The sequence below is a fragment of the Strongylocentrotus purpuratus genome, unplaced genomic scaffold (assembly GCF_000002235.5).
Source record: "Strongylocentrotus purpuratus isolate Spur 01 unplaced genomic scaffold, Spur_5.0 spur5_scaffold_19, whole genome shotgun sequence".
Taxonomy (NCBI): domain Eukaryota; kingdom Metazoa; phylum Echinodermata; class Echinoidea; order Camarodonta; family Strongylocentrotidae; genus Strongylocentrotus; species Strongylocentrotus purpuratus.
Genome location: NW_022145604.1, coordinates 22,064,451 through 22,196,175, shown reverse-complemented (window position 1 = coordinate 22,196,175; position 131,725 = coordinate 22,064,451). Strand labels below are relative to the sequence as shown.

Genomic DNA, 131,725 nt, shown 5'->3' with positions numbered 1-131,725 from the left:
GCTAGCCATGTTTACGGCTTTATTGCCTGACGTCCCTCCATGTATAGTCTTAAAAACTGTTTTATTTTGTTGTGTAGAGGAACAGTGATTGCCATGCTCCAGTGGCATCTGCAATGCATCATGTGCTGGAACGTTGAGGTGTTGTAAATGGGGACTTATCAATAGCTCTTTACTTGATTGTATGCAAGGCAAAGATAATTCCAATAGCTTGGATGAGTTTACTTTGGATTTCGCTTGGACCAAAATTTATCATCCCATGTTTGCTCTCCCCCCATCCCCCCCCCCCTTTAAAGTTGTTATGTGAGTACTTGTACCCATTTCTCTTGTTTGTAAACAGAGTTTAGAAGTGACATATGAATATTGAACGGTCCCTAACGAGACAGTACACAGATATCACATGTTTTTGTATTAAGCGTATCATTCCTCAGAAAAAATAATCTGTCAGATATATGCATCAAATGTACTCTATACGTGTCCTGTAGATGTACATCCTACTGTTTGAATTGGCCTAGACATTATACCATCTGATGCATACTTATACTTTCCCCAAAAGCAAAGTTTTTGAAAAAAGAACGACGCTAACTCTCCAGTCATGTCGATTAACGTCTGTCTGCTCTTCGATCACACAATATGGTACAGTAAAACCTGTCTATAAAGACCACCCAAGGGAGACAAGAAAAGTGGTCTTTATAGGTAGGTGGTCTATATGTACAGGTTCCTTTAGTACATGATTCAATGAGAAACCATTTTCAAGGGAAATAACAAAATGTGGTCTTTGTAGACAGGTGGTCACTAAAGCAGGTTTGACTATATTTACAACTGTTCATATGTTCCACTCAACAGCTGTGGTCTCTTAACATTCCTACATTTCTACTACACATTTTGATACTCCTTTTACCCCTTATTATCAAAACCAGGATACCTTGTAAATCTTGCCTTTTCACATTTTGTAGCATTTTTCAGCAACCCCCCCAAAAAGAATACATTTTATCACTAGAGCTTTTCATAGTAAAAAATGATATTTTTACATCATCAACATATATGGTGTGTGCTTTATATGGATATTAACACTACCTTAGTATGGTTCCTGGGTTTATTTTAGTCAGTATTTAAGTGTGCTCTACAAATTATGTCTTTATTTTACTAAAAGAGGGTACCTTTTGGTATGTGATGTGCATCTAGTATTTGAAAAGTTAGGATCATAATTTGACAGTTCATTGGAATAACCATAACATTCTAACAGTTAAGGCTATCTGCAAACCACTATCTGTGTACCACTAAGATACAGTTAACATTATTCATGCCCCTTGTAAATCTGATGTTTTTTGTAACTCAAGGATGAAAGGTGGACTGGTTGAATACTTTTAGATGTAAGCTTTGATATTTCTCATTCTCAAGAAATATAAATTTGGAAAAATTTAATTTTCACATACTTAAATAAATGCAAAACTTGGTAAAGGTTTGAATAATTTAGTTGATACTTGTTAAGTATGCCAGCTGTGATGTAAGATATATTTCATAGATACCTTTTCAACTAATGAATATTTAGTTATAATCAAACGGTAATCTTATATTTCTGATAAGGAAGTTTAATTGTTCAGAAATGGTGTCTAGTCATTTATTCTGATACCTTCGGATTCCCCTTCAGAGAGTGAATCGATTCAATTAATTCTGGAATCGTGTTCCTTCTATGTGTGTAATGATGTGGTCTTTTAGTGTTATTATATGATTAATCAAGTACAACTCGTGTTTAAAAAGCCTAAAATCACGCACTGTGTGAGCTTCCTTTGTTGAATGTAATGTACCTTGAATTGTATTTCCCAAAATGTTTATAGTAACGCCAGTGTTCCTATTTTTTTCACAAAAGAATCTACTTAATCCATATATGTAGATGTAATATGTATGACTGTGCAAATACATCATTTCATCTGTTTGGAACCGGAAGGACAGTAACTCATATAATCTAAAAAATAATTTACGCCTTTCTGCCTCTCAATAGATGATGTTTTTCCCTTTTGCAGTTTTGCCCCTGTTTGGTAGTGTTGCCAATTTGTATCATCATACACCTTAAGGATCTCTTTTGTTCCCTCCATTTTTAAGGAGAGGATCATTTTGTAGATATGTATAGATATTATTCACAAAGTATTGCCCATGAAATGCTTACAAGTGCTCTATTTCAAAATGTATTTTTCCACTAAAGATTAAAGTCTTATTAATCTGTTCAAACTGTACATAGGTATTTCAAGAAGATTAGACTTGTACATACATTTTTATCTTGACATTGTCTATTTCCGTCATTGTCTATTGAGCATTGTACATTGAATCAATCGGTCGTCTATTTGGAAATATTTGTATATTCAGATTACTAAAAATCTAAGATCCGTTGGATTGTGGTATATGTATTGTTAAAGAAAGTCAGAGTTTAGCTATTATGAGTAAATTTGACATGCAGTGTCAAATGGATTTTGTTTTGTTATATGCTTTCATTTGATGTAGAATCGTGATTTGTAAATGCAGTGATGACCAATTGTTTTGTATCCTTTTTTATTTGTTTGATGGTAAGATCTTGTTAAACTCTTGAATCAGTTCATGTACATGTAGATTAATTTGTTTTTCGTACTCAATTACATACAAAAATTACATACAAATCACTGTGAGAATTAGTTTTTCTCTCAGCTGAGGATCAGTTAATGTGATACTGTATTATATCCTTTTTGCTTCCTTTCAATTGTTTTCATTTGTTATTTGTTTTTGGTTCAGTATTGTCACCATACTCACATAGGCTATTTACTTTGTATCTTTGTCATTATATTCCATTTTCCAATCATTGAGGTATATAGAATTCATCCCTTTGTCTCTGTTAATGTGTTCATTTGATTAATCTTGGGCAAGATATTGATCGTATCAAGTCCTTTTTTATTTCTAAAATCTAGGAAATCAACATTGTAACAGTTTATAAACCCTGTTAATGCCAAAGGCACTATTACTATACATATGTTATGTAGTGTTGTAAGTATCAAAAGAGATAATTAGTTCATTGTACCTTTGTTGTAATTTCATATTTCACTGAATAGCTAGCTATTTTCAAGCATGGATTAGAGATCCATACATCTTAAAGCCATACTGTACTAGAAGCACTACCGCAAAATTCCCTTTAGCGCCATCTCAGGTCAGCTATAGCAGTATGGTCTCGTAACTTGCTGGTTCCCTAGCTGCGCTGTTGGTTCTCGCGTGAGTCCTCCGCCTCCAAGTGGAAATTCAGTACTGGGTTACGCACTGTTGGCAAGTTGACCATGAGATGGCGCCGTGCAATAAACAGTACGCTAGGGCAGAAACTCGATCAGTTCAGTATCGCTTTAATGCATAATCAACACATCATAATTAGCAAATTAACTGTATTAACTGAGAAGAAATCGTCTTTCATGTTTGCAAAATTTTATCAGAACTAAGCAGAAACTAGTGATTATTTTTTACCAGTGGATTTTTATAAAATGCCAGTATTTTATAGAGCGAGGAATGGAATTTTAATGATACAAGCCTAAGGACTGAAATCATGAAGAATCAAATGTAAATGTATCGATTTTTGCTCTCTCTTGTGGAAAAGATAACAATTTAAGCATTGTTAACACATAACGCAGTAAAACACCTAAAAGAAAGAACTGCTGTGGCAAAACAACAAAAGCATTTTTGTGTAAATGGAAGGCTAGTACAGTGCAGGGGTAAAAAGAAAGGCCTGTTAAGAGTGACTTACTTATGTGTACATGTATCTGTGTGTTACAAGTATAAAGTACATAAATGTGAAGCACTTTATTTTGCCATGGCATGTTTTAAGGCAGTTAACTGCATAACGTGTGAAAGGAAGTTTGTAACACAGTTCAATTTTTAACAGTAAAGTAGTAGTTGGATGCAGAGGGTTGTTCACATATTGAGCATGTGACAGTTAAGTTCTCGACCATCATTGCATCGTGTACATACCCGACATAGCGTCCTGAACTCACATACAGAGAGCATGTTGTATAAATGTGTATGATTATATCATAGATCATTATTTGTAAATTTAGAAAATTATTTATCGATCTTATTAATGTACATGTATGCCATGTAGAAGTTGTTTACCTGTATTTTGTTCAGTTTTCTTTTTCCTATGGTTGTGTTTATCAAGTGAAAAGATATTACGACGTATTTACGACGTAATATCATCATCATGGAGACGTAATTACCGAGGATGTCCATCCCAATGTCTGTGAATTTACATGCTTTGATCTCGATGGATGTAATAAATGCAAACAAATTGCTTTCTAAGAAAATCTTCTTGCCTTTGGATGTTTTGTTTGATTGGAGTGAACAGTTTCATTTTCCCAGATGAGGAATATTCTCCATGTGTCAGTCACTTTTTCCCCTCCCCTTCTCCCTGTATTTTCCCTCTTTATATTCCATGTGAGAGCTTGTGTTCTCAAACTTTTCTTTTTTCCTTCTTTGCTCTCTATTTCTTCTATATCTTGTATTTTCAAGCCTTTGTTTATTGAGATCATTTTATTCCTTCTCTGGACGCTGTCAGGTATCTCCTTCTCTCTCTCATTGTATTTGTCTGTCTCTCGATTTTTCTGTATGCGTCTGTCTCCATCTCTTCTCTCTTTCTATTCCTGTATGCATCTGTCTCCATCTCTCTTTCTGTATGTGTCCATCTCCATATCTATCTATCTCTCTCTCTCTCTCTTCCTCTCCTTCATAACAAAATCATTCTTTTCTCTGTTCCACTTACCCCCTATATACACTGAATATGACACAGCAATTCACAGATGAAATTTCTTTGTTTTTATTTGATAAAGCAAGCATACAAAAGAATTAATACTGCATAGAGAAAACATCTTCCACTTTTTGCCATAAATCATTCTTTGTACAAAATGGAAAGTCCAATGTGATGTCTGCTACTTCTCTCTTATAATGTCTTGATACAGACCTACTTATTTTTGGTCACGTATATTGTCTGTAGAGGGCCAGAAGGATCTTAAATCTATCTTAAAATATTAGACCAGTTCCGGAGACACCCCCCTCTTAAAAAATGAAATTGAAGCTCTTATTACCAATCATGTGAAAGAATATGTTTTGACTAATACGTGATGATACAAATTTGCCCGGGAAACTGCCTACTAATTCATATATTTGGTAAATTATTATATCTATTCGGACTGGATAGATATCGCATGGTCCCATATACATCTTTCTGTGTACAGTGCTTGTAACTTTACCAAGACTGGGTCAAATTTCTTATCATTTTGATGATTCCAGAATCTTGCAGTACACACAAATACTTATATGCTAGATGATCAACCTTTTCCGATCGATTCCACAATGTTTCTTACACAATGCAATCACATGACCAGAACTGGTCTTTACCTTTAATGTAGGTGGGCTTACACCCCTGTGGCTCTCAGCAGTTGAAAAGTCATGATATCATGTCTGAAAGCTCTACACAGGGAGTGATAACATTCAGATTTGTGCACTAATTTGGATTTCAGAACATACATGTATTTAATTTATCATTTCCTCTGTTTTTCACATGGATCAATAAAGCTTATCTGAATCTATTCTGAATGATATTAATACACAAAATAAGATTGTTTTTAGACAGAGACACTTTCTCTGTAAAGAATCATTGAATATAAAATGGAAAGACTGACAAATTCAAATGAACATATTTGATGAGACTATTTATACTAATTCATTTTCTAATCTTCATAGCGACAAAAAGGAATATGATTTTCTTTTGTTTCTTTCTCCATTATTTATTTCAAAAATATGTTGCTATACTGTGGTATTGCAAAAGTTGGGAAAAAATATACACTTATGAATATCATTGATCAATTATGATAGCCAATTTTCTTGTTGAAAATCCAAAATCAATGAATGAAAATGCACATAATAATATAAAAAACTGATTCAAGATAATTTTTAGAACAAACAATTGAGTATGAAAAATGTGTATATTTTATTCTCCTGTAACAAAATGGCAGCCTGATTTGCTCTACTAGGAAACCTGATTTGCAATTTTGATACATACAATAATAATTGTAAAATTAAACATTACTGATACACAGTGAAGAGGAAATGTAGTATGTCACCGATCAGTTGTCAACTTAGAGTACAATAAATCATGACCACATTGATTAATACTGCTGATAAATGACAGTAAACAAGATATTTTGTACATCCATTAATGGTATCTCCACCAAGTCTGGTGTCAGCAAATTATGAACTTCTGCGCATGGAAACTGATGACCTTCTCCCTTTAAGCTGATAGCTCTACCGTTACTTGATCAGATCATGTTTATCTTCAATTAGAACATGATCATTGTAATAAACATTTTAATATCATAATTCCAGAATACTTGGTAATATATGGGGCACTAAATTACCAAATACTGTGGAGTTGACCATTAAAATAAGAATAATATCTCAAATTTTTACACTTAAATATCATGACACAGCATCTGCCTTCTCCTTGGCTCTTCTTTCCATCTCAGCGGCCTCCACCATCTTCTTCAAAACATCTCTCTTCTGAATATTGGTTGCTCCAGTCGAGTAGACCAGTCCTGATGTCTCGTTGCCATAATAGGTGTAAAGGTGCTCCCCTTTTTTTCCAAGAAGTGATCGTAGTCCCCTGTTCTTCTGCAAGAGTTTCTCATAGAATTCTAGTCCACCCATGGTGTACTCGTCGCTGATGGCAGCAAGTCTTTGGTTGACCTTCAGGTCGATCCTTTCATTGACAGACCCCAAGAGGAAGCTGTAGGCAAAGTAGAAGCAGGTTCCGATGCCGAGACCTGTGACGAAGATCGGCGCGATAGGAGCGATGGTATGCATGATGAAGGTCGTTGCGAAGCCAGTCAGCGTGGTGATAGGCGCTAAGACGATGGGATAGAAAGATAGGTTGCTGTCGCTTAGAGCTATCTGCTGAGCCATCGCAAACCTACGGGCCGCGGGACTCAGCTTCAGAGAGTCCTTCAACCACATTCCCTCTCTTGTATCAAGGTTAGCCTTGATCGGTCCGGAGAATCTCAGGTTGGTCAATTCCGGCTCCGCTACCATCGAGGCGGGGATCCCTGTATGGCACCCCGCTGGAAACCACGGAAGGCCAACTGACTTGACCTCCCAGCGGCTTGTGACAAACGTCCTGTATTTGGAGGCATCGATGTTGAGGTCATTGCAGGCTTGCTCAAATTCTTGCTCTTGCTCCACCGTCACTTTGTACGGCTTTCCCGCCTTGTATGCTTCAAAGATTGGTCTGTAGATGTGGTTTGGGAAGAGGTGGGGCGCTGCTTTGTAGCTGAAGGCAACTCCCGCGCTGGCCACGGCAACAGCGGCAAAGTTGCGAGGCCTGCGTAAAAAGTTGGCCAATCTTGACATGTCTAATCCAGTTTGGGGGGGGGGGGGCCAATAAAGTTTGCTGTAAAGATAAAGATAACACAATAAAATATTAATATGGACCATGAAAATAACTCCTAACAGCGGTTCGCCGTGAAACCTGTAAAAAAAGTTTATACTAATATCAATGATTTTCCGAAAAATACTAAAAAAAAAACAAGAAAATTGACACGAAACAGGTAACAAACATAACAACTTTTAAATCATGATCTTTATTTGGACATTTGATGAACATTTACTCCATTTTTGGTATGTTTTAGTAGGGACTAGGGTATCTCCACGCCGGAGTTACGGGGCAAATTTTGGATGGACTTCTGAACTAGCGCCGTTGTTGCTGTTGTTCAAGTTGGTTGTGATTTATGCGGAGTCTTTTGCGGACGATCCTTAAGTTATTCTCGGACCAGTGCCCCTACGTGAAAATTAAATGAATGTCTGGTCAATTTTTGTGGTGGGGTGTAGACTACTTTAATTCTAAAGTTGCTCGTTCATATTTTGATTCAAGCTTACATGTAGTTGTTGTTGCTGTTGTTCAAGTTCGTTATGGTCGTCGTTACACACGTTGCAGGCCGTGTCGCGCCCAGCACTTGGGTTGCTGGGCTTGGGGCCCACCCTGTACCCGGTGCTGCACCGAACATGTCGCCGCCGCCCCTACTCCCGCGCGAGCCATCACACACTTGAGCTGATCTGCTGATCTGACACAGCGGCCGGTAGTCAGCAAACAGGCCAGGCAAGGTAGCCTGAACACAACACATCTTCGTATTCAAGATCAGAAAAGAATAACAATCAATAATTTCATTTGGTCACATCATTATTACACAAACTTACTTAATTTCTTCTCAAATTCACAGATTCTGACTCAGCCTGGAGTTACATAAAATGTTCATGGGCGCTGACATCTTGGAATTATGTGTAGAGTATTTCCCAGGAGTTTGTTTGGAAAGAAAGTTTGCAAAAATTTAAATAAAATAAAATCTAAAATTACAGTATTTCATTCCTAAAATGTAATTCAAATTTTCATGTCTATGCTTTACAAACAACAAAGAAAACAGCATAATAATAATAATAATAATAATAATAATAATAATAATAATAATAATAATAATAAATTTATATAGCGCAGCTTTTATACAAAATATATTCAGCTGCGCTGGTTATAAGAGCTCCTTTTTACTATAAAATTCTACAAAATAAGATCTCTCAACTTGAACAAATATGTTTTTAATTTGGATTTGAAGACATTGAGAGATGGAGTGCTCCGTATTTCTATTGGCAAGCTATTCCAAAGTTTGGGGGCAGCAATAGCAAAAGCACGGTCCCCGAGAGTTACTTCAGTTTTGCCATCGGGGAATCTGGAACAATAATTTATCTGTGGAACTTCGCAGGCTACGAATGTGTGACTGGACTTTGAGTTGAAGTAATTCTGTTATGTAACTATAGGAGCTTGACCAATCAATGATTTATAAACAATTAACACTATAACAAACAATAATAGCAGGCTCATCAGTACAATTAGGAAGTTGAAAGAAAGGAGGAAAAGGAGAAAGGAATGAATTTATAAAAGAATAAGTCGGGATAATTCAGAAAAGGGTGATTATTGTGGCATCCGATGCAGAGGTCCTCTATAATTATATCAGGATGCAGGCCAGTTGCCTTCACATGCCCTGCAGAACGTTTTTTCAAAGTGGAGGGGGGGGGGGCCTAAAGTTTCTACGGTCAGGTATAGCAAAAATCATTGGATGGGGTCTAAGAGGCAGACCCCCCCCCCCCAAAGCTCAGCGTTTCAGGCATTTAATTACGGTCAGATGAACATATTTGATACCATAGTGTGAAAGAAGCAAACTATGCATACGGCCTCTTCCTTCCATTCCTTTGATATCTGTTTCACTGTAAGTTTTTCCGTTTCCAGGAATCAACATTAAAAGTAGGATTTTTTATAATTTAACGATTAATTTCACCGTCTTTCTTTTTTTCTTTCTATTTCTCTTTATCATAAATGTGCCGGGGGGGGGCTCAGCGAGCCCCCGATCCCTGCTTTTTGGGGCCCTGCTTCATGAGCCCCTTTGAAAATAGGCGGGTTCTTAAATAATAACTAGAAGGTCCTGCAACTTTTTGATTGAATATAATTGGCTTAAAAAACGATCGCAAAGACTTTGGAAAAATCACTTTTGTCATTCCAAAAGCTTTGTCCAACTGCAATGAAGGTTGGTTAATTGATTGATTGATTTTATTCACCAAGTCTCTAATTATATACAATTATTACATGTATAAAAGAATAACAGATAAAAATTAAGTCAGCTTGAACAGGATAACCCACAAAAGCTCAAGAGCTTATTTCCAGTGGGGTCCCTGACATAGGCCTATACATGTACAAAATTAATAAGTTAAAATTATATTATTTACAGACAGATAAGAACAAATTATTGATGATAATAATGATGATAATAATTATAACAACATTAAAATGATAATGATAGAAATGATATTAAGTACAAGAAGAATAAGAAGATAAGATTAATATCCAAAAAAGAAGAAGAAGAAGAAGAAGAAGATCAAGAAGAAGAAAAAGAGGAGGAGATCGAGGAAAAGGACAATAATGATAAATATGCTCATTTCTAAAACGTTCAAAAACACAAGGTGTTTCCGTATTAGGCCAATCTGTACACGTAGGCCTATACGCCATTGATTTGATTTTTGAAAGTGTTTGCTACCGTTTCCTAAGCATAATTATAGGAGATTTACATATGCATATGATGTGCGAGTCCGAAAAAAGGCTTACAACGTAAGTAGGAGTAAATAATACAAGCTCAATAAAAAGCCTGGGAAACTATTCTATGCTTCCAAACAAAGTGGGCATGCGCAGTACGGTAATAATTTAATAGGAATGTCAACTACCACAATCGCGTAAGAGGGGCGTAAGGGATTGGCCTAAAAAGCACGAATTCACAACTTTTCCCTGGATTATCGTGAGTGATTACACCGATCAGAAGATATTGTAAACTTCATAAATTCTATGTTTTCCGAATACGTGGTATTCTGATAATAATTCGGTGTCAAAATGTGGCGTTATCTGTCCACTCGCTTATCGCGACGTAATCGCAAACACGACAGACCGGGAAAGTCTGGGCGGGGAACTGAGGTTCATGTGCCCTCTCGTAACAAGAATGTCCTCGTCTGTCGAGTCATCTTTTTGGACGGAACAGACAAGACATTCGAAGTTAAGGTAAGATAATTATCTCTTATTATTCATATTGGTCCTAGCTCTGTTTTTTGTGTTAGTTTTTGTGATTTTACCCCTTTTATTCCTTGAATCATTGTTGAATTAACTATCTTAAAAAGAATGAATGAATGAATGAATAAATGAATGAATTAATGAATAAATGAATGAATGAATGAATGAATGAATGAATGAATGAATTATTAATTGATCCCATTCACAATTTTATTCAAATTACATCAATTCATTTGTATATTTTTTACAAAGTATACAAACTTACAAACCGTGCACACAAATTTTAACAGAATCAATAAATCTTTATGAAAGACTGAGATTGAAGTAGGAAATGAAAAGTAGAGTCTTGGAAGTTGGAGTCAGATCATTTTGTGATTTAACAATGTGACAGTTTTTACTAAAAATTAAAAAGAGACAAAGCCAAAAGACAGAGGGTGATGGGCTGAGCTGAGACGAGTCCGAGAGTCGGTGAGAGAAAAGGTAAAATGGTTTGAGAAATAGAGACTATGCGATCATTAATTTTCATTTATGATTAGGAAATGAGTTGAAATTGGATTTCCCAAAAGAACACTTGCTTTTTTTAAATCACAATTAATAAAATAAAGGGCTTGTTTCCAGGATTTATCGGTCAAGAATCCATTTCTTGTGACAGTACATGCATAGCTGTATTCACTCCATTGATCTGAGTTGCAAATGATGAAACAGATAAGGTTAGAAATTTAATAATAAACGTGTTTTAAAAACAATTTTTTCTTTTCCCGACTAGACTGACTTGTAATCATCTCAACTCTAGGTCTATTGACCTTCAATGCTGATTGTCCAAAACTAGATCAGACATGTTCATGTATTCATTGATTTGGTCTTCAACCGCATACACTAACAAAAAAATAACTAGATTATAAATGACCTTGACTTGACCAACAAAATTTACATTAAAAGAGCAAGTATGTTCATTTATGTTCATTTGTTTGTATTGCTGCAACCTCCTTTTGGCCCCAGGATCCCAGTGACCATATTGTACGGTGCATTAGTCTTCGGAGCTTAGCAAAACCTACATGTACTTTGTACAATAAAATGAACTTTGTACATAAGTGCTGCATGTACACATGTATAAGATCTGCATGTACATGTGCAGGTACATGTACATGTAGTTGTGATAATTACTTCTATTCATAGAGGCTTGTTTGATGCTCATTTTTCCCCCTCCAACCCTCCATATAGCCTGATTAGGCTAGAACCACACAATGTACAACCTTCTCGAGACATGATAGAAACTTTATGACTCACAATTCTGTTGACAATGTTGGATCAATATCCCTTCATACATGTACAATGTGTAGAAATCACACTGTATCAAGATCCTTGAACTTACATTTTCATGTTAATTAGCCTCCACACTGCCCATTAAATGGATCTAGGATTTATACAGGCTTAAAGACATGTTTTATGAACCCATCAACAATAAACCCAGATGATCAAAGGTCATTGTATGAGATGATTATGGTGCGTATAAAGGTAATTTAAAAAAGATAATTTAGAGTTTGCTGGTATTAGATGTACATGTAGTATACACTACTGTAGATTATGTAGTCAAGGTTGGTAGTTCTGACTCATGAGGCCATTGCAAAATATTACCATCCTTTAATAGGATTTGTAAATCTGTGTATACAATATAGGCCTGTCTTCATCAGCTCTAGTTTACCAAATATCCCTCTAAGACTATTTCCGATCTGGGAAATTTAGTCCGATCACAAAATAGCAGGCTATTTGGCAGATGAAGCTGCAAATAGCAGGCTATTTGCTCGGGAAATCTTCCCAAGACATCTTGGGCTAGTTTGCAAAAATTGCAAAATAGATTGCTTTACGTAGGTGGAGATTGTTAAAAATATAAATCGCCCAGATTTTTGACTATTCCATCAGTTGTATTGTAATTTCCTTTTTATCAGCAATTATGCCCCACTTCCTGTTTTGAAAAGTTGAAGTTGTGGTTAGTTTGCCTACTAGTAAGTTTGTATCAAAAACAGACTTTGTTTGTTGAAATTCCCCAATGGGCACTTAACCACATACATGTACATACATGTAGAAAAACCTACATGTATGTACATGTAGCATGTAGCATGACAAAGTAGATTGCAAGTTTAATACATGTACATGTACATCTACAGGTCAGTTGCATACTGTGTAAATGGTACCTTTCATAATTGTTGTTTGTTTGTTTTATTGTGTCACATTCTACATAAAACGATTGTCCATAAGAGTTACTAAGAGAATGCATACTAAAACAGTGATAGACATGTATCATAGAGAAATAATAATGCAAAATATAGAGAACCTACATGTATTAAAAAACAAAGCTTGTTTATTATACATGTACGTGGAGGTTCCTGAATAAAATAAAAAAATATTATAACTATTAAAATTTGATAGCAAAAAGCCAATAAGGAAAGACGTTCAAACAAGTTTGAATCACTAACATTATGTGACATACTGTATATCATTAGGAATAACAGATAAAGAAGTAATACATGTACATAAAGAATATGTACATGTAGCCATGGTCCCTGTAATATACAATGTACATTGTTGTACATAAAATGTATCTATTAATTGTTTACGTTCCAGAGCTACAGCTTGCTCACTGCTCCTGATTATGTATATTGAACACAAAGTCACAAAGAGTCATAAAAACACATTTATCAAACCATTGATGTGCAAGGCACGGGGATCGCCTTGGTTTTATTATTGTTTTCTTTCAAATTGTTACAAGGTAATTGGTTTGACGTCTGAAGGTAGTTCAAGGTACATGGACTTGTATGACGCAATGCAAATGGAATGCACACTTGTGTGTTGTGTCAAGTAGTAGTACTGTATTCTGTTCAAAAATGTTATTTACAAAAGAACATGTACACGTAGTATGTTACATGTCTATTTATATAGATCTTGATTCTGCAGTGCATACGTGACCTAGTACATGTACATGTATATTTAGATCCTACCATCTTTATTGTCCATGCAATGCATGCCATTATTGCATTTAATGTTTTATGTGATTTTGGCATTTGCGACATTTGCGTTATTTACAAAATTTGTCAGGTGCACAAATGAATAAATGTTCATCCTATGTAAAAGACACATTTAAAATTTTAAAGGTAATGGATTCACATGCGTTTAATTACAGTGCATACCGGTACTGCATAGCCTACAATGTACATGTACAGTACATGCACTGTGAACTTGTGACTGTGTGCATTTAACAAAAAATTGTAAAAGTGGATCAGGTTTAGCTGATACATTGAACTCAGTTTAAAAACTTTAATGTTTAAGTTGATTAATTGCATTTCACAGAAAGTGAGTCTGCATTTCATACATGTACATGTACATGTACATGTAACTATACACTGTACATGTACATGTACAGGTTTGTATAGATCTACACATATTTGTATTCTTCTTGAAACTTGAACCAAAACCACTCCCACCCCTTTCACATCTTCCTTTCTATCTGCTTTCAAAGAAAACAAAATTGCATTTTTATAGTGAGATATTTGATTATTTTGTAATGCATGTACATGTATTCAATGATAACTTTTCTCTGGATTTTATTTTATCTAAGATACATGTGTGGGTTGGGGATTGCATGTACATGTATGGTTAATTATTATATAAGTTTGAGATTATGTATTCTGGTTTAAATTCTAATATGAAAAGTTTAAGAATAAACTGACAACCTAACAATTGTTATCAGACATTGAGTAGCACACTATCCCATGGGACAACATACATTAATGACAAATGTTACTGTACTTATTGCAATACATGAAAACTGATCTCCATTTTATGAAGCCTACAATTATAGGCTACAGTTCCCCCAATCTAGTAGCACTCTGCCAGCAGGCAATGTAGCCTACACGTACAATGTACTGCTCATCTTTCTAAAACATCAGCTGGGTAAGGAAACACCCTCAGGGGCTGCCAGAGATGACCCCGTATGAACCTTGACCTCAGGGGGTCATCGGTTTCCCATACAGCCTATTGAGGCCTCTTCCACTGAGTTTAGAAAAGGACCGAGAGTACGAGAGTAGCTGGATGATAATGTATGAGGGTGGTGCACAAAGATGTCATTTGCACAACTGCTGGGGCATGATGTAAGCATGTTGTTGAGTTTCTACCGCAGAGAATCGGAAGGGAATTTTCCTATTCATTGGTTGCCAATTTTGTAGTCTTGTGTAGGAGGAGAGTCAAGCATTGTTCGGACTACCTCATCCAATATACAATAGTACAATGCACGGGAGGTTGATGAGAAAGAAAAACCCTGCTCAGTCCTACATGCAATACAATTCATGAAGGTGCACAAAACAACTCTGTAGACACTAGACACTCCCCATAACAAGTCATGCGAGCGGAAAATGTTTTCATCAATATTTTTTTTCTTCTGCTGCTGGAAGCACATATATGTAAAGAAATAAATGTTAAAGGGAACTTTATAAACAAGTTTGGGATTCTATCATTTCTGTTGCCAGGGACAGTGTTTAGCCTACATATGTATGTACATGCATATATTTCTCTTTATGTTTTTTTAATGTTTCTATTTTTAGGAATGTCTTTTTGATACGAACAAGTGGCATAAAAATCGGTCCTGATTTTAAGTGTACATGTACATTGTACATGTATGTACATGCCATATTTAGAATATTAAGGCATTTGAAGAGCCATGTTCTTCGGGGAACATTTTTATCTGAGTTCTTCCACACTTGCATAATAACAATGATAAAGCTCACAAACAATTTTTTTACTTCTTCCCAGAACTCATCTTTCTCTTTAAAGGGATTGTTTAACAATGTTAAATCTGAGATCATGCAGGGCCCTATGTGTTATCAGTGTCTGTGATATGGTTTTATATTGAAGCCCTAAAAAAAATTGCGCTTCAAAATGATCAAAAAGTGCCTCAAAAAAGTAGAAACCTTTGAGTGACCGGTTTTACCATAATCGTTTTTACCAATAGACTGTAGTGTTTTGAAAATTGTTTGGCAAACGCAAAATTTCGATTTTCAATCATAAATATCTTGATAATCAGACAGGCAATCGGCTTGTAAAAGTCATGGGGTTCCTGACTGACCTAAAGGTTTATAATTATTCGTTGCAGCATGAGCTAAATCAAGGATTTTTTTAAAGGATCTAAGACAAAGTTACCGGATCCCTTTAAAGGTACTACAGTATGTCCCATTTGCAGGCCAAAAAATTGAAAAAGTTAAATTCCAACTACATTTGAAAGATAATACTAATTTAGAACTTCCCTAAAAAAGGTGGGGCTTGAAAATGTCTTCAAGTGGGAAAATAACGACTATTAGTTGTCAAATCGACTTTAGGGCTATAGAGCCCAAAAGTAATAGTCTTGATTTTCAGACAATTGTACCGAATGGTCATACGTTTTATGCTGCGCAAAGATTCAATCAGTTTAATCTTGGCCATCACAAGAAGTGGGTTATTGATGTAGACAAATGCTCATGTACCCTTTACAACTCTTTTCATGTATGTTATTACCAAAAAAGAAAAAAAGCCAGTCAGTCACTCAATAGTGTCTGACAGTGAAGTCTAGCAAGTAAACAGGTTTCCTTGCATAATTTGAATATGAGGACACTGCTAACGTTCAAATTTCACAAATAGGATATACATCACATATTCATAATTCCTGCAAAGTTCTACAGAATTTGAGGTTGGCTGCGAATGGGACATAGTACATGTACATGTACCTTTAAAGAGTTGGATGTTGAACCATTGGCCATCAATCACAAACTTGTTGGTTTACATGACGGGATTAGATTAAGACCCAGGGTAGACTCTGGGTCTCTGGTTTGGCTCATCTGTCCCTCCGATTATTGCTCTTGAGGTTAATCCAAGAATTATAATTGAGATTTGTCAGTTCTGTTATGATTACAGATTCAAGTTATGATGAGAACTATTTATCGCAAGAAAAAGTCTTAGTTTTATACACTGAAAGAATTATTTGAAAGTCAAATCTGAACTTTCTGAAATTATTACAGATTCAAGTTACCTGTCATCTCCCTGTATACATGTACATGTACATGTACATTGTAGGCTTTAAGTTTAACTGTACAATGCCTACATGTAGTATACATGTAGGCTACAGATTCATTTACCATAAATGTACCCTGAATATTTAGTTTCTGTCAAAGTTTGTTGTAGCCTCATAAGATTAGATAATTAAAGCTGTACAGTATTTGTATAACCTGTACATGTATGTACGCTGTAGTATACATGCATGTAGGAGATACAATGAAAGATGGCCAAGATGACGGGAGTTTCATTTGAATTGTAGATACATACATGTAATACTGTTGAAAACATGGGCCAAGCTCTTTCCACTATTTTCTGAGTTATGTCAATTATAATCTGACCACTCTGTGACCTTGTACTTTAGGAGGATGACATGTATATTTGTACGTACAGCCCTAGCCCTACAAAGGTATAGTCTACCATGCACTTTACACTGTGCGCAAATAGACAGCGAATGAGCTTTTAGGCCTCTATACAGTAATCCAGATTCCAGATTTTAAATAGATTTCAGAGTTTAGGAAGCAACTGGACCCGAAAATCCCTTTCTATTCAACAGGTACTGCAGATTCATTGTTATTTCATTTACAGTTTAAAGGGAACTGCTCATCCAAATAGATCATTTTTTGACCAGCTGTACATCTACATGTAGTAGTGTTTGAAATAAACCCCCTATCACTTAAAATTGCTCTTATTAATAGGGGAAATGGTTTAGGGGATTAAAGGAGTATGAAGAAAAATAATGAACAATATAAATATCTGTACACACAAGTAAAAAAATTCATTCTACATGTATATGCCAGCCCTTTACCATAGAGAACAGGGATATTTTTTTGTTACTATAGGTCTAAATGGACAGGTGTGTGAATATGAAAAACAAAACAATTAAAATAGAATAAACAAAAACAACTAAAGAAAAGAAAATAAATATAATAAAAGAAAAAAACAGGCTCTTTTAGTAACTTTTAACTTTTGATATCTGTAAATGCTCCAGGAAAAATAGGAAAAAATACTATATTTGTGTACATACTGTATGTACATCTACAAAATGTAGAAGAATCCCAACTGCCTGGTTATACAAAGTGTTTATGTAAACTAAAATTGAAAGAAGGCTTGCTGTATAGACAATATACATGTACATGTACATTCAAACAATCAAAATTTTCTTGAAAATTGCCATATTTGTGTTGTCAAAAAGAAAAATCAATTGAGATTTGGGTCATGGAGAATTCCATACATTCCATTGAATGATAACAGTGATATTACTCTTGACAGTTGTTTGGCTGCAATATTGATTTAAAGTCTCTAAAATTTGGTCTGAAAGAGTCCGTGAAATTTAGAATTTTATTCTGATTCAATGTTTTATGAAGTAACGTTTTTTGGCTGGTATGGAACATCAAGGCTTTAGGAAATGTGAAATATCTTATTAGAGTCCTTACTTGCAGTCTGCATTGTACTTGTATGCCATACATTATACATTGTGTTCATGTTAAAATGTAAATTTGATTAATATTATAATCTCGTACAACGACTCATCAATACAGTTTTTACCAGTTGGCACAGTGTATTGCGCAATGCAATGTTTGACTTGGGATTTTATGATTGAATTAAATCCTCAATAACGATGACATTTATTGGATCATTGAGGGGGTATAAATCGTGTCTAGTTCTGTCCACTGGGGTTCAAACTGAAATTGTTTTGCTTTACATTGTACACTTGAAAATGTATATCTACTGGTAACTATGAACATTGTAGCTTTGTGTATAGGCTGCATGCATTAATCTGAATGATCATGAATTACGATGAAAATAATCAGATCAAGTTAATGAAATGATATTAATCTACAAGGGCATTTTACAATGTACATTTATATTGATTCCATGTTACACTGTAGTTCACATTAGAAGTTAACAATTTGTTTGCATACATACACAAACATGTACATGTAAGCAGAGCTTTGTACAGATTGGCCTCTTTTAAAGCCCCACTGTACTACTTGTAGCTACATGTACTTGCTCCCTCTATACAAAAAACAATGCCTAAGCGGTTACCCCTTGGTCCCCCATGATCCTCTTTTTCTTATGTTAATTAAGAGCTGAGTTGATGAGATAGCCACCTGTCATTCAGTGACCATGCTGGATGGTCTAATCCCTCTTGGCCAAACTAGTACAGACAGGCTTTAAAATAGATTATATGTACATGCACATATGTGTAGGCCTACTCCTCACCACTTCATCAGTATTAGTAGTAGTATTAGCTACATGTTAGAGGTGTCTATCCATATCCTTTGAGTAAATGTCCGTCAACAAGTTCTATCTTTTGGTCCATCTCCTCATTATCCAGAGTCCTTCATTAGGATAAGATTGCATCACAAATATTTACTGACAGTTCTTTAGTGTTAGTTAGTGTCCCCCAACAAACTTATTGAAGAGAATGGATGGGTAGTTCTTTATTTGTACAATCAATGCTTAACTATCAAAGTGGATACCAAGCGCTGTAGCGATTATACATCTTTTTTAAAGATAGAGTACATTGTAGTCTGTAAGCGCAAACTCTAAATTGACACTTTAGCACAATTCCTAAACAAAGCCTGCTTGAGTAGAGCCTAGATCTGGCTGTGTCTGGAGCAGGTAAAGTACAGAGTCTATCAACGATTCAATGATGTGCTGTCAGCTAATAGTCTAAAGTGCATTCGTAAAGGTGTCTTGGTCGAGTGGTTACGTCGCCGATCACAAGGTCCGCGGTTCTAGTCCCGCCGCAGCCGCAGCGCTGATGTCCTTTGGCAAGACATTGCCACACTCAACCCAGATGATGTAAATGGGTACCTTGCAGGAATTAATTCCTTGAAAATATGTTGGAGCGCCGTAATGGCAGCCGTGCTAATAATCTCCACGTTTGGAAACGCTAAGAGACTTAATTGTACTTTGCGCTATATAAAAGCCTGGTATTATTATTATCATTATGTACATTGTTACGCGACTAATAAGGGTTTGTGCCTGCAGATAGTTGTACAGCATAAAAATATGATGATTCTTTAAGACTTTATACAACGTTTCTTTATGAATACGAGTTTCGCATGAACTATGCACAAAAGAGCATATCTGATTTTTTATAAAGTTTTCGTCTCCCAAGGGGGATCTTGAAGGTGTTTGTATTGTCATCTAATGTACACTGTACTTGTACAGTTGTACAGACCAAATGGACTTTAGACCCTAAATGTAATTTGCAGGGATTATTGTGTGCTTTAGGCCACTGTCATTCCCCTACCACCCTCCTATATTATAATAGAATGACCTTCCCACCTCCGGAAAGGTTTTTAAAAGTATTTAAAGAGCTGTGAGTTCCAAGTGAAAGATTTCATAGGATTATTTAAGTAAATCAAAGGGTTGGTCCAAAGAATTAGACCTGCTTTATTGTATTCGATCAAAGCAAACAAATCTGGTAGCCAAGAAGCCAGACAAAAAAATGTGTCCATTATTTACTGCCATTCCTTTGGACTTACTCAGGTCTTGTATTTATCTGGGAAGGTCCCAGTACTTTCATATAGGCCTGCATGTAGGTATACAGGATTAAATGCCAGTGCAAGTAGGCAACTAAGGACTCGGTCAAACACAAATACAGTCAAAGGAAAAGGGAAACAGGAAAAGTGGCAACGGTAGACAGGTGGCCTTAGACAGGTCGTACAACACACATATCTTTCTTGAGGGAGACAAAGTACAGCGCTGTACTATAGACAAGTGACATTTATAGAGAGGTGCACAGTCACTAAGACTGGTTAGTCTCTAATACAGTCAAACCTGCTTTTAGTGACCATCTATATGTAAAGACCACCTGTCTACAAAGACCACATTTGTTGTTTTCCTTGAAAATGGTTTCTCATTGAAACATGTACTGTACTAAAGGAACCTGACATGTCTATAAAGACCGCTTTTTGTGTTTGCCTTGGGCATTTGTACATTTGTTTAATGATAGGAGATGTACATGTAGAGATATTTACTATTTTTGCAAAAAGTAAGTAGTATCTTAGACCTACACCATAGATGCAAATACATGTACCGGTATGTCAAATAAATCAATTGTTTGTAGTTCAAACTATAAATTGCACATTATTGTTCATGCAGACCAGTATTGTGTAGATAGACTCTGTGACATTATCACTTTCCGATGGTTAAGTTTGAGGGAAGTTGTTGAATTTTGAAGGGAAATGTTAAAGGAAGTTGTTGAAGTTGGTCTCCGTTTCAATCAGTTTCCTCTTTATGATATGTAGGATTAGATGAGAGAGAAAGGTAAATGTAAAGAGGAAGAGTGGGAGCACTGTGGTTTGTTGGTGAAGGCTCTTGCCTCTCATGCAAAAAGGTTCTTGGTTCAATCCTCGCTCAGTGCGTACATGTACATTGTAGGCCTACGTCCCATTACAAGGTCCTTTGCCCACATTTGTTCCTCTCGGCCCACTGCTGGGGTAATAATACAGAGGGGTGTTTCACAAAGACTAAGATCGACTTTAAGATGGACTTACAGTAACTATTGCAGGCCGTTCATGCCACTGGTTGCTCTCACCATTGGTCTCTCAATTATGATCTTTAGATAATATTTTGTCCTTCAATAATGAAGTATCAAAGAATGTAAATTCTGTAGATTTGTGACCATGATTTGTACGTCCCTTGTGAAACCAATGCCAGGTATGGTTAGAGGAACTAGTGACATGACGGCTTGCCATAGTTACAGGTGTAAGTCCAACTTTAGATAAGTTCAATAGGATCTTGGTAAAACACCCCCCAGGTCTGCAGGGCCCGCAGGAAATCCAGTACATGTACACTGTACATGTATGTGGCTGCCCTGGGTAATTATGACCCAATTATTATTAATTGATTAGTCAAGTTACCTGTTCAAACGGGACAATTAATGATGATAATCCGGACTAGAAACAAGGAATCAGTTTCACTTGTAGTAGACAAACAAAGTGGGGGTAGACAAAAATAATAACAGTACTTAGGCTAGTTGAATAATAGACAAACGAGATACAATTTTCCTTCCATATTCCTTCCGTTAATTTGAAAACAACCCTCATCACGCATAGACCTACATTGTGTACATGTACATGCCTTGAGTACATGTACCCCCGTTGGAACTTTATGAAGGTACATTTCCGATAACCTTTCCAAACTCTAAATCTAAATTCTCCAAACCTTCAGAGTGTATTTTAAGTAGACACTTGAGGTAACCATCATCCGAAACACATTTTGACTGTGAGTCTGACCTCTCGCTGTATTTAGCAGTCCCCAGAATCTCGATGCTTTAGAGGTCACTGTGTCACCCCCGAAGCTTCTGTTCTCAAAGACAATATCAAGTTTAGACATTTTTAAAGAGAAGAATGAGTTCTGATAAACATGAAAATATATAATTTTTTAAAATTATATATTAATCAAAACCAATCTTGACTGTGAGCCTGACCTCTTGCTATATTTAGGAGTCCTCATGATCTTGATGCTTCGAAGGTCACTGTGTCATCCCGAAGCTTCTGTTCTCAAAACTCAAAGACAACATCAAGTTTAAAAGTTTTTAAAGAGAACGATGAGTTCTGATAAACATGAAAATATATAACCTTTTAAATCTTATATGTTAATCAAAACACATTTTGACTGTGAGTCTGACCTATCGCTATATTTAGCAGTCCTCAGGATCTCAAAGCTTTGGAGGTCACTGTGTCACCCCGAAGCTTCTGTTCCTAAAGACAACATCAAGTTTAGAAGTTTTTAAAGAGAAGGATGAGTTCTGATAAACATGAAAATATATAATCTTTTTAAAATTTGTTAATCATAACCAATTTTGACTATGAGTCTGACCTCTCGCTATATTTAGCAGTCCCCAGAATCTCGATGCTTTGGAAGTCACTGTGTCACCCAGAAGCTTCTGTTCTCAAGACTAAAAAACAACATCAGGTTTAGAAGTTTTTAAAGAGAATGATGAGTTCTGATAAACATGAAAATATATCATCTTTTTAAGATGTGAATCAAAACCAATCTTGATTTTGAGTCTGACCTCTCGCTATATTTAGCAGTCCTCAGGATCTTGGTGCTTTTGAGGTCACTGTGTCACCCGAAGCTTCTGTTCTCAAAGACTCAAAGACAATATCAAGTTTAGAAGCTTATAAAGAGAACAGTGAGTTCTGATAAACATTAAAATATATAATCTTTTAAAAATGTGTTAATCAAAACCAATCTTGACTGTGGGTCTGACCTCTAGCTATGTTTAGCAGTCCTCAGGATCTCGATGCTTCGATGCACCGTGTCACCCAAAGCCTCTGTTCTCGAAGACAATATCAAGTTTAGAAGTTTTTTTAAAAGAAGGATGAGTTTTGGAGAAAAAAAATTGTGAGCTACATGTACATGTTCTTTTGATTTCCCATTTAGAGGAGTTTCATTGAAGCAATGTCACATGACATTAAGGTTTACTCTTAAAATGCTCTCATATTTCGGAATAGGAGTAAAATTAGTTTACAACTGTGGACCTAAATCTTAAGCAACATTTGTATAGTCCTATCTATCCGTATCTGTGTGTAATGCTTTGTACTCCTTGCGAATTTCATGAAAGAATCGAGTCAATCATTTTGGTGATTTCAAAACCCCACAAGACACAAAATCCCTCACATGACACGAACCTAATTTTTAATTTGATGGTAATCTTGAGTCAATATCAGGGGAAAAACATATGTTACAGATACAGTACAAACCAGATCTACACTGAATATTCAGTATTATATACCTCACTTTAGAAATCTGGCCATTTGATTGGTCTAAATTGGAGTCGTAAGTTTAGCCATGCCCGCTACCAGTCAATAGTCTTTTGAAAAGTGCCCTCATACCCGCCTACCGGTCAATAGTCTTTTAAAAAAAGGCCCTCATGCTGTAATCCCAATTGGTTTACGTGTTAAAATAGTCTTTTTGCGAGCGCGGACACCATACAGTGCTTTTTGTCTGTGATTCCCAAATGATTGAAACTCTCAGTCATTTTTCCAGCAAAGATTAACAGACGGTGTCTCAGATTTTCTGTGATGTTTTAACCAATCTTTACTCAATAAAAGGACAAGGTAAGAATTCTTGGTAGATTTCAATTCTGCATATAAAAGACATCTTGACTGCTTTAATATTCAAGATCTGGCTGTCAAAGTGGTCGATATCTCTATATAATTCTCAATATAACTTTCTTTAATTCACATACTTTGGAATCATACTGTAGGCTATAGGCTACATTTTGGTTGGGATTCACACATGTAAAGAGAGAGAATAAAGAAGACCAATATTGTTTGTTTGTTCTACCCCTGACGACTGAGGGTTGGGGGTCACATGAGGCCTGTTTTCATCAGCTCGAGATTGCCAAATATCCTGCTTTTTGAACTATCCCAATCACAAATTATCCAGTTAATTTGCGTCCTTATCAGCACAAAGTTGCAATTAACGGGATATTGGGTCAAGATAATCATCCCAAGATATCTTGGGCTAGTTTACATATCCCGCTATTTGTCTGGTGCGTCTCCACCAGCCTGAAGACTCGCACTATGCGCGAACACTGAGCAAAATATCTTGAGCTAGAGTTCCAAGTTTCGAGGTCAAGTCTTGAGCTGATGAATGTAACTTCAGGATTATTTCCCAAACCAGAAATAGGGGATATTTGGCAATCTTGAGCTGATGAATACAGGCCTAGTGATTCGTATACCAATCGTCTCCCTTGTCTCCTCTCTCTCACGGTTTCTGTGCATTCTGCAAGGGATCCCATCTATTTCAAATCAAGGCAAAGCATGTAGACTATTGTACCAATACTGTACCAATAATCCACCATAATCCTATTTACCAATTAAATTGCAATCATTAAAGTATTTCCTTTGCATCTCAAGGCAGCAGGGTTTTTATTGCTATTTTCCTAGTCTGTTCACTACCATTATGTAGACACAATACTGTCTGATGTGCGCTACATTAAAGAGAAGGTTGAGTTCTGGGAAGAGGTGAAAAACAATCTGTGAGCGTTATCATTCTTATTATGCAAGTGTGGAAGAACATCAGGTAAGACATGTTCCCTGAAGAGCATGGCTCTTCAAATGCCTTCATATTCTAAATATGGCATGTAACATCGTAAAAATCCAGGGTAGGATTTTTACGCCACGTGTTCGTGTAGTCCATATACATCTTTCTGTGTACAGTGTTTGTAACTTTACCAAGACTTGGCCAAATTTCTTATCATTTTGATGATTCCAGAACCTTGCCATATACACACAAATTCTTATATCGTCGATGGGGTGACAAAACCTCGAATTTCAAAAATCATGAATTTTCAGGAGAGCGAAAAAACATTTCCTGTCTCAACAGACTTAGTGCTGTGACACCGTCCTTTGTGTGGAATTTGTGAAAAAACCGAGACAGGAGGCGTTCCATGGATTTATCAGGTGGTGTCGTAGGCCATTAGGTACACAATTATGCAAAAAAATCAAAATCTCAAAAAATTGAGATACAAGGTTTTGTCACCCTACCGACGATATGCTAGATGATCAACCTTTTCTGATCGATTCCACACCGTTTCTTTCACAATGCAAACGCATGACCAGAACTCAACTTCATCTTTAAAGGTACAATGTCCCATTTTCAGCCAAAATCAAATTCTGTAGAACGTTGCATGAATTATGAATATGTCACGTATGTCCTATCTGTGAAATTTAAACGTACATGTAGCTGTGTCCTATCATTCATAATGCAAGGAAACCTGTTTACTTTCTAGACCTCACTGTCAGACACTATTGATGTACTGATTGACTTTTTTCCTTTTCTTTGGTAAACATGAAATGAGCTGTAAATGTACATTAGCACTTGTCTACATGTACATGTACATCAATATCCCACTTCTTGTAATGGCCAAAATCAAACCGATTGAAAACTTTGCGCAGCACAAAACATACACCATTCAGTACAAGGGTCTGAAAATCAGACAATTACTAAACTTGATATGACAACTATAAATGCTCGTTATTTTCCCACTAAAAGACATTTTCAAGCCCTTACGTTTTGAGGGAACTTCTAAATTAGTCTTTCAAATGCCGTTGGAATTCAACCTTTTCATTTTTTGGCCTGCAAATGGGACATAGTACCTTTATTGGCTTTAAGAGCTCTGCATGTAGGTATAAACTAAGGGCATGTTTATGCTTAACTTTTTCTGGCCAGAATCAGGCATCTGTTACGCGTTTAGTTTAAAACACGGTTGCATCCTTTCTCACTTTTGTAGAATCACTGAAAAACGGCGATCACGATCACCGATCGTAAACTCACAAAAAGATGCGTTTACAATTTGTAAACGCGTTTAAATGGGGTCAACGCACTGACCTCTAGTGGAGTCTACGCATGGACCATGGTCTATGTATTATGCGCAGTGCAAGTTTGCGAATCCAGCTACAAGGCCAATTAAGGCCACCCACGGAGAATTGCCTGGAGGAGCCAGAGAAGTGAGCATAAACAGTACACCATGGAACTGCGTTTACGATGAGCGTTTACGATGAGCGTTACAAATCGCTCATTCTGCCTTCAAATTTTAAGCTTAAACGCACCCTAATGCACTTTTACATAGAAATACTTAACATCTTTCTGGCTCCTGCAGACAGTATACAAGGCCAGACAGGTGCTTAAATTTTAGGCTGTTCAGATGGGTGAGATTATATTCAAATGGTTGTATTGAATATGAGTCATCGGTTGGATATTGGTTGTTCAATATTTGTGTTTGTTTAGCTTGGGTCTCTTGTACATTCGACAACATGTGGGCTTAGATGTAGGCTTGTATGTTAATTATACCGGTGTATGTTTTGAAAGACGATCTTAATTTATAATCTCTTCTCTATTTTGTGGAATTGAAATATAAATCAGAGTGTATGTTATTGCTTCTAAACATGGTCAAACATTTTTGAAAGTTTATTATTTATTATTATTATTATTATTATTACTTATATTGCGCTTTTCCCATGAGGCCCAAAGCGCTTACAGTGAATGAAAATCGAAATTACATGAATAAGAACAAAAAAAATATAACTACAAACTGCAAAAAAGAGAGTGTTTTTAAAGCCTTTCTGAAGGTAATAACTGATGGAGACTGCCTAATTCTACATGTAAGTTGTAGATAATTTCAGTTTTTTGAAGCAGATACAGTTACTGGTAACAAAAACTGTTTAAAAAACTGTGCTTTGCATTGTACATGTTAATACAATATTAACTATCCAGTTAGATGACAAATGTACATGTACCTACATGTACAGTATGTACATGTTTGCAGTACAGGTAGGAGGAAATATTTTCACCCACAATTAATTTAACATTTCAGTGACAGTTTTAGTAAATATTTACAGAACTGACATCTCAATTCGGTTAAATGGACATACCTGTTAATATGCCCATGTTGCTTTAATAGATGATCTATACAATGGGAAGAGATCAGCCAAAAGGAAAAAAATTGCACTGGTATTTTAATCCGCTTTGCATTCAATGACCCATTGCAAAAGTCAAAACAACTCAATCAACAAATAGTCAGACTGATTTCGTAGTCGTATTCCTATTTACACTATTTGCCCGGTAGGTTTTTTTTTTTAATTCCATGAACTGGAAGTTCCATGAACTGTACAAAATGTGTTTTGTCATTTGCTTCCCCAGGGCCCATAGTATACAAATAATGAATGGTTATGAGTTCAATAGTGCGAATATTTTCATGAGTTGAAAGATTAACATTCTATTCAACGAGGCGTCAGCCGAGTTGAATAGAATTAATGTTAATCTTTCAACGAATGAAAATATTCGCACCATTGAACGAATGAAAAACATTCATTATTTGTTTTATACAACATCGAAGAAGATCTAACAGAACGTTAATCAACAAATTATGCTTTACTCCTTAAATTCAAGTTGGATTCAAGCCTTCTCGATTACATTCAGATTGCCTACGCGTCAGATACACGCAGTGATACGCGCGCGCACGGCAGAGAGGTACGCAGTCTGCATATAACCAAAAATGCACGGCGCATATAACCAAAAATGCACGACCGTGCAATATACCATCTATTGAATATCATGTGACCAACAATCCTCCAATCAAATGACAGGGATCCACGTAGGTGTTGTATAAAGTAGAATAAGAGTAGAATAAACAAAAATATGAATATTGCAGTGTAATTCTTCCTTTTCCAGGTATACACTGTATAACAAAAATATGATTTTGGTAATGTCCGGAGAACGTAATTTCAGAAGAATGAGTTATTTTAGTGTAATATTTGAAGATGACAGACTACTGAGAGACATGGCGTGTGTACATGCCTTCAACTTTTTTCTTTCTTTCTTTTTTGCTTAGTTTTGAAACATGTTTTTATACCCTTGGGTAAAATTGAAATAGTTGGAAATTAGAAGAAATGTTCTCTATATCCACAAACAAGTACTATCTGTAAAGGAATGTGCTCTTGGAGAATCTATTTTTAGGCAGGTATTAATCTGTGCCCTTCGGATATCCTCTAGATAGTTGAGAGAACATTGGTATCGGCGTACAAAGTGCAACAGAAATTCAAGAGAAAAGTTGGATGATAAAAAGGCATTCTTTATGAGATGTAGCATAACTTACAACAACAACAAAATCTGTTTACATAAATACTTGTTTATGGAGTATGTGTTTACTGTACTTTGAAATGTTGTGGGGGGGGGGGGGGTGATTGAACCATTTATTTGACCTTAACTGACACTGTCAATAACAAAAATTATGGGAAGCTAAGTGATTATGTGAACAAATAACATACAGAAAGAACAATTTTTTCTTAAATAGGACATTTGTACATGTAGCTTTTTTTTATTCGGCAGGTTCCACTGCATGTTTCTCTAATCCGATTTCAATTGTAACTCACAGAATGATGATGATAATGTTAATAACAATATACCATGATATTAAAGGCGCTTGGAAGCATTCAAGGAATTTTTCTACTACATTATGTATACATGTAGGTACCCAGTCACTACACCTGGGTGGAGAGTGGCAAATGCAGATTAATATCTTGCCAAATAATTATTTTAATGATTCTGTGCAATCTTCCTTTTTTTTTGTCATTTGAATTTGGAATATAGCACTATTCAACCGTAGGAGGAGAAGAAAGAGGAAAAACAGTTGATGAGGTTCAAAAGACTCATATTTCTTTCCTTGATAATGACCTATCATTCAAACCTGCCAACCAGAGAAAGATAAGCTTTCCAGGAAATCACATCAGTTAGCACTTCATTAAGACTCTGGAGTTTGGAACCATGTCTGCTTATATGTTTCAAAGGCCAAAACTTGATAATGTGAAATGTTTGATTTCTGTTTGAGGTCTCGATGATGTCAATTTAGCACTTGGCACTTTGACGTCATGACAAATTTCTTATGATTTCCTTTCTGTTGCTTTAAAGGGACTTGGTACCATTGTTCAGATGAGAGAAAATGGTGCCAAGGTAGTGACTTCAATTCTAGATGTACAATTAAAGATAATCTGAATGTTTGAGTGAAAACGTACCATTATTAATGATGGAAATTGGGGAAAACTTATCTGATAGATTCCTTAATTCTCCCAACTTTATTATTACAATTTAATTTAATTTTAGGTGAATGTGAATTGTCGCAAAGCAATGAATTGGCTCTTTAGCCATTCCAGACATTTAAGAGTTGAAAGATTTTTAAAAGTTTTAGTCCCCTTTAAGACTGATTAAGTGAACAATCTCATCCCAACAATCAGTATATCGACTGGTGCCCCTCAATATGCGGTCAGGGAAAGAGGATTAGCACATTTAATTAATAGCCCAGATAACCATCAGTATAAATAGGGGTAGGATTTGACCATATGTCGCTCATGATCTCTCTGTCTGCTCCGTACTAGTGGTCCATTCACATTAGACAAAATATGGTATAATAAAAGATTGTGTAGATGTAGAATATTATCATGCAATTTGGTGATGAACATACAATGTACAATGCGCGAGATGATGTCGTATAAACCAAAGGAACTAGAAATTCATTTAGTTTTTATGGAGATGTGCAAAGTCCTTTACTTGTTTTAGGGAGACTTGGTGTCTGTTAATGATACTGTTTACTCTATATAATCAAACATACAATCTTTATCTTTATACCCATTTACACAGTCCAAAATTCATTTTGAAAAATCATCAATTTTTCTCATAACAATGCATGCTCAAACCTCCACTGTCAGTCTGTCACAATACAACTTTTGTTTCACTGTATCCTTTCCACACAAGAAAGTATGATGCACTTTAACATTTAGCTAATATACATTAAACATCGTGGAATATTTCTTGTCTGAATGGGGCAAGTAATCGGATTTAAAGCAGGAAGTCTGTATTACAGCGTTTGGGGATAGCATACTCTATTGTGTGAAAGTAATCAAATATTGTTTCACATTCGTTGATATCTGATGCCTAGTTTGATTTTTTTTTTCTTTTTTTTTTTCTTCTTTTTTACATTTCATTCTGTTGGATGGAAAATACAACATCTATTGTATGCATCTGAAAGAGACTAAACATTTTTCAAAAGTTTTCAATTGTATTTTTCATTGAAACCTAGTTCAATTGAACCTTCAAATTATCAATATTTGCAATCATTGAGCCTTGGTGCAATGTCATTTATCGGAAGTGTATACGCCACATTAATTAAAGATTAAAAAAACAAGGGAAACTTTCAGAAGTCTTTTACCCATAACATTAGCAAGGACATTCATCACATGCTTCACAGGAAAAAAAAACAATAGTTCTGTGGTTTTACAAGTAAATGAATCCCGCAAACTTATCTTGATAACCTTTCTGTGATAAAGACATGTTCATCAACCTTTGCACAGCCATTTATTTTGAAAAGGGGTCCATACAAGTCTTTGACCTTGAATCAGGGGCATCTCCAGTATTTTTGTAGAGGAGGGGAGGGGGGGGGGCGGAGTAGAGGTATATATTTTTTTCTTTCAAACTTGCAAACAAGAACAAAAATTTGTAAAGAAGGGGCACATTTTTTGGGTATGTGTACTTAATAAAGTTACTGCTTGGTCTCAAGAGGGGGGGGGGGGGGGTAGCATGAGCTGGTTGTGCCCCTAAAGGCACCTAAACTTGAAGTCTTTGTCTCAAAGATATTTGCTTAGCCATCTGCGTGTCACATTTGTAAATACACACGTTTGTTTGATCAAATGTGTGTGGAGCACTGACCGTAGAAATGTTTGGATACATGTTTGAAATCTAGCACTGTGGGAATTTTACAAGATGAGAGGAGAAACATTTCATGCTTAAAAAGAAAACATTAATAACATCAAAACCCACATACGTATAATTTACTCAGAGTCAGAGTAGTAGATAAGAAAACATTTGTTATTATAAATTAGTGTTGAATAAATACCAGCCTGTGTGTATATGGATATGACAAATTTATGATAGTAATATAAATGTGAACATTTTCAATGATTTTTTTCTTTTTGTCATTACCAACATTACATTTGTACGTATTGAAAATACTAGCTCAGTTTTCTTCTTTTCTGATGTATTAAAATTGCTTTTTTTTTCCTTTTTTTTTTTCCTTTTTTTTTTCTTCATGCAAAACGTTGACCCAATGACGAGCGTGACATGCATGTCCATATGTACTCATACATGTGTTCCTTAAAAAAATGCATTTTAATATTGTAATTCATTTCAAATAACTCAATGAGGGATGGGTTCTTTACAGAAGATGGACATAATAAGCTTTTGAATGTGGGTTTCTTTTTATTTCTCTTTACTCTTTTATTTGTGCTTTACCTTTTTGCATGCAAATAAATAATCACTCAATTTACTTCTTTTCATTTCAGAAACATGCCAAAGCTAAGGAACTATACGACCAAGTCATCTACTCACTAGATGTCATCGAAAAGGATTACTTTGGCCTGAGGTATATGGACACACAACAAGTTCAGGTATGTTTTATTGTAATAAACATTAGGCCTGTCATCATCAGCTCAAGATTTCCAAATAGTCCCGCTATTTGAACTATCCCGATCGCAAATTATCCAGTTAATATGCGTCTTTATCAGCCAGAAGTTGCAAACAGCGGGATATTTAGTTGAGATAATCATCCCAAGGCTAGTTTGCAAAATATCCCGCTATTTGTCCGGTGCGTTTTCACAAAGACTCGCAAGATACGCGAACACTGAGCAAAATATCTCGAGTTCGAGTTTCAAATTTTGAAGTCATGAGCTGATGAAGACGCAATTTGTAACTTCAGGATTATTTCCCAAATCAGAAATAGCGGACTATTTGGCAATCTCGAGCTGATGAAGACAGGCCTGTAGATTGTTAAAAAGGTCTATCATGCCTTAATTGGAAAATAATATACATTATAACATGTTTGTATTTTGAAACATAATCTTTTATGTAAAATTTATTGCTCATTTCAGAAAGAGAGGGGGAAAAAAGAAGAAAACACCTTCCCCCTTTTATTCTGCTAAACAAATACTTGAAGCTGGGTGTAAACTCAAGTTTAGCCATGTTTAAATAATGTTAATGTGTATCTCAGTCCAAAAGGTTTCTGACTTTGGGATACACATAAAAACTCCCCAAGGTCTAGCTGCAGTTGACAAGTACCATTGAATTAACATGATCACATCAGCATTGCCCTTGCTCCTAATCAAAACGGTAGATCAGCTGACTATGTCCTCACCTTTCAGGGTCCAAGGTCAAGTCAGGGTCAGGTCTCAGGAGGGGACCAGGAAAAACTACAATGGGTGTTGTTTCATTCACGAACTGAAGTACATGTTGTACATTTTTTTCTGGTTTTGTGTCTTAAGTCCCATTAGCTTAAGATTTTGGGGGTTTTAAAGCCTATCTGCACAAGTTTGGTTAGGAGGGATTAGACCTCCCTGCATGGTCACTGACAGGTTGTTATCTCATCGAATCAGCTCTCAATTAACATAAGAAAAAGGGGATCATGGGGGACCAATGGGTACCGCTTAGGCATTGTTTGCTATAGAGAGGGCGCTTTAGCTACAGGTAGTACAGTGGGCTTTAAATGCTTTCAAACACAATAAATAAATCTTTGAATATATATATATTGGTGATACATGTATTTTGATGTTTGTTTCTTTTGTCTCCTTCTTACAGCACTGGTTGGACCCGACAAAAACTATAAAGAAACAAGTCAAAAGTGAGTAATTTTCAAGTCATAACTTGTTCCCTGTTATTATGCTCCGATGTATGTTGTTCATTTAGCCATTGTACTACTTCTGAATGATAAATTACAAACATGGATACTCATCCGTCCCCTTTATTCTTTTCTTTAAGATTCCATCTTTTAATCTTCATTTCCTTCTTTCTGTCTTGCCTTTTTATATTATTTTTTTTCTCAATAATTTTCTATCCAGTTTTTAATGACAATGAACCTTAGGTGTACACATTTTGTTTGAAAGTGGATGATCCTTTTTTTTGTAAGCTTCACTTTTAATGCTGACTTTAATTTCTCTTTTATTTTTTATTTTTTCAGTTGGCCCTCCTTACACAATCAGATTCCAAGTCAAGTTTTACTCTTCAGAACCCAACAACCTCCGCGAGGAATTCACAAGGTCAGTTTCTTAAATTTTAGCATGTTTTATCTTCTACCTAGGAATTTCAAAGATTAAGTTGTTTTGGTTTTCTGAAAAGGTTGTTCTTTAAATGAATTTGAAATATGAACTTGTTTGGTTCATGAAAAGGTTGTTCTTTAATCCAGAAACAGACAGGTACATTCTGAAGAGTGTTTCACAGATAGATGTTTTATGCCAAATTCAATTGATAAGAGTAATCCTTTTCAAAATGAACAAATCTTTGTTCATTATTTGGTATGTGCCTGAGTGAAAGTTTTTTTTAAACTTTCATTTACATGTAGCTTTTATAATGCAAAGGTGTACTTTGATAACATGTAAAAAGGGAAGTGACTTTAATCTTGACTGTTTTGCAAATGAAAATAATAAGTTGATTTCTAAATGATATACTATTTAATGTAAATAATAAGAAGTGGAAACGGTGACTCTTCAAGGTTCATTAACATTAAGTGTTAGTAAACCTAGTATTGGCATGGGAGGGAATAAGATCAGAAATATTTTGTAGCGAAACGATGGAATTACATCTGTGAATTTTGAATGAACCAAAGCATGTGAGCAGACTTCAAACAAATTTTACGACCCTCCTGTGCAAAGTCATGAATAAGTTTAAGGATACAAAGAATGAAAGCAGAACTAGGAATCGTTGAATGTGGCAAACATATCGAAACAGAACATGACACTGCTCTTAATAACATTTCCTTTCAAAATGTAGAGGTTTGTGTTTGTATTGTAACATGGTGGATCAAACATCACAGTATACAAAGGCAAGTTGTTTTCATTTTGACATAATTTATGATCAGTGTGTTTTCCTATCCAGCCCACCCATTCGCAACAAAAATAAACCTACATTGAAGTACACTTTTTCAACATGTTTTGCTGAAATAAAGTTTTTTAAAGACGAAAATCTCCAAATTAAATTAAAGGAGCATCTTCAAGGTACATGTAGCTTCATGTACAGTCAACTTTGCTTTTAATAGCGACCACCTGTATAGAAAGACCCAACCGTCTATAATGACCACATTTTTTGTTTCGTGTTGAATATGGTTTCTCACTGAAACCTGTACTAAAGGAACCTGTACATAGAGACCACCTGTCTATAAAGACCACATTTTATGTTTCCCCTGAGCGGTCTTTATATCAAGGTTTCACTATATTTTGCTTGTAGACTACACACACTCCCTGAGTAGTCCAATGTCTGACCATCAGTAGATAATCATATTGTGCGCCAAAGAAAGTTGCTGCTGCTGCATTGATATAATTAATAATTGATATTTATACTTTCATAAGGAATGGAAATTTCCTTTCTTTGATTATTTTGTCAATTTTTGTCATCATCCATCTCTATTTTCTTCTTTTCCAGGTACTTATTCTTCTCCCAACTGAAGGAGGACATACGGACGGGCAGACTGGAAGTCCAATACGATACGGCAGTAGAATTATGTGCACTCGCTTTGCAATGTAAGCAACTTTTTTTGCAGTGTAGAAATATCTTTTATTTATAATACCAGAGCTTTTTCAGTATTTGCTTAAGGAAACAAATAAAATTGGTGTTCCAAATATGTTTTGGTGTTTGCTTATCGCACAATGCGAGAAATTTACATACAATAACAAAAAAAGGTTTGATTTTTAAAAAAAATAATGAGACAATTAACTGCTCCTTTCTGCAGTTCTTAATAGGGGGATATACATACATGTACATGTACGAGTGGTGAAACATTAGCTATGGAGAAGTCCAAAAGAGCTATGGTAAAAAAAAATATTTAAAAAAAAAATTTTAAAAAAAATTATTAAATGACTGTGAGAAATTTGCTCTTTAACAATACGGACTCCCAAATAGTGCCTGTGAAGAGAAGAGTATTTCTTTATTGCAATGACATCATAGTCATACATATATATGACCTTGCCCCACTTATAGACGAATTTGTATTTATCTTGGAGTGGCTGTTTGTTATAATATCCTCATTTATCGATCTTGCTATGTCTGTCTCAACACGAGGGGGATAGGTTGGAGCCTGTAGTCCTTTGCTAGGTCTAATGTTGGATTAATCATGAAGCATTGCTTGATGAATCAACTGCAGCAATTTAAACAGTAGTTGAACAAAAATGGGGCTCCAATTAATTAGTGTTTCTGAATGTTAGTTTGATTCCAGATACATTCAAACCTTTATATAGTGAAACCTTAAATTTATATAAATCTATAAAGACCACTTTTCTTGTGTTATGATTATTATTATTATTATTATTCTTTCAGCCGAGTTAGGAGATTATGAGGAGGAGGAGCACGGCCCAGAGGTCGTTTCAGAATTTCGTTTCGTACCCAACCAGACGGAACAGATGGAGCTGGACATCACAGAACAATTCAAACAACTACAGTAAGCTTAAACCATTATTACTCTCATTCTTAAGGTCCTTTAAAAGCTCTTTAAAAAACACCTTTAGTGCCAAAGCTTTATCGAAATTCCATAAACCTAACTACATGGAATAGATGCAGCTGGATATCACCTACATTTTTTAAAAAATTAAAAGAAAAGAAATTATTCCATGTTGCTATTCATGTGCATGCACAGTTGAGATGGTCTTTGTGGTAAGTCTTCTGGCTTACCTTTACACTAGCCTTTATAGGTGGGTTGTTTATTTTTTTGTTTTTGTTTTGTATTTCTTTCCTTTTGGGGAGTGTTTTTGTGACATATAAGGCCTGTCTTCATCAGCCCGAATTGGCCAAATAGCCCACTATTTCTGATCTTGGAAATTAGCTGGATCAAGAAATAGCAAGCTATTTGGCAGGTGAAGACGAAAATAGCTGGCTATTTGCTTGGGATATCTTGGGCAAGTTTGCAAAGTGGCCCATTATTTGTGGTCCGTCTTAACTAGCCCGAAGACTCGCACTATGTGCGAACACTGAGCAAGTTTCTTGAGCTCGAGTTTCGAGCTAATGATGACGCAATTGGTAACTTCGGGCTAGTTTCTCAGATCACGAAATAGTGGGCTACTGGCCAACTCGGGCTGATGAAGACAGACCTAGAAAGCATAGAGCAAGCCAAAGAAGAGTGAATATTGGATAAAATGGTAGCCTCATAAGGAAACAGAATTGTGCAAAACTATACAAAAGATGAGTAAGGGATTTATAGAAATCTGCATGAACATCTAAAAATACATTTCTAGGAAATGGGGACAATTGGTAGTATTAAAATAGTAGGTTAAATACATTAGAAGCTAATTTGATCAATCCAAACCAATGTATGTGAAGACTGGAGATAAAATCCTGGCAATGAAGAGCAACCTTGAAATATAACTGGATGATGAAGAAAAAAAAAAAAACAGATTCACAAGACATGGCACATTACCTGCAATTGCAATCAAGTGAAACAAAGGCCGTTTTCCAATTTTTAATCCCTTTCTAAAAATGCGAGGAAAACTCGGTTTATCAATAGACACACACTTCCTGAGCATGAGGGTTGTTAGCAGAAATAATTATATTGTATCCCAAATCCGTTTAATTCCTGCTCTGATATCAAACAGAGACATAATTGTCACGTCTATCATTGCGGGCTAAAAATAAGTTGTTGAGTTTTTTTTTATTAAACATTGATAGTGTGACTAAGGGAGGCTGTGGATGAGAATTAATCCAAATGAGCTCTCGTGAAGTGATTCTAGATGATTAGACTCCCTGCCAGTCTCCAAGAGGTTTTATTTTTATCATGTCTTTTTTGCACTGTTGTTTCTCAGGATTTTTTTCTTCTTCAAGCTCATTCTTTAAATACCCCTTTCTCCTTCCATCAATATCCTTCTGGCTCTGTACTCTTCTCTATATCGCTTTTATAGCACACTTTCTTTGCCTCTATCTGCAATAGCTATGATCCCCCGTCTCTTTCTAGCTTCCTCACTCTTCCCCCGCCCCCCCCCCCCCCCCCCCCCCCCCCCCCCCCCCCCCCCCCTCTCTCTCTTTCTCTTTCTCTTCCTAATTTCTCTTACTCATTTTTTCTCTTTTCGTCTGTTTTTGTCTCATCTCTCTCTCTCTCTCTCTCTTCCTAATTTCTCTTATACTTTCTCTCTTTGTCTCTGTTTGTCTCATATCTCGCTCGCTCTCTCTCTCTCTCTCTCTCTCTCTCTCTTTATAATTTTCTCTTATTATTTTCTTTTTTCTTTTTATCTCTCTCTCTCTCTCTTCCTAATTCTCTTTCTCATATTTCCTCTCTCTTGCTCTCACTCTCTCTCTCTCTCTTTCTCCTTTTCTCTCTCTCTCTCTCTGACGCTTCTCACTCTCTGTCTCTCTGTCTGTGTCTGCTTCATCTCTCTCTCTCTCTCAACCATGTGTAATTCTTGAGATACCTTCAGCATTCCTGCGGCTGGTATGACATTGTAATGATGTCTAACAGCGTCACTCAGGATTGCATTCAGATGGAAAAAGAAGTCATGGAGAGTGTTAGATCTCCTTGTACCCTCGGCACGATAGGAACGCTGGTCCCTGTTTCATAAAACTTGTTATTAGTAACAAATCTTAAATTCCTGTAACAAATATGCTCTCAGCCAAATAAATTGCGGTGATTTCAGTAGCTTCTAAACAGTTAGTGTAACTAGTTTTTGATGACAAGTTTTATGAAGCAGGGCCCTGCTCATACTGGGGGAGTACATGCATGAGTGGCAGATCCAATTATTTTTCCACTGGACCCTAATAGGCAAAATATAACTAGTTCCTAGTTTCTTGCCCGCTCCTCCTCCTTCTCTCTTTTGGCCCACCTCATTTTTTATATCCCATTTTTGTTGTTGAATTAAATAAATAAGTACCTTAGTATATATAGACAATAAGATTAACAAAAATCATTAACATGTTGCAATTTCACCTTGTTTTAGAGCCTCTGTAGTTCATGTACAAGGGAAATATGAATAATATATACATACTTTTTGTTGATACGGACCCAGTGGTCCAAAGCAAATATTGGCAGAAAAGGAAGAATAATAACAGATGGAAAATCAAAGCATGTACATGTATGTCAAAGAGGAAATATAACAGACTAGCAATCAAAATATATTATATTTAAGCAATAATTAGCAGAAATACATGATGGAAAATTGAAAGCAGAAGAAGGAGAAGACGATAACATTCCGTGGATGCCAGGACATTCTTGTGGCTGTTTGTTATATCACTCCCAGCAGGATAGATCAGTGGGATGGATAGCCTTGGAAGTCACATGCTAGATCTCTTAAAGCCCCACTGTACTACTTGTAGCTACTTGCTCCCTCTATATAGAAAACCTAATGCCTAAGCGGTGCCCGTTGGTCCCCCATGATCCTCTTTTTCTTATGTTAATTGAGAGCTGATTTGGTGAGATAACCACCTGTCAGTGACCATGCTGGGTGGTCTAATCCCTCCTGGCCAAACTAGTGCAGACAGGTTTTAAGAGTTCACAAGAATAAGAAGAGCCTTACTCCATCAAAGCAGTTACATGTATATGTCAGGAAAACAAAAAGTCTGTTCAAACCTCAAAGTCAGAAAGCTGTTAGCTCTATGTTGAAGTATATATGGTAATTAGCAGCTCCTGATTTTCCATGTAAAGCAGTATGCGATTCGCACCATATTAAATCACAATGCTTTCCAGTTGTTTAACTGGTTATTGCAATATCTTGTTTGTAGTCAGGTTTATGCAATAGGCCATTTTAGAAATGTAACCAAATTTAATCATTCAAATTTGTGAAGTGCCTCAATATTAATTATTTCATTCACCTGTTACAAATAATTCTATCTCAATAATCGAATGCGAATTGCATACATTATTTTTTTGCTAGGTACATGTAGGAAACAAATTATGGTTTGCCCTACCCGAACAACAAGTAATATATGCAATTCCAATTCTGACTATTGAAATACATTTATTCTGAAATAATGAAACCATTTATATTCAGGTGATTCACAAAGACGCATGCATTAAATTTGGTTATATTACCAAAATGGCTTTAACATGTAGCATAAATCTGAATGGCCCCAAGTCAGTCAGTTTTGAGTTGGTCAGACAGTCTGACTGAGGTATATTTACGGTAGAAGAAAGAAGAAGTTTTCCTTTTTCCCCATTTTTTTCTAGAACTGCAGCTATCAAGGGTTAGGTTCTTTACAATGTTTTCCTATGCGATTGAACTCATTTGGAGCTTTTCAATCGAGATTCAAAGCCACATACAATGGCTTTTATTACCTAGCCTCCAGTCTATTTTCAATTCTAGCCTTACTTCCAAGCGTATTAGTAACTGGTACATAATAAAAGTAACGTCATTGGCAAGGACCTGTTCTAATTATGTATACTGCCAGTCCCAGCCCCTTCCTCTATAATCCCTTTCCTATCTTAAAGTCTTGAGATTTTCATTTTTTTTTCTTCATTTTTTGTAAAACCAAACACAATTAACCAATATTTTTAATTTGTTTAAATGCATTCTTCTCATGAATCTAAGGCTACATAACCTTGATTAATATAGAAGGTGGAATAGTGCAGTCTGTGTACAGTATAAATGAATAAATACAGTCACTGTACATCATGGGTAAAATACATGTATTTATACACTGGAAAGGATTCATTGATAGATGTCGTCAGTTGTGTTTTATAGAATTAAATTAAATGCAAGTTGACACTCCTTTCTGCATATAATCAAAGAAAGTTATGTGTAAGCATCCTGATTTGTAAAATTGTAGTTACAACTGCAAGGACAGTATTAGGTTGTTGGGTACATGTACTTGGGGAGATTTGATTTGATTTGATTTTAATTTTGTAAGATTAGTAGAAGTACCTTCTTCAGGACAAATTCTGACACTTCATGATTTAGCTCAATAACTTATGACTCAGAGTTTTAGAATTGTACAATATAACAAATTAAGGAGCATGAGTAAAGGAGTAAACATCGCCATTGCACACATTGACTCTATATGTAATATCCATGGTAGTATGTACATGTAGTTACCATATGGTGTCTGTCGCTGAGGAAATTTAAAAGGGAAAAAAGCTTTAAAATCCTTAATTTGGCTTGACACTTTACAAAGTTAGTTTTTGCTCTGTAATTGCATGTCATTAACCACCATCAGACTAATAGAAGGTGTGCATCGTTGCTGGGTTGCTAAGCAAGACGGAAGGGTGTTTCAGTGATGTATTTGTGATGGGACCTGTTAAGTCCGCTCCCTCATATCGCTGAAAAGGACAACTACAGTAGCATTTTACAAAACTGTCGGTACTCTCATTATATTAAGTCAAAGATCATGGACATTTTAAAGAAACTTGGATTTCATTTAAAAACATGTCTTTCTTAAATGGGGTGTCCTCAAACTTAAGTCTTTTGATGGGTTTGTAAAACTGGTCCCAGACTAATAGTAGTCTTTAAAAAATATATATATATACTGTATATACTATGTGGATGGCCAATATCTTGTTGGTTATGCAACTTAGTTCAGTTAGGGGTCAGTTTGGCGGTGTGACTTTAGTTAGGGTTTTCGAGGTTGTTACAATTTATTACATGTACCTAGGTATATTGGGAGGGGCAGTAATATACACAGTTGTATGTTTAACTTTTCAAAATACTGCTTGATCTATTAAATGTATGTCAGCTCCTGACAATTCACTTGAATATCATGATAATAGGAAAATGCATGCAAAATCAGAGATAGATGAAGAGAGAGAGGGAGAACCAAGGAGTAACCAAATAAAAAAAGTTTTTATGAATTTAGTGAGATCATGGTTTGTGACAGCTTGTTTATGAGTATGACACAGACGGTCAGAGCTCAAGTATCAATTCTCTTTGTTTGTTGTTCTCTATGTTATGTTATGTGTAGATTACTCTGAATTCCATACATCAAATCAAATTTTTCGCACTGAAAAGTCCAATGTTTAAAGGATACATGTATACTTGTAGGCCCTAAGGTTCTTAAGCAATAACATAGATTTTAGATTGAGAAACAGTCACAAGTTTTGACAACAATGTTGTAATTGTTGATGTTACAAATTGCTGGCTTATGAGATTTTCATAGAAACTTAATATCACATTTCATCTCTCTCTCTCTCTCTCTCTTTCTTTCTTTCTTCCTCTCTTTCTTTCTTCCTCTCTTTCTTTCTTCATCTCTCTCTCTATCTCTCTCTCCCTCTTTCTTCCTCTCTCTCTCTCTCTCTCTCTCTCTCACTCTCTCTGTCTACCTGTCACTTTCTCACTCTTGAACATGGGGTTAGATGAATGTGAACTTTTTCATCATGTTTTGATTTTAATATTTTAATTTATCATTAATATTAATAATATATTATTGTCATTATTATTGCCATCATCATCATCATCATCATCATCTCCATCTGTCCATCATCATATCCATCATCATCATCATTAAAATTATTGTCGTCAGTGTCATCACTATTATTACTAGGCCTAATTATTACTATCATCAAATCATCATCATCATCATCATCATCATCATCATCATCATCATCATCATCATCATCATCATCATCATCATCATCATCATCATCATCATCATCATCATCATTGTTGTTTGTGCAATTTTGATTTGTAGCAGGGGTATTTCCCCTCAAACAATATGTTTCATGTTTGCATCAGACATTGCACTCTGGTTAGGAATGTAGCAGATTACTGACAGATGGGAAAGGTCTCGGAGATCAATAGGCTCATTGGCAGTAGCATTGTGTTCACACAAATCAACCATCGGGTGAACTACAACTGTATGTTTCAAACTACATGTCTGAATAGGTCATTGAAAAATTTTGTAGACATCATTGATGTATTAAAGGTAAAGACCAGTTTTGGAAACGCTCCCCTCTCAAAAAATGAAATGGAAGCGCATGTGAAAGAATATGTTTTGACTAATACGTGATGATACAAATTTTGCCGAGAAGCCACCTACGTATTGATATATTTGGTAAATTAGTATATCTATTTGGACCTGATAGATATCGCGCACGTGTCGCATAGTCATCTTCTGTAGACAGTGCTTGTAACTTTACCAAGACTGGGCCAAATTTCTTATCATTTGATGATTCCAGAACCTTGCAGTACACACCAATACTTATATATGCTAGATGATCAACCTTTTCTGATCGATTCCACAACGTTTCTTTCACAATGCAATCGCATGACCAGAACTGATCTTTATCTTTAAGCGCTCTATGGGTGCGTTTAATCGACACTTTTTCACCCTAGAATCACGGTTTCTAAAGACGTTTAGTTTAAAACGCAATGCGTTCAAGCGATTTTTTCGTCGGTCGTAAAAATAAACGTGTTTGAAAACACAAACATGAAACGCTGAAAAAGATGCGTTTTGTATCATGATTCAAAAGAATCACGGTCGCTAAAATTCGATTGAACGGACGGAGTTCTCAATCATGATTGTATGACGAAGCCTCTTCCGGTTTGGGAAAAACCGCGCGCCCGCTTTGCATGCAATTTGCGTTCACTATACCATCGTGGCCTGTTCCGTTATGTTATTCATTGTTTTTCCTTCTATCATTTTGTCTTTCTGTCTTTCCTTATGTTATTCTTTGTTTCTTCCTTCTATTCTTATGTTATTCTTTGTTTTTTTTCCTTCTATCACCTTTTCTTATGTTATTCTTTGTTTTTATCATTCTATCATTTGCTCTTTCTGTCTTTCCTTATGTTATTCTTTGTTTCTTCCTTCTATACTTATGTTATTCTTTGTTTTTTCCTTCTATCACCTTTTCTTATGTAATTCTTTGTTTTTATCATTCTATCATTTGCTCTTTCTGTCTTTCCTTATGTTATTCTTTGTTTCTTCCTTCTATACTTATGTTATTCTTTGTTTTTTCCTTCTATCACCTTTTCTTATGTAATTCTTTGTTTTTATCATTCTATCATTTTCTCTTTCTGTCTTTCCTTATGTTATTCTTTGTTTCTTCCTTCTATTCTTATGTTATTCCTTGTTTTTTTTCCTTCTATCACCTTTTCTTATGTTATTCTTTGTTTTTATCATTCTATCATTTGTTCTTTCTGTCTTTCCTTATGTTATTCTTTGTTTCTTCCTTCTATACTTATGTTATTCTTTGTTTTTTCCTTCTATCACCTTTTCTTATGTAATTCTTTGTTTTAAGCATTCTATCATTTGCTCTTTCTGTCTTTCCTTATGTTATTCTTTGTTTCTTCCTTCTATCACCTTTTCTTATGTAATTCTTTGTTTTTATCATTCTATCATTTTCTCTTTCTGTCTTTCCTTATGTTATTCTTTGTTTCTTCCTTCTATTCTTATGTTATTCTTTGTTTTTTTTCCTTCTATCACCTTTTCTTATGTTATTCTTTGTGTTAAGCATTCTATCATTTGCTCTTTCTGTCTTTCCTTATGTTATTCTTTGTTTCTTCCTTCTATACTTATGTTATTCTTTGTTTTTTCCTTCTATCACCTTTTCTTATGTTATTCTTTGTGTTAAGCATTCTATCATTTGCTCTTTCTGTCTTTCCTTATGTTATTCTTTGTTTCTTCCTTCTATACTTATGTTATTCTTTGTTTTTTCCTTCTATCACCTTTTCTTATGTAATTCTTTGTTTTAAGCATTCTATCAATTTCTCTTTCTGTCTTTCCTTATGTTATTCTTTGTTTCTTCCTTCTATCATCTTCTCTTATGTTATTCTTTGTTTTTATAATTCTATCACTTTCTCTTATGTTATTCTTTGTTTTAATCATTCTGTTACTTTCTCTTTCTATCTTTCCTTGTGTTATTCTTTGATTCTTCCTTTTTTCACCTTCTCTTATGTTATTCTTTGTTTTAATTATTCTATCGACTTTATCTTTCTGTCTTTCCTTATGTTATTCTTTGTTTCTTCCTTCTATCACCTTCTCATTCTTTGTCTTATTATTGCGATCTATGCTCAAAACAGCAGTCTACAGTCGGCCGTAAACAATTCCAGAAAGCGCGCGCCGAAGTTCCTGGGCCATACTGCGCAGTGTGATGCGCAGTGGTTTGGCTCGCAATGAGCTAGAATCAGCGTTGATGAAAAATCGCTTGAACGCAAACCGCAGTGACCTTGCTTTTTGTAACGGCGTTTTGAATTGTGATTCATGTTTGTGATTCTAGCTTCGAAAATTCGATTGAACGCACCCTATACAAACCGAGATTTAGTTACCCAGAATAGTATATTATTATTACTAAACATATTATCCCTAAATCCTAAACATAACCTAAAACCCAATTGCAATCCTTAACCCTATTATCTTTGTTGAAACAGAGGCTGGAGCAATCATTGCAGGGTAAAATGTTGGGCCTCTGTAGGCTTACCTAAAACCTTGCTCCAGAGACTCATACATGTAGCATAGAAATAGATTTTGACATGGAATGACCTATATTGGGACTAGGGTGAGAAAATTAATAGTGACTGAAGGATGTGGCTGGTACGGAGAGGAAAAAAAAATCATTTGGTGGGGGCTGACCGAACTCAGCATGGTATGGCTACAGGACATACATGTAGGGTCAAATAAATACAGACCATATGATAATAACAACCTCAAACACATGCTAGATATGGGTCTCATAAACACTGGAGTTCATATGTTTAATGTGACGTATAGGCTTAAAGGGAATTGTGAGCTTTGATTAAAAATTCAATAAAAATGTTATTAATAACAAGGTGAAATTACAGTTAACCCCGTCTATAGCGACCGCCCAAGGAAAACACAAAAAGTGGTCTTTGTAGACAAGTTCCTTTACTACATGTTTCAATGAGAAACCATTTTCAAAGGAAAAAGTGGTCTTTGTAGAAAGGTGGTCTTCGTAGACAGGTGGTCACTAAAGCAGGTTTGACTGTAGTATATATTTTTCTCTCTCAAAAAAAAAAAAATGGAGATGTATATTTTTACCTTCATAAACATGCTTAAATTTACAAAACAAATAGAAATAAATTGTGTCTGATTCAGTGTTAAAAAAAGAAGAAATTTATAACTGCAATAGAATTTAACACTGCATAAAATCTGCACTTTTGTACTTGATTACAGTTTATGGCTTTTGACAATTTGTCTAGTGTCTACAGGTGCACCTTTTCATGAAGGTCATATATTAATGGCCTTCCTTGACAATCTTATCAAAATACATTATTTCTCAGATTTTTGCTGCCAGCTACAATAATTTTAAACTTGAATCATTTTAAACAGGGAGAATGCCCTTCTGGCTCTCTACAATTAAAGTAAATTACTCATATCGTTGCAGGGCTGTAATTTTTGCAGACCTTTGAAACCTTGCACAAAAATATTTGCATTGTGGTCCGGAGTATTTACAATTCGTAGAGAACACCGCACAGTTGATTGCAATGTCGGCTATGTCAATACAATCAGCGGATGTCGGTGTTTGATCTTCTTGCCTATGTTTCTTGGCAGTTCGGTAGAAAAATCAATTTGATCTGTCAAAATGCAGTCATGGACCTTCCAAGGCCGTTTTTTGTTGAAGTTACACCTGAAATGGGCTAGGTCAAGGCTCAATGCATGTCCCATATGTGTACGTTACCAAGTATTATTGTATTGTATAATATGGAATTATGATCATGAATTGACGCAAAATATAAGTTATTATGATGAAATATAATACTAGAGCCGAGTTCTAGTAGGATTTGAAGTTGGATTGAGTCATCGGATATACTGAAATCTTAGATGTTATTGTTAACATTCCTTTATGTGAGTCAATAGAGCTCCGACTTGCCAAAATAGCAAATGCTACATTGAAATTAAATTCTCTAATAGTCGATTGTTTTGATTTTGCATCTGTTAGATAACCTTTTGGTACCATTGAATACCAATTTTCAGTGCCTCATCTGGTGTTTATTCACATTTCACATTTCTAACCTCTATTTTTCTTTCTCCTCTTTTTTTTCTTCCTGTACCTACAGTGGATTGAACCCGGCCCAGGCAGAGCTGAACTACTTGAACAAAGCTAAATGGCTAGAGATGTACGGTGTTGATCTACACGTAGTACAGGTAAATGGAAAGGATACATTTTTTTTTAAGTATATGGGACTAAGGATGTCGATAATAATAATCTAGATTTATATAGCGTTTAATACGAAATACCATCTCTAATAATAATAATAATAATAAATATTTTAAAGTCCACTCCAAATTTTATTAAGTTAAACCGAAAATGGAAATTCTTTTTGCCCAATTGATCATGAGCCCGTCAGCCACTGAGCCACTGAGCATCACCAGATGTCATTACCCGGTCATCGGATTCAGTCACACACAGTGTGCACCGTCTCCACTCCCTGAGAAGTATTCCTACCATATGGTCACAGTAGGGCATATAGCATTTATACCACAACGGCTTTTGTCATCCTACCAGGTCCCCATTTCTTCCCTGGGTAGAGAGTGGCAAATGTAGTAGTTTTATGCAAAATGAGTATATTTCAGGCATAGTTGTGTTCATTATAGAATAGTATAGAGTTGTAAATTCATGTATGGTACCATATTCCACATTTTAAATTCTCTTTTATCACCCTCGTCATTTGATTGTTCCCTTAGGGCCGAGACGCACAGGACTACCATCTCGGTCTAACTCCGACAGGGATCCTGGTCTATGAGGGGGAAACCAAGATAGGCCTCTTCTTCTGGCCCAAAGTGACCCGTCTGGACTTCAAATCTAAGAAGCTCCATCTGGTGGTGGTGGAGGACGATGAGCAGGTGAGCTCTTGAAGTAGCTGGTGATAAATGATAATAATAATAATAATAATAATAATAATTTGTTCTCTCAAAGCACTTTACAGATACAGTCAAACCTGCTTTAGTGATGACCTGTCTATAAAGACCACCTGTCTCCAAGGACCACATGTTTAGTTTCCCTTGAAAATAGTTTCTCATTGAAACATGTAATAAAGGAACCTGTCAAAGACCACCTGTCTATAAAGACCACTTTTTGTGTTTCCCTTGGGCGGTCACTAAAAACAGGTTTGACTGTATATTATTACCCCAGGCTTACCCGCACATGATGTGTGCACATTCTCCACTCCCTGGGGAGCATTCCAGCCAGGCGTCATTTTTACAAGCGCACACACTTGCTCATCTAACCACATTAGCTTTCGCATCCTACCTGGTACTTATATAACACCTGGGTTAAGAGAGGCAAATGTAGATCAATGTCTTGCCAAAGGACATTAGTGCTGCGGCGGGACTCAAACCGCGGATATTGCGATCTGCAGTCTGGAGACATATTCACTCGACCACGACACCTCTAAATGGTGGAGGAAGTACACAATGATGATGAGAATTACGGCTGTTATAACATTGAAACTACTGGTATGCCCATTTACACAGCCCAAACACCATTTTGAAATTATTATTTTTTTAATTTTTTTTTTTACTGCCATTTACACAACCGGAAAAACCCCAGAGAACCTTCGGTGTTCGATCGTTCCAATATTTGTTGGGTTAAATAGTTAGCTCTTTTACAGAAGGCTGGTGGGGGACTATATTTATTTCTTGTCACATGATTCACAATCCACCAATCTTCTCTTCCGTTACCAGGGCAACGAGCAGCAGCACACATTTGTATTCCGGTTAGAATCATCCCAGGCCTGCAAGCACCTGTGGAAGTGCGCCGTGGAGCATCACGCCTTCTTCAGATTACGAGGTCCGGTCAAGCAGCAGCAAGGGAGGCAAGGGTTCATCCGCATGGGGTCAAGGTTCAGATACAGGTCAGTGCTTTTTACAGGACATTTGACCCCCTCCCCTAAAGATATACGTCTCTCTAACTCTGATCTATGTTTACTTTGCCCCTGTGGTTCTACAACATGTACTCTGGTGACAATAGACCAGTTTACTTACATATTTAAATTTCTTTCCTGGGGACGTAGTTATTCCATCAACCTGTTATTAATGAGTAAACTACATTTCGAATCCACTCTGCATACAGTACTTGCTGCTATGTCAGACAAGCCTCGGACATGATTTCAGATTGTCAAAAACGACCATTGTTTAAAAAGTATGCATATAATTTAGTTGGTTAGTAAACCGGTTAATTGCTCTGCATAAAATCCCCCACTCTTTGACCTCCTTAATTCAACCTTTGACCTAACTTTATACATAACCCTTACCCTATTTTATTTATTTGACCCTTAAACCGAATCCAACACTCTAATGCAACCCTAACTGGAACCCTATTTGATGACTGTATCTGTGACAAAATATAGCTATGAGCTATTATTGCTCGAGTATATGCAGTAGCACTCATCGATCACCCTTTCACACCTAAAGATAAGTCTAGGGAACTCTGAAATATACTTTGCCATGACCCCATCTGAGCAGAAACTGGGCAGTTAGGATTCAAATGAGTTGTGAGTTTATTAGACCCTTTTTCTGGTATATACAGAACCAGCAGGCAGGAAAGCAAAAGAGATAGAAAGTAATTTTTAATTTGATTCCTTTCTCTTTGTTTTCCATGTAATTCAAAGTGGAAGGACAGAATTCCAGACGGCAAAAACTAACCGGTCGCGACGCTCCATGCAGTTTGAGAGGAGGCCGAGCCAGAGGTTCTCAAGAAGACCCTCGTATGCAAAGAAGAAAGGTAAAGAAACGTCTTTAAGAAAAAAAAATTAGTCTTCTGATGATAAATCACAGAATGAAACACTTTTGACTGTGTATACCATTGTATATTTATAATACATCATTAATTGATATCGACCTTACCGAAAAGATGTTCGACCATAGATGGTGACCTTTCTCCAACACTACGCAGGTCAGCACATGTGCAGATACTATACTGGGGAAGACGAGAAGACAAGGTTTCTTCCAGCTCTCAAAGAGAATGTACTGCAGTGTTTACTTATTCCTTATTCTACTAAACTGAGGTTCAGGGGTCATGATCTCCCCGGTGATTTGACGAGATCTATGTTGGCCCTATCATAATCTGTTACTTATAGTAATAAATCTACCAGACTTTCCAGTTCTTTACCCATTGTAAAAATAATAATAATAATTGAAAAAATTTTTACTTAAGTTATAAAGCGCTTACCACCGAAGTCTCTAAGCGCTATAACAAACAAAATAGACTGATAAACAATTACATATTAAACAAAACAAAAAAGTGCAAATATACCTACAAATTACAATACATATGAAATACACATCAATGTGAACAGAGTAAGTTAATCATCAAAAGCAATTTTGTATGGGAAACGGAAGTGCCTTTGCCAAATATGCCCACGGCTGGTGCTGCCCTCTCTGGCCTAACTGTAGTTGCCGTTGTAAAAATTGTCTAGTTGGGTCTTCTGTCGTCTGGTTTCTGATGACTCAGGAGAGGCAATCTCTGAGCATTTGCGAGTGGAATCTGCGCGGTTTTCTCCTCTTGTATGCCTAGAAGGCCAGAGAAGATCGAGGCAGCTACTGTGTACATGCGTTTACCTCCAGGCTTGCTTTGCTCCGTATATCAGTAGGTTGAGCTTATGTCGTGGATCTCTTGGAGGGTCAGGTTTTCTTCTAAGTCCTGGGGGTGTTTCATAAAGCTGTTCGTAAGTTACGCACGAATTTACGCACGACTGGAACATGTTCTTGGGTGCTAATCAGATTCTCAATCATTTACATGTAGCACAAGAACATATCACCATTCGTGCGTAAAGTCGTGCGTAACTTACGAACAGCTTTATGAAACACCCCCCTGGACCAGCTTGCGATACTCAACTATAATCTTCGGGATCGCTTTATCCTCAATTTGTCCAACACTCTGTGTGTTGTGTTATTCATGGCAGTCTCCGGGTCTGCAAGTTTCACTTTGGTAGTTGCAAGAATGTTTCTATATCACTGATGTTGCTTAATAATAATAATAATGCATTGTACTTCTAGAGCGCTTAATACAATATGTTTCTAAGCGCTTTACACAAAATGGCGATTCTCAGATAATAGTACATTCAATATCCTATTTACAACCTATAATTAATTTTTACTTATCAACCTACATTAGTTCAAAATACATGAGCACATATACATGTAGTCAATACATTAACATACAATAGAATACAATTAATTTTTGGCCCAAAACATTATAAATTCCAATTAAGGCAATTACAATACATGTACCGTGAATAACAAGAGTATGACATTAAAAGCTACAGACTAACAGGGAGAGTTAAAAAGGAATGTTTTCAGGGAGGATTTAAATGAGTCCATTGAAGGAGCAATCCGCAACTCAAGAGGAAGCCTGTTCCAAGTCTCAGAGGAGCTACGCTGAAGGCACGGTCTCCATATCTTGTTCGAGTTCTTGGTCCTGGGGCCTTTTTCTAGCTTCTTATTTATCTTATCATTCGTTTCACCCACCGCTAGCTTAACTGCTGACGATATCGACTGTAAAATTGAATTCACGTCTGCGGTGGATTTAGTCTTGCTGGTTGGTGCTTGCAAGCAAGTGCCTGACACAATAGGTGACGTGTGACAATGAGTTGCTGCTATGTCGGGCATTAGATCACTTGACTCTACGGGATCGGAGTAGTTTCGGGCCGCATCTGGCTTAGCTAGATCCATCTTGGGCATGTTGGGCTCACCTTTTTTGCCACTTTTTGCTCGTAGGTTCATTTTATCAGTTTACTTGTGTTTAGCGAGGGTTGTTGTAACACTATCTATTTCATGTACAATGTAAACCTAATGTAAAGCTACGTTCAGATATGCAGAAATAAACGATGGCAGGTTTTTATTGACGTTTAGTTAAAAGCTTCACATGTTTATGTTTTATAAAACAGAGTTAAGTGAACATGCATATTACGATTGTTGTAAGCAGTTACAATTCATTTACTTGTAAAAAACCTGCAACATTTTTTTTGATTTTTTGTTGCGGCTATTGACCACGTCATATCTGAACTAGCCTTAACAGTAAGTTTCCTCAATATTTCTATGTGTAACTCTAACACCTTATTGTATGTGTGCACCATGACAGACAACTCTTAATGCAAAAATAATGGTGAAATGACTGCTTTTTATGTTTTGTCATTATTTTATAGTGAACATTCATGAATTTAACTCTCCTGTTTTTTCTTCTTTATTTAGCTGCTGAGATGGCAAACAGATTTCGTGCTGGACAGACAATACCATCACCTGGAGGGTATGTTGCTATTTTCATTCCTCTCAAGCAGTTTAATAATTAAAGGGTAATCCAACATCAAGAGCAATCAACTCTGAAAGAAAGCAGACAAATCAGAATTTAGAGGATCAGACAAAAAATAAAAAAGCTATGAATTTTTTAAACTTGTATTCACTATATGTATGAGAATATCAAATCTGCTAAATGGGTAATGTCACTACGGTGTAGTGCCGGACAACTTTATTTATTCCGATACACTTGTACATTTTGAAATGTACACATGTACATTTCAAACTTTCAAAATCAATGTGGTCATAGATTGAAAATGGATACAATGTGTGTAGGAAGTTTGTGCTTTCTTTTCATGAATCTGGTATATTTTTGGAGGACAAGTGTTACTGAGCCAAATCACAAGTTGTGGAATACTTGTCTTAAAAAAGGGATTTGTAAGAGTATTATTACATGTGGTATCATATGCTTAATTTCTGTTTTTTTCTTCTTCAAGTTTGAATTTTAAAAGCAGGATAGATGAGGAAAATATGACAGTCTTCATTCTTGCGATTCTAACAAAATCTACCCTTCTCTATTTAACATTCCAGCGCTTCAGCTACCTCTCCTCACCAGCGTACCGCAATCAAGACATCACCCCGTGTCCCTCCCCACCCTCCCGCAAGGATGGCTGCCAATGCCACGGTCCACTCACCCACCGTCACACTGCCGGTCGAGCGCAAGCCACCACCCGTGCCCCCCACCGTCCCGGGGGCGCTGACAGAGACGAACATCGACACGGGAGCGACAGCGGAGGTCATTGTTGGAAGGACGGAGAAGCCGGCGGTGATCGGCGGGACGGGACTCACATTTTCACTTTCGAAATCGTTCGATGAAAAAGATTATAACCTGGCGGGAGGAAGCCTCAGTGAGTTCTTTTCGAGGAAAACTGATGTTGTAGTATTTGACTTTAATGGATTACTTCTTCATCTATATATTTTCACAAGGGGGGGGGGGGTACTTAGATTTGGTTTGGACGGGGGTGTGCCGCTGAAGCCTCAAAACCCCTACCCATTTTGAAGGGTCTTTTAGGGGGATTTTTCTTGAAGTAAAGCCCATTTTTCACAATTTTGGAAAAAAATGGACCCATGTTTAGGGATATTTTTGTTAAAAATGGGACCTATGTTTAGGGATTTTTGTGGAAAATTGACTCATTAGAGCAGCACACCCCTGTATGTCTTGATATATGAGTACTCCCCTCCCCAGGATATTTCAGGACAAACACTAAGTATCATTTCTTGACGATCTAAAATTAAGTTCTGGTCATGATGGAAAATAAGTCCTTGCAGAATACTCAGAAGCTTCTAAACCAGGCAATGAAATTAACAAAATGTTGCGGGAGCAAATGTTGGGTTATTGGTGATGCCTGTCTACATGTGGCGTAGGTGACCTGTTTAAAGAAGTTTTGATTGTATATCATGAATTTGAACAGTATGCAAAGTAAAAGTACATAAATCTAATATATCACTCTTGTATTTGTTCAGATGACGCGGATCGTGCACAAGCCAAGTTGAAGGGACTTGAGACGGACATCTGTCACATTCAGCCGAACACCGCCTCCAGAGCCACGGTATCAGCTTCCATGCTACAGCAACAGAACAACCAACAGCAGAAGCCAGTCGTCAGAGCCCAGCTGCCGGTTGAACATATGAAAATGAACCCCATCAAGGTATGTTTGTTTTTCATAATAACAAATAATACTCAGTTTTTATATAGCGCTTATTACAATCACTAAGCGCTTCCAAACTTGGAGATTATTACCCAGGCTTTAGCTGTGTTGCCATTACGGCGCTCTAGCATTTCAAAGAAATAATTCCTGCCAGGTACCCATTTACATCACCTGGGTTGAGTGTGGCAAATGTAGATCAGTGTCTTTGCCAAAGGACATTAGTGCCGCGGCGGGTCTCGAACCGCGGACCTTGTGATCGACAGTCCGGCGACTTAACCACTCGACCATGTGTGTGTGTGTTCAGATGTGGTGGAATTGTGAAGGTGATGAATATATATTTGTAAGGGCTTAGCTATGTGGTATGTTATTGTTCTTATGTGTGTTTAGATGAATTATTTAGGGTGGTTGAGATGATGATTATGTCAAGTGATTTGGCTGTTGTAGTTCAGGATAATGGAAGAACTGTTGCCATAGTCTGTAGGGCCCAGCTATACGGGAAGCAATCATCTTCATCGTCATCATCATTGTCATCATTATTACCAACCGTTATCATCATCAACAACATCATCATCATCTGCACTATCATCAACAACATCATCATCAACATCATCATCAACATCATCATCAACATCATCATCAACATCATCACCATTATCATCATCATCACCCTCATCATCATGAACAACATCATCATCATCATCATCATCATCATCATCAACATCAACATCAACATCAACATCATCAACATCATCATCATTAGCATCATTATCATCTGCAGTATCATCAACAACATCATCATCATCTGCACTATCATCAACAACAACATCATCGACATCAACATCAACATCATCAACATCATCATCATTATCATCATCATCATCACCCTCATCGCCATCATCAACATTGCAATCACCATCATCATCATCAACAGCATCAACAGCATCTTCTTCTTCTTCCTCTTCTTTTTTCTCCTTTTTCTCCTTCTCCTCCTCCTTTTCCTTCTCATTCTTCTTCATGAAGACAGAGCATGGATATCAAGGGATAATTAGACAAATATATTCATATCTTGATATATATATATATATATATATATATATATATATATATATATACATTTTTATTTTTTATTTGATTACAGGCTATGATGGACGAGAAGAACAGAATGCCTAGCACTCAAACAGAAAAAGTGGCAGACAATAAATACAAACTACTACAGACACCGCAGAATTTGGACGTGGACTTTGATGAGGAGGGCAACTTCAGGTAAGTGGAAGCTGTGTAGAGGAAGTGGTAGAGAAATACAGAAATGAATTTAGAAAATATATTTATAGTGTAGAGAAATCAATAGATTTGTACAATTCCAAAAGAAAAATTGTTTAGAAGCTTTAATTATTTAATGATATGAATGAATACATAAGTTTGATAGATTGTGCCAAATTTGAGCCCCATTTTATCATATAAATATAGGTCTAAACATCCAGATAACCTATGATACATATGCTAGCGATAATTACAGTGAGTACTAGGACATTTGTTAGAATATAGCAATATTTGTATTCCTTTAAAGTGAGTAAATGCTCTTTGTGTTCTTGGGAGTCATTATATAAGATGATAATTCAGGGTTTTTTGCTACTTTGGCATGCTAAGACGGGGATGCTTGTTCATTTTCCTTTCTGGTAAGGCACCTTATCACAGTGGGTGACTTGCATTATGTAACCAGCTGCATATATTACATATTTTCATCGTTTAGATTGAGAGGAAGATTAGAAAGGTATTCAAGGAACACTTAATTTATTTATTTACAAAGTTACGAGTTATTTACCATTTCTTTTATAACTGGGGCTTCAACACTCCTGCCCATTTTTGTCAGATAGTTCAATAAAGTGTTGATAAATATTGAATATTATTACGATCAGTTGAAATATTTTTAAAAGTTTAGTTTATTATTAGTTTCATATTTATTTTATTTTGGGTATTTAACCAATGCCATCATGTTTTTGGAAGTCAATATTAATATTTGTTGTTAGGGGAAGTGAAAAAGATTATTTGCAATCCCCTTCATGCTCGTTTTGGGGACCAATTTGCATGTGTAATGAGATGAAGTCATTTTTTTATGTTGTATGTTGCATGAATTTGTGTAATTTGTAAGTGTTTTTGATTCATCCAAAATATTGCACCTGGTATCTTTGTTGCATGGTTCCACTGCTTACAGCTGATTTATTATTTTGTCTGTATTAATGCTTGCTTTTAGCACATTTTTTTGCATTTTATTTATGTATTATTGTGGTAGCATGTTGATTTGTTGGTTGTTTTGTTCACACAATCTGTTTTTGCATGAGCATGTCTAAAAGCAGTTGCAATGTTTTGTATTTTGATACAGAAACTTCATATTGTAGAATGTTGGAATTATTTTAGAAGGAACATGGAAAATATTAGGGTTAGTTTGGTTGTAAACTAACGTAAATTAGGAATTTTGCTGTTCATACATGATTTTTTTATTTTGTTAGCGGTTACTGTTATCTGTATGATGTCAGTCGACTAGTGGAAACAAAAGGGGTGGCTCGTAATGTCTGTGACATGCATGAATATCTCTTATATAATATGTTTCACCTGGCTTGGGTTCACGCTTGGTTCAGCTATAGCATACCAATTTTAAAGGGGTGGTGGGAGGTTTCTTATTACATATAAAACCTTTGGCTTTGGAAAATATAGTCATCTTGTCAGATGTACCTGAAGCTTTTGTAATAAGGAAATATTCGTCAGATCAGAAATTCAGAATAGAACATTTTCAGTAGAGGGGATGTTTTTTAAACCAGTTACCCATACAGTTTCTTTAATCAGTATGGTGGTTAAGTATGCGACCATTTCAAGTTTCAATAACATTGCTCATTGGGGTAGCACACATGGGAGTGCATAACTATGAAACTTGATTATATGGCAAGGGGTACTGATCGATCTGTGTTATATGAAGCCAAACGCAATTACCATGGGAGAACATAATATATGGTTAACATTGCGAGGGCTTGATTATTTGCATGGTAAATACAAGGTCCATGGCATGAGCTCTTGTCATTTTGGCTGCGATCCATCATGATCCGTTCCCCCTTGCTGCCCCCCACCCCCCTGCGCATCCACATGCCTGGTGCAATGCTTGTCCCATATAATTTCTAACATCATGAGGCCCCATCTCCACCCCACTCATTCGATTTCTGCCTGCCCCCTCTTCTTCTCCTCTTCATTTATGCCCATCAACTTCTTACAATATTTTTCTTCTCATTATGTTATTTATCTTACTTCATGATAAATGACATCCCTACGAATATCCATTAAGACCAACAACAATAACATTGCATTTTTTTAATTAAATTTGTTTTTAGTTTGTTAATTTAATTAATTTCTTTAATTTTTTAATCTTTTTAATTTTCAATTGAAATTATTATTTATTTCCATTTTTTTTTAAATCTCTAATTTTAACCAAATTCTTCAATCTTAATCTTTTTTAGTTTTTAAAATATTCCCAACTAAATGCTGAACTACATTCCAACTCAGTATTTCCACATTCTTCTTATTTCATGCCTGCTTAGCTTTTCATTTCTTTATCTTCCAAACCTGAGATGGAAGCACTAACATTCATCAGTTTCACGTTGATATTAACAAAGTCCTTTGGTGGGTGGCCAAAATACCCATTTGTTATTCAGCGTTCATGACTAACAGCAAGTTGATTCTTGACTCATGAAAATTGCGCATCGTGTTTCTTTCTTCGTATTTTGAAATGGAAATTGGATAAAGATTGTTTTTGAGAAGTAACCAAAACAATCACCAAATATTTTTCAATATTTCACTATAGTTTGATTTTTTAATCAGGGATAAATGAATGAAGACTATGATAAATTAAGTCCACATTTAAATGGTATCAAGGTGGATTTATGTCACTTTTTGATAAATCAATACAGCCAAATGATAATCTGTGACAAATTATGCTTAACTTAATAGTAACTGTTAGACTTTGGATCTGTATTTTATCTCTTTCTCTTTGCCCTCATTCTTCACCTCCACCATACCCTTTCCATATGATTTCCTCTTACACCCCCTCCCCCTTTCCCCTACCCTTAATGGACCCTCTCCTCTTTACCCCACAAACCTTGATGGAACACCCCTTCCCCCTCCCTCACGACCCCCCAGACGCCACAATTCTCTGCCCCCTCCCTCCAGCGACGCTCCGCTCCGCGTGGAGCACAGAGTCAGCAAACAGTTCTCTAGCATGCGGAATGTGTAAGTCTTCTTTTCCTCTGAAGCCCTCTATTGACAAAGTTGATATAGTGCTGGAATTGGCTGGTATGGCCACAGATAATCAGCGAATGAGCAAGCATTTAAAATGCAGCTGCAGTCGGTGGTCCAAACAAAATTCATTTTTAGGGTTTAATATTCATGAAAATATGTATTTGAAGAAGTTTTCAACCAAATTTCAAACAATAAACAGATCTCCTTTGAAAGTGTATTACTCTACGAATCCATCAAACATACCATAGTTATACTTCAAAACTTTTTTTAATTCAATATTATATCATCAAAACTTTCTCATAGCGTTCAGCCGTATAAAATGAAATATTTATACGTTAAAGGGAATAACTGAATGTCAAATATAACAAGATTTTATGTAAAACCTTTAGAGTTCTTGATAATGTACATTTGAAGTAGTCAACCCATATTCGAGGATTTATTGGAAACTACAAAATTGTTGGAACAACAGATTGGGCTTAAGAAGGCTTATAAAATGAAATTATCTCTTCATAACATGCCTTAGACTCTTGCACTAATGGCTGCAGAATTAATGCTAAATTGGGTATTTCCTGCAAACTTGTAACAAACTAATAACAACTGAGCTAATCTTAGTTTTAGAATATTCTTAAGAAAAATCTTAATTTTGGGGTGAAAAAAGCAGACATTGCTACTACGTTAACACTTTAAATCAAATACTTATAGATTTTTGCTTAAATTCAAGCTTTTCCAAGAATATATTTTGTTGCCAGTTCTCACTTTGTGAGAATCATATTAAATTCTCTTCATTTAATACCTAAAATCTAAATTCAAAATCTTCGGTTTCGGCAGAATTTGATCAACCATGATATTTAGAATCCAATATATTTGCAGCTTCAATAAACCAAAAAAACAGAAGATATTTACACTGGACTCAAGATCACACAATGTTCTTACAACCGTGGGTCTTTGAAGAATAATTGATCGATGAAACATTTCATAGTACAAGAGTACGAAGTCCTATTTTTTATACAGAATATTTTATCAAAATATTTATCCTTTTTCATTGTTATGAAATGTATAGATTGTTTATGTTTGATTGAAAATAAAAGTTTATCATTATTTATTACCTAAATGAAAAAATTCTCTCGCTTGTCAATACTTGGATATACATGTACATGTAATACATGTATGCTTTCCAGTTCTGTAACAATTTTTTTTCTTCATTTTTGAAAGGAGTGATACACACTTAAATATACATCGTTGATATCCCTAGAGATAAATGTGGGTCTTAAAACGAGACAGGGATAAAGAGTAAAAGAATATTCCAGTTTGTCAAATAATACATCGATGTGGTAGGGGATGTTTTACATGTATCGGCATCGACTTTGTCAATAGAGGGCAGTGTTTATTTTGATTTCCGTAAACACACTATCTGGTGACTCTCAGGCTATCCTGTGCTCATATAAATGATTTTATACCCTGTTCATAATTCTTGATGCAGATACAAAAACAACATTTGTAAAGCACAAACGATCAACTTATTTTTTATATGCGTCAGAAGTAGTCTACCTCAGAGCAACTCAGGCATTTGTCAATTAGGTGCTAGTTTGCATTGCTGTGTTGTAAACATACTTGTAGTTGCAGTATTATGCACATTTTTGTTTACCGTCCTTTTACAGTTTATATATTCAGTTCTGAAAGGTGGCAGCAAGATCTGTCCGTTCATGTATTTTGTTTATTCCTTTGCTTTGGTTTTTATTTTCTGTGATATCCAAGGGTTTGTGTGGTGTGAGATTTTTGTATAAAACCCAAAGGTTTCAATCTATGCATGCTCATTTTCACAATCTAAAAGCAATCAAAAATGTTTGGTGCATTAGTTGTATTTCCTTCTTTCTGGTACTAGGAAAAAATGAATGATCTCCTCCAAATTTCATTGTATTTTTTTCCCTGATTATATAATTTGAATATCTTGACATTATATTTACATGCACATGAATTAGCCACTTACAAATAATATTTACACTCATTGATTTGCGTCAATCCGCTCTTTGTGACTTTAGGGGTGCTGATGAAAAAGATAATGAACTTTTGAAGGGCGCCACCAACGGACCCGTGCTCAACACCCCGTACCAGTACTCACCACTCAACGGTGGCATGGTTGTCAACGGCAACAGCAACGTGGACGTAGAGGGCTCAGATCCTAAAGTACCTCTCAGGGTAAGATAGCAAAAGAAAAAAAATGTTTCTGTGTTCACTTGTTGTGTCGTATTTATGGAATGTGAGGGATTTTAAACTTCATGATCTGGTCATACATTTAAAAACAAATAACATTTTCCACAATGATAATCTTGTCATGATGTTATATTTCAATATATATCTTCACTTTATACAACCCCGCATCTACATGTAGCTTATAATAGTCAGAATGTAGAGTTTACATTGAAAAGTATATATCCATTTTATACAAAATTTGAATTTCATTTAGCATTATTCGATCCCTCCTTAAATTCAGATCAAGAATCATTAAAAATATGGTTATTTGATGAAATTGAAACCATTTTTAAAAGGCAGAAAGTACACATATTTTAATTCTCTCTCATTTCTCTACAAAAAATTTGATTGCAACTTATTGGATACAATTGAAATTTCAATTACATTTTTATTCATGTCCAGGATGTTAGATTTAGTACTTATTTGGAAAACATACAAAAATAATGATATATAAAATAATTTTATTATCAAACATGATCAAAGGAAATATGCTTCTTTTAAATTCCTATGTTTTGTATCCTATATTTAATACTGATTGGGAATACATGCTACATGAATTACAAGAGAACTAATAAATATATATCTGTTCAAATTGTTTATTTCCTATAATGGGCTTAGCTATCTCATACATGCAGTATACGCGAATAAACTGTGCTGACTAAATGCTTCAATCAGATATGTTTGCTAGTTATGCAGTTTTCTCATTTATACTCAGCATATATTACATACTATTACTATTACCAATGAGATGGTTAGATAATAGATATTCACCCCAAAAATATTATCATAACCTATTAACTCTTTGAGATATATCACATCAAATGCTTATGTTTCATAGAAGCACTTTGTCAATTTTGTTCCACATGAATTAATCCTGGGGGCAATAATATAAAAGGATTTAGTTTTATCTGCTCTGGTACTACAATCTTATTATCCCTTCTTCACAAAAAAATATATATCTCTCTCATTTAAGAATAAGCTTGATATTTTTCCATGCTGACAACATGCATGCATTAAATATTTATAGCAATTTATATAAAAAAGTAATCATTAGTTCCTTTTTCCTTTGCAAACGGATCATTTTTCACCATATATAGTTTTCATGTCGAAACTATTATATATATGTAAGTATCTATTGATTGGTTTGTGGTTCAAGTTATCCTGGTTTATAAAAAGTCCGGCACAAAATCAATGTTCTATATTGAAGACTGTTTTTATTGTGAAAAGAACTATTTCTATGAAGAACACAAAACAAAAACGAATGCATGAAACAAAAAAAAATTGCTCTATTTGGTTTTATTTTTCTCATGATATTATATTACGAAAATAAATCTTTTTAAATGTGTACATTTTTATCTGAAAGTTTTAATATTGTCTCAGATAGTCAGGTGTTTGTATTTTGTTCTAATATTGTAATTGTGCTTATTCGGCTACTTAGGTCAAACATGATCGAGGATAAAAGCAAATTTATGTCTTTTTTTGTTTGAAAATGCATTCTTTTGTGGTGTAGTGGTTGTCAAAAAGTGATGTAAATTTTGACAAAACGATTGCATGTCTTTCCCTTCCAAATTACGTCAAATTGCATTTCTTTATTTGCGCAGAAGAATGAAATATAAAGCAGTTCAAAAGGAGGAATAAAAGTTATAAAACATGCTTTAAAATAGAAAGTAGACAATAGTAGTTCCTTTACCATGGTAGAGTTCAATTCCATCCCATTTCAGACCCCAAAAATTAAAGTAGCGACATTTTATATTTTGCGTAGCCAGTTCTGTAGTGAGACCCATTTCAATAGAGGTTGTTATTTGTTTTTTGTGTCACATTTTGATCATTTGTTGATACAATTTCTATGCTGACTCTTAATTATGCATGTGGAACATACAGTAGATGAATATGAATCGAGAGATAAGGCCTGTTAAATTTATGAAGAAAGCGTGTTCTCCTATTCGAATTATATTCATTTTAAAAAGGATTGCTTTTATTAGTAAGCATGTAATCCTGAGCACATGTTCAAGTCATGAACAATACTTCTGTTCATCTTATATGCAGAAAGGCGCCACATTGTATGGGAAAATTGAACTTTTAACCATCTAACCGCTTCAAAAAGAAAATGAGGTTATTCAAAACTATCAAAAAGGAAAAGAAAAAACATTGGCTGATCTTTTGTGAGTGCAGATTATTCAAGTTATTCAAAATGTTATATTCATTCATAGTTTGATGCATTTTTATGTCCAGCATTCCAATGTTACCAAATAACCAAAATATGCCAAGCAAAGACAATGCAATTTTTAAAGAGTCAGCATAGGATTTGTACCTCACATCACAACACTCAGATACAAGTACATATATATTTGCTACCCATCATACATTTGTGTCACATCCAATATATATGTATATATACCCATATAGTCCGGCCTCACCCCAACAACCCCCACGAGCGACCTCCCTTCTCCGACCTCGCCCAAAGTCAGTAACCACGAGGCTGCCCTGATGCAGTGTGGGAAATCCAAGATGGCCGCCGGTGCGGGGGTAGGCGAAGGAGCTTCTCCAGCTGCTCCTGCTGTTGCTACGTCTGCATGTGGCCTGCCCATAGCGGGCAGTGTTGAAGAACCCTCTGATTTGAATGTTTCCGGAGCGTATGGTGAAGGGGTCGTTGGTATTGGTGGTGCTTCCTTAGTGGTATGTGATATTACCCCCCCCCCCCCTCCCCCTTCATGATGTCACGCTTTCCTGCATGAAGGCTCTTAGATTCATTCCCATATTTATATCTCAAATCTTCTTTGACTCTTTGGCGGGCATTCATAAAAGCGCTCCAACTTTGGTTCAGCCTTAGACCCGGATTAAATGTGCAGTGTTGAGTCCACTTATCAATAGGATGCCAAGTGTCAAACTACCATAATTCTAGAACTAAATAGAGCCAAAAACAAAATCATATCAACATGATATCCATGTCTCTTTTTCATTTCATAACTGAATTCATTTGTTTATATTTATTTCATTGAAGAATGATAGTCATTTGTTGTGTTTATTTTATAGCTTGACACTTGTCACTCCATAAGTCGTTGAACTAAATGAAATCATGTTTAAACACCAAGTCCACCTATATGCCATGATATTTGGAACTGCACATTTTTCAGATAAAGTTATCTTTACATGCCAAATATGCTTGTGGCAAGTATATAGAACCAGTGACAAATTGCTGAATTTGACAATTGAAATGCACATTAGGCTCTATACAGCTTGAAATCAATAAATTTAAAATTTAAATATAAAATCATCTTCATCAATATTCTGTCATGAAAGACGGAAAGATGGATGAATCTAACAGCCTTCTTCCGGGAAAGTGGTGCATGCATGCTTTCTTTTCATTGTTTTTCTTCCATTTCATAGTTACCCATGTCATCCTATTATTCCTTGTTTCATATTCACCCTTAGTTCTTCATAGTTTTATTTTGTTGTTCGTTGAAACTTGTCAGTATAAACCTGCTTACCGTACTACTGTGAGAACCAGAAACTTTCGCTCGCATGAGAGGATCTCAAATTTGTTACGGGGTTCAGCTTCTTGCCACGAGAGCTTAATCTCACAAATAATTGAACCATAACTGACCCTGCTTTAAAAATCACTGTCTTTTTACAATTCATAATAGTTTTCTGCAATGAAAATCACTGTCTTTTACAATTTGTGAAAGATTTCTGCCATGAAAATCACTGTCTTTTACAATTTGTGAAAGTTTTCATGTGGCACAAGTTTCTGGTTTTACAGCAGACTTTTATAGTTCTTGCTACATGATAGTCCTAACTTAATTAGTGTTTACAATACAAATTATCATTGTTTACTAAATTTGTCATCTGGTGTTTTCTGTTCGATGCTTTGTTCTACATTTTGGTGGAAATCTATGACTATTCTAATACAGTTTTATTACCTGGAATGCTCATACATCTAAATACAATTTCTTCTCCTTTTCTCCACTTTTTCTCTACTCTTACTTTAAGCACTAGTAATACATGTATATGTAAACACGACGAGATCATTTCTATTTATAATAAATCTCTTGCTGTATCGTATGTTTGTGAATTATGTATTACCACAACCCACTTCAAAGGGATGTCTCTAAGGGTTTAACACAAAAGAAGATTCCATTTTTAAATGCAAAGTTAATCAGAGTTTAATACTTCTGCAAAGTTAAGTCAACCTGCTATATGTTCTTTCTGAAAAGTAAAAGGTGACAGCTTTCCAAAATCTTCTGAACTATTTTAAAAGAACTGTTCTTTTAGTATACATCAAATGATACAATTTCATTTGAGGCAATTGTAACTTAGCCCAGTTCATTTACAATGGTTTAATTCTTTATTCCTTAGAAATCATGTACATATCATGATACATGTATATGTAAACAGTTCCACTTCTTTTATTTTGCCACAAGTAGCATTTCATATTGAAATATCTATATGTGTATATATATATATATATATATATATATATATATATAAGTCTGTATATGTAAGCCATGAGATATTATTTAAAGGTAAAGACCAGTTTTGGAAACGCCCCCTCCCAAAAAATGAAATGGAAGCTCTTATTACCAATCATGTGAAAGAATTTTTTTTGACTAATACGTGATGATGTACATATTTTCACAGGAAACCGCCTACTAATTGATGTATTTGGTAAATTATTATATCTCTTTGGACCTGATAGATATCATGCACGTGTCACACACGTTTCGCGTAGTCCCATATACATCTTTCTGTGTACAGTGCTTGTAACTTTACCAAGACTGGGCCAAATTTCTTATCATTTTGATGATTCCAGAACCTTGCAGTACACACCAATACTTAAATGCTAGAGGGTCAACCTTTTCTGATCGATTCCACAACGTTTCTTTCAAAATGCAATCGCATGACCAGAACTGATCTTTACCTTTAAGATTAATTTCAAAAGACATGAATAATGTACAACTAAAATGCATTTCTTGATTCTTGTTACCTTTACCAAAAATTCTTGTTCTCTAATACCATTATAATATTATAATACCATGTAACTGATTCATTTTGACCCATATTTATTCCATTTCACCTCATTTATCAAGTTGTTGTTTTTCTCCAATCTCGCAGTCTACACCATCAGTAACATCAGCTTGTGCTAGTAGTCCAGCCAGTAAACTGGAAGTAGGTTCTTTGACAGACTAACTCTCGATCAGACCAGGGGAATGGTTTTATGAACTTGTGTTATCCCTCCACATTACCCATCCGACCCCATCACCCATGATCTCTCTCTTCTCACCTACCACCAAGGTTTACCCCTTCCCCCCCCCCCTACCACAATGTCTCCCCTCCACCCATGATTTCTCTCGTTTAGCTTACCCCAAACTGCTCTCTGAATCCTACCACCAAGGTTTCCCCCTTCCCCACCCCTACCATAATGATTTCCCTCCTCCTCCCTCAGAACTCAATCCACTATCAACCTCTCCCTTGTACTACCAACAAAGGTTCCCCCTTCTTTCTCTTGCGACCATCGCATCTTCTTCCCTCTACCTACTTCAAACAGTCCCCACCCCCCCCCCCTTCTTCCACCCCCACCCCACTACCACCATTCCCTATCCCTCCAAAATACCCTCTCATTCCATTATTCTCAACACTCAATTCACTATCAACCTCTCCCTCATACTTACCAACAAAAGTTCCCCCTCCTTTCTCTTACCACCATCACATTTTCTCCCTTCAATCTACTTCCAACAGTCCCCACCCCTCTCCCTACCCCTTCCCCATCATTCCTTATCCCTCTAAAAGACCCTCTCCTCATTCCATTATTGTCTCCTTGCTAAAAATCTTTCTCCTCTGGCTCCACCACTGATGACTTTCCCCCTTCCCCCTCATTTCACAACCAACACCCACTCTCCCTTCCACCAACCCCCCACCACCACCACCACCCCCCCCCCCCCACCACCAACACCACCACCACCACCCGCACCACCACTACCACCACCACCACTACCACTACCACCATTTCCTGATCCCCAACCTACCACTCCCCCCCTACCACTCCCCCCCCCCCCCATTACTATCTATTTGCTAGTCCATAAAACCATTCCTGTGGTAATTAATGCTGTGCATTGTATATGTTATGTGCATGTTGTTCTGTTTTAATACAGTTATAATAACATTACTCATGAACTAAAATTAATTATTAATTAGATCATCTATATTCTGTACATAATAACAAATTCAATTCATTAGTGTCTTAACTCAATTAACATTAGATCACAAGTATTCAAAGATAAAAATGGTTCATACATGTAGATACATATATGTTTGAGTTTCTAATTATGATTTTCTCCTTTTAGTCACTTAATAGTATTTTAGAATTAAAAAATTAGATATTGTAGCTTATATCTTTATTATGTTTTTCTCTTTCTCCCCTGCACTTTTTTCTATTATCAGTTTATATATCTCCCTCTGTCTCCTTTTTTTGTTTTTCCTGATCATATACAGATATTTCCCCCTTTCCACTTTAATCTGTCTTGCTTAGTTTTCTTTCAAAAATTATCTTTCAACCTTCAAGAATACTTATTTTCTGACCTTTTTTTCTGACCTTTTTTCCTTCATAACCATTAGAAGTTTGATTGTTAGGAAATAGAGACTTAATTTCTTGTTCACCAAGAAGCTGATTTTATTTTGTTGCATCTTGTGGCATGCCACAAATGAAGCATGGAAGGAATGAGCAAAAAGACTCAGTACCACTGGCAATCTTTTTTGTAAGGAAACTATGCTCTAAGGTAATGCATTTGCAATATGGTATCTCTTTCTATGTTCATGAACCACACTAGCAACTATCTGGCAATTGTCTAAGTTCGAGAAGGCATGACATTCAGGACTTTTTCAAAGTTTATTGTAGTGCCTCTGCAAATTCAGACAATATGGAAAATCTGTTAGAAATTTTTATCCGAACAAGAATATACCCAACAAAAATTGATCCAAATATGATTCAGAAATGATTCAGACTGTCTGAACTTTTATTTTTTCACCAAGAAGTCTTTATTCTTGCTGCTAAAGCAAAGAGAAAATTTAGTAAAACGACGTACAAAAACATGGTAGTTTGCTAAAAGAGATTGCCACTGTGTGACTGTGGCCTAATGAAGGAATTTACAAGTGCATGGTCTTTAGATTGCCTCCTTTCATTTACATTTTCAAATGATGGAGCATATGTTCATATGACCTTTGAACATCACAAATGTTTGACTTCAAATTTGAACTGAAGGCCCATGCTTCTAGAATGCACTGGAGCTTGTTGAAAGAAAAGAAAGTTTTTGCACTGATTCCCAGACTCTCATTCTTTTCTCAGACCGATCAACAGACCATTTTTTGTGATGTAATCAAATTTAATGCTTAAATCTTTGTTAAGTGCCATGTTGCAAATTATTTCATTCACCTGTGACAGATAATTGTATTTCAAAAGTCAGAATACCAATTGCATACATTAATTGTTGCTAGGTATGACGAGCATGATGGCTTGTCCTACCCATCAACATACAATTTATGCAATTCACATTTTGACTATTGAAGTACAATTATTTGTAATAGGTGAATGAACAAAAGATTTTTGCATTCAATTTTGATTACATTACAAAAATGGCTTATTGTTTGTTGGCATCTATTGAGTGTAATAGTCAGGCAGGCAGTCCAAGTCAGCACATTTCATAATGCTGTCAACTGTTTGATTGAATGCATTTGTAAATTCCTCATTTTGTATTTCAAATGTTGTGCATCTGGAGTGCAAACCGTATTGCAGAGAATGTTGATTTTACAATAAGCATTTACTCTGAAATGTTCTTTAAATAACTTCTTTATTGCTGTCCTACCCTCTGTAGCAACTGGAAAAACAATCTAAACCTGTGAACGGATCTAGCAACGTTGTCCGGAAGATCTCCGGTCTCTCTCGCAAATCCTCTACGTCGACGAGCAGTAACAACGCATCCGTGACTGCATCGCCAGTCACCAACGGGTCGGGGGTCGGTATGAACGTCAGCACATCGTCATGGCAACCTGTGAACAGCCCCACGAACGCAATGGGGGCCGGCTTCCATTCCACCTCGCCAGGTGGCACCGTGACGACATCAACGAAGCGTTGCACGCTCACGACCGAACTATGATGGCGCTGTGTTTATTTAAAGTGGAAGACCTCTCTCCGGTAGTTTCGGTCAATCCCTTGCGTCCAGAACATGCCTGTGAGGAATCCAAAGCGAAAGATGTGGATGTAACGCCATCGGTCAAAAGTCACCATGGATAATCTTTGAATCATCATCACTGGACGCATTGACATTGCAGATGGCAGAGGGGTTTTATACCACTCCCTATGAAACTATATAGAGTTGATTCTTTATTTGCCAGACTACATAGAGAGCATGTTCACATTGCCTCTGCTCGATGAATGTATGAACTTGGTGCAGTTCAAACTCTAATGGCTTTGCAGTCACTGGTTATGAATACCATGGCAGTCTGGCATGAGGTAATCTTATATTCATGACAATTCAATAAAGATTACATGTAACCAAAATTGCAAAAGATCAATTTGTTAAATAAACAAGCCGACTATAAAGGATCAACTTTGATGGAACCAGAAGATATTTCTCTTCTTAATCATAAAAGAACAATCGCATTCTCTACTTAACAGAAAGCTATTTATTATATTGTGTTTTCAAGATAAGGTAGATTCAAGATCAATAAGAGTACTCAACATTTTTACATCTCAACAATGTTGTCTTTTATCGTTGTTTTAAAACTATTTTCTCTTTTTATACTTTTAATTGAAATTTTACCAGCACTGTACACAAATAAATGCCAAACTTGTCTTGTATAAATGAATCAATATACTTTTATACATGATTCTCCAAAATGAAAATTGTTTCTTTGTTGAAAGACATAACTTATACATTTACACAGTTTGTGAACTTTTGACACAGTTTGTCATTTTTATGAACTGACTGAAGCTTTCACAAGCCAAACTTTTTTTCTCTCTCTCTTTTGGTGTGCCACTTGTGTCTTGAATTACAACAACAACAAAATGAAATATATCATGTGGCAAGTATGGTGTAACTAAAGGAAAAAATATAATTGATTCAGCAAAGATATTTTTGTAATGACCCTCTTTCAATATTTTGATGGTGTCGCCCAGTTTTCTGTAATATCTGTACAGGTTCAACTATATCCTACTCTTGGTTTTGAGAAATCTTTTCTCAGACAATTTTGTGCGAGTAGAATGCAGAATTTGTCTGTTTTCGCCTGTATTTGATGAAAGCCTTGTCTTTGAAACAGACATGTTGGTCAGTTGTAGAACTTTGTGCATTATAAACAAATGATAAATGAATCAGAAGCCAAAGTTTCATATTTTCAATCTTCATTTCAGAATTATCCATCTGTGAAGAAGTTTTGTTTTTTATTTTGATTCAGAAACTTTTATAACCCAACTCTATCACAATTGAGTTGACAATGTGTGGACCTAACATTGGGCCTGTTATCTGCGTTCCGTACTGCCTCCTCCATTTTAATCACAGCATAACGGTGATGATTGTTTTAATTCAATGCATTTGTAAAAGCAAATTAATGTCTTGAATATATAGAAACAACAATTTTATTATCATTCATGCCTTTCATGGTATCTTTGAAAGAGAATTTGCCTTTTACTGCAAAATGAAATATGCTTTCTTCATTTATCTATCTCGAAAAAAATCATTTGATACTTAATCATAAATGCTTTCCTGCGATTCCAATGTATTCAAATATCCTATTGATATGAACAAATGTTATTGTCATAATCATTGTCATGTATATGTTATTTACACCTGTACATTTGTGTATACTATCAACATTTAACAAAGAGTATTTAAAAGGAATTTTTTCATTCACATGTATTTTTTGCAAATCGGGATGTACATTTCTATAATGAATTTTGATATTAATAATGAAAGCGTTGTTATTCAACCCCCTTGTAAAATTACCCCTTCCCCTTCTTGTTCGATCTTTGTATTCCCCTTATAATTCTCTTATGAAAATATATTGTGCATGTATTCCAGAAAGTACTATTGGGTATTTAAACATGGAGCTGCCTAGACTTTCTTCTATCCGAAATCTGTGCTCAAAGTATATGTATTCCATGTGTATTCCCACATATTCCGTGCTCTTTTCCCCCTTTTTTGTGATGACTTTCTTCTTTGCATGGATTTGGGAACAAGTAAACCTGTATTCATAATAATTTAATTATGTGGATTCCTACTTAAGCATCTACTTAACCTAGTTTTGTTTCCAAAGCAAGTGGGTGAAAGCTTTTGAAACATATGTACGAATAAGATGATTGATTAATACATAATTCTTTTTTCCACATAATCTACTAAAATTCATGGAAGAAAATCATGAAGATTTGAAATAAAAAGTTCATAAACATCAAATTTTGCAAACCTGACTTAATTTGGATCAAATGAGCATCTTGTCAACAATTGTAGATAAATGAACAACAATTATTAATTCCATTCTGTAGAGTATTGTTTACTTACTATACAGATGAAATTGATTATCAAATATTTGAGGTGTATTAGTTTTTACCCTGATTTGCAGATAGAGCAGCATTATTTGGGAGGAAGAGTTTGTTTTCTGAAGCAGAGAAACTTCCAAATGCAGTGCTACTTATTTATACAAAGTTGTTTGTGTTTTGGTAGACTAGGATTTGTGGAACGATCATGACAAATGTGAAAACTCATCGATAGCAAAATGATCTGTGTAAAATAATGTAGTTCTCTGTATTTCTGTTTGAAAACCATCTGCCGGTATAAACCATATGCCATATCCTTAGGGTAGGAGTAAGGTTTAAAAGAGATACTTGAGTTAAAGAGTCAGTAATCTGGTTTGTAGTGAAAGCATAACTAGCTCGCATTAAATTTTAAGGTTAGCTATCGGGTGAGAAGGTTTCTAAATTAGATTTGTGGCGAAAAAAATAACCTGTGGGAATTAGATTCTACTCTTGTTTTGAAAAAAACATTGCAAAAGCTTTAATAGATGCATAGTTGAATAATTGTGAGAACAATATTAGATAACCACGTTTTAACTGTCCCTTTTAAACAGTATTTTGATGTTATTGGCCAAAGCCTATGTATTAGCCATTCATTGGTAGCACACACAAGGGAATTTTCATGTTAAAAACTTGAAATAACTGATCTTGAAAACAGTGATGTCATTTCAATGTCTTTTCTAAAAAGGTTTTTAAGGGTGACTATAGATTTATTATCAGAATTAAAGTAGATTATATTTCATTTTACCATGTAAAGTTATACAATTACATGTAATATCTAAGAACAAAGATGTGCACAATTTTCATTTTTATCCTACTGTACTTCTTGCCATTTTAGAATCATTCACAAAGACTTTCTTCTTCACAAATACAAACTCATAAAGTATTTCATTGCAGAATATATTTTGATAGAATTTACAGTCACCTTCTTGGTAACATATACAAGTAAATGCTTATGTAATTTACTAGCCAAATCCATTTTACATTAATTTCCACTATTAGTATTAAAGCTTATCTGCCGTAGTTTACAGGAGGGATTAGACTGCCCTGCAAGGTCACTGGACAGGTGGTTATCTCATCAAATCAGCTCTCAGTTAACATAAGAAAAAGAGGATCATGGGGGACTACTGGTCACCAATTAGGCATTGTTTGTTATATAGAGGGCGCAAGTAGCTACAAGTAGTGCAGTGGGCCTTTAAAGTATGATATAGCTTGGGTTGGTCGCTGGTATGACTGTACTACATGTATTTGGTAGTCAAATGTAAATTTAGGTGTTGTAACAAATTGGGAAACGGACAAAATTGATAATTAGGTGCTGGGTTCACAGTATTTTTTCATTCTTTTTTATCAGTTTTAAGAAGCAGTATTTTTATCTTGTTCCCTAATTTTAAGTACATGTTTGTACTCTGTGGTTGTATTTTTATCTATATGTATTATCTGCTTAAATCCAAAGTTATATTTATTGTTTATTGATAGGGGTGCTCATTAATTATGTATTCAACTTCCATTTTAACATTCACTTTATTCATGCTTTTTTAAAAGGGAAGGGGAATGATTTTAAACTTGCTAAAAAACCTATTATGGTTTATTTGAGTGCAGCACTGGTGTGACTTATTTGTGATGTATTCATTCAGACTAAACCTGATATATTTATTTAGGGGTCTTATAATTTTGCTTGTAAGGACTTTTCGATTCTCCCAAACATAAGGTATAAATCTTTCAGTCATAATGCTCATCCATAGAGAAATATCTTCATTGCCCTTCGTTATCAATAAGGGTTGATCAAATAATTAAATGTACCAATTACCCATAGACATTCTTAGCTAGCATATCCAATCAAGAAAATCAAATTTTTCTCATGTTTGTTTTAACATTAGTACATTCCTGCATACCATACTTTCCTTATTACTTGTTTTTTTACGATGTGTTTCCATGAGAAGAAACAACCTGAGTTTATATAACTTGTCTGTAAAGAATATTTTAAGGTTTTTAGGCAGATGCCACAGTTCTGTCTCTTTTTTAATGTGACTTTTTCTCTTTCTTCTGTATTTTGTTATCTTAAAATTTCATTTCATCATGCCTATATTTTTCAGTTTGTAAATATTATTTGTGCTCTGTGTTGGCATCACCTAGCCCCCCTCATGTATAATTATTGAACATTACATTATAATTTACATGTATCCTGGCTGGAGTTTGTGATTTTTATTTGTGTTTTGTTGATTATTTTTTATTAAGTTGGCAAAGGCAGAGAAATGAAAGAGATTGAGATAATACAGATTAGACATGTAGATAATTAAGTACAGAATGACAAGGGGAGAGAGAAAGAAAGAGAGAAGAGAGCAGGAGAAAGATTTTTTAAAGGAGAAATAAAGAGAGAGAGAGAGAGAGAGAGAGATGGGACAAACAGACAATATTAAAAAGAGAAAGTAGGAAGAGAGCGAGAGAGATCAGAGAGGGGGTGGGGGAGCGAGAAAACTAGAAAGAAACCATCCATAGACAGAAAATAAAATTGAAGCTAATGTATTGCAGACAGAGGCAAAGAAGTTGAGCTCAGAGATGGAGAGAAGAGGAATATAAAGACAGAAGGATATTGATGGAAGGAGAGAAGGGTATATCAAGAATGTGATAGGGTGAAAGGGAAACTTTGAGAGGGAGGGATGGAAGGAGATTCGTGGACGTTCGGAAATTTCTTGGAGTTCAAGAAACATTTGCATTATTAAGATAAAGAGAGATTTTCCAAGAAGTGAGAAGAGAAGAGAGAATTGCGTTGGGGGGGGGGGGGGGGGGGGGGGGGCTCTTGGTACGTTTTACTTGTATTTCGTAATTCCCAAACATACGGGACACATGTATGTCTTGTTTATGTGGGTGTGCAGGTGGATTTGCCGATGTATGTTACAACGAAATAGAACCTGGATTTTCCTGTTAGTGTTAGAGTTCTAACAGGTGATACAGTTCGAGTTTTACGTATCTTACTCCAATTTTCAATGATTTTTCTTGAGAAAGTGAAGGCTTTCCACCAAGACACTATAAAAGGTCTTTGCGCTCAACGGGATTTTCCAGCGAGTCAAGCGAGAAAGGATGACTTTTGCTACCACTAGCTGCTCGAACTTCGAAGCCTTTCTTCGGACGTAAACCCCGCAGGCGGGCCCGTGATCCGTTCACCCGCGAATCTGGCTAGCTGCCCCTGTCTTTATGGAGAGAATGAAAGTAAAGGTAGGCGCCTGTTCGAAATTGACGTTAGTCCAAATCTCACATTCTTTGATATTTTCCTTTGTAAAAATGTATCATTAAGAGCTTAAACTTCTGATATAAAACTAGGGCCTTGTGATAACTAAGACATTGAAGGATATTTCAGCTGAATTTTGAATTGCTGTATTCTCGATTTAATTTCTGTATGTGTGAAAATATCGAGTTGAAAATGTTTTTGAAAAAGAGACAAAACAAAAAAAAATCTGTTAGTTCTGCACAGTGATTTAGCTAGTGCAGTACCCAATCATTTCTTAGGAACACTGATGTTGATTGGCAAGGGGGAGGGGCTCAGTTCTTACTTGGGTTAAATGCGAGAGAAAGCAGACATTGATTGAGTGAGGGAATGAGGCGTACAATCATCTTCATTTCACATCTTACTACTCGCTATTCCTTCTTTATCTCTCTCTCTCTCTCTCTTTCTCATTTCTCTCCTTTTTTATCTTTACTTTTTTTTTGGCTTTGTGCCCCTTTGGTTATGCCACTTCTTTAACATCTTCCTTAGATGTACATGTATACTGCTATACAAAGTTCTGAGAAGTAATTTAACTAAAATGTGTTTTGGTTTCAAAAGTAGTTGATATATTATATTATGAGAAAGTTCTCAGTAACACTGTACTTATAGCTAAACATTGTTTTTAGTTTAAATGTAGGAGACTTTATTGACATGGAATATTGTACATTTGCTATAGAAAAATCAAGTAAAAAGGTTAGTAATATTGTTACTGAAACTGTTCATAGTTCAAAAAAAGTATAGGCCTACATTTGATAAACACAGAGCATTATATTTATGAATAAATATAAACTCACAAGTGCTTTAAAACCAAGTACTAGAGGAATAAAGACATGTATATTTTGTGTTTAGAGCAAGAAGAGCATTAGCTCTGTCTTTAATATATATAAGAGTTAACATCCTTTTGGCTGGCAACAGATAATATCTATTCATTGTCCATCAATTTGATTTTTTCCTTTCCCCTTGTGTTTCAATGGTGACAGAGCTTTTACCAGTAGGTATGCTCCTCTGGTATTCAGATTTCCACTAGAGTAGTTTGCTATCAAGGCTGGGTTTCCCTTTAATATCCCTCAGAGAGGACTGAAAGCCGTCCGTCCTCTGATTGCTTACTAACATGCATTTATGCTTTCTTTACAGTCGGGTGAAATAACCACCACTAAAAAAATCATTTTAAAAAAATATATCAGGGTGGACTACAGGTAAAGCAAATGAAAAATGTAGTTACATGTGGTGTTTCGATACTGTTCAGGTACAAAACATATATACGTACCCTTGTTATATGTCTATTTCTGAACAACAAAAAAAGAGGCAAGGCTCAGCACCTCATGAACTATCGAGGGAGCTATTCAAAGCATACTCATGTCAGAGGCTCATTGCGTAGGAAACATTTTGCAACACGCTGTCATCGTCTCTCATTAAAGCATTCAAACCGAAATGGATTTAGGAAGTGAGTTGGGTTAAATTGATCCGAGTTTCCTCATGTGACTAAACGACACAATCACAATAACATGAAATGTGATCCTGATTTCAAGGGAGGGGAACTGACAATTATGCCTGACTGAATTGACTGATTATACTGTAGTAGACAACAGTTGAAATCAATTTTGAACTGAGCCCCAAGCGACAGAAACATATTTTCATGCATGAACGTTTTATGTACATGTAGGCCAGATGATTTTGATGTATTTTGAAAATTATATATGAATGCATACTTCTGATCAGTCTCTGTTACAAATGCAACTGTACCTGTCAGAGCTGTGATATATGATTTCAAATATGTTCAAATATTGTATTTAGGCCTATAACCTTTTCAAATATTGGTGTACTGGTATCACATGTAAAACTTGTTACTGGAGTGTTGGCTCAGTCAGTAGAGCGTCCGCCTCACAACCGGGAGGTCGTGGGTTCGAACCCCGGCCGCGTCATACCAAAAGACGTTAAAAGATGAGAGATGTCGCTACCTTGTTTGGCGTTCAACAATGAGGGATAGAGCAACGTCGATCTGGTGCTGTTCAGTGGCTGCCGGGCTCACGATCAATTGGGCAAAAAGAATTTCCGTTTCGGTTTAATAAAATTTGGAGTGGACTATTAGGCTATTTTTATTATTATTATTTTAAGATGAATTAAATCTATCCGAAACATATGCGATGGTATACTATTGTATGGCCTTATTGACACGTATGTAGTGAGAGTAGGCCTATATATCTTTTGTTGAGGAGGGCTCAGGGTCCTGGGTCCTCCTGACTCTCAGTACCTGGTAACATTAACTCTTCAAAAATGATAACTTTCCGAGGGGTTAGTGAAACAATTATTTATCTCTAAGAAATTGTTAATACTACTAGTTTCCTGTGACTACATATTTCTTTGAAAATGTCACCGAAATGGAGCCATGATGACATTACCGTCAACTTCATTTCTTAAGCCATTGAAAGAGTTGCCAAAGAATTGTCAATAGTTTTCTTTTACTACCTACACATGTATTTCTGTGAAGATGTTGCTGAAGTGAAGCCATAATTGCATTACCGTCAACTTCATTTCTTAAGACAACACAAGAATTGCCAATTTTGTGATGTATTTCCTATTACTTCAAATCAAGAATACATTGGCAATGATATTCTGCATTGGAAATGATTACAACAGCCCAACTTTTCTGACTTAAACTTAAGAACACTTTCATGTCCCACCTTCCCACAGTGAAACACCTTTCAATTCCTACGAGGCACCGAAATAGTGTATGACATAGGATGGATGACTGGGTGGCCGGGAGTGTGGGATTTGAGTCATAAACGATTGATGTTTTGTGACATGTGCTACCTGTATGTCTCAGTTCTCGGGGGAGGGGGGGGGGGGGGAGGGTGGGGAGGGGAATTGCATTATTTGTAAGGAGTTGATAATCTTAAAATCTGTTAAAGTCATGCAGAGTAAACATGATCATTGATCTCATAAAGGCTTCCAAGAAATCAAATCCAGGGTAATTGCAATACCCTATTCCAGTGTTCCCTAGAAATCATGTTCAGGGAGGCGTTTCACAGAGACTAAGATCAACTTTAAGTTGGACTTAACTATGGCAGGCCATTCATGCCACTGGTTGCTCACACCATTATGATCTTTAGATGTAATAAAAATCCTTCAATAATGAATCATCAAAAAATGTAGATTTGTGACCAAGATTTGCATGCCCCTTGAGAGACTAATGCTAGTAAATGGTGAGAGCAAACAGTGGCATGAACAGCCGGACATAGTTAAGTCCAACTTAAAGTCGATTTTAGTCTTTGTGAAACAAGCCCCTGGATTATGTAACACATCATTGTAATTGTCACACATTTCAACAGGCGATGTGCCATGCTATTGAACCTAGGATTAATTTATTAAAAGTATTTGTGATCATATTAGTATTAAAACAATTAATAATATATGTAGGGTTACGATTGCTAGTAGGCTTTGGGTTAGGGTCAGGGTTTGAATAAGGTTGAAGTATTGTGTTCTTGTTTTGGGGTTCATATTGTGCAATTGCCAAACATTGCCTGTTTACTAGGTAACAACAGATAATTGTTGACAGCTGGTCATGCCATCCCTGCGAGGGGAGTCCCAAATATGCCAATCAAATTGGTTTGCTGCTGCTCAGATGATGTTATGTATCAATAACCTATTCAAAAACAAAAGTAACAGCATTTCTAACACATAATTAAGAAATTTGTGGAACTCACAAGGTGATAGTAGAGAAATATACTCTAACATCAGAGAATCTTGATTAAGGATTGAAGATTTGAAGTTCAGATCTCGAGTACTACCAGATAGTATGGGGAATTTAACTATGGAGCAAAACAGGGCTTGTACCTGACAACCTTAGTATATACTGTAGCTATATATGCTCTGTGATTTTCAAAGACTGGACAAATCAGATTTGTCACTAGAGGATGTATTGTATGACTATTGTGCTTTAGCCCCCTTACTCTGTCCACCCCCCCCCCCCCCCCCCCATCTCCCATCACTCCTCCATCCACCCTCCCCAATTTCACAATGTACTATTCATTGATGAGCTTGAAATGTTTGAACACATGTACTGGTTAGCTCTTGATCCATCACTGGCCTGCCACCAGTCCAGGCATACATTCGGTTCTCATTATTTTCCCACATGCCAGTCACTTATGGCCGAGTTTGACAAGGGCTTCCTACGAGTGCCAATAAATCAGGGGAACGGAAGGGGAACTCCCATAAGGTGGGATGGGGAAGGGAGGGCGAGAGAGACTCACGGACAGAGAGAGAGAGATGTCCAGAGAGAGAAATATAGAGAGTGGGTGAGAGAGGGAGAGAGAGAGAGAGAGAGAGAGAGAGAGGGAGAAGAGAGATCGGAATAGAAAACTTTTTTTTTAAATAAGAGTAATTTAAGTAAAACTTAAAACAGAGGACAGAGAAATTTACATAAAGAGAAAGATAGAGAGAGAAAGATAGAGAGAGAGAGGGAGAGAGAGAGATGAGGGAGATAAGAGAGATATAAAGTATGAGTATAATTTAAGTATCACACAAAACAGAGAAATGTATTGAACAAGTAGAAGGAGATCAAAGAGAAAGTGAGAGAGAGACAGAGACAGGGAGACAGAAAAAAATTATAAAGAAAAACAGATTTAGAAATGTAAAGGTTAGGTAAACATTGTAAAAGACAAAAATGCAATGGAGAAACTTGCAGGCAAGATGAAAAAATTAGAGGTAACATTATGAGATAGAGATACATTTATGAAGAGGAGAGAAACAGCCAGATGGAGAGAGAGAGAGAAAGAAAGATTTAGGGATGCAAAAAAAAAGAAACTCCCTAATAGTTTGAGAGAGATGAAAATAAGGTCAAATGGATATTGATTACCCCTCTTAAAGGATTTTAGGGTTATTATTTTGTTAAACCAATATTACAAGCAGTTTTGTCCATAAGGAAGAAATCAACTTTAATAAAGAAGCAGATCACTTATAATTTGGTACCTAGGTAAATTTACATTTGACATATGTAACGGTTTAAGGGGGTATCTTACCTTAATAATACAAGTATGCTTAATTATATAATTGTTAGTACTGTGAGTTTTGTCATGTTTAATTGCTCATTTCTATTGTAAGAATGTTTAACTTCTCGAACACCTATCAAGAAAATCGTTTGGAATTATAGAGTAGAAAATAAAAATTACTTTCAATAATTCTAAATGAAGCGATCAATTTTCAAGTCATGACTGTAGGCCCTGGCAAATCTAAGATGGACTACTGCAACCCAAATAAGATGAATTAGTCGAGGGAGAAGTTGCCCCAATTAAAATATCTGGAGCAATTTACTGAGACATGCAATGATACAAACGTTTGACATGAGTTATGTTTACACAAGAATCTGTAAACTTTAGCTCTTGGTCTTAACATTGAAATGCTTTCTTGTATTAAATGTCCCTGCAGATGGAATCTTGGCGTCATAAACTTGAAGTTTGTTGGCTGTTTCCTTGAGTAAGTTCACTCAAAAGTTTTAAACCACAAACGGTTGCATGGTTTATTGAGACAACAACATGTACAAACAGTGTGGGGGAGGAGAGTCTTCTAAATCTCCAAACACTTCTTTAGGTCCCATGTTGCCATCATTAGAGGAGGCGTGATAGCTCAGTTGGTAGAGCAGTGGTCTCGTAATCCAGCGACCTGGGTTCGAAACCAAGTTGATGCACTAGTGCCCTTTGGTATAAAGGCATTAATCCTCATTACCAGGTTTTTCAGAGAGGACCTTAAGCCGTCTGTCCTAGCTCTGATTGCTTACTAACAAGCATCTGGTTTCTTTGTAGCAGTCAGGAAAAATACCCACCACTAGATGTTCAGCATTGTTAGTAGATAGTGATTTTTGAGGTTTTGCAAACTTAATTTTTGTAACTGTTCCCGTGCAAACGTAGCTAGCATAATGACTTTACAGTTCCCATGACTATGTTTGTTTGGCCCTTGTCACAAACATGTGACTGTAATTGCGGCTAGAAAGCAACCTTCAATTTCTTCCATTGGTTAGAGTTCTTTCTACCTGGCCTGTTTGGGTCACCATAGGGAAATACATTATGAAGGGTGACAATTGCTGGACCCTGCATGGGTACAGAAAGAGAATGATAGTGTATTCAATACCCCTTTCATATTCACTGCCGAAGCGAAAGTAATTAATGCCCCTTTCATTTGGGTAGAATATGGTCCAGACTCATGTTTGTCTCAGAAGCTATTAAATATGTTTTTATAATTATTTTGATCTCCCAAGCACCATGCAATGTTGATTTCTTGATGGTCTTCAAAAGGAGATATAATGATAAAGAGAGGCGGGGGGGGGGGGGGGGACTGAGAGGGAGAGAGAGAGAGGGGAGAAAAAGAGATCAAGAGAGACAGAGAGAATGAGAGAGAAAGAATGAGAGAGAGAATGAAAGAGAGAGAAAAAAAGAAAGAACGAAAGGAAGGAAGAGATAATGGAGAGGGAAGATAAATAAATGAAGAGAACATGATAGAGAGAGAGAGAGAGAGAAGGGGTGAAAAGAAGTAGCTAGAGACTTGAGGATAGCAAAGATAAAATGTTACAACATAATTATTTTGACAGAAAGAGAGAAGAAAAAAATAAGAGACAATGATCGGAGAGGGGGAGTAGCAGAGAAGGAATGTATGTACCGTATTGAAACTTGGCTACCTTTACACGTTTACCCAGCTTTCATTTGGCGTGGTACACGTTTACAGCTTGTTGGTAGTTTAGAGTGAGTCACTCATTATTTCCTACCCTGGTATCTCTACTGAGAAAGGGTTGAATCTCCTTGGAATCCTTCATTTTACATGCTTAAAGCCTATCTGCACTAGTTTGGCCAGGAGGGATTAGACCCCCTGCATAGTCACTGACAGGTGGTTATCTCATCAAATCAGCTCTCAATTTACATAAGAAAAAGGGGGCCATGGGGGAACAACAGTCATCGCTTAGGCATTGTGTGCTATATAGAGGGCGCAAGTAGCTTTAAGTAGTGCAGTGGGGCTTTAATATAATGAAAAACACATAGTGAACTAGGTTTACCCCTTTTTTTTTCTTGCTGCAATAAATTTTGAAATGGGAGGGGGGACTGGAGTTAAAATAAATTTTGGGCCCATGTGCATCAAACTCCTGTTAATATCCATTCTTGGCAACAATTGCAACAAGTACTGGTAATTCTAAGTAAATAACACTGCTTGGCATTGAAAAATAAGTTTTAATTTTCTCACCCCCCCCCCCCCCACCCCCCTTCAGCAAAACAATCATTTTTGTATGTAGATGAGAGCTAAAGGGGCATTATAACTTGATCTGTGTGCAATATTAGTTGACGCCTTTCTGGCCCTGAAAAGACAAATTATTCTATAAATTTCACTGCAGTTGTTTATATGTTTATGTTTTATAGCTTGTTTTGTTCTATTGTTTGTATTAATCATTTCATAATCATTCATTTACGTGCCTCTTGGTCGTAGCAGCTCTCCATAGGCCTGTATTTCATCAGCTCGAGACTTGACCTCAAAACTTGAAACTTGAGCGTTCGCACATAGTGCGAGTCTTCGGGTTGGTAAAGACACACCAGACAAATAGCGGGGTTATTTTGCAAACTAGCCCAAGATATCTTGGGATGATTATCTCGACCAAATATCCCGCTAATTGCAACTTCGGGCTAATGAGGACGCAAAATAAATGGATAATTTGCGATCAGGATAGTTTAAATAGCGGGACATTTGACAATCTCGAGCTAATGAGGACAGGCCTCATGTAGAACAAATTTCTCAGAGATTAGAGCAAGATTGCAAACAATTCCACATCGCTTGGCAACCATCTCGATTACCTTGGCCTTACATCCATAAAGTCTTTACTATAATAACAGCGTTCTCTTTCTCTACAGTGACTCGTAGTGCTTTTTACCAGTGGCATCCCCTGCCAAACCGCTAGCCCTTTAGCAATTCTTGTGTGACGTCTCTGACCTTGAAACAAAAAGGTAGATTACAAGAGTAGTTAGCATGTGCTCCATCGTCAGTCGAAGGCCTACGCTGCAATCAAGCTTCAGCACAAGCGCTTACAGTGAGGATGTCCCAGTCGGGCCAATGGTACGGTTTAGTCGACTAATTAGACACATGCATGTCGGTTTAATAGCGTGCATGAGCTGTGAGTTAGCAGACGACAGGTAGCGGGAATTTTCTCTAAGTAGCGAGTGCTTCCTGGTGCATCGGAAAGTCTGAAACGGCTATAGTCCCTGCATGTAAGTGGAGGGATCTATTTCAAGACTTTTGTTGACCAGTGTTGACCAGTGTTGACCAGTCGACTAAGGATTAACCTTCTCAGACATTGGTCATTAGGATAATGAAGGCCTATAAATTATTGCTGCATTTGTCATACAAATATTAGTTTGAATGTGTACTGGTACCTGTGGATAGCGCATGATAATGATTTTGTGAAAGTGGACAACAAACTTTAATACTGGATCATTTTCAGAGCATTCTGTACTCATTTCAAGAACTTTGTTCATGTTGGTTGATAAGGAATTTTACCCTCTCAGACACTGGTTATTAGGATTACGAAGACCAGTAAACCATCACTGCATTCGTCATAGTTTTCAATCTATACTTCTCCATAGGCATAGAACACGTTGACGTTGTTCTGAGAGTACAAACTTTAATCACTGGTAATTGGATCGCCGTCTGAGTGTTCTGCACCTATAGCTTGGCTCCTGAACATTCTCCAACTTCATTATCTGTATATATGACATTGTATTTATTTGGATATCATTATACCTTTGCAACTTTGTTATATGATTCGCCAGTTCGATCATGGACGAGTTGTTAGGAAATTGAGAAAGACATGAGATCGTTTACTCTTTCGATCTACATTTCCAATGCCCGCCTCTGTGTGTAATTAGCGCCTATGAGGGACATTTTCTTTTATTGCCAGTTGGAGGATCATTATTTAAGGATTATCAGGAAAATATCCAAGCGTGTTATACGTGCCAGCTACTGGTTTGAAAGTAGTGAACATTTTGTGGTAATTGCGGGAAACATATTGTGGTAAGTATACCTAATTAATGTCTTGTGGTTAAATGTGTGCATGTCTAAAAAATGGAAAACAATAATTATGAAGGTAACACAATAATGAGCAGAGGGTGCACTTCTATTTTTTTTAATTGAACAAAAAGATTTACTATGTTCCATTATTAGGATGCAAACTCCCTATTAAAGGGAAGGTACACCAGGGGGGTGTTTCATAAAGCTGTTTGTAAAGTTATGCATGACTTTACGAACGACTTGAATATGAAGTGCCAGATAGGATGCCCAAAGTTTTTCCTGATGTTTTAACAAAGTGTGACTATACTTCCAATAACCTCAATTAAATTATGGCAAAAAAAGTACTTTGCATTAAAAATGTTTGTTATAATAAGAATGTTAATCTACATCTGCACAGTTCAACTTTAGTTGATGCAGTTAAAAATGATTGAGCATCCAATTTGGCTTTCCATATTTAAGTCATTTGTAAAGTCATGCGTAACTTTACGAACAGCTTTATGAAACACCCCCCTGATATATAGTTGGTTTTAATACAAGTAGAAAAATGGGATGAATATGTCAGTGAAAGATTGAGCAAATTCAGATTAAAATTGATAAAGTTATGAATTGTTGAAGTTGCAATCAATCAAACACAAATTGGCAACTCTGCGATGTATCTTGCGAGCTTCCCTCCCATTTGCCCTGGGATATACAAAATTCAAAAGTCTATATTTTCCCTTGAGAAAATTGTTAATCATACATTCACCCTAAGTATTATTATAGAAAACAGGTCTTTATACAACCCGTGTATGAAACAAATCTATTCTGTCATCAATAACTAAGAAAATGAAGTTTATGACATTTTCTGTACAGAAGAGCTTGCATGATACGTCACAGTGTTGCTAATTTGTGTTTCACTGATGACAACTTCAAAAATTAATAATTTGCCATTGTAACTCTCATTTTTCTGCTTTTATTAAAACCAGGGTGGACTCCCCCTTTAAAATTATTTTTTTTTGGTCATAAATGATAGATGTACATCGGATGTATTACATTACATTACATTTTATTTTTCTCAATGTTAAACATAATTATTCTTAATACATGTATTTCCTTTCCCACCCTAATTCACCACTGTTTCTTAACATTAAAGGGATAGTTGAGTTCTGTTGCAGAGGGCGCTACACAACATATTTTTTTGTGAGATAATGAAAAACTGAGTGTCAAATTTGAAAGAACATAATATTTAAATGACAAATTCATCTTTGTTTGATCAAAATCGGTTCAGAGACGGCTGAAATATCCATAAATATAACGATTTCGTACCACCACAAATATTAGATATTTTGAAAAATTTGAAAAAAACCGTTGAAAAAACGAAAAAACGGCTTTTACGTCGTATTTCAGCCAATGCCGCTGTATCTTTTTTGTTGGCATTTTCGTGTTGCTTATATTACGCACAACCAGCCGGACCATGTATCGTTATTTTTAATTAAAAAATTAATTAACGGTCGCCATGTTTTTTTGAAAGTAGAGCTGTATTGGTATGATCGTATTGGCTAAATTCACACATTTTATGGTCTAAAATTAACCGTTCATAGAAAATTTAGGTTCTAAAAGGGCACTAGAAATGTCATAGATAAGAATAAGAGCAATAACCATGCACTTTGAAGGCATTTGCGGTCTGAAAACAGAACTCAACTATCCCTTTAACGGAGATCAAAGATATGTTAAAGCAATTTTGATTTTTCAAGCAAGTGTTCCCCTTTAAGGCTTGGATGAAAAGTTCAAGATTTCTGTGTACTTTTCCTGTTCGCTTGGCAAATTCCCTGAACTTCAAGTTGCCATATGATGTAAGGAAACAGGGTGTTTTTTCTCCCTTGGTACATCTTGATCTTTCACTTTCTCTATCCTCACCCCCCCCCCCCCCTATCTCTCTCTTTCTCTCTCTCTCTCTCTCTCTCTCTTTGCTTTACCTCTCTATCTCCTTTTGTCTTTCTTTCACTCTCCATATCTCTCTGCTTCTCTCTGCTTTTTTCATGTCCTCTCTTTCTATTGTACCTATTATTTTCATACCTCTTCTCTTCTCCCTATAGCTGTTGATCTCTGCCTCTCTTTATCCTCGTCTTTCTGTCTGTCTGTTTATACTATATCCTCTTTTGCCATCATATCTCTTCAATGATGTATATATCTTTGTCTTGATTAAACTACCCCTTTCTACACCCCGCCCCCACCTCTCTCTCTCTCTCTCTCTCTCTCTCTCTTTCTTTCTCTCTTATATCCCTATTTCTTTACCACTCTCATCACACTCCCTCTATATCAGTCTGTCTCCCCTCACCCCCCCCCCCCCCTCTCTCTCTCTCTCTCTCTCTCTCTCTCTCTCTCCCTCCCTCCCTCCCTCCCTCCCCCTCACCCACACACTCTCTCTCATTTCATTTTTTCCCCACTCTCTCCATTTCGCTCTTTCTCTCACTCCACCCATGGGTGTTAAAAGTTCGGTGAAGATATGAACTGCTATTATATGGCCATCATGCATCTCTCTAGCTCACTCACTCCTCAAGTCAATGGGCTGGTTGATGTGTGTGGGGGTTGATTAGTTAGTGGGTGGATGAGTAGTTTGACAATTTCCTCATTTTCTGCAGTACTTCATAAGCTACTAGGTTCTTTTCCTGAAACTATCTTCTCTCAAACCTTTTTCTCCCTTCTTCTCCCTTGTCCAATATGCTACTTTATTGATATATCTCTTTATCAATTACTTTACAAGTGATTCATAATTCCTTGAAACTTTGTGGATATTTATTTTTTCAACTATTGGGAATTACGATGCCTTGAATGAAATAACTTCCCAGAACTTCTACAATTACATGTAGGCCTATAGATCTTTCTCCCCACCTTCAACCATGCAAATTCAGAGTAAAACATACTTGCCCATGCCAAGAAATTGTCTTGTAAAGAAATGTCTTGTCAGAGCCAGAAAGGTGCTTACTCTTTGGTAAAGTATATGAGTTAAAACCTTTCTGGTTCTGGACAGACGATGCCATGCTCAGAATTTGTTGACCATTTCTCACTGCCCCCGACCATGAAAGTTCAGAGTACCGGTAACATACTCGCCCATGCCAAGAAATCATCTTGTCATAGCCAAAAGGGCATTGAATCTGTGTTAAAAGATGCTTATTAACGCCCTTCTCGCTCCAGAAAGATGAAACTTGTCAGCGGATTATTGGGTGGAGTCGTGTCATATTAATGTCTACGTCTGGGAGACCTATGCTAGAAGTCAATGCACTTTGGCAAGAAGGTGCCCAGCTAAATCCCTGTAGGTATATGTCTTATGAATGAGTGATTGAATTAAACATCCCCTTACAGACTCCTTTCTCGCTTTCATAGTGCTATAAATTCAGTTAATTTCCCCATGCGCTTAGTAATTAAGACATTCTGACATCGCCTGTGTCGGATTAAACTAATTATCGCACTTTGATGTGTATGAGTGACAGAGGCTGTACGACACATGCTCCTGGGACAATTTCTCTGGTTTCGATCTCTAACATTATTAAATTGAATTGAATTGAGTAGTTTTAATTCCAAATTTCCATTCCTCGTTCGATCTCTAACATTGTTGAATTGAATTGAATTTATTTATTGCCATATTTCCATAAAGATAACAAAAAATATACAAGATATACATAGTAATTATTCAACACATTAAAGAAATAACAAACATTAGGAAAAAATAATCTACAAGAACAAAATCAGAAATACAGACAGTATATCATTAGACTATGAACAAACTAATGTCAATGTGGGGATTATAAAAAGTCATGAATTTATAACCTGACCCCAATGTTTGTAACTTTGTATTAATAAATGTATAATTGATATTGGGAAAGAATTTTAAAACACAACAACTTAATGAAATATATTAACCAAATTAAAAAATCTTACACAAATTTGTGTATTTATCTGATCGAATTTACCTGAGTGCATTCAAAGCCATCGTGCTCGTAAAGTTGAAGTCTGAAAAAGAATTATGCTGATTGTAATAGATTCTACATTCTTTCCCTTTCGAGCCAGCCTTCTTTGCACATTAATCTTTTAGATTGTGTATATTGACAATGATTTTGAAAATATACAGAGTCAATTTTTTTTAAAACCAGCTCACAAGGCGTCTAAGAATGATCCCAGCCCCTGATTTTCTTTGATTCTTTTCTTTCTAGCCAAGCATTCTTTTCATATTGACAATGATTGTGAAAAATATGTTCGCCAATTTTCTTGACAACCTGCTCACAAGTTTGAGTCTTAAATGAATTATTCTGATTTTCATAAATTAGCATGATGTGATTCTTGTAGTCCAGCCTTCCTTTTAAAAGCATATTACATTGTTTATATTAACAATGGCTATGAATATATTGATCCAATTTTCTATAGCCTAAATACATTGTATGAAAATATGTCTATTCAGTACATAATATGATATATCACCAGTTATATAAGTGATGTATTATCTTATGTTTTTTACACTTCAGTTGACTGTCTGTTAATTTGTATACATGCCAGACAATTGTTCCTGATCATCGAGGGGCAATTTCCCTCTTAATCATTAAAAGGTAACAATTTGGCATCACACTGAATGACTTTTGATATCAATCATCTATTTTATGACGATGCTTTAACCTGTTACCGTCCCCTTGCACAAATGTCTTTCATCTTTAAATTTGTTTGGAAATCTTATGACTAATCAGTTCATTAGGTTCCTGAATAAACGTCTTCAGCATAATTAAGATTGATATTACATGCTTGTATGTCACAATATTAAGATGGGGCAATTTCCCCTGCAGTCAATAAAAGGGAACAATTTGGCATCAAACTCATTGACGTACAGCATCTTTTTTAATGACCATACTTTACCATCCCCTTCAACTGTCTGTCATCTTTGTGCTGTCTTGCTTGAAATTATGATGACAAATTATGTCATTAAATACTGAATACACATACACATGTACAAGTACAATTTAGAAAATATAAAATGTTCAAGTTTATATTAATATTATCTCAAAATATATAGAGACTGATTGTATATTCTTCGAAATTAAACAGTTGTTTTCATACAATACCATATTTAGGGCCGGCAAAAGGGATGAAACAATAAGTAATAATTAGATCAATTTGTATAGCGCAGTTACTATCAGTGCTACTTTATAGAAAGAAAAATAAAACTATTTGAAAGCTCCTGAAAATTTGTTTGTCTTCAACAAGACTTTCAATGAAGACAGCAACAGATGAGGTTTTTCTTTATATGTCTAGTGGTAAGTTATTCCAAAAAGGTTGGATTGGCCCAGCTGAAAGCGTTTTTGTTTGAGGTAACTACAGAAGCAGCTTGTCCTGTGCACTTTGCAAGTTAAAGGGATACGGTACATTTAAGGGTGGACGTCGGCCTCATATTATCTAAGAGGAAGGGATTCAAGTTAAAACGCCACCACACCTAGTTAGTCACATCTATATTATCCAGAAAATGATTTAATTATATGCAGGCCTACACGTACTCTTCGATCTCCACACTATATGATGATGATAATATTTTTTCAGCACTGTACTCTGCTGTGAAACTTTAATTTTCTTTGTTGATTGATGATGGAATAATTTATTCTCTAAACAGGAGTTGAATAGAACCATATTTGCAATAATTATTTTTAGGATGCATATATTATTGAATATTATCTTGAGGGAAAATAAAAATTTCTGATTTTATTAGTAAAAAAGCAAATTGGGAGGAGATCTCTCAAGAAATCAAAGTTGCCAATTTGTGTTTGATTGATCGTACTTCAAAAAATCACAACTTTCTTATTTTTCAACAGAATCTGCTCAAACTTTCACTGACCTAGCTGTTCCTCTCTTTGTTCTCCTTCTATTAAAACTTAATATCAGGGTGGACTTCCCCTTTAATAGAAAGCTACACATTATTACCTTGTCTTTGGCTGAACCTCCACAATAAGTTGCTAAAGCATTTAAGGAATTTCTTCCTACCAGGTATCCATTAACCTCACCTGGGTTGAGAGAGGCAAATGAAGAATAAAGCAGAGATGCCAGTCTTCAGGCTTTTGCCTAATTTCAGGCCCTGACAACTTCCCACTTCATTGTACAGCACATAATGGGGCTTTAACATGTTCTGGCTTCTTTTCAGACCCAGTGAGTAAAACTGACTGGCATCCCTGATAGATATGAATACAATCTTTATCAATGATTTTTAATTGTGTTCAAGAAAAACTCTTGTACATGTATGTCAGGATTCAATTATATATGAATGATGGCTTACTTCACATAAGGATTAAAAGGAAGGGGTTAGGATGAAACAAGTTACTCATCTCAACCCAGACATGAAGTTGTCAGCACTTGAGAGTAATACCGAGCGAGGGGGAGAGAGAGTTATATTTAGTTAGATTTACAAACTTCTGAAGATGTTAAGAAATTGATAATTGCATTTCAAATCATTACTCACTGAATATACCCCCAGGTATTATGCACCTGTGTTAAGAACAGGAAAATATATGGATTAACAGTTTCCTTTTAGAGGTATCATCCATTTCCTTCGGGCACTTAAGGGTATGTTTCCATTGCCAAAATCACATTTGAGCAGCCGTAGTTATAATCAACGTAATGCGTGGCCATTTCAAATATCATGTTGAAAGGAAGGATGTATTATCTTAAAAGGCTCACACATTTATTCATATTCAAATAGTATTGGTACTTGTAAACATTTCTTGAAATTGTTAAGTTCTATGGAATTTTCCAAAGATGATAACATGGCAGCAGTTGAAACAGACCCCTCCCCCATATGGCAGAATAGAATCCTCCATTCAATACAACAGTAACTTGAAAAAAGATCAATGAATTCATTTGATTATTGTATTAATTCTGTAAAATTTAAATGATTGAAGAAAAACAAATGTGTAGCATGAACAGACATCCTGCACCTAACAGAATAGACTATAACATGGCACTAGCGTGTCATTGAAGTCATTTGAATTTCTAAATTCAGTTAAATTTTTGAAGATCTTGCACTGTAAACTGAAGTCCCCACATGTTTTTAAAACAATTGTGAATTATGCCAGCATATGAGTAAAACTTCAAAAAAGTAAACACAAAGTTGTTTCTACTTTTGAATTCTTTGGAATTGCCCAGATGGTAAACAGACCTCTCCATGTGACAGTAAAAAATAGGTCAGTAACTTGACAAAAATCATTAAAGTAATACGATTTTTGTATTTCTATGGAACTGCCCAAATGATGATCGCATTAATTGGTTTTGTTTAAAGGCTGTGAACTTGAGCAAACCTCCTCCAACAATTGACCCAACATAACACCCGAGTATCTTTTTTTAATTTTTATTTCAATGGAACTGTATCTTCAATTATAAGAAAAGCCTGCAATGGGAACAACCCTCCCCCCACCTGGTATAATATAGCGTGACCCGTTCTAACAGGTCAGTAACAGATGCCGGGTCTACGACTGCAGTTGGTGTTGAACAAATGGAAGAGATCCGGCTTTGAGGTGGGTGCCTCTAGCTAGACAATAACGTTTCAAAGTCACGATTGGATACAGAAAATTAGGTGTTTGTCATCTTGGGATAATTGCATTAGAATTGTTGAGGAGCCATCGAACGTCCTATTTCTCTCCTCGCTGATTGTAATGGTAACGTTGACTCGTTGATTGTTGAAGGAGCAAGTTTTCATTCTGGATTTCGATTTTAATTGATTTGATTTAATATGATTTGATTTTTCAAGCTCGAATATACATAGAATCAAAATGGAGTTGTACAAAAGACAAGGGGAAAATAGATAAAGAACACAAAAATATAGAAATGAATTTGACAGGATGACCCATGAAAGGTCAAGAGATTATTTACAATGAGGTCCTATTTGGAGAATCAGTAATGAACATGTATTTTACAGATCGGTAGAATATTTTTACAGTGATGTTTGATAACATTGAGGATACCTTTTGAAACAAGAATATTATCAAGAATATTGAACATTTGAAATGGTACAATAATATCAAATCTACATACCGGTAATAATAAGAATAGTGGAATCTTGTATAGCACTTGGAAAAGAAAACTGATCTATACATACATGTACAAGGCATATCATGTACTTGTAAATATCATATCACTTGCTTCCTTTCTTTGAGTCTCAAGTGACATGTTCTCTTTCAGTTTGAAATGTTCAAAATTTGTCCATATTGACTTTTTTTTTAAGGTTTCAAATTTGTTGTTTTTGTCGTTGATGAACAGAAAAGGGTAATTTTTCATAAATACTTGCAGAGTATTTTTATCATTATTATATACATTAAATGGGGTGACACTAGCAGGTAAAAAGTAAACGTAAAATCTTTTGGCACTGTGATTAATCGGATAACATACTAATTACACTCATTAAATAAAATGGGGGAAAAGACGTTGCAAGCGTTGATGACTTGGTCTACCATTACATCATTACTCCTGTCAAATTCTGAAATTGTAGGGGTTGGGATTGGTCGATGGCTGCAAGAAAGCAACACCACTATTAATAATAAATGATAATAATAATTTGTTCTTTTATAGCGCATTTTAGGACCACTGGCCTTCTCAAAGCGCTTTACAGCATGCAATGTTTACATACTTACAGGAAACATTCGTAAAAAAGGTGAGCTTTCAGCGCTCTCTTAAAAACTTCAACATCAGTCATGGATCGTTCCAAAGTAATAACATGATACAGAGGTCTCTGCTTATTTTGTCAACATAACTTTTTTTTATTGAGCTCTTACTTTCTCTTGACGATGTCCTCTATCATCTTTCAATGGAGGTAGGATCTTGTCTGTTTTTAGGTTTATCGTACAGGAAGGTAGAAAGGATCTAGAATGGGGGTGACTGCCGCTAAAATTAGAGCGGGAAGAGTGTGATTGAGTCAACTTTAGGCCTTTTGGCCTTTGTGTGCAAACTAGCATAACTAAAGGCTCGTTCATGTATGACGGGGTAAACTGGCGTTTTTTATATTTTTTCATTTCATTTATTCAAACACTCTCTCAGCCTAAACAGCTGTTTTTCAGAAAGTCTGCGAACTGAATACAAATACAAATTATAATACAAACAAAAGCCAGCTAGGTAAAGTGTAAATGAATGGCAAATGCATGCTACACAGTCCTTTGTGTATTCACTGAGCTCTGTGTTATAAGATAGAGAAATGTGAAGAGTATTACATTCTAAGAAAAAACAATGCAGAGGTTTACCACTTCACATCTTTACAAGGCTTAAATGTGCATATAAGTCCAGAAATGAGCACTTAGGAAGATTTATAAGATGATGAATTGGATCCTAATCAAATGATTGGTTGAGAGCGTACACGTGACCAGGCATTTATTTTGCCCAACACATCGTTTTACTAATGACCAGTCATTATAAAAATCATGATATAAAATAAATAAAACATCTTATAAAACAAATAATACACATCACTTTGTTGGGTATTGCCTCAGGCGTGTTAGACTGTTCCAAAGGTACCCTATGTGGGTATTTCTTACTAGTAATGCCCTTACTGTTGTGTATTATTTGTATAATATTCTTTGTATCTGGCACAAAAACTTTCTTATTTAACTATAAAAATGAATAGTTGTGTAGTAACGGTCTAGGTTTAGACTAAATAAAAGAAAGGGAGAGATTGATGAAGAGAAATATTGATTGTGAGAGAAAAGGGGAAAGGAAAAGAATGAAAGAGAGATTGAAATCAAATGATAGGATACAGAGAGATAGATGGACAGAGAGGGAGAGAATAAATTATGTGGAGAGAAGAAGGAGGAGAAAGAATGAGAGAGGGAAAGATATAAAAGGGAGAAAGAGAGAGATGTAAATATAAATTGAGAGATAGAGAGTGAGAGAGAAAGAATGAAAGATATCGATTGAAAGACATGTTCAAACAGAGAAAGAGAGACAGAAAGAAAAATGGATAGAGAGAGGAAGGGGAGGGAGATAGATAAAGGGAGAGAGATAGAGACAAATATATATCAATATATATATATATAGAGAGAGAGAGAGAGAGAGAGAGAGAGAGAGAGAGAGATTGCAAGCAAGGAAGATAATATTTCAATCCAGAGTTTAATACATAGTGGATTGTCAGTAAAGCCCCGTCACTCATGGGGAATCCCTGCTGGATGTACTAACATCCTGCTAGCTGCCAGATCTCATTAAAGCTCGCTGGCGGTATGTCAGGCCAGCAACCCCCTCCTAGCTAGCTTTGGAATCAAGCTGACGAATCAGGCTGACTTTGCATGCACCATATAGAAAACATATGTTTTAACCTGTATCTGGGTTAGGAGGAGACTAAAGTTTCATTTATCTGGCAATAATTCTGTTAGTTTTCATATCTTATGATACCTACATAACTCCCGCATATTGAATTGATCTGGAAAAGTCTGTTTGTTTTCATATTTTATGATTCCTACTTGACTGCGGCATATTCAATTGATCAAAATGACCTTTTCATGGTATGTGTTATAGTTGTTTTTTTTTCTCCAACATATTCTTATTCTTTATCTTGATTCTTTATCAAGTCTTCATTTGAAATGATGCTCAGCAAAAGTCTTTCTTTACAAATTTCACGAGGCGATGTTTAGTTATGTGATGTTCAGACTAAACGTATGTCAATGACATATTGTATAGCTATACATTTTTCTATTTGCTATACAATGCATCTTGGTTGACTGAACTGAAAAATTCACATTAAACTTAGCATACTCTAAACTCTCCATCAATGCTCCTTTTTTTTATAACAAAGATTTTCATGCCAATTTTTTTTACAGAGCCAGGAAGTCCTAATAATTTATAAGGGCTTTCACTCGATATTCCAACCCTGAGGATCGACAAATATTTAGGCTACAAGGTGAAAAGGCTTAGGATTAACAGTTGCCAATTTGGGGTTGGAAGGGTGAAAATGATTAAATTCCTACCTGACAAATAAGGATTATCTATCCTCCAAATGGATCTAGGGATATCAGGCTGAAAGGTGTAAAGGGTTGAGGAATAACTGCTGCCAAATTGAGGATGCAAAGGTAGTTGGAACAGTGGAATTCCTACCTGACAAAATAAGGATTGTTAACCCCCAAGCGGATCAAGGAATATCAGGCTATAAAAGGTGTTACAGTTTAGGAATAACTGCTGTCAATTTGAGGATGCAAAGGTAGTTTAATGATGGAATTCCTGTCTGACAAAAAATGGATTATCCACCACCCAAGTAGATCAAGGAATTTCAGCCTAAAAGATGAAAATGCCTAGGAATAACTATTGCAAAGTTAGGAAAAGGAAAGTACAATCTAATGATTAAATAATTTATTTGACAAAATACAGATTTTCTAGCTACCAGTCAAGCAGATTAAAGGTAATGCAAAGTTTTGGTATGGGGTCATAAATTTGGTTCAATTAAATGGACATATTGGAAGCACATGCGATCCTCTACAATATTCAAGGATCGTTGTCGCGATGAAATCGAGTCTAAAGTTATGAAATTGTAAATAATAAACTCTTTATGTTGTATAGCTCCCTCTCAAGGTCAAGATATAATTCAGCTATAAACCAATGTTTCTTGACTAAAATCGACCGATTAGCTTTTACCGTTGGAAATTATATATCACAACTACATAATAGTACATATTCTGAGATTTTCATGGACGCAGCTCCCATTGTATGGCCATAGGCGGTATTTGAAATTTATCAAAATTTACCGGGAGCACCGGTAAATTTTTATATTCAATTTTTTTCGAAAGCAGAAGTGCTTTAGGGGCTAAATTTTCTAGTGCTTACAATACATCCACAGGGGCATCAAAATATATCAAATTTGTAAAGAATCATTATCCACGTACCCAATTTTCAAATATTTCCCAAAACTTTGTATTACCTTTAAAGAATATTAGGCTTAATTTTTTGTTAAAGCTTAATAACTGCTACCAATTTGAAGATGGAAAGGTAATAATGATCGAATTCCTATCTGGCAAAATAAGAATTATCTACCACCCAAGTGGATCATACAATGTTATCCTACAAGATGAAAAGGCTAAAGAATGACTACTGTCAATTTGAGGTTGGAGAGGTAATGTAATGATGAAATTCCTATCTGACAAAATAAGGATTATCTACTAGCCCAGCAGAACTAATTAGTGGAAATTGGACTGAGATTTGGGTGAATTAGAAAGGATGCTGGCTTTGGAGTTTTTGAGTCATTCATATATGTCAGCCCAGTGCTGTGTTCAACCCATGAGTGCTTCGTGTACAAACGATTGTGTACGTTGGAGTAATTTTCAGCGATGAATTGCTGTTTGGTCTACACTCAGCTCATTTTCTATTTGCCTACTTATCATTTGGTCTTATAACCATTTAGGCTAAAAGCCATTTGGTCTAATCTCCAATAAATCTACTACCCATTTGGTATTTTGTTCATTTAGTCTAATAACAAGTTAGTCTAATTCCCAGTTTGTCCATGCCCATTTCGTCACTATCCTTACGATTTGATGATTATTAGACATTGTCGATAGTAGACAAAATGGGCATTAGACAAACTGGGAATTAGACCAACTGAAAATTAGACTAACTGACTGTTATCCCAAATGGTCATTAGACCATGTGGATAGTACATGAACTGGTTGTAGATTAAAAGTCTTTAAACCATTTTCAGCTAGGTGGAGGGTTTTATCCAGGGTGTTCATGTCTTCATTGGATCTACAAATTATTTAGATAGTTGAATAAAGATACTTTAAATATAGTGAATGAATTAAATAAAATGATTATACATGGTTTATATAATTTACTACTTGAATATGAAAAGTTTTCTTTAGACAGGTACCATTCTTTATGGAACATTAGTCATGTTAGGATATTTGAATATATTATTAAAAAATTATCTTTTGGAAGAAAATTCATGCAATTGCATACAATTTGAAGCACAAACTTTTCAAAATACATTGGTCCTGCTGCACTTAAAAAAATTTGCATGAAGTCAAATGGGAATTGTTTTAACATTAAATGTATTAGTTTGATTGGAATTTGTTTCACAACATATGAATTTTATCCAAAGTCACAATTTGTTATTGATTTGTATACAAAACCAGATTTAAACTCTAAAATGGCCTACCAGTATTCTCCTTTCGTTAACCTTCAAGCATGAGACATAAATTGAAATTCAGCCAAATTATTTGATGGTAAATGGGTTGAATCCCTGTTCAAGCCAAAATTCCATGCACACCTGCTAGAAACTTAATCCAACCAAATACCAAAAGAATGTTACTCATTCATTCAGCAGCTCTGTGGAACTGTGTCACTGTCAGTTGTATCTCCATGTACAACTGTAAAGGGGTAGTCATATACCAACAATTTTGAAAATGATCTATAACAGTTATTAAATATATACGCTGAAAAGGGATTGGATGTACCAGTGTTGCCCGCTGATTTCTGCTAATGAATTAAGAACTGATTTGCTCAAATTCATTACCCATTCTATGTGGTTATCAAACTTTATAGTTATAGTTATACTTGTGGTAATAGTTTTGGTTCTGGTTCTGATTATAGTTATAGTTATATGTGTAATTATATTTATAGTTATAGTTGGTCATGGTTATGGATGTAGTTTTAGTTGTACATGTATTTATATTTATAGTTGTGGTTATTGTTTTGGTTATGGTTATATAGTTATAGTTATACATGTAGTTATAGTTATACTTAAATATGTAGATATAGTTATAGTTACAGTTACAGTTACAATTAGGGTTATAGATACAGTTGTAGTAAGCTGTAGTTAGTTGTACTTGTAGTTATAGGTATAGTTATGGTTATAATTATAATTTTTTTTATAAACCTCTGTTTCTAACTTTATAGGTGTAGAAGACAGAATAACCAAATACAATCATAGCTCTAGAAATGTTATTTTAAATACTAAATTTGATAAAAATACATGTCTTTGGTATTTGAAAGAGACAGGACCCCACCTTTTTAATGGTAGAGGAATTAATTGCAGTGCTAGCAAGAGAATGCTACCTTGGGGGAAATCTTCCAAGTATAACCATATGCATAATATAGCACCTTTATTAGTAAAGCGTCTGTCACCAAAACGTCCTGAGATAGAATCTGGTAAACCTCTACCCAAGGATCAGAAAACGTCTTAATCTGACCTAGGTAGCCAGTCTGCATTATTATTAGATTGCCCATAATAGACCACTGCCCGTACTAACACCTATTCGAGTTAATGGGACTACAGTCCGTTGGGACTGTAGGACTGGAGGTGACTCATGGGCTCATGGCATCACGGCTGCAGTGGGCTGGTGAAGCATCCGTGAGGCGGTACGGTTACATGTGCCGTCGCTGCGACCGGTCATCCGTTGCTTGACCTTTTGGAGGTTATATATTTAGTTCGTCCACCTCCTCTTCTGGATATTTTGCTTGAAGGAAAATGGACATATCAACTGATGAGAGCCAGAAGGCATTAACTTGTATCATTGAACACAGAGTTAATGGTGAGTCACGATGGCTCAGTGGTAAAGCAGTGGTCTTGTAACTGGGAGGTTCCAGGTTCAAAACCAAATCGATATGCTAGCTATAATGCCCTTTGATATGGCATTAATCCTCATTATCAAGTCCCTCCGAGAGGACTTAAAGCCGTCGTTCCCCTGGTTTCTTAGTTACAAGCATACACACGCATTCTTAGTAGTCGGGTAAAACAAATAAACAAAGAAACCTTTAACACTCTTTTAGGTGTCATTTTTAAGGAAACTTTTTAACAGTTTTGCAGGGTTATGAATTTTTTTTTTTTTCTTGTATTTTTTCTTAATTTGGCTTAGAATGCAAGAAATTGCTTCTTTGAACATGGCCAATCTTAAGTCAGAGAAGAACAAGAATTCCATTCATACAAAGTAACAAATGCCTCCCAAGTCATTGGCAGCAGCTAAACCAGTTGAGTAATTCAAAGTGTCCATATACCAGATTTTTCACCATAAGTCCTGTGTCATTGTTGCAAATTGCTTTCTCTCACCTTATGAGCTGATATTCAACTTGGATTTTATAAAAATAAGTAGTTTATCAGTAATTTGCACAATAATTTTCCAAGATTGGACTCTATCAATACATTACAAGTATAAAAATAACTATTCATACATGCATGTATGCATTTTTGTTAGTCAACTTAATATTGGTTTGAAGACCATACTTGAAATCATTTGTGATTAAAATTAATCAAGAGGGTGTTTTTTGTTGTTACCAATGTACATGTACATAACAGTTTCGCAGAATATCTTGTGATAAAAAACATCCCACTCATCTCTCCATTCAAAGATTTTCCTAATACATACAATCAGTCATGAATTACAATGTTGTGAAATAATCTTGAATTGTTTATCATTCTCTCTCTTCACCCAGGAACTAGCTTACAATAAAAACGTCTGGACAATCTGCTTCTAACTGTGCAACAATGAGTCGTCAAGTCCGCCGCACCCAGTCCGCCCCTCACCTGACCGAGCGGCGTCGCGTCCAGATGGCCGTCGTAGAGGGCACCCTTTACATCCGCAGACGCCACGCCCTCTCCCAAGAAGACAACTTCATCTTGGAGGAAGATGAGGAGAACGAGGAGGGGCGACCGACGATGGTGTCGATGTCGACGAGGAGCGAGTGCACCTCAAGTGCCTCGTCGCTCGTCAGCGAGGGCAGTATTACAAACGGAATGAAGGAGAGCAGCTCTAGTAGAAGGGTCAGGATACTCACCAATCCACACGGTAAGTTTGATTAAATCGATTTTTAATTATTTTATTTTATTTGTAGATCTATCAAAGTTTTAGTGTGGTGATCTTTATCAGCTCTTTGTTTCCCTTTTCTGACATTTCCTAGAGCAGTTTCTTTTTCCTATCAGCTGGATTCAACCAGCATAATATGACAATATTTAATCATTATTACATTTGCCTTTTTTGGATCTTCAGGTATGAGATACAGTGAACAAGGATAGATGACAGAAATACTTACAGAGAAAGGAAAAGGATAGAGAGAGAGAGAGAGAGAGAGAGAGAGAGAGAGAGAGAAAGAGATAGAGGCAGGCAGAGAGAGAGAGAGATAGATAGATACAGTGACAGAGATAGAATAGAAGAAAAAGGGAAAGAAGGGACAGGGAGGGGTAGAGAATATAAATGAAGAAAAGAGAATGAAATCATTTTGTACTTAATAAGATTTTTGGTAGAGAAAAAGTTAGCAAACACATTCATCGTGTTGTATGGTACAAAATAGAGCCCATGCACACTCAAAAACATGAGTTTCTTGAAAGGTCAGAAATTCACACCGAGAGGGACCGAGAGGGGAAGAGAGTAAGGATTGAGAGTTTAAATTCAAACAGAAAATAGGAAATGGAAAAGGAAGGTTTTAAATAATAACCCCCAAGAGTAATGTAACACATATGTACATGTGCATTTTATGTACTGGTCGAACCAGAAACCACGCATTCAGCTATTTTTACAATTTTTTTCTACAATGTATGAAATGAATAGGAGGGACCCGGGAATTATTCATCCCTGGCTGAAGTTCATACTGTACTATACATACATACATACTGTACTGTTAACTCATATCCTGCCATGAGACTGCTAGCGCGCTATTGTTATTGTGCTCTGTGCATGCGAGCGCGCTATCGATTGAATGCCACGTTCATGCTAGCGAGCCACTGCTACTCTGCTTTGTGCACGCAAGGGCGCATATGTAATAACAGTCATTGTTCATGCCCATTGCACCGTGCTGAGTACTTTTGCAGCCATATTGAAAGTACCATCGCGTGCATCAGATTATCGGCTTTGGATTACGCGTCTTTGTATACAACAGTCAGATTGGATTTTCTCGAGTAATTTAGCGATTTGTTTTTGTAAAGATTTAAATAACACGCGCTTGAACCAACCTTAAAATTAACTTGGCACACAGGAGATTTGTGGCTGGCACAATAGGGATTAGCACTGTGGCATTGGGTGCATTGTATGGGTGGCAGCTTAAGAGTTAATCCATTTTGTTTTGCTAGAATGAGCAAAGAATAATATTGCATTCACATTTGATATGTTAATCTGATTTGTAACTCTATACGTTAAAGGGAATGTATCCCTTTGCAGAACTGAAATATAAACGTGATTAAATTGTAAATAGAAAAATACAATAGCAAAAATTCTTTTAAGAAGTTTCCTAAAATTATGCAGGAGCGGTCGGTTCCTACATGTTCACAGGGATATAATCAATTTTGAAACATTTCATACCCATTTTCAAGATTTTTCTCATTATTAAAAAATAAATAAAAAATAAAATGGAATGGAGCTAAATTCTTTTTGAATAATGAAACACAAACAGCCATTACAATTTATTTGTCAACGTTCATTACACTAAGCAACTACCTGGCTCTGTTTAGCAACCCTTTGAGATACTTCCTTCAGCATAATGCTCAGTCAAACCTTTATGTTTCCTCCATGTTTCCAGTATGTGAACCTGACAAGGTATGACTAGTAATGTTCATGTCTGAGAGAAAGAGAGAGAGAGGGGGGAAGAGGAAGAAAGAGAGGGAGTGAGCGAAGAGGAGGGAAGGAGGAGGTAGGGAAGGAGGAGAGAGTAAGAGAGAGAGAGAGGAAGAGAAGAAAGAGCAGGCGAGAGATAGGATGAAAGAGAGAGAGAGAGAGAGAAAAAGAGGGAGTGAGGGGAGGGAAGGAGGAGGGAGAAAGTGAGGGAATGAGGAAAGAGTAAAAGAGAGAGAGAGTGAGGAATAGAGGACGAAAGAGAGGGAGAGAGAAAGCTGGAGATGGAGAGGAAGTAAGAGAGAAAGAAGTATGGAAATATTAAATTACTGGATATCCTGGGCATAGCTTCCTGCCCTATCATGTTGACTGGCATCCATGTTTGATTATACATTGGATGATTGGCTGACCAAGTTCAAATTTTACTTGCGCAAAGAGTGGTTAATCTTCTCAAGAAATCGTCCCGAGAACTTGCTGAGAGACGGGAGGAAGAGGAAGGCCTGAAGCTCAAAGAACGAAGGCTCGAAAGATTACCTGGTGGGAAATGCTGCCGGCTTGTTTAATTAAAACTAGAAGTTGAGACTGAGTTAGTGATGACATTTTGAATGAGGCTGTAACCTTGCATGCTATAGCAGAGGCAAACATAGCTGTCCATCATTTGGACTGAAATGCCATAAAGATTCCAAAGAACATTATTCATTATTCAATATTTGCAGTGGGGACTTTTTTTTCTTCTGTTCTTTATTTTATCAGAGATATAGGATAATGGTTTAAACTGCAATTAGGTTGTACAATATAAGCACAGAAGAGATAAAATAAAAATGAAATTGAAACAAATAAAATTATTTTGTCGGTTAAAAGAAATACCTTTGCTTTTTTCGTTTTTACTTTCATTTTTCTCTCAAAACTTCTTGACAATTGATTGACATTCAATTCTCATCTGAATGATGTTTCTCTAAATGACGACAATCAAGACTACAACAACAACAACCATGATAATAGCACACTGTATTCATGTACTCAAACATAAGTACAAAATAACTCCTGACAAGTAATAAAACATTAATATGATATTAGTTTATCAAAAAATTCTGACAGGAAACAAAATTGCTCCAGTAGGGGGGGGGGTGGGGGATTAGGGACATTTTTACATATAATCACAGGCGGGGCACAAGCCCCTTTGCCTCCTTGATCCACCCCTAAATTTGACTATCATAATGACACATAATGTACAGTAGTACTGGTAACCTAATCCTGCAGCTATAGACTCACCTAACCTCTCATTCCAAAGGAAACGGAATGATAGCTGTCCTGAAGTTGCAATGTCAAGATGGATAAACCTTCATCCTAAAATAGTTGTTCCCCAGACGCTGTTGATGCTTTTAACCTTGGGGTTTACAAAAATATAGTTGGAATATGAAGAAACAGTTGATGACAAATGATGTTTCATTGAGATTTCTTGATCTATATTTATAGGTACTGTTCATCTTTTCAGTGAAGATACCCTTTCATTAATGGGAACTATTTTTGGATTTGCTGTCAGTGAGATTTCCCGGCTGATATTACTTTATGTATTTTAATGTTTCTTTTATCCAGAATGTGTGTTTGTAAGGTTTCAAAAGTTGTTTTTGTTTTAAATACTTTCCAGTACTAGAATTGCTTATTGGACCTTTGTCTTTGTTTTTCATGGCTTTTTTTCCTTTACTTCAATGCAAAAATCAACCAAAATGCATTGTCAAGTATCAGATCTTCACTTCAAAAGTCTTTGTTATATAGACTTTCTATACTGTTCATCTTTTCAGTGCAGATACCCTTTCATTAATGGGAACTATTTCATTTGATGACAGTTGCTATGTAGTCCCCGTTAAGCACTAATAAAGTTCCTAACTTCAACCCTGACCATGACACTACTCTTAACCCTAACCTTAAAGCTAACGTAAAAACCCAATCCCAACCCAAGTCCGTCCCTAAAACCCTAACCCTAATTTCAATCTTTGAAAGCTTCCATCGTGATGAAAGATGTAAGCGGGGATTGCGGTTACACCCCATGTTCCTGAAGGCGGTAGGTACAACCTATCGAAACGTCAGCGACATACAGCATGAGTGGGCCCTTTTGGGGGCCAACTAATCCTCACAAAAGAATGTATGGTGTAACCACAAACCTAACACTAATTGTTGACCAAATGTTGCCTGGAGCAAACCATGCCGCAGAAGTGTTGAATCACCACATTATTTTCTCATTTTACTCCAAAATTAACGATGAGATTCCACTTTGCATTGACAATTGAATTAAGAATGTGTCTGTGTCTGCCATTTGTGGTTGCCAGGTCCTTTTTATAACATTTTCCAAAGTAACTTTTCCTCATTTTGATGTGGAACTGTTGCTGTTTGCATTTACAATTGAATTAAAAATACACCTGTAAATGTTTTGTGTTGACAGATTGTTCAAACAAAATATAATTGTTTTAGACCAATGCCAACTTTTTTTGTGGTTGTCAGTACCTCTTTATCATTTTTCATGGTAATGCTTCCTGGTTTGGCCTGAAACTTTGCTTTGGAGCTCCAGTATAATATACGATTGGATTAAAAGATTACACGCCTTACGTTAAGGGGTTTAACATTCAACATCAATTATTTGAACATTTTGTGGTTGTCAGTACCGGCAGGCGCGTAGCCAGAGTTCAACGTTTGGGGGGCACATACATGTAATCGATCGAGGTAAAAAAAAGGGGTCTAAAAAAGTTCAACCGATCTTGGAAATTTTTAGGGGGGCATGTGCCCCCCCCCCCCCCCCCCGTGCCCCCCGTGGCTACGCGCCTGAGTACCGGTACCTCTTTATCATTGTAATGTTTTCAGGTTTGGCCTGAAACTTTTCTTCTTAGATCTACTATTGCCTATACAATTTGAGTGAAGAATATATCTATTTTATGTTGACAATTTTTGACACTCAACAAAAATTGTTATAAAACAAACAGGTAATATTTTGTGGTCAATGTGATTTATTTGAAATCATAATTCTATTTTCTGGTTTGATCTTGAAACTTGAAAGTGATTATACCTACAGGCATGTGCAAGGCGTTGACAAGTTTGATAATCATCACCAATTGTTACAGATAAAATGCTGACTAATTTATGGTTGTCATTACTTTTTTTATCATCTACAATTTTTATGAGAACTTTGTGTGGCTTACACTTAAATTTGTTATAGCTATAAAACAAGTGCTTAATATTTCGTGGTTGTGAGTACTGTCTTTGTCATATATATTTTAAAACATTTTATTGTCATGATTTCTGGTTTCCTCTTGATACCTTTGCTGTGTAACGCTTGTATTCATGCACAATTAAATAAAGAGACCATAAACATTTGCTTTGAATTGACAAGATGAACAGTCAACACCAATTATTAAACACCAAATGGTGGGTTGTCAGATGTTTAACCATTGACAGGTTTGGCAGCAGTTTTGACCACTTTATTGCAGTGTGTCAGAATGATGGCTGTTTGGTACGGGAAAGGGGTGAGTAGGCTCTTTTTCCTTCCACAAAATGCCAGAGATGATAATGCGGCCCGATATTTTCTCTGACAAAATTGTTTCAGACATTATTTTGTATGAAAGATAATAGGTTAGGGTTGTAATGGGATATTATATCAAGTTTAGCTCAGGTTTAGCTTAAAATTGTTTCAGGTATTTTTGTATGAAAGATAATAGGTTAGGGTTGCAATTGGATATTAGATTAGGTTAAGCTCAGGTTTAGCATAAAATTGTTTCAGGTATTTTTGTATGAAAGATAATAGGTTAGGGTTGCAATTGGATATTAGATTAGGTTTAGCTCAGGTTTAGCTTATAATTGTTTCAGGTATTTTTGTATGAAAGATTATAGGTTAGGGTTGCAATTGGATATTAGATTAGGTTTAGCTCAGGTTTAGCTTTAAATTGTTTCAGGTATTTTTGTGTGAAAGATTATAGGTTAGGGTTGCAATTGGATATTAGATTAGGTTTAGCTCAGGTTTAGCTTAAAATTGTTTCAGGTATTTTTGTGTGAAAGATTATAGGTTAGGGTTGCAATTGGATATTAGATTAGGTTTAGCTCAGGTTTAGCTTAAAATTGTTTCGGGTATTTTTGTGTGAAAGATTATAGGTTAGGGTTGCAATTGGATATTAGATTAGGTTTAGCTCAGGTTTAGCTTAAAATTGTTTCAGGTATTTTTGTATGAAAGATTATAGGTTAGGGTTGCAATTGGATATTAGATTAGGTTTAGCTCAGGTTTAGCTTTAAATTGTTTCAGGTTTTTTGTGTGAAAGATTATAGGTTAGGGTTGCAATTGGATATTAGATTAGGTTGAGCTCAGGTTTAGCTTAAAATTGTTTCTAGTATTTTTGTGTGAAAGATTATAGGTTAGGGTCGTAATTGGATATTAGATCAGGTTTAGCTTAAGGTTAAGAGTAAGGGTTAGTTGAATTGTAGGGTTAGAGTTAGGGTTAGGAGTTAGGTTAGGTGTAGATTATCTGAGATAATCATGTAACCTTACACAGCTGTGCCTGTTGGACTTCTTTATTTCATTTTGCGAGGTAGAAAATCCGCTACAGCATACGTTGAGAAAATTTGGATTGATGATGAACATTCATCTAAAGTGTATCCCCAATGTCCTCTTAGTAAGACTGGATGTAAACCTGTGTCAATGTCCGGTAATGTCTTTACAGCGGTCACCTCCCCTACCCCTGGGAATGATAGCCAGTTTAAAATGCTTTCCTTGTGGTATTAGTCATGTCTCTCCATGACGGCCACATTTTCCCTTTCTAACTTAACCTTTTCTAGTTTCCTGTATGTCCGAAAATGCTACTGTCTGCTTTGAATTCAGAGACAAGCAGTGTTAGATTAATGAACTCGGGTTCAGAGGTGTTTAGCAAAGTCAGATGTCTTTTGCTTTTTTATCATGATTTAAGAAATATCTGCCCCATGTGTTTTTGAAATATCACAAAGGATAGCTGAAGATGATTTAGTTGTTTTATTTCTATTTTCATTTATTATTGACCTGGTTTAATGTTGTCCTTACAATTTTTGAAATTGTGGATTGTGAAAAATTTGTCAATATACACTGTACATGACTTTCTATTTTTCTTTGAGGAAAGTAAGTAATGAGAGAAAGAACAAGAGAGACGGACAGAAACAGAAATAGAGAGAGAGAGAGAGAGAGAGAGAGAGGGGTAGAGAGGAAGAGACAGAGGGAGAGAGTGAGTAATAGAGGAAAAGAATTAAAGGGAGAGAGAGAGAAAATGAGTGAAAATAGGTGAAAAAGAATGGCAGGAAAGGTAGAAACAAATAAACATACCAAGATACTAATACTTTCTAGTGGCAGATCCAGAATTCTGCAGAGGATGAGGGCTCAGTCTCTGAAATATGAATAATATCATCACATTAGAGAATATTCTTGTCATACTGCATGATGCACCACTTCTATTGTGTGTGTACTCACTGTAGAAAGGGGTAGTGCACTATAGCTTGCATCTCATTGGTCCAAAGTTTGCTCCATTGTGTTACATGGTTATATGCCAGTAGAGGGCAGCAGAGCACATACTCAGAATATCAACATTAGATTTGGTTTGTGCTTCAGCATGTCAGTTTTAACATGGATATTCTACTGTGTACAGGTATGTTGATGTATATTATTGCACACAGACTTGAAAGTGATTTGTACTTTGTTATTACAAGATCCTGTATTTGTTATTTTTGACCAGTGCCCTTAGGTTTGAGGTAATATTATGGCACTTTTCATTCATAATGCTCACAAAATTGTGGTCGTGTCATAATAGATTTCTTTAAAGATCGCTTGGAGTAATTTTTCTTGAACACAAAATGGGATTGTGTTTGCAAAAGGCATTTAGTGGCTGGAGTGTGCTTGCAGAGAAACTTTAATTTAAAATCTTTGTGGTGCATGTACTTTTTTGGTTCTTAAGATGGTGGTTCTATTTTGGAAAAGTTGTTTCAAAATTCTCTCTTTCTCTCCCCCCCCCCCCCCCCTCTCTCTCTCTCTCTCTTTAACCCTCTCTCTCTCTCTCTCTCTCGTTATCCCTCTCTCTTTATCCCATTTCTATCTATATAGATGTCTTTCTATTATTATTTCTGTAAAAATATATATTTATCTGTATATCTATCTATCTATCAACCTACCTACCTATCTTTCTACCAGCCCCAGTGATGCCCCTCATATGGTGGCCCTGAAGGGACATCGCGAATAGACTAAATCATGAAAAATATGCGATAAAATTCACGATATCGTCAATTTTATCGCATATTTTTCACGAAGAAATTCACGAAATTGACGATATCGTGAACTTTATCATGAACTTTTCACGATGAAATTGACGATATCGTGAATTTTATCGTGAAAAGTTCACGATATAAAGTTCACGATATCGTCAATTTTATCGTGTACTCTATCGTGTACTCTCCTGACGGGCGCTTCGTAAACAAAACCAGCCCTAGCTGGGGGAGACAGAGAGAAGGAAAAAAGGGAAAGGGAAAGAGAAGATAAAAGGAAAGAAAGAATAATAAGAAGAAAAGAGGGAAACGGGGGGGGGGGGGGGGGGGGGGCGAAGGGCTCTTGCCTCCTCCTCACTCCCCCCCCCCCCCCCCCGCTAAAAAATAAATAAGGAGAGAGAGAAGGGAAAGGGAAAGGGAAAGAAAATATAAAAGGAAAGAAAGAAGAGGAAGAAGGAAAGAGGGAAACGGGGGAAGGGCGAAAGGCTCTTGCCCCCCCTCCCCGCCAAAAAATAAATCAGAGAGAGAGAGAGAAGGGAAAGGGAAAGGGAAAGAGAAGATAAAAGGAAAGAAAGAAGAGAAAGAAGAAGAAAAGAGTGAAACGGGGGCAAAGGGCTTTTGCCTCGTCCCCCCGCCCCCCGCCAAAAAATAAATAAGAGAGAGAGAGAGAAGGAAAGGGAAAGAGAAGAAAGAAAGAGAAAAACGAAAAAGAGGGAGAATAGGAAAGAAAGGAAAAGAAAGAAAAGAAAGGAGGCAAGAGCCCTTCGCCCCTGTTTCCCTCTTTTCTTATTCTTTTTCCTCTTCTTTCTTTCCTTTTATATTTTCTTTCCCTCTCCCTTCTCTTTCCCTTTATGGCGCGAGGGGGGAGGGGGAGGTAAGAGCCTTTCGCCCTTCCCCCGTTTCCCTCTTTCCGCTTCTTCTTCTTTCTTTCCTTTTATATTTTCTTTCCCTTTCCCTTTCCCTTCTCTCTATCTCTCTCACTCTCTCCTATTTATTTGTTGGCGCGGGAGGGGGGGAGGAGGCAAGAGCCCCTCTTTTCTTCTTATTCTTCTTCCTGTCCTTTTTTATTCTCTTTCCCTTTCCCTTCTCTCTCTCTCTCTCTCTTATTTATTTTTTGGGCGGGGGGATGCAAGAGCCCTTCGCCCCTGTTTCCCTCTTTTCTTCTTCTTCTTCCTCTTCTTTCTTTCCTTTTATCTTCTCTTTCCCTTTCCCTTTCCCTTCTCTCTCTATCTCTTATTTATTTTTTTGGCGGGGGGTGGGGAGGGAGGAGGCAAGAGCCCTTCGCCCTTCCCCTGTTTCCCTCTTATTCCTCTTCTTTCTTTCCCTTCTCTCTCTCTCTCTCTCTCTCTTATTTATTTTTTTGGCGGGGGGGGGGGGGAGGTAAGAGCCTTTCGCCCTTCCCCCGTTTCCCTCTTTCCTTCTTCCTCTTCTTTCTTTCCTTTTATATTTTCTTTCCCTTTCCCTTTCCCTTCTCTCTCTCCTTATTTATTTTTTAGCGGGGGGGGGGGGGGGGGAGTGAGGAGGAGGCAAGAGCCCTTCGCCCCCCCCCCCCCCCCCCCCCCCCCGTTTCCCTCTTTTCTTCTTATTATTCTTTCTTTCCTTTTATCTTCTCTTTCCCTTTCCCTTTTTTTCCTTCTCTCTGTCTCCCCCAGCTAGGGCTGGTTTTGTTTACGAAGCGCCCGTCAGGAGAGTACACGATAGAGTACACGATAGAGTACACGATAAAATTTCACGACTAAATCGTGAAAAATATGCGATAAAATTCACGATATCGTCAATTTCATCGTGAAAAGTTCACGATAAAGTTCACGATATCGTCAATTTCGTGAATTTCTTCGTGAAAAATATGCGATAAAATTGACGATATCGTGAATTTTATCGCATATTTTTCACGATTTAGTCTATTCGCGATGTCCCTTCAGGGCCACCATACCCTCATTTACATTTTTTTTTAAAGTCAAATGAATATAGCTAGGAAGATCTTATATACTTTCTCTGATCAACACAATTTGCGGGCTTGCCTGATACATGTACATGTTTTATCAAACATTTTATGAGTGTTATGTCTAGACATGTTCAGACAGATAAATACAGTATCTCATCTGATCAGCTGACTGTTGGAATGTAACATAAGTTTTATCAGGTAATATTATGAATATTATGTTTAAACATGGCAAGATATAACATTATCTCAGAAATTTATCTGATCAACTGAATCTTTAGGCCTCATATGTGTTTTAGCAGGCAAATTTTTAAGGAAGAGTATATATATGTAAAGAGCAAGAAAGATAACCATCTTCAATATCCTTTCCAATTAATATTATTAGGAGGCCCAGTACATGCTTATATTTATATGAAAATGTATGGATGGATATATCTAACCAACATGTTTTGCCTGCCAAATATATATTTACTCAATCAAATTAGAATGCGTATGAACCATCATCATCTCTCAAATTCCTAATTTCATTTCATTTTTTTTTTTTCATTTCCAACAAAATACAATACACAATAATGAATACAATGTAAAATGTATACAAAACATAGTTAAATTTGTAATAAACAAATCTTAACAGTAATTTATACATTTGAGGAAGACAAAAATTTAATATTTTTAATTTAACTGCATTTATATTTTGAGGAAATGAGGAGGTCCACTGAAAAGCAGAACTTGTAAATTGTGGACCCCTCAGATAAAATTGAGTGAAAAGAGTATAGAATACATAAACAATCAAAGAAGATAAGCGGCCAACAGAGACAAAATTTATTAAAACATGTGATGACTGGAAACAAGAAGACGTAAAAAATTACATGACGATGAGAGAACACAAAAAAGAAAAAAGAAAATGTGGGCTGCGTTTGAAAGGAATGAGAGGAGAGAAAAGGAAAATTGAAGAGATCGAGCACGAAATAGGGAGCGCACAAAATCCTTGAGATAGCAGAAACAAAAAGATGGCAAAATTGGCAAGTAGTGTGGATTTTTAGAGATGGGTAGAAGAAAAGAGAGAACAAAAAATTGGGAAGGAGATGTACTACCACAATAAATTTCTAAATATTATACAATTGTAATTGAAAAAGATTGAACATTTTAACTTTTTTTTTAAAGCAATAAGTGAAGGGGAAGTTTTCAAATCGTTATGCCGAGTATTCTAAAATTTAGGGCCTGTAATATTTATGAAGGGCATATAAATATTTGAAAGTGGCAATACAGATCAATATCCTGGGTATCTTTATTTGAGATGTTTTACATGAACGTGCAAGTGTAAAGCATGTTTTATCAAGCAATTCATGATAATATCTCGGGTGTCTTATGAAAAAGTCTTGAAAGTGCAGGTGCAAAGCACGTTTCATCAAGCGATTCATGAAGGATACGCGTGAACACAGCAAAAAAATCTTGGATGCTGTTTCCCCCTGAGGCAAACCTCTCATCTGTCATAACATACATTATCCTGATACACGAGACCGCTCCGGTCCATATCCATTCATGTTTAAAGGGAAAGTACCCTCTTATCAATAGTGACAGCTTGTACTTTTTGTGCTTGGGGGTGATTCAGAGTCTTGCCAAGTTTGTTAGGATCGGAACTTTGGAGGCGTTACAGAGTGTGTGTGGCTTACCAAGTAACCCTGTGCAGTCGGAATGATAATAGGCTATTTATCAATGTGCAAATGCTGCTTGATCCTGCAGAGGTAAACTGTGGATAACCAACAAAGTAGAGTTTATGATACATTTATGGTATCAGATTAACCTGAAAACTGCTAAAAATATTTGATACTTCTATATCTTTCCTATTTTATTGTGGAAGATTTGCTGATCTATAAATTTTGTAGTAGTAGCAGTAGTAGTAGTAGTAGTAGTGGTAGTAGTAGTAGTAGTAGTAGTAGTAGTAGTAGTAGTAGTAGTAGTAGTAGTAGTAGTAGTAGGGGGTAGTAAGTAGAAGTACATGTAGTAACTGTTGTAGTGTAGTAGTATTATAGATCTTATAAATGTCATCATCATCATCATCATCATCATCATCATCATCATCAAAATCAAAATCAAAATCATCACCACCACCACTACCACGACCATCACATCACATCACATTAATAAAGATAATTCAAATGGGTGAGCGCTTACTTTAATATTATTTAGCAACCAAACTGTATGTATTCAACCTATAAACAATGCATTGTCTGTTGAGAACCAGAAGGGTGTTAACCTGTATACTTACACATATTTAATGTCTTTCTGGCTCTCAATAGATGATATCATGGTTGATTTATTCTTATGTTGCATCAGTTTCATCTCATGCAGGCGCGGATCCACGGGCTCAATTCTTCCGGCCCGGCTATGGCAAGCCCTTTGTGTAAAAACTAGATAAACTCTGTGTTTCTCAGATAAACTCTGTTTTTCTCAGATAAACACAGTTTATCAGAACAACTCAGTTTATCAGTTGATAAACTCAATTTATCAAGAAAAACTCAGTGTATCAATGATAAACTCAGTTTATCAACAGATAAACAGAGTTTATCAGATAAACAGAGTTTATCAGTTGATAAACTCAGTTTATCAGAAAAACTCAGTTTATCAGTTGATAAACTGAGTTTATCATTGATAAACACAGTTTTTCTGATAAACTGAGTTTATCTAGTTTTTACACAATGGGCTTGCCATAGCCGGGCCGATAGAATTGGGCCCGTGGATCCGCGCCTGATCTCATGAGGGCAGCTGTGTCAACTATCAGACAGAAAATATCATATATCAATCACATCAAATATAATGATGTGTCATATACCCCCAATTATTGCTAGCAATGTGGTCTTGAAGTTCATCCAAACATGTCTCTATTTATTATCTATTGAGAGCCAGGAGGGTGTTAGGTCACACACTTTAATGTTAGACAGAGATAACGCCCTTCTGGCTTTTAACAGATAAGGGTAGAGACATTACAAATGCCTTTTTTGCCATCTGGTCTACAGTCAGTTCATCTACAACTCATTTGGTCTATTCCCATAATGGTCCACACCCAGCCCGTCTACTATCAACGTGGTCTCATAATCATTTTGTCTACTTATCATTTGGTCTAATAACCATTTAGGCTAATAGCGAATTGGTCTAATTTTCATTTGGTCTTATCTCCAATAAGTCTACTAGCCAATTGGTCTATTGCTCATTCAGTCTGATTTCCAGTTTGTCTAATGCCCATTTTGTATTTATCCATATGGTGTAATAATAATTACATCATAACTAATAATAATCATTAAATGATTATTAGCCTTTAACAGGCAATTTGCCTATTTTGTCTAACAGTGTACCATGGATATATTTTATCAATGCATGCACACTGCTTTGCTATAGAATGAAGAGGCCATCGATGTGCTCTCAAGACAGTTACATTCTAATCAGGATGGAGTACTTTCCTTATCTCAAGGTGCTGATTAACTTACCTTTCAGTAATTGATACGCTATGCTTCATTTGGTGGCCATTTTGATAAGATAAGGCTAGAAGGGGGCATCATGTCATCATTAAACAACTTTCTATGAATATCTTATAATATGAAGAGGCTATCAATGTACTCTCAAGACAGTTACATTCTAATCAGGATAGAGTACTTTCCTTATCTCAAGGTGCTGATTAAGTCACCTTTCAGTAATTGATACGCTATGCTTCGTTTGGCGGCCATTTTGATGAGATAAGGTAGAGGGGGGCATCGTGTCTGTACTAATAACACAGCTGTGAAAACAAGTCTATATGTCACTATCATCATCGTAGCAACAGTTACACATGTAAAGGCCAAGGTGTACCAGAAGAGATGTTTGTATCTTGTAGCTCTGAGCTTGAGCATACAAAGCACTCTTGAAGAGACATTGGGTGATGATGAATCTTAAAGGGCAATAGACCCCTTTGAGCCATTATTTGTGAACTTTTTTTAGTCATTTTGTATGTTGGAACAGATGGGAAAGTAATATGGCACTACATCACATTGACATTACCGCTTCAGCCACTTTGAGGTGCCCATACGTATAGTGATTAAACCTTTCAAAAATGTATAACTTTCTTATATATAGATATTGATCTACATTTGCCACACTCCACCCAGGTGAAGTAAATGGGTACCCGGTAGGAATTTATTCCTTGAAATGCTAGAGCGCTATAATGGCAGCACAGCTAAAGCCGGGGTAATAATAATATCCAATATGTCATGCGCAGTTGAGTATATACATATAGAAACTGCGCATTATAAATTTACAATTATTATTATTATTATATTTAGTCAGATTTTATTGAAACTTTCATCAGTTTGCTTCTCTGATTTTTCTTCTTTCTTTTAGAGCAGTTGTCTATTTGGGTGGGATTTCCCTTTAAACTTTAACTGCTTGACACTGCCAGAAACTGGCAGATCTAGGCTCTGATCAAGGCTTTAGAAGTTGTGGTTAAGTGTCAAATTAGAACCTGTACTTGCATACTAAGGAGAATAAGGGGATGTTACACCCCTTCCCATGAAAAAGTTTCTGTTCGCAATTGTTTTAATTTTTAACAGACTGTTTGGTCAGGAACTAAAAGAAATTGGCTACCTTGAATATAGTGGCAAATTTGTTCATATGCCTCTCTAAATGGTCTAAAATTGCCTCTGGATAGATTAACTAAACAAACAAATTCCCCTCAACTGTCAAAATATTCACAAAGATGGTTCATATGGAAAGGGGGTCAAGGAGAGAAACGATCAGGTAAAAAAGTTCAAGGTGATATGACAATGACTCAAAGCTTCACACTTGGGAAGTGAAGTGAAACAACTTTTTTTGCGCCTGGATTTGACCCAGGGGAGAAAGTGAGGTCCCCCTCTCCCCCTTCTCCACTTGATCGTTCTTCCGTTTGCTTGCTAAAGAACAAGTAAAGATCAGTATTCCTAGGTGTTAAGAAATGACATGCTATTGTTTCGACAGCCTACATGAAGGTTTAAAGTTATAGACCAGTTCTGGTCATGCGATTACATTGTGAAAGAAACATTGTTGAATCAATCAAAAAAGGTTGATCATCTAGCATATAAGTATTGGTGTGTACTGCAAGGCTCTGGAATCATCAAAATGATAACAAAAAAATTGGCCCAGTCTTGGTAAAGTAACAAGCACTGTACACAGAAATATGTATATGGGACTACCCTATATCTATCCAGTCCAGATAGATATAATAATTTACCAAATATATCAATTAGTAGGCAGTTAATTCCCGTCAAAATTTGTATCATCACATATTAGTCAAAACATATTCTTTCACATGATTGGTAATAAGAGCTTCTATTTCATTTTTTGAGATGGAGGCATTTTCAAAACTGGTCTATAGGTATAAACAGTGCATGCATAGGCCTAACGTTAATTCATGATGCAAATTGCACAGTATGAACATAATAATTTCATTCTAAAAGTTGGCTCTTACCATGATTTACAATCACTCCTCAATCATTTTAACTCTACATTTCAATCTTATACTTCTTCAGGACATTCTTCTTCTTCTTGAGCTTCTGTTGATCTTCAAAGGGCAGCCTATCACGATGATTTGTATAAAAAAGATTAGTGTCGAATGCAGGTACACTAAACATCAGGTATACACCCTACTTTTGTGAGAAGTGGATCAAAAGATAGATGAAACATCTTTTGAAAATAGTAAAAAAATCATGTTTTCTGTGCTGTTTTTTCACTAGTTTTCGACTAGATTTGAACAACTTTTATTTTGAATAGGTAAATTTGCCCCTCTCGGATGGAGGTTTAGCAAAGACTATTCATACAAGTCTATCAAAACTCGAAGAAAACTAGCATTTGGTTCACACAAACATAAAATATGCAATTTAACCCTTGACCAATGAGTCAGACCAAGGAGTTAATACAATCAGGTATCTCCTTGGTCAGACCATAGCATAGGCTGCAGAGAAAACATTAGTTATTTTTTTAAGGCCATAAAACAAAGAGATGGACAGCTGAATGGTTTGTTTATATCATGGAGTTTACACCATCTGTTTGTCTTGGTTCATCCATCGTTTCCTTCTCCGCCCATTACGGATGTCCAACTCATCTGTTACAACTAAGCCTGTTCACATTACCATGATTCTCCCTCCCTTTCTCCACTGAAAGCATGTTCCCATTCTTATGTAGGCATATTCCAAGAGCTAGAATCCATTTACAACATAGAGATTAGAACAATAAGGATAATAATTTAACCTCTTCGTATAGCGCATACATAGGCATAATTGCATGTCTCTATGCACAATAACAGAACAGAATACAGAAGGAATGGAAATGGTGCACTAGGTTTATAATTGTGAGATCTTACAAAGTGATGATAATATGTTTTCAAATTAATTCTGAACTTTTCATATCTTTCTATATTTCTAAGATATTCCAACAAGTTATTCCATAAAACAGTATAGAGAAGTAGAAGTAGCTTGACTTGTAATTAGGCCTACATTTGATTTTGTAAAAAAGGAAAAGGTTCCAATTCACAACAAGTACTCAAGCTTAAAGGTAATACAAAGTTTTGGTATGGGGTCATGCATGAATTTGGTTCAAATGAACATATTGGAAGCATATGGGATCCTACAATATTCAACAATTGTTGTCGCAGTTGAAATCGAGTCTAAAGTGATGAAATTGTGAATAATAAGCTCTTTATGTTGAATAGCTCCCTCTCAAGATTGATATCACTTTAGCTTCAAAACAATGTTTCTTGACGAAAATCGACCTATTTTTCTATTCCCGTTTGAAATTATGTGTCAGAACTGCATATTCTAAGACTTTCTTGGTCGTAGCTACCATTATATGGCTGTAGGCGCTATTTGAAATTTATCGGGAGCACCCATAAATTTGATATTTTATTTTCTCTAAATCCTTAGTATTTTAGAGCCCAATTCTAACACGAGGTTTCACAATGGTAATGCAAATTTCATAGTCCAATCCTGTTGAAATATTACCAAAACTTTGTATTACCCTTAACCAAATTCGTCTTGCAGCCATTCGAAAATACATTGTATGCATAGTCCCATTCCTTTCTTGTAGTATTGTTTCTCACTGCTCCATGGCGGTACGTAGCCCAAGCTATAGGCTTGTACATACATCCCATACCAATAAAAGTCGTCACCCACATCAATTATATCTGCCAGCGGGCTACACCCAGTCAGCCCACCAAGGGGGCCCCTTTCTGGCCAGTAGGGGCACTTTACATCCAAAAATTAAACCCTTCTTGAAGATGTTATTGGGCAAATTCAAGGGATTTCATCTCCATACTGACAATTTCGGAAAGAAAGAAAGGATTTTATCGAAGGATACAAAACTTTAGATGTGTGATTATAGCCCATTCCCTAATATCATTTTTTCTTTTCTGTTTGAAGATATTCTGTGATGGATCTTTCTTTCTTTTTTCCACGAAATACACATTGATGAGAGTGCTGGTGCTATGCACTGCTTACCTAATATTCTCTTCCTTTAGGATAAGTATAGGAACTTTACCAATTCATACATCAGATAATTTTAGAAGTTTACCAGTAACAGAACATCTATCAATAAAACATGTACAGTGTGATTTGGGGTGGCACACTGGCATTTGCTCCTTTCTCCTTTGCCCCTTGCACTCTCTCTATCTCTTTCTCTCTCTCTCTCTCTCTCTCTCTCTCTCTCTCTCTCTCTCTCTCTCGTCCCATCTCTCTCTTTCTATCTCTTTTTCTCTCTCTCCTCTCTCACTCTCACTCTCTCACCCTTAATCCCTCTTTCCCCCCTCTCTCTATCTCTATCTCTCTCTCTCTTTATATATCCCTTTCCCTCTCTATCTATTTCTCTCTCTTTCTCTCTCCTTCCATCTCTCTCTCTCTCTCTCTCTCTCGTCCCATCTCTCTTTCTATCTCTTTTTCTCTCTCTCTCTCCTCTCTCACTCTCACTCTCTCACCCATAATCCCTCTTCCCCCCTCTCTCTCTATCTCTCTCTCTCTCTTTATATATCTCTTTCCCTCTCTATCTATTTCTCTCTCTCTTTCTCTCTCCTTCCATCTCTCTCTCTCACTCTCACCCTCCATCCCTCTTTCCCCTCTCTCTCTCTTTCCATCTCCCGTCTATCTTTCACCCTCACTCTCTCTATCCCTCCTCCCCCTCCCTCCATCCCTCCTCTTCCCCCTCCCTCCGCCCTCTCTCTCACTCTCTCTCACTCTCTCCCTCTCCATCTCTGTCTCTCCCTTCCTCTCAATCCTACCAGTTTTATCAACCCCTGGCTCTGCCGGGCACGCTTTCCGTAAACATTTTCAATCTAGGAATTTATTTCATAACAAATCTCTTGGTATTGGTGCTGGCTTGACACAGGGGGCCAGGACAGGGGTTGAACTGATCGTGCAAAACCTCTGCAGTGGACTTTTAAATTGGACATCAGACATCGGAAGGCGATCGCTGCATCTGTCATCAACGAAAAAGAGACTTGTTTCTATAATAGTGACGATCCTCACCATCACCATCATCATCATCATCATTGACAGCATCATCTGGAGCTAGCCATTTTGTGAAGCAAAGGGTGGGGTTCTGGCAATTATTTCCGGAAACTAGGAAACAGAGAACTCTTTCATGGACTGAAATCGAGTACTTCCTGCCTCTCTTAGTTTTGGTTCTGAATTTCTTTCTGGAGTGCTTGGTTTATCCTAGGTGTCAGAGGAAATAAAACTGCTAGGCCTCACTCTTGATAACGACCATATCGCTGGGAGAAATACAGGGGGAAAAAACTTCACAGGTCAAAGTTCATGTCCATAGGATACATCATAAACGTGACATTGGCTTGACAAACTCCAGACCGCATCATCCTTTAAAAAAATACTGCAAAAATATTTGCTGGAAGTTCTCAGAAGTCAGCAGGGATTTCAAGAAATACATCAAGCAGAAAGAGGAGAGGAAATAGTCAGGCAAGTTTTTTATTGTTGTTTTCAAAAGCTTGTCCTGTGTGTCTTGTTTTAAAACTTTATTGCTCTGTACAATTATCATGAGTATTATTTTGCCTTTAATTATTACTGGATGTACTGGCAAAATGCAGAGATCTGCAGTTGAGTTTCCAGGTCTATCTTTCATCCAAGTTCCATCTTCCTTCTCCAATAATTTTGATCTGATGAGGTGTAACTGTGTCATCACATCCAGTTGAATTGAGGCCTGTATATTTTTTTATGAGATGCATGTATATACATATAATTATGGTTCTTTAGGAACCCCGAGGAAGAACAGATAAACTTTGTTGGTGGATCTGAAGCGGAGGATCCCTTGATCTTCATTTCAATTTTTTTTTTCAAGAATGGTCCATGTAAAATATTTTAGTGTTTTGTTTCTTCTATGTGTTTGATATGTTTGTATTTCATATTTAATGATTGTAAAATTAAACCAAACTGTAAAACCAAGCCAAATTATCTTCTTCAGTACTTCAGTAAATAATAATTGTAATAAGTACTTGCCATCATAAATATTTCTGGTGTTAATGTGTGCTCAAAGTGAGATGTCAGTTTTTGTATAAGTATTGACTAAATAGGAAGTGTTTGTGGTACATGAGTGCCAAGTTAAAGGTATTTCATGAGATGGAGATGATGCACACAATGTGTGTCAGTAGTATGTAAAGAGCTTCCAGATTATTAAGTACTGCATAATGCAAGAAATAGTTTAACACTTTTATTATTTGTATATGACAAATGAAGCCATTTGGAAGATATGTTCTAATTTTTCCTAAGTAAAAGTGCTGGCAGGCTGACAGCCATTTCTTTTTCATCTACAAATTAGTTGAAGTTTGATTTAGTTTCCTGTTTTCTTGTCTGGGATATAGGATAGAATTCAATTTTTTACACTGTTTATTGTCAGTCTGTGCCATTCTTTGCCAATTTGTGTCACTTTTCAAAGAATTATGTTTCACATGCCCCTGTGAAATGTTGGTTGCTTCAAAGGATTTCTTCATCCATTACTAATGTTCAGATTTAATTGAATTCTATTTTATTTCTTGAGGGAATATCAAACTTGAAAACTTGGAACACAAAGACATTATTGTTAGCGATGTGGGAATTGAAAGTCATAGATTTTATGAAGCCCAGTTATGACAGGCTCATAAAAACTGAACATTCAGTTCAGGTGGAAAGGGTCATTTGTCATGTAGCCAAGGACCTTGTTTGTGATGTGGGTGGGATTTTAAAGGTAGTGAGAAAGAGAGAGAGGGAGAGGGGGAAATAGAGGGAGAGGGAGAGAGAAAGAGAGAGAGAGAGATGAAATGAAAGAGAGTGCAAATGAGAGTGAGAGAGAAAGAGAGAGATAGAGAGAGAGAGGTAGTTGAATGGAACAGAGAGTGGAGGACTTTCGGAGAGAGAGAAGAGCAAAAGATAGAGAGAGAGGGGAGCTATATAGGGAAGGGGAAGTGTGAGAGAGCGAGATAGAGATAGTGTAAAGATGGAATGAAAAGGGGATATAGAGAGGGAGAGGGAGCTAGGGAAGAAGAGAAACAGAGGGGAAGGGGGCTGACAGAGTGGGGAATGAAGAAGAAGAGAGACAGAGAAACAACAAGAAGGAACAATGAAGGGAGAGAGTGAAAGAGATAAGGGGAGGGAATGTAGAGGAAGAATGGGAGAGAAAGAGAGAGGGGGGGGTGATAGACTGTGTTTTACAACTTAATTCTCAAAGGGCGCGTTCATGCTTGATTTTGACGGCCAGAATCAGGCATCTGTTACGCGTTTAGTTTAAAACACGATTGCGTTCATGCTCACTTTTGTAGAATCACCGAAAAACGGCGATCACGATCGCCGATCGTAAACTCACAAAAAGATGCGTTTACAATTTGTAAACACGTTTAAATGGGGTCAACACACTGACCTCTAGTGGGTCTACGTAGCATGCACAGTGAAGGTTTGCGAATCCAGCTGGAAGGCCACACACGGAGAATCGCCTGGGGGAGCCAGAGAAGTAAGCATGAACAGTACATCGTGGAACTGCGATCACGATGAGCGTTTACGATGAGCGTTTCAGATCGCTCATTCTGCCTTCAAAATTTAAGCATGAACGCAGCCAAAGATGCATGCTGGCTCCAAGTTTGAACTACTACTACTGCATTAGCAATGAGATGACTTCACTCACATCTTCATTTCATTTCTTCATGTCCTGTCTCTCTTTTTCATAGCCTCTCAATAGGTATTCATTACCTGCAGGGCTAATGTAGAACTCATACCTTGCAGGGCTTACAAGCATCTATTTGAGTGCCATGAGTGAGAACATACTGAATGATGTGAGACAAGATAGCTATAGTCTTCTTCAAGGTTCCAATTTATCATCGGTCCAAAGCTGGTTTCCATGTCAGTCCATTTGACAGGTGCATCCCCAAAGGTTGTTAGGGGGGGGGGGGGGGGGGGGGGGGGGGGGGGGGGGGGGCCTCATTGAATATTTTTCTGTTGGCAAAGTCACTATTCTTTAAAGGCTGTCAGAAAGTGACACTAACCAATAATGTGACATTTGTTCATATTTATATAAAAAATGGTAACATTTGTAGGCAGAATCAGACATCCACCAACCTGGAACATGTTCACAAAGGCTTTTGAAAAATCAATATGATGGGACACCCCCCCCCCCCACCCCCGAACAAAAAGTGGTCCTGCGATGCCCCTGTATGTTGAAATACAGGGCTTGAAGAAGGATATCTAGGCCTATATGAATTTTGCCCCCCCCCCCCCCCTCCCCCTTACAGATGTATGGATACTCTCCTGCCCCGGTCTTACTTAATTTCTGTTGAAGGAGGGGGTAAGATGGACAAATGTCAGGAGGCACATGTCGGAATGTTGTCATTGATCTCATCAAGGTATAATGACTAGCATCAGTGGCGTAGCCAGGGCTTAACCATATAGGGGGCACTGCCATCATGGGCCTGGAGGGGGGGGGCAACGGCTTTATCAGCTAAACATTCCATTTCGTCAAGAGTAACATTATAATTTATGCACAATTTTGTTTTGATATGATCTGATTTTTTTCTTCTTCAATTTTATTTACTTTTTTGAAATTGCATTTTCTTTTGGTTTTTGTGACATTATGTCAGTATCATTTGCAATTAGCTATAAGAAATTGATAGTGAATTTGTGAATAAACAAAGCCATTGATTAGAGCGAGGGTGTGAGAGAGGGTTCGATCATCTTCCTTTCACATTTTTTCATTTTTTTAATAGTTCTGCAAGTCCATGGGGGAGGTGCATCATATGCCCTCCCTTTCCTTGCCCTGCCCCTCCCCCTGTGGCTACGCCCCTGACTGTTATTGGATTCAGTCTGCTTAGGGCTTCTACACCAGCTAGAAGGGACTTAAAAACCGGGCTCCAGGCTCTGACGGTTGATTGCTTCAAATGCAATTACCGTGACAATGAATTTGGTATAGGATTGGTTCTCTGAAAGGAATAGGTGGATCCCGGACTCCTGACTGGTCCTTGTTTGTGGACTGACCTGGGAAACTCAAGGTAGGCTTATAGACCTCTTCTAAGAATAAGACCAGGATCTGTTTAATTTTCAGATAAATTTACGAGTTTAGTTCTATTAGGTTAGCTGATTACTTCCAATACAATTACATGTACCATGATTAGATCTTCTAAAGGAATACGACTGATCTTGGATTCCTGAATGGCCTTGTTTCTGACCTGACCTGGGAAATGAAAATCGATTGTATAATAGGTAAGGACCAGGTTCTTCTTCATTTGAGATGAGTTTAGTACTAGATGTATTAATTCTAGGCCAAATGTGCACACTCTGCAACTCTAAAACCATTTGATGACGCATCACAAAGCATTGGACCTATATACCGTCTTGGAAGTTCTTGCTTATGTGGGTTTTTAGTTTTTTAGTGCGTATATGTGATCATAAATGACATAAAGAACAATCCAACTACTTTTCTTGACTGTAACATTTATTTCAAGGGCTCAATTAAAAAAAATATACCTTTGATTAGTAGTTTAACTTTGTGTGCCATGTCGAAGTGTTCCCTATATATCGTCAAGTTTTGACTCGATCTAGGACTCCCACATAACCTTCTAAATTCCTTACTTCTTTTTCGCGACATACCTGACATTCTGCTCCGAATTCCTTGAGTAAGTACGACCCACGGTGTAACACCATGTTCCCAATCAAGTCATTATCAAGGCTAATACTAGAGTAACTTGGACTTTTTACACTAGGGAAAATGAATACAACATTTGTATTTGTGCTGTAATATTTCGGTTATTTTCAGTTTTGTTTAATCGTTGTTCAAACTGTGCAGTTTTTACGTTTGAGCCATTACTGCAAAATTTGGACATATTGGACTGCAGCTAAAGGGTTGAGTTGTTGTTTAGCCAAAGGGGCATACATACATACATGAAAAGGGTATATAACAAAAACTTGTTTGTAGAAATTAGTTTTTGGAAAGTTCAGTTAACACCAAAGATGTTTACTGTCAGGTTATATAATTTTATTGCTAAGATACAAGATGACAACTCACCGGTCATAAGTAACGTGCACTCACGATGAGCCCCACCCTATCATATGGTACTGGTACTACTACATCGCATTCACTCTAGAAGTGGGCCCTAATTCTTTGTCACATACTCACATTATTATTTGAAATTATGCTCAAACCTCTGTTTGGCTAAATAATTTTTTGTTTTACATTTTGCTCTACAGCGTTTAGAAAAATAACAATAAACATGTAGTTATAAGGTTTTTCGATAGCTATACAATGATTTTTACTAGTCTGAAAGAGTTAGCTTGTGGTCATTCATACCATAACCCCTGCATCCAAGGGTATCACTTATGCTTGGTGCATGCTGGCTAGATACTGTGGTGGAATTCGGAAACGCAAACTGTTTCTTTCTTTGCTTATTCTGTCTGTTTTCTTTCCCTATCCCTTCCTCTGTCTCCACCCTGTGCTCTCTCTCTCTCTCTCTCTCTCTCTCTCTCTCTCTCTCCCTTTATCTGTCTTTCTTTCTATACTTTTCCCTTATTCTCTGGCTATCGGTTTCTCTTACTCAATCCCTCTTCTTGAGTCTCTTCATCTTTCTTCATCTTTCTATCTAATCATCAAACAAATGGTGAAAAATAGTAGAGCGAGAGAGAGCGAGCGAGAGAGAGAGAGGGAGAGACAAACACAGAGGAAGGGGAGGTGGAGGTCAACATGGAAAAAAGATGACATCGCCCCTCCTACACCTTTCCCTGACTAAATAGCCTTGTGTTCTCTTGCATATGTCATATTATCCACATAGTAATACTTCTACCTCCCCCTCACCCGCCCCCTCCCCCTCTCTTGACAACAGCCTCCTCAATGACTGGACCCACATGCACTGCGCCACTGTGTCTGTCTTTCTTTATGGCTGTTTCTCTCTCTCTCTCTCTCTTTCTCTCTCTCTCTCCTTCTCTCTCTTTCTCTCTTTTCATTCTCCCTTCATAAGTTTCATTTGGGGCTTTGACCAAATCTGAGTCATTAGATTTCTATGAAATTTCATTTATTAAATGCAATATTTTGACAAACAACCCGTGTGTTTGAGAGAACACATGCTGGTGCTTTCACTTTCGTTATTACAGTGGCTGAAGTCATTTCTGTTGTATTTGTACTTTAAAGGTGCCATGAACCTGCTTCAATACTAATTGAAATCAAATCTGATTCCTCAATAGATCTTTCTTAATGTCACTGTGGGGGGGGGGGGGGGGGGTTAGATATTTGGACCACTTTTGCTGAAAAGTTACCTGAGATTAGCCAACAAAACAATATTTTCCTCAGAAATTCAAATAATGTGCTTAATAAAGGTAAAAAGTGGTTGTCATGTTTAAAATTTGCTGACAATAAGTGGCGGATCTTCAGACTGCCTTCTGATAAATAAAAACAAACAAAGCCGTCATCACAATTACTGCGATGTGCACGCTGATTATAAGAAAATTCTAAAACTCTCTTAGAAAATTTAGATACGGGGGCGTCACACCTCTTCGCACACTTCTCCCTCTCTATATCTCTCTTGTAAAACGCCTGTAATTGAAATGAGAGATCTTCATCATGTTTATTGCTCGGCGATATTGAGAAAGGTCTCCCACTGGGCTGGCTACGCCATGTCGTGAAGCTAAGAGTCGTGGAGGGCTTAATTAATCCTGCCCCCTCATCTTAATTGATCCTGCCCTCTCATCTTAATTGTATGATCCTTCTTTATGAAGTCTTGAGTTCCATCATCTCTCATCCGTGACCAACAGTGACTGGATGTGAAACTTGACATTTAGTGTGCTGATCTGTTTTGCCAATTTCACTAGAAATTGTTTGCTAAGAGCCACAAGGGTGAATTGTACAGTAATTAATGCCCTGCTGGCTCTCAGCTGATGAAGTGCCATTTTTATCTGTTAAAGGTAAAGACCAGTTTTGGAAACGCCCCCCTCTCAAAAATTGAAATGGAAGCTCTTATTACCAATCATGTGAAAGAATATGTTTTGACTAATACGTGATGATACAAATTTTGCCGAGAAGCCACCTACTTATTGATATATGTTGTGAATTAGTTTATCTATTTGGACGTGATAGATATAACGCACGTGTCACGCATGTGTGTGTAGTCCCATATACATCTTTCTGTGTACAGTGCTTGTGAATTTACCAAGACTGGGCCAAATTTCTTATCATTTTGATGATTCCAGAACCAATTGCAGTACGCACAAATTCTTATATGCTAGATGATCAACTTTTTTCTGATCGATTCCACAACGCTTCACAATGCAATCACATGACCAAAAGTGATCTTTATCTTTAACATACTTCAGAAATCTAAGTTTTATCCAAAGAAAAACTTTGGGGGGAGGGATTTTTTTGGGAATAGAAATTGAGAAAGGAGTATGATAACTTCAGAATATGATTTCAGTAATTGGGTTACACAACTAATCAAATATAACTTTATAGATTTTTTAAGTATAATCAACAGCAACATTATTAATCATGGGTTCATGGGCATACTCGCAAAGAGTTAATAAAAAGACTCAAGGAAAATTCCAATACCTGGTTGTATTGCCTATAGAAACCTTTTTTTGATGACTGTATGTTGTCATATTTCTCAAACATTCCCATAGATGATGCAAAGTTCTACTGACATTGCTTTAGGTTAATTACTTTAAAGTCTTTGCTTTTGTGTTTCCCTTGATTCTCAAGAAAAAAGTGAATTAACTACTGAAGGTGACATGTGTATGGTCCCAGTATGATATCTCTGTTTAAATGGAGGTGAATTCATCCGTGAAGTCCCAAATCACTCCCTCCTCCTCTCCGGATCATAAGTGACATTCATTAGGCCTGGCGTCATCAGCTCGAGATTGCCAAATATCCCGCCATTTTAACTATCCCGATCGCAAATTATCCAGTTAATTTGCGTCTTCATCAGCCCAAAGTTGCAATTAGCGGGATATTTGGTAAAGATACTAATCCAAAGGTATCTTGGGCTAGTTTACAAAATATCTCGCTATTTGGCAGAATATCCCGCTATACAGTATGTCTGGTGCGTCTCCACCAGCCCGAAGACTCGCACTGTGAGGTCGAGTCTCGAGCTGATGAAGACGCGATTTGTAACTTCGGGATTATTTCCCAAATCAGAAATATAGCAGGCTATTTGGCAATCTCGAGCTGATGAAGACAGGTCTCATCTGGATCATAAGCGATATTCATTGAGTCAGACATTTGGCATTCAACATGCTGAGTTGATTTCATAGTCGAGCACATTTCATTTTTCATAACCATAATGCGTCATTTGAGTAATATGGTGGAGCTCCGGATCTCAAGTGCGGTTTTAGGAGGGAACATTATTACCCCTGGGACTATTACCCGTGGTAAAGGTGGTTAGGGGGGGGGCAGGTTCTACGAACCCTGGGGTGGGTATAGAACTAAGGATCTTGTTTTAAAGACAGGTGTCGTGTTGGTAAGACCCTTAAATCAGTTCATTCTAATTGTTTTTATTGAAGTTTCTTTTTAATAAATTAATAAAACATATCTTCAAGTGCAAGATGTTGATATCACTACCCATCTTGATAAATGTAAACTAGAATTAAATGAGCATGAGAACTAGGAACTATGGGCACTTTAAGGGGAGGGGCAAACAACAAATCATACAGGCACTTTGGGGCAATTATCTTTCCTTGCCCTCCTTCAACCATCTTTTTCTCTTTTCATGTGTGCAAAAAGTGGCCCTTTTCATAACACCAAAATTTCTTTCCTTATATTTTGTGTCAGGTGTGCAGGTTGTGCTTCATACTCACAGAGATAAAGCAACCTCTTTAGAAAGTTGTACTCACCCAGTGACATTATAAAAACCTCAAGAATTCTCTCGCTGCCTGTACTGTTTTTCTCAGTCATATATCATGTGTCCCTATCAGTATCGGAGCGCTAGACCACATGCTCTATGTTGCATCATGAATGCCACTTTAATTACCGATGTAACATGGTGTTTAATCATGCGCAAGAAGAAGGAATATTATTTGGAAGTGTTCAGGGGCATCAGGATGAGGCCGAGGGGATGGGAGTGTGCCCCATACAATCTTTTGGTGCCACCCCCAGTGCACCCCTACTAAAAAATCTTGGGAAAATGACAACAGGAAATGGGTTATGATTTAATGTCCTGGAAGTTATTGTAAGGCAATATTAGTTTTGAATGTATGAAAATGTCAAGTTTTATTACTTCAAATCAAAAGTTTTCTTTTGCACAGTTTCTAAGCTCCCTCACAGAATGATATAATAGCATAGCATCTGACACAGCACAGCAACTGTTGCCCCCTCCCCCCCCCCAAAGGAATTGTGTAGCCCCCTACCCCCATTCCTCCTTATTTCAATGCTGCTGGTCCTGCCTGGTATTCTCTTATGACATTTATATATTTTAGCAAAATTGAAGCATGTTCTGTGAAGTAAGCATATTATGCTTCTTTATCTACAAAGAAATTTGTCTTTCAATAACCCCTGATCCTTCATGCTTCCCCACCCCATCCCTCTTCTTATACAGTAGACATTGATGATTGGTGATGTAGCCATGACAGAGGCTCAAGAGAAAATTATTTTCTTCTGTATTACAGGCATAATTTATATACTTGTTGGCAAATAATCCCCCCCCCCCTCAACTTCAAAATGTCCTATCAATACCCCCTGCCCTTATGAAGCAGACATTGGTGAGTATATGTCTTACACATGTCTACCTATAGTGGTGATGTAGCAATGACAGAGGCTCAAGAGAAAATCTTTTTTTCTTCTATATTATAGGCAAATTTGATGTTCTTGTTGGCAACCCCCCCCCCCTCCCCCGCCCTCCCCCGCCCTCAACTTCAAATGCCTTCTGATGCTCCCCTGCTTGTCTGAGAATGTCTTGTGCAGACTTTGGCTTGAGTCTGGGCTGGGCCTCTCAAGGAGCAGACATTGATGGGTATATATGTCTTACACATGTCCGTCTTGATTGGTGATGTAGCTATGAGTGAGGAGGGCATCTGGTGACACAATTACTCCTCATCCTCATCCTCCTAGCTGCTATGCTAGTCACATCTCATCCCAAACACACCTCTTTCACACAAGAGGAAATTTGAAAAAAAAACACCTTTAATAATGGTATTGTGAAAGAGGCATGTTGAATAAACTTTGAATTGAATTATATACTCTCATCCTAACTCATCTCTTTCACACAAGGGGAAAGTTACATGAATTTGTATAAATGTTGTATGAATAAACACCTCTAATAATGGTATTGTGATAGGGGCATACATACTCTCATCCTAACACATCACTTTCACACAAGGGAAAACCTGTATGGATTTGTATAAATGTGGTATGAATGAACACCTTTGATAATGGTATTGTGAAAGGGCATCTTGCTCTATTTATTTACACATACAATTTTCCTGCCACAGTGTCTTGATGCAGTTTACTGCACGTCTGAATGGACCTGTGAGATGATGCTGGATTGGGAGGCATTGAAGAGAGATATATTTAGGTCAAGATAATTTTTTTCTTCATGTCAGGTAATTTAGCGAAATTTAATGGCACGAACAGACGTGTGTCTGGAACGCAAAAAGCGTAATAGTCGGTGATGTTAGTAAATTAAAAAGATTTTTTGACATATTTCTGCATGAAAGTTTATGTAAACATTAAGCCTGATCAAGGTAATGCATGTTTTAACACCTCCATGTCCGAACAATGTGCTTCGACCTCTGCTCTGATGATTTCCTGAAACGGCTTTACATGCCACTACATTTATTCGCCTTTTCTCACATTTTCCAGATGTTCAACTGAATCTTTTAAGATGCTTTTGGGATGTTGTATTAATACGTAAACATCACAAAATTATCTGGTCATAGTAACTAACCGCCTCTAGTGAACATGATCTCAAAAAATTCTGAAAAACCAACCTGAGACAATTCATCATAGCCGTATCCCTCACCTATTGAAATGTGCTTACATTACAATGACATGATACATATCTTACAAACATGATTCTTTGGGATATACAATAGGGTATTTAAATCGCCCGTGAGTTGATCTCTTCAAAGTGTTTCCAATTGTGTTAGCTTAAATTGCCTTTTGCTGTACATACAAAGAACTTTCAAAATATCTCTTTATATTACCCATAGTATTTAATTTTCAACAGTCTATTGTAAAAGAGGTTTTCAAAAGAATACATTTGCAGTTAGAATTTTTTTAAATCCTTATCTCTTACATATTTGTGTATTATATCTGTTGGTATACTTGAAACAGCTGCCTATTATTATGAACTTGAATCTCATTGGAGTGAAACATACTTATGCAAGGCTCTAGAATATCAAGATCTCTTCAAAGACACATTCATAAAAAAATCACCCAGAAAGCTGGCCCCACCACACCAGGGTTTTCATCACTACGTATCGCCACAAGATACTCTCCAACTTTTTCTCCGGGATCGAGAAATGGCCCAAGACGCACGGAGCTGTGCTCGGAATGCCACTCAGGGAGATGAAATATAGGGCGCAAGATTTTTGTCTCGGGGAGGAGTGTGCTGGATGTAAGATAAGAACCGTGCCTCTACGAGCGGGCGTATTTGGTTGCAGGTTCCGGCATTTGCAGAGAGTTCATATTGCTGCATGTCACTTTTCACACTCCTCTGTTTTTCTCTCACACCCAGATATTTTCTTTCCTAAAGATGTGTGTGAGTTGGGGCTGTTCTAGTGGGATTTGAAGGGTAATAGTTCCTTTCTGTTTATTTGAAATTTTCTTATGTCCTACATATTCAAGCAGATATCCTTATTATGGCTTGGAGAAAGGAGGAATGGAGATTTTTTCCAGCTGTAGTTGATTTTGTGTGTGTGTTTGTGTAAATACTCCCTGATGATACAGTTTTCATTATTTCTATTGTAGTCTCAAGGAATTGTAGCGCTTAGACACTTCGGTGGTAAGCGCTTTATAAGCACCGTGTTTATTATTATTATATATCAGTGAAATGAGCTAAAAATGTTACCAAAATAAAATTTACAGGAGGTATTTTTGTTAATGGCACACATACTAAACAATATAAATCCAGTGTAAACAATTATAGTTTTTAAATTCCACATTGTATATCTTTAAAAAAAGGGATATCCTTTTCCTTTTTGGTGAAATGGTGGTAATTATTTGTTATGTAATAGTAAGTGTACAGTTTGCAAGCCTAACGGAAGTAATGTCTGATGGAATCGGTGCATGCACACTAATTTTCAGTTTCTGGAAATTTCAAACATATGTGAACAGATCGCACTGTCCATTCATATATTTGAAAAGTACAGCTTGTGTAGGGTCAGAAATAAAACAGTGCTTCAGATGTATAATATTTGCCTACGAAACTGTGCGGATATCCCGTGGCTAAAATGCTTCATTTCTTTGCCCTTACTATGTCAACAAAAATGAAAGTTTGCAAACATGGCTCCCCCTCTCGTTTAATTTTTGGGAGTGCCATTAGATGAGTTACTATAAGGTGCGACATTTGCTTAATATCATTTCTGAAGAGCCTTTAGTGTATATATTTCATCATAAAGCAATTCAAATTATTACCAACGTAATACAGAGGACATTCTTTTTTCACATTTCTTAGAAAGGCATTCTGAAGTAATGGAGGATTTCATTATGCACATTAAAAAATAGGTGTTGATTAAAATCCTGTTTCCTCCAGATGATTTTAATTTCACTCTTCCTAAAATGTAGGTTAGCTCAATATGCCATTTTCGCACCAACATCTTAAATTTTTGCGTTTTACTCTGATGAGTGCAAGACGAAAAGTTTAAGTACGGCTCTTTTCAACGCGATTCTCCAAATAGATATATGGTTAATATATAGTTAATTTGTCATATTATCACATGATTATGAAAAGATTCATCATTATGATGAACATAGATTCACTGTAATAAATATATGTATCATACTATCATGTATGCAAGGCACATGAATGATTAAAGTAAAAATTTGAGATTTTTCTGAGGTAATAACTTTGCAATTCATTATTCAAGGAAATTCATCTCAAGGGACCTCAGCATCTCTCCATATATTTTTGAGCCCTCGGGTGCCGCTCTGAAATGAGTTCCTCATCTTCCACTCAGTGCCAATCTTGAAGATAAACACCATCCTCACGCAATCACAGGATTACATCTCTTCATGCTTCGCTGCTCACGAATGCTCCGTTCACACATCATGCAGGAAACCTCCTCAAAAATCTCTTTTTGGAGTGCCAAGAGTGTTGAGTCTAACAGACATGAGCGCCATACAAGAACCTGATATTATTAAAAACTGCTAGAGGAATGAAATGACATCATCTTACTGCACTTCATTTTTATATGTTACCTTAAAAACACTGAATCTGAATCATGTGTGAAGGTATCTTAGGCCTGAGTGTTCTCAGTAGGATCTCACATTCAGTAATCAGCTTCTATATGAATAAACTGTACTGCGCTTGATACAAAGCATCATGTTATTACCCCGGCTGTAGCCGAGCCGAAGAACAAGGCGTTGAACATTCAAGGAATTCTTCCTACCATGGAAAATATAGGACAAAGGACATAAGTGCTCAGTAGGACTCGAAGCGCAAACCATTTGATCCACAGTCGGTATGTTAGTTTGTTTGTTTGTTTTACCTGAATGCTTAAAAAGCATGTGTATGCTTGTAAGTAAGCAACCAGAGGACCGACGGCTTTAAGTCCTCTCCGAGTGACTGGGTAATGAGGATTAATGACTTACCAAAGGGCACTAGCGCATCAACTTGGTTTCAAACCCGGGACCTCCTGGTTATGACACCACTGCTCTACCACTGAGCCATCACGCCTCCTATTAATTGCCAGAAGAGCATTAAATCATGTCCTTATGTGACAGAGGTAATGCCCTTCTTGTTCTCAAGAAAGGAAATAAAAGTCCAATCTTCAGTAGATATCGACTTAGTGATATTATACCAAAAATCCGTCCTCGGTGACAGGTGTGACATTTCTAGTAGATTTTTGATACAGGCAATGCTGTTTGAGTGTTTCAACACATCTTGCTACAGTTACTACCTTCCTGCACCTTTACTCTACAATATGTGTTTATTAATTGATCAATTCACTTTTTTTTAATTGAATTCAGGCACAATGTTTAGGAACCAAAGATTCTGATTAGGGAAGTGCCAGGAAGTGCTTTTCTTTTGTGTTTGATTGGTTCATTCATTCATTTATTATTTCATGTTTGATCAAAAGAAAGTATGTTATCAGCTTACATGGAGGGGAGTGCATTGGGAATGAAATTGTTATATTTGAACTAATCACATCAATATTACATGGAGGGGGTTGGATAAGATAAGAGGTCTGAAAGCAGAGACTATTTAACCACCCATTGTAATTTGACTCAAGAAGTCACATGAAACATGATGCTATTGTATGTTGTTTTATTCCCCCCTGGGTATACTTCATGTTTGGTGTTGGTCTGGTCATAACCTACTTCTACCCCCCCCCCCCCCCCTCTCTCTCTCCATCTCTCTCTCTGTCTCACTCTCTCTCTCTCTCTCTCTCTCTCTCTCTCTCTCTCTCTCTCTCTTTCCCCCTCCCCCTCTCCCTCTCCTCTGCTTCCTCCCTCTCTCTCCTCTGCTTCCATCTCTCCCGGCCTCAATCCATCCATCCATCCACCTCTCTCCCCCCTCCCCCCTCTCCTCCCTCCTCTCTCCCTCTCTCTCTCTCCCTCCCTTCCTCCTCCCCTCCCTCCCTCTCTCCATCTCTCTCTCCCTCTCTTTCTCTCTCCATCTCTCTCTCCCTCTCTCTCTCTCTCCATCTCTCTCTTTCTGTTTTCTGCTGAACTCCCACTTTGTTACCTTCCTTTGCTGCCCCCCTCTCTCTCTCTCTTCCCCCTCTCGCTTTCCCCCTCTCTCTCTCTCTCTCTCTCTCTCTCTCTCTCTCTCTCTCTCTCACACTCTCCAACCTCTTACCTCCTCCTGCTCTCTCTTTCTCTCATTCTCTCCCATCCCGTCTCCTTTTCTCTTCTTTCTTTCTTTTTATTCATTCTACTTTATCCCT

At 36.5% G+C, this 131,725-nt stretch overlaps 2 protein-coding genes across 8 annotated transcripts; one reads left to right on the top strand and one right to left on the bottom strand.

Annotated features, from left to right (window-relative positions):
• Positions 1-5,566: 5,566 nt before the first annotated feature.
• Positions 5,567-8,347, bottom strand: LOC594097 (transmembrane protein 177-like). 2 transcript variants are annotated; one of them, XM_011672753.2, is made up of 2 exons: positions 8,248-8,347; positions 5,567-7,444 (listed from the first exon to the last, which is right to left on the bottom strand). In XM_011672753.2, the coding sequence occupies exon 2, from the start codon at positions 7,402-7,404 to the stop codon at positions 6,478-6,480; it is 927 nt and encodes a 308-aa protein (XP_011671055.1). In that variant the 5' UTR covers positions 7,405-7,444; positions 8,248-8,347; the 3' UTR covers positions 5,567-6,477. The 2 variants fall into 2 exon arrangements, with proteins under 2 accessions (XP_011671055.1, XP_011671054.2); XM_011672752.2 differs by having other exon boundaries at positions 7,930-8,335.
• Positions 8,348-10,273: 1,926 nt separating this feature from the next.
• On the top strand, positions 10,274-70,782 carry LOC583383 (band 4.1-like protein 5). 6 transcript variants are annotated; one of them, XM_030990588.1, is made up of 19 exons: positions 10,274-10,642; positions 31,591-31,695; positions 32,879-32,921; positions 33,258-33,336; positions 34,715-34,812; positions 35,606-35,726; positions 46,210-46,297; positions 46,838-46,996; positions 47,837-48,006; positions 48,763-48,875; positions 51,344-51,398; positions 51,977-52,293; positions 52,910-53,094; positions 54,233-54,357; positions 57,277-57,366; positions 59,415-59,571; positions 62,032-62,301; positions 64,738-64,791; positions 67,491-70,782. In XM_030990588.1, exons 1-19 carry the CDS (start codon positions 10,478-10,480, stop codon positions 67,770-67,772), a joined length of 2,676 nt encoding a protein of 891 aa, XP_030846448.1. In that variant the 5' UTR covers positions 10,274-10,477; the 3' UTR covers positions 67,773-70,782. The 6 variants fall into 6 exon arrangements, with proteins under 6 accessions (XP_030846448.1, XP_030846451.1, XP_030846450.1 ...); XM_030990591.1 differs by lacking the exon at positions 62,032-62,301 and adding an exon at positions 60,723-60,749; XM_030990590.1 differs by lacking the exon at positions 57,277-57,366.
• Positions 70,783-131,725: the final 60,943 nt, after the last annotated feature.

Coding starts and splice junctions, on each gene's coding strand:
- LOC594097 (XM_011672752.2), bottom strand. CDS start 8,174: ATGTGTTGTGTTCAGGCTACCTTGCCTGGCCTGTTTGCTGACTACCGG. Junction 7,445..7,929: donor AACAGCAACAACAACTACAT/GTAAGCTTGAAT, acceptor TTATCTTTACAG/CAAACTTTATTGGCCCCCCC.
- LOC583383 (XM_030990588.1), top strand. CDS start 10,478: ATGTGGCGTTATCTGTCCACTCGCTTATCGCGACGTAATCGCAAACAC. Junction 10,643..31,590: donor ACAAGACATTCGAAGTTAAG/GTAAGATAATTA, acceptor TTTTCATTTCAG/AAACATGCCAAAGCTAAGGA. Junction 48,007..48,762: donor GGGTCAAGGTTCAGATACAG/GTCAGTGCTTTT, acceptor TGTAATTCAAAG/TGGAAGGACAGAATTCCAGA.